The sequence below is a fragment of the Leucopleurus acutus genome, assembly GCF_964270905.1.
Source record: "Leucopleurus acutus genome assembly, chromosome: 14".
Taxonomy (NCBI): Eukaryota; Metazoa; Chordata; class Mammalia; order Artiodactyla; family Delphinidae; genus Leucopleurus; species Leucopleurus acutus.
In genome coordinates, this window is record NC_139156.1 from 61591235 (window position 1) to 61735413 (window position 144179).

At 50.9% G+C, this 144179-nt stretch overlaps 2 protein-coding genes across 3 annotated transcripts; one reads left to right on the forward strand and one right to left on the reverse strand.

Annotated features, from left to right (window-relative positions):
* Positions 1-535: 535 nt before the first annotated feature.
* On the reverse strand, positions 536-91563 carry ADAMTS14 (ADAM metallopeptidase with thrombospondin type 1 motif 14; the record flags this gene model as incomplete). Of its 2 annotated transcripts, none has more annotated exons than XM_082855060.1 (22): positions 536-1029; positions 2729-2839; positions 2948-3077; positions 5906-6113; positions 7963-8095; positions 8544-8712; positions 11543-11706; positions 15147-15227; positions 16207-16330; positions 16694-16827; positions 19058-19233; positions 21265-21413; positions 23731-23844; positions 25262-25394; positions 26047-26190; positions 27911-28016; positions 29983-30139; positions 30829-30912; positions 60676-60866; positions 66414-66570; positions 89329-89771; positions 91467-91563. In XM_082855060.1, the coding sequence occupies 22 exons, from the start codon at positions 91546-91548 to the stop codon at positions 536-538; spliced, it is 3684 nt and encodes a 1227-aa protein (XP_082711186.1). The 2 variants fall into 2 exon arrangements, with proteins under 2 accessions (XP_082711186.1, XP_082711185.1); XM_082855059.1 differs by having other exon boundaries at positions 29992-30139; positions 91467-91548.
* A 40617-nt stretch (positions 91564-132180) lies between these two features.
* On the forward strand, positions 132181-134916 carry PRF1 (perforin 1; the record flags this gene model as incomplete). The annotated part of the gene is made up of 2 exons (XM_082854288.1): positions 132181-132719; positions 133666-134916. 2 exons carry the CDS (start codon positions 132181-132183, stop codon positions 134792-134794), a joined length of 1668 nt encoding a protein of 555 aa, XP_082710414.1. The 3' UTR covers positions 134795-134916.
* Between the last annotated feature and the right edge of the window lie 9263 nt (positions 134917-144179).

Consider the following 144179-nt stretch of genomic DNA (forward strand, 5'->3'; position numbering starts at 1 on the left):
CGGCTGGAGCCTCACGACCACATTCGGCCCCAGCCCACTTCCTCTTGGACCACCCTGTGAGGGTTCCCCGACCTTCCCCGGCCCTGCTCTGCCCCTCTTGGCAGAGGGGCCTGGTACTCGGGGTCTCCACAGGGGTCCCCACAATTTCTGGCAAAGGGAGGCAGTGTGAGGCCCGGTGGCTGTGTGTGTGTGTGTGTGTGTGTGTGTGTGTGTGTGTGTGTGTGTGTGTGGGGGGACTTAGCTGGCCCTCAGTCCTGGCAGGAGAGACAGCCAGGAGCCCCTGAGAGGTTCGATTCGGTCACCTGGGCTGCTTGCTGAGGTATCTCCGGTTAGGGCTTTCCCTGATCTGTTTCTTCCTCATAGACCCACTTCATGGGGTGAAAAGTGTCACAGCCCCAAACTAGAACAATAAGAAGGCAAATAATTTAAAAGGCAGCCCGTGCTTGCCCCGGCCCCGCTGTGTGTCCTCTGAGCCGGGATGTCTGGGGCAGCACAGAGAGTGTAAACTTGACCGGAGGGATGGGCAAGGCGAGGCTCATGTCACCGGGGAGGTGGTGGGAAGGCTGGTGCCTGGATGCTTCGGGTCTTCCCTGAGCTGCCCCTTATCTTCAGAGACTGGTGTAGGGGCCCCAGCCCAGCCCCAGGGCAGTCCCCGGGGGGCACTAGGAGAAGTGCCCCAGAACACTGTAGGGTTCCGTTTCTGGGCAGCAAAGCGGCGCTGGCTCACTGGGAAGCTTGTGCCCAGAGGTCCTGGGAGCTGTGTGGCTCGGCCATGCTGATGGCCGTCTGATCCCGCTGGTCCCACAGTGGGCTCCACAGCCTCTGGAGGGGCCTTGGGTCCTCGGAAGGGGCTCCCAGGAGTGGAGAAGGGTGGTGGTGAGGCCAGGCTGGGGTCCGGGCTCGCATCAGGGCCCGAGGCCTTCGTGGTACAGGACTCACAGCACAGCCGGTGGTAGCCGGGGATGGAGCAGTAGCGACCAAGCACTTCCATCTGGCAGAAGATGGACCTGTCCTCCACACAGGGCTCCGCTGCACACACAGCACAAGGACCGATGCTGGAGGACGCCCATCAGCCAGGTTACAACTCCCACTCGGCCCTCCCCCTCCCACCCTCACCACCTCCCAATCAACCCAAAGGAATCCGAGCCACTCTGGCTGGGGCCAGGCAGACGCCCGGGTTACTCACACTGTGACGAGCGGCTTAAACGTCCTGCCCCTGGTGAGCACGCATTTGGAACAGTAAGCCCCCCACCAACAAATTTGGGATCAAGCAGATCTAGGTTCCGATCAAGGCTCTATCACTAAAAAGCTGCAAGGCTTCGGGCAAGTCATTTAAACTGTCCAACACTCAGTTTCTTCTGTGAAATGGGGATAATGCTGACATTTACCAATGAATAATAATATTATTATTGTAAGTAGCATTTGTAAAGTTCCTGGCATAGAGGGGTGCTCACTATATTAGTTTTGTTTGCTTTTGTTCAAATGTCATCTAAAAATGTTTTTGCATTTCTGTGATAACTTCAGGTAGGTCTCTCCAGACGATGTGAAGGCAGGAGCTTTGCTTTCTATTAATTTTTCCAGGGAAAGAGAAAAGGAGGGGGACAGGGAAGAGGAGAGGAGGGGGAGAGAAAGAGAAGAGAGAAAAGGTAGGGTGCTGGCTTAGGGGAACAGGAGAGAGACTAGAGAAAATGGAAAGCCAGTGGCCTCTAGATGGCGCTAGAATTCTAGGGTCAGAATCAGAGCTCCCCTTTGCTCCCAGAGGAAAAGGAAAGGAAACCCAAGCACTTGAACAGCCTGAGCCTCAGCACAGGAGCAGAGCAGCAGCAAGGCTGGAGCCAGAAGTTCCTTTGAGGACATTTAATCAGACCCCTCTATTTTACAGGTGAGGTTGCCGAGCTCAGAGAGTTTCACGAATTTGTACAAGGTCACACAGCCAACTGATCCTCTAACTAGGAGTTTGGGTCTGGGATCTTTCTGCTACTCATCTTGTCAGACCCTGGTCCTTGGGAAGGTAAGAAAGGGAAACAGAGAAGGAACCTAGGAAGGAAGCACAGAACATAGAGCCTGGTATATAGTAGGTGCTTAGTTAATATTTATTAATGGATGGATGGGTGGTTAGATGGATGGGTGGATGGATGGAAAGATGAGAGGGTGAGCTGCTGGGCTCCTGATCATGAAGCAGAGAGAAATGGCTGCTACTATATTTGTTGTTGGCTGACTGCTAAGCAGGAATGCATGCATTATCTCATTTAATTCTCTCAACAGCCCTATAAAGAGAGCTCAGAACTACAACTGCTCATCCAAAAATCCTGGAACCAGATATGGTTCATAATTCAGAACTTCTGAGGTTAGAAGAGTAACATTCAGTGTATTTACATTAATGTCCCCAGTGGAGACTGGAGGTCACCTTGCAACCAAATACGGCAATGTTTCCGTAGCAAAAGCATAACTAATCTCTCGTTAGTTCAGTTCAGATTTTGCTTCCCAGTGAGTCTGCACCAAATTTAGGGGGACACTTGCAGCTTTCAATATTTTGGAACTGCAGATAAGGGATCATGGACCAATATAAGCATCATCCCCACCTCACAGCTGAGGAATCCAAGGCTCCAAGAGGCTAAGGTCACGTGGACAGACGGGAAGCCGGGTCCACTCCACTGCACGGCCCATGCCCACGATGCCGTGAACACTGGAAGGATGGGGAGGGGGTGGGGTCCAGAGATACACTTACTTGATGATATCTTGTTGATGGGATCTAGGGGCCCAGATTGTGGCACCCACTCCCCGTCTGGGGTCACAAGTTCCCGGACGTCAGCCCTCACTGTGGAATTCTGGAGATTTTCTGTGAGGGGGAAAAGCAGCTCTAGTATTTGGACTGGGAAGCCAGCCAAGCTGGGCCTCAGGTCTAGGCCAGAGGAGCTGGGCTGGACCCCCATCCTACCCGGCTCACCTCCGCAGGCGGGCAGACTGCAGACCTGGACCGTGTCCGGCTTGTCCCCCTCACACTGCCCCAGACTGCTGGCGTTGGCCCGGCACACCACCTGCCGCAGCTGGACACCCTCTCCGCAAGTGACGGAGCACTGCCGTGGGGAGACGGGAGCGAGGGGTGTGGAGAGACAGTGGAAGGAGGCGGTGAGCTCTGCAGTCCAGCCAGTGCCCAGGACAGAAATGGGACAGAGAAGGGTGCCAAGTCTCTGCTGGACCAGAGGGACATGCAAGGACTGCTCTCAACAGCCTCTCCAGGACAGCACAGCAACTGTCAAATACTCCTGTACCAGGTGGGAAAGAGCCACTGCCCTGATTTTGGAACCCCCTGAACCTTCCCACCATCTGGAGGGGGCCTGTGGGACCCCATTCCGGCACTACTGCTTGTGTTCACTCTGTCTGGCCTGTGCCTGGGTCCTTAAATATTTTGTGTATCACCCTGCCGCCATCCACTAGCCCAAGGGACCTGAGGCAGGTCCATGCACTTGATGATACCTTGTTAAGGGGATGTAGGAACCCAGACTGTAACAACGGCTAAGCTGAGAGAGCTGGGTGATGGGGTCACCACGGACCCCTCTAGCTCTGACATTCAATGACTTTGTTTCCAACACTCAGCTTGTAGAGACATGCTCAAAAGTGTCTTCTTCTCTAAGAGGAAAAGGTGTGGGTACAAGGAACAGAAGGCCATTTGAAAGGGCTGCCACACACATCACGCCCGGGAACCCACATACTCTGATAAAGGGGTGCAGTGGCTTCAGGAAAAGCAAGGGTGCCCCACGTGACCAGGTCACTGGGTTTGTAGGCACTGAGCACAGCCTCTCCTAGCGGGATGGGAAGGACTTGCAAAGGTCCACTTCTCATACCAGGGCAGGTGATGAGCAAGGGAGACACAAGGGTCACATGCCACACAGAACAGTGGGACAAAGACGGCTCATCTTCCCAGGAGGAATAATTACAAACAGCAATAGCTCTGGAATGCTCTGCCCATCTTACAGGGGCAACTATCTTCCACCAGCTGTCATGTCACCTCTCTGTTTTACGTAAGGGGCCCTTTATGGATCAGCGGTCTTTCTGGTTTATATTCAAACAAATAAAGCTATATATTATGGAGAAGAATATAAAATCTGCACAGGTTGTGTGGGGATTTTTAGTTCTTTAAAATACTCTGTATTATGCAATATTTCAAGCCTACAGGAAGGTATGAGGAAGTTGGTCATGAACGCCTGTTCAAACACCCCCACTAGCAACTTTAGTAAATCAGTATTCTGGTGCATTTTCAAATACCGTGTTGTGCCTTTTTAAACTTTAAGTAAATGGTATCCCCATTGGTAGGGCTACTTTCTTCATACTTCAGTGCTTTTTCTCACCTATTTTTCTGAGGGTTATCTATATTGATGAGTACAGTTCAAGCTTATTCATTTTTCTTGCTGTATAGTATTTTATTACATGAATAGACCATGGGGTTTTTTTTGGGGGGGGGGTCCAATTTCCTATGGATAGATATTTAGAATATTTCCTGATATTCTGTTATTACAATAAACATCATTGTGCTTATTTCCATGATCGAATGAGGTTTTAAAAATTGTAATCAAATACACAGATCATAAAATTTACATCATAACCATTTTTAAGTGTACAGTTCAGTGGCACTAAGTACATTCACATTACTGTGTAAGCATCGCCACCATCCATCTCTAGAACGGTTTCTTCTTCCCAAACTGAAACTCTGTGCCCATTAAACATTAACTTCCCATTCCCCTCTCCCCTGGTCCCTGGCAACCACACTTCTACTTTCTCTCTCTATGAATTTGACTGCTCTAGGTGTCTCACATAAGTGGAATCATACTGTATTTGTCATTTTGTGTCTGACTTATTTCACTCTACACAATGTCTTCAAGGTTCATATCAAACGCATTTTTAAGAAAAAACCCCAAACTTGAAAAAACTTCCCTGTGGCCCCTGGACTATTCCACAACCTTCTTACTGTTTGCCTTTTTCTTCCCTGGCCTCCCAGCAATGAACTTGCTACAGAGCTGCCAGAGTGATCTTTAAACCTGAAATCAGAGCTGATGACATACACGTTAAAACCTTTCAAGTTTCCCACTGCTCTTAGAATAACTCTAACTCCTCATAAAGCCCTGCAGGATTTGACCCCCTGCCCACTCTCCAAAGATGTCGTGTAACCCCTGCCCCTCTCATTAAGCTCTAGTCCCAATGCCCTTTAGGTTTCTGGAACATGGCAAGGTTGTTCTTGTCTCAGGGTCTTCATATGGCTCACACCTCAGGTCTCAGCTCGAATGTCACCTCCTCAGAGAGGCCCTCCCTGATATGTTACCCTGTTTACTTCGGCTCAGCTCCAACTGCAACCTGTAAATGCTTTTGTTATTGGTACTTGTCTCTTATGTCTCCCTCACTAGACTGTAAGCACCATGAGGACAAGAATCAGGTCTGTCTGGTTGGTAGTGGGTTCCAGGCATTCTTAGTACAGTGTGCCTGGAACGTACTTGGCACCTTAGTTTCCCGACCAGGGACTGAACCCGTGCGCCCTGCAGTGGAAGTGCCGAGTCTTAACCACTGGACATCCAGGGGAGTCCCAGTAAATATTTCTTAATACAAGAGTGTCTTACAATTTGCTCATCTGTAACACAGGGATATTAGCCCAGGCCTCCTAACTCTGTGAAGGTCAAAGCTGATAGTGAATGGATACAAAGGCCAAGCCCACAACCATGGCCCAGCATACCGTTGGACTTAGTTTTGAGAAAAATCAGATCAGATGTGGGGAGAGGGATTCAGCCAGAAACACTCGGCCTGCAGGGAGCGCCAGATCTCTCTGCAGCTCCTCCACCCAGACCCTCCTCTTCCTTGACTTTGCAAGGAAGGCGCCTGTCGGCCCAGCCCCTCCCACGCCCTGAGGACAGCTCACCTGGGACCAGGCTCCCGTCCGCCACTGGGCTGGACAGGGCACGCGGTGGCAGGGCCGACGGGCCTCGGGCCGGTCCCCGGGGCAGGCCTTGGCCGGCATGGCCTTGTGGGTACCGTTGGAGAGGGGCAGCAGGCACTGCACTCCCCGAGTCTGCACCCCCAGCTTCCCACAACTCCGGCTGCAGGTGCCCCACTCCTCCGTCATCCACCTGGAGACAGACAGGGAGAAAGGTGGAGGAAAGGCAGGACTATGGGACACTTCCTCCCAGGGCCACTCATGACGGAGGAGTGGGGCACCTGCAGCCGGAGTTGTGGGAAGCTGGGGGTGCAGACTCGGGGAGTGCAGTGCCTGCTGCCCCTCTCCAACGGTACCCACAAGGCCATGCCGGCCAAGGCCTGCCCCGGGGACGGCCCGAGGCCCGTCGGCCCTGCCACCGCGTGCCCTGTCCAGCCCAGTGGCGGACGGGAGCCTGGTCCCAGGTGAGCTGTCCTCAGGGCGTGGGAGGGGCTGGGCCGACAGGCGCCTTCCTTGCAAAGTCAAGGAAGAGGAGGGTCTGGGTGGAGGAGCTGCAGAGAGATCTGGCGCTCCCTGCAGGCCGAGTGTTTCTGGCTGAATCCCTCTCGCTTGCAGAGTAGAAGCCCCTACCATGGGGCTCTTGGGACAATTAAAGGACCTGTATATGTAAAGCACATGGCAGAGTGCATGGCACGCAGTAGGCATGTCATAAGTGCAGGCACTATTATTATCACCGTCAGTGCCTGCAGAGCTTTGGTGCTGATCAGCTAAGCCGCTAGTCTCCAAGCGTCTTTTAGCCACAGAGCAACTTCCAGCAGCATCTTAAGCAGGCGCCCACTGGAAGAGTTAGACAAAAGCAAAACTGCTCTGGTGGGGTGGAGGGAGGGGCAGCCCCCAACTCCCACTCGCCTCTGTTTCCTGAGGCATCATTTAGTAAACGACGGCTTTAGCCAACCCCTTCCCTTGACAAACAAAACAAAAAGCCCCGAAACTTCATTTGACATTTTACAGATAAGGAGACAAGCCGGGGTGGGGTGACCTGCTAGGGGTCATGGAAGAGTTAGCCCCGCATGCTCTGTGATCACAGATGTTTGTGGGCAAAGTGGCCTGAATAAAAAGTAATACATAAAAAAGAACCATGGAGAGCCAGGGGGCTGGGGATCGTGGCCTGGGCCGGTCACAGGGAGGCCATGGCAGCCTCTAGCACCGGTCAGCAGCTCCCGCCCTGGCTCTGAGGTCCCTCTACCCTGTGGGAGCAGAGCTGCTGTGGATCAGCAAGGCCGAGTTGGAACCCCCCAACCCTGGGAGGACTCCTGGGAGGCAGGAGGATGGACTCAGCTCTTCATGGTTTCCTACTGGCCAGCCACCCTCGGCCCTACCTGGGGGCCACTAGAGAAGCCTGCTGGGGCTGAGGACGAGCTGGGCAACAGACCCAGAGACCAGACATCGATCCTCCACAGATTATAGCTCTCTCCTCTCCCCAAAGCCACCTCCAAGTAACCCCAAGAACATGACCTTGGGCTCAAAAAGAGCCTGTGTCCTCAGGCCAGGGAATCCCAATCAGGGGCTAGACCACAGCTGGGCGCTGGAAGGCCAGACCGCATCCCTGGGCCCCAGATGACAGGGCAGGGAGGAACTGGTAGACAGCGTCCTGGCCTAGGGCCTGGAAACACTGAAATCCTCTTCACCTGCATGGACCCCCTGGATCACTGAGGGAAAGCTGTGTCCCCAGATCGGGCCTCAGCTTCCCCATCTGTAAAATAATCCTGGGAGGAGCAGAACAAAGGCAGCACCTTCCTCCTTCTGGGAGTGAAAGTTAATGCAGAAATCCCAGAGGGGATGGACGGGCCAGGAAGGCCGCGCGGGCCATGGGCAGAGGCTGGCGTGTGGGTGCTCTCTGCTCAAGAAGTCCCGGCTGCGGGGGCTACGTGCCTCCACCCTCCAGCGCTGGCGGAAGCAGGCTCACCCGCCCCTCGTCCTGACGTCAGGGCAGAGAGAGGGTCTGCGGTCAGCCTCTTGTCCCTCCCCCAGAAAGCACTCACGCAGGCTGGGCACACGGGTGCTGGTTGCAGCGCCGGCGGATGGGCTTGGGCCTCTTCCTGTGGTCGCACAGGTGCCGCTGGACCATGTGGTGGTCTCGTCGGCGCCGGCAGCCGTACTTGGTGAACTGGATCCCTGAAGGGAGGACAGCCTGCCGTGGGGGTCAGTCTCACCAGGCCCCCACTGTCCTGCCCAGAGCCTCAGGGACCGTGAGCTCTGGAGAGACTGCAGCCAATCCCCCCTCCCTCTGTGCCTTTGCATCTTCCCATCCCCAAGTCACTTTCTGAAGAAGCCTTCCTTGACCGGCCCATCTCAGGTGTCACTGGTATAGCACAGGTGGGGACGTGGGCTGCTGTCTCTGCGCGCAGCTGGTGAGCCCTTACAGGGCAGAGGTCCCGCCCCGGATACTGCTCTAGCACCCCCAGCCCAGCCCCAAGGCCCTGCCCAGGCACCCTGCCACACCCCAGAGACCTTCAAGGAGAAACTGAGGCACGAGCCGGGGACATGCCAAGTGGAGACGATGTCAGGCCCCCGACCCCTCCCGCTCCTCCCACAAGGCGTCTGCGGTCAGGCAAGCGAGTACCTCCTCCGCAGGCCTTGGTGCAGGGTGCCCAGTTCTTGAGTGCCCACTCGTAGGTGTCCGTCTCCTCCAGGAGCACGTTGTTGCTCCCGATAAGGGGCAGCAGGTCCTCGTGGATGACGTACTTGTAGGCCAGGCTGCTGCGGGGGCCACCCTCAGCTGGGGGGAGCACCTGAAGGGAGACAGACAAGGTGGCAAAGGACTGGAGAGCAGGGAAGCAAGGCCAGCATAGGGAGACCGGGGAGGAGGGGTCAAAGGGGAGGATGTGGGGTCAGAAGCAGAACCAGTGAGAGCCAGGAGGGGGCAGCACTGAGCACGCGCTGGCGAGGCCTTTCAGACCTGTAGCCACATGGCAAAACTGAGGCTAATACAACCAACTCATGCAGCTCAATATCAAAAAAACAAACAACCCAATCCAAAAATGGGCAGAAGACCTAAACAGACATTTCTCCAAAGAAGATATTCAGATTGCCAACAAACACATGAAAGAATGCTCAACATCATTAATCATTAGAGAAACGCAAACCAAAACTACAATGAGATATCATCTCACACCGCTCAGAATAGCCATCATCATATATACACTACCAAACGTAAAATAGATAGCTAGTGGGAAGCAGCCGCATAGCACAGGGAGATCAGCTGGTGCTTTGTGACCACCTAGAGGGGTGGGATAGGGAGGGTGGGAGGGAGGGAGACTCAAGAGGGAAGAGATATGGGAACATATGGATATGTATAACTGATTCACTTTGTTATAAAGCAGAAACTAACACAGCATTATAAAGCAATTATATTCCAATAAAGATGTTAAAAAATAAAAATAACAACAGCAAAATAATATAAACTCCAAAACAGAAAAAAAAAAAATCTACAAACAATAAATGCTGGAGAGGGTGTGGAGAAAAGGGAATACTCTTGCACTCTTGGTGGGAATGTAAATTGATAGAACCACTATGGAGAGCAGTATGGAGATTCCTTAAAAAACTAAAAATAGAACTACCATACGACCCAGCAATCCCACTACTGGGCATATACCCTGAGAAAACCATAATTCAAAAAGAGTCATGTACCAAAATGTTCATTGCAGCTCTATTTACAATAGCCAGGACATGGAAGCAACCTAAGTGTCCATCATCGGGTGAATGGATAAAGAAGATGTGTCACATATATACAATGGAATATTACTCAGCCATAAAAAGAAATGAAATTGAGTTATTTGTAGTGAGGTGGATGCACCTAGAGACTGTCATACAGAGTGAAGTGTAAGTCAGAAAGACAAAAACAAATACTGTATGCTAACACATATATATGGAATCTAAAACAGAAAATGGTCAGAAGAACCTAGGGGCAAGATGGTAATAAAGACACAGACCTACTAGAGAATGGACTTGAGGATATGGGGAGGGGGAAGGGTAAGCTGTGACAAAGTGAGAGAGTGGCATGGACATATATATACTACCAAACATAAAACAGATAGCTAGTGGGAAGCAGCCACATAGCACAGGGAGATCAGCTGGTGCTTTGTGACCACCTAGAGGGGTGGGATAGGGAAGGTAGGAGGGAGGGAGATGCAAGAGGGAAGAGATGTGGGGACATATGTATATGTGTAACTGATTCACTCTGTCATAAAGCAGAAACTGACACACCATTGTAAAGCAATTATACTCTAATAAAGATTTTTTTTAAAAAAAAAAAACAACTCAAGCTAAGCAGCTACTGTGTGCCAGGCCTGAGAACAGCCTGTGTGCCCATCGGTGATTCTCCTTCCCACACACCTAAGTTCCAATGAAGGCAGGAACCACGTCTGCTGGTCTGTCCTGCTCACCAGAGCACCCACACTGCCTGACTCTAGAAGATGGTCTACAATAGAGACTCTTATCACATATAGGATTGCCAATATTTTCTCCCAGTCTGTTCAGGTTATCTTCTCACTTCCTTCAAAACGTCTTTTTTGATGTACAAAAGCTTTCAATTTCCATGAAGACCAATTTCTCTCTTTTTTGTTGTTGTTGCTCATGCTTTTGGTATCATATCTAAGAATCCGAGATCATGAGATTTATCCCTCTCTTTTCTCCAAGAGTTCTATGGTTTTAGCTCTTGTACTTGGGGCTTTGATCTATCTTGAGCTGATTTTGGTACACGGTGTGAGGCAGGGGTTCAACTTCATTCTTCTGCATGTGCATATCCAGTTGTCCCAGCACCATTAGTTGAAGAGATTCTTCTTTTCCCACTGAATGGTCTTAGTACTCTCGCTGAAAATTAATCAGCCATGGGTGTACGGGTGGACAACAAATATAGGGTGAGTAGGAAGCACACGCTGGATTGAATTAATATGCTGACATCAATAGGCTTCAGACCCTGCCCTCTAGGACCTCCCTGACTAATGAGGGTAGCACCAGGAACAAAGCCTGTAGGAGGTCTCCCTGCCACCAGCCGGTGCCAATAGAGCCCCTCCCGGTCTGGTCTCCTGAGTTAACAATCCCTGCTCCATAAGCCCTGGCTTACAGTCTAGGAAGAGGGGGTGTGGGCAGAGGTGGGCCTCAGCTGGGACAGTGGCCCCATCCCCCTCTCAGGAGGCTGGCAGTGCCAGACAGCACTCCTGGGCCACAGGCCACTGGACTCCTGGCCTCACTTGCTGGCAAAGCCATAATGCAACTGGATACTGGATGATGGCAGAACGATGGGGGAACCAACCCAGGTCCCTCCAGCTCCTCCTGGGCCCTATTTCTGACCCCGTGTTAAGGAGAACAGACTCCCTGTGTGGGGCATCTCTGATCAGACAGTGAGACAACCATTTCTTTTTTCCTCCTCACTTGCCACCCTCCCAGCCTCGAAGCACAGAGGGCATCTTGGCCTTACCCAGGCTCCTGAAGACACCAAAACAGGAGGATTTCCACCAGGCCTGCGTTGGCTCAGCAGCAGAGACGGTGAGCTAGGGGATTGGGCTGGGGCAGCAAGCGGGGGGGCGGGGGCAGGGGCCACCATGCAGGGTGGGGACTCACCAGGACGGCAATGGCTTCCGGCAGGGGCCCACTGGTCTTGAGGCTCTCCTTGGCGTCCTCCACCGCGTACTCCCACTCCAGGCCCATTGCAGTGAAGGTCCGGCTCGTGGGTTCCTTGCCCTTGGGGTTGAGGATGAAGCTGCCTGTGACCTGGTTCTTCACCGCTGGCCATGGGGAGAGGGTCACACAGATTTCTATTCCCCTCCACAGGAGCACCAGCCACACCTCAGGGGTTTCAAGGCCGTCCCAGTGGGCCCCTAGGGGCTCCCTGCCCACCTGTCACTCCTTCCCACCTGAGCCTTTCTCCAGTCCGATGGATCATCCCACTGCCCCCACATAGCACCCCTGCCTCTGGACCCTGGTACACACCATTCCTCTCACTTTGTCTCCCCTTCTTCCTGCCCGACTAATCTCCACCCACATTTAAGGCTCAGCACAAGTCTCCCCTCCTCCAGGAAGCCTTCTTTGATTGTCCAGTCCTCAGGGATTTGCCCTCCCTACAACTTCGACAGCAGAGCATAGAGGCTAAGAGTACAGGCTCTGGAGCCAGACTGATCTGGGAAAGTTACTTAGCCTCCCTGTGTTGCCTCAGTTTTACCATCTGTAAAATGGGAATGGTAATTCTACCTAGCTCATAGGGCTGCTGCCCCATGAGGATAATCGCAGGTTGCCCACCAACCCTGCCATGGGGCTCTTGGGACAATCAAAGGAGTTCATATATATAAAGAACCAGGCAGAGTGCATGGCATGCAGTTGGCACTTAATAAATGGTAGGCACTATTACTGTCATCAAATCAGCCCCTGACTTTTAGCACTGTTGCAATTACAGATATCCTGTCTCTCCCATAGCCTGTCAGTGTACCTCCTCCATCTCAGTGTCCTCGGCCCAGCACAGCGCCTGGCACAGAGCCGGAGTATAAAAAATATCTGTTCATTTTTCCCCCTTAAAGTCCCAGTCAGCGAGTAACTCACAACTTGTAACTGAAAGGCGCTGGGTGACCGGCGGGCGGAAGGTGTGTAGTTGCAGACACCCCAGCAAAGGCCCCCGAGTTACAGCCTCATCCACCCTGGAGGCATCAGGGGTCAGAGAATGGCTGCACCGTGGGACCCGAGCCCCCAGTCAGGTGGGGATGGCAAAGGCTCTGGAGCCCCGGGGTGTCCCCACCTGGTGTACTTATAAGAGCTAAGGATCCAGGGATGAACCACATGCTGTTTACTCTGCTCCCGCCTCAGTGGGATCCTCACACGCATCCTGAGGTTGGTGCTGTTATTAATCCAGATGGGGAATCAGAGGCCCTGAGAGGGGCAAGGGTTTGTCCTGGACACACAGAGGCTGGTAGCCCAGCTCTCCGGAGGGCCAGCCTCCCTGCTGAGTGGGAAGAGAGACGCCCCCTCCTTTCCCGCAACCTGATCTCTGCCAGCCCCCAGAATCACCAGACCCTCCAGGCTAGAGCCGAGCATCTCCTCAGGCCCTTGTCTGCCTCTGCAGCTCACGACCACTGCTGTCCCCGGTCCCTGGATGTACCCCCCTCCTTCCTGGGGGTGGTGGGCTGGAATCTCCACTACCTCCTACCAGCTCTGAGCCCAGGTCCTACCACTGACCCACTCGGTACCTCCAGCAACTCTTTTAACTTCTCGGAGCCTCAGTTTCCTCAACTGCAAAATGGGATAACAAGAGGGTTATCATGAGGCTCCGACGAGATAACGAATGAAAAGCACCAGCTCAAGGCCCCCCACACGGTGGGTATTAACAGCACGGCTTGTCTTCCCTTCACTTCCTTTCAGAGTCCATGACCCCGAATTCCAGGAGCGCCTCACACATTTGGACCAGGGCCTCGGCCTTCACTGCCAAGGCTGCCACCTGTCCCGGGCTTCTCCAGAGAGTACATACCCTGTTAGCGCGCGTGTGCACACACACGGGCACACACACACTCACTCCCACATACACATTCTGCACATTTACGCCAGGGCCGCTGCGGACCTCACACACGTGTAATCACACAACCCGTGCTGATGACAGGTCTCAGTGCTGCTTCCCTCTCCCCCAGGCTCCCGGAGAGCTCTAACCCTCACCCCATAAACACACAGCAAGTGTGCCTGCCCAGAGCCTGCCACAGGTGCTAGGAGCCTCTGCCCCGACCTCCGGGGAAGCCCATCTGCTGCCTACGAGCCCATCTAGCTCCTTGGAAGGGCTGGACATCTGAGCGGGGTTGGGGGGCCGTGGGTGGAAGGGGCTGGCCAGGGGCCCAAGGGGCTGCTGACATTATGGAATCATCTGTAGGGGTGCAGTAGGAGGAGTGTCTGTAAGCAACCATCCTCTTCCAGGGGTAAATGACCTTCTCTCCTTGTCCCTGTGCAGGCGTAATTCTCCACAGCCAGACAGGCAAGTGGGCAGGGAGGCGGCCAAGCCAAAGCCCTCCCGTCTCACACCCCCTGTGCAGAGGTGCAGATGGCAGGGGCACGGGGTAGAAGATGGGAGACCCAGGCCCAGACTGGCTCAGCCCGCAAGTGAATGAGGGCACACAGAGGGCCCACAAGCCACTTTGCGCATCAGTTTCCCCTTGTGCCTTATGCCTGCTTGGACTACACTCAGGTGCCCTCCAGAGCAGGTTAGGAATTTTTACAGCTGTGCTAATGCAGATGTATTCTCCAGGGAGTGCAAGTTCTCCAGGAGACTTTAAAAATGTTTTGTATTATTTTAATAATAACCTAAAAATATGAAAAGTCAGCACTTTTGTAATATACAAGCTTGCCCAGAGATGTTAGGTTCTGGGTTCGTGTTTATGACGAGCTGGTGACAAGCAGGGTGACTTGGTGGCCACAGTGGGTAAGAGCGGCCTCTGTGACATGCTGAGGCCCAGTGACATCACAGCCCACATGCCCTCAGTAAGGAGCCTGAGCACAGACGAGTGTGGGGGAACCCAGCCACAGCCCAGCGTGCGGGCAGCGGCCTTCTGCCCACCTGCTCGCCAGGAGCCTCCGCCAAACCATGCTTACGTGTTTTAAATTGAGATTAATTCACACACCAAACCATTCTGTCTTTCAAGGTATGCAATTCAGTGACTGCAATCATCACCACTGTCTAACGCCGGAACATTTTCATCACCCCCCAAAGAAATCTGCCCTTGGGGGCTGTGGGCTGGGGGGGAATCTTCACTGGATCTCCTTTCATACCTTCTGATATTTGAACCATGGAGCAGGTTCCCATTTCAACATGAATAAAAATCAATCAATCAATAAAAAAGGGTTCTCTCTGGCTTCCCTGGTGGCGCAGAGGTTGAGAGTCCGCCTGCCGATGCAGGGGACAGGAGTTCGTGCCCCGGTCTGGGAAGATCCCACATGCCGCGGAGCGGCTGGGCCCGTGAGCCATGGCCGCTGAGCCTGCGCATCCGGAGTCTGTGCTCCGCAACAGGAGAGGCCACGACAGTGAGAGGCCCACATACCAAAAAAAAAAAAAAAAAAAAAAAAAGGGTTCTCTCCCATTATTCGAACTCATGAAATGCCCTCTGCATTAGAATCCTCTCCTCTGCCCTCCCAGCTCCCCCCACACCCGAGGGCAGGTCCCAGGGCCTGGCTGCCCATCTCCTGGCACCCTGGCACTCACCAATGTGGTGGGGGACCTTCTCCAGCTCCTCGACCTGGATGTGCCTGGCACCTGCTGGGATCTGCACCAGCTTGAGAGCTCCTGCCACAGAGGAAGATCCAGAAAAACCATGAGCATCCTGAGCTGGTAGCCCCACTGCCAGCATCCCCCATCACCCCCTCTCCTCACAGATACCCAGGAACCTCAGCTTCTTTGTCTGTAAAATAGGAATGGGCCCTTCTCCATAAGGTGCTGAGAGGATCACAGTTCCTATCGCTTAAGATGCTCTATAAATACCACTGGGCTCTGTGTGTGTGTTAGTTCCTATTATCTGCCACTTTCTTGACCCTCCTTTTCTCTCCTGACTTTCCCTCCCCTCTTTCTTCTCACACTTCAAGCCACTGTAGGAATCTTGATGAAATAGGCCATGAAGATCCAGCATGGGGAGCCCCCGTGATCCTCCCAATGCGAGGCCTGAAAACTAACCTTTCTCAGAGCAACCAACTTTCCCCCAACGAGGAGAGGCATGGCAAAGGTGAAACACGCCCAGGGGAAATGAATCTAGTTCATACTAAAGTGTAAAGGACTAATATCCGGCCCTTTTCAACAGCAAGTGTGGCCAGATTGGAGGTGGGGAGGGAAGTCAAGGAACTCTAAGGCACCAGGAGTTCAAAGCAGGAAGCACTTCAGTTAAAAAAAAAAAAAAAAAAAGTGAGAGAGAAGAGCAAAAAGGAAATTACCAGTCCAGCCTGGGCCTCATCTACAGATCTGTCTGGACCCTCATTCCCACTAACAGCCCCAGGCCAAAGAGATGGCTGAGTTCCTAGGATAACACAGTGCCAAGCAGGAAATGCTTCTGAGCTCCCGAGCCCAAGTGCAGGCACAGCACGCCTGGAAAATGAGGAACCACAGCCGGGGGCAGCTGTGGTCTGAGACAGGCTCCAGGGCGCCCCCCCCGCACCAGAACTGTGGCCCGGCTCAAGGAGGGAGGGCCCACCTAAGGGATGGTTCGGGCTCTAGGGACGCTAGCTGGGCCAGAACCCCAGCCCTCCTGGTCGTCCCCCAGCCCTAACCTGCTCACCTGCCTGCTTGGAGGCCTTGCCCAGAGTCCCCTTCACAGTCCTGCAGTGGGAGTTGTCGCCGCCACAGACCCCACACTTGTCATCTGCCTTCATGGACCCCACCTCCTTGTCACAGCCGACGGGCTGAAGCCAGAGACGGGGTCAGCGGGAAGAGGCGTCCATGCCCCACCACCACCCCCAGGTCGGCAGCCCCTGGCCCCCTCCTCAGTCCCCAGGCCCTGACAGGAGAGGACCCTGGACCGAGAGGCATTCTTGGAGTCACCGTGTGACACGGGCAAGGTCTTAAACCTGGCCACGCCTCTCCCATCGAATGGGGTTGGGCAGTAACCCTTTTCCAGCGTCCCAAGGTCATGTTGAGGACCAAGGGGTGTCATGGGTGAGGAAGGGGAGGCAATGCCTGTCTTCCCAGGGAGCAGGAGGAGGCAGTGCAGCCCTCCAGTCTCCCGGGGCAGGCAGAGGGTGGGCAGCCAGGAGGGGGGCACCTACCACGCACTCGCCGCGGGCACAGACGCTGTACGGGTCCCGGTAGCTGCAGCGAGTCCCATCGTGGACCACCTGGTTCATGAAGACCACGTCCCCTGTGTCCTCTGACTGGCAGATCAGCTCACACTTCTGGGCGTCTGTGGGGAAAGGGACCACACTGAGCCAGCTGGGCTCGGAGAAGGTGGGTTGGCCTAGACCGACATTAACACGTGGCCCGAACAGGAAGCTCCAGGGGCCAGCTCTGGGCAACAGGGGGAGAACTAGGTGTGGAGCTGGGCTTAAAATGCTTGCTGTGTCACTTATGAGCCATGTGACCTTGGGCAAATTATCTGACCTCTCTGAGCCTCGGTTCCTTATTTATTACGCCTGATCAGTAAAATGCCACATCACGTCGTTAAGAAACATCAAGTGATAAACCAATAATAATAACAATAATAATAAGCCCACACTTAATGAAAGCTTACTATGCGCCAGACTTCTAAAACCTTCATACATTCTTACTGTACAACTGTAAATGCTTTTCGTGAATTAACTTAAGTTAAGCCTCTCAATACCCCCAAGGAAGTAGCATTACAGAGGAGGAAACCAAGGACCAGAGAGGTTAAGGAATTTGCTCAAGGCCATATAGCCACCCAGTAAGTGGCAGAGCCAGGACTCTAACCCAGGCAGTCTGGCTTGAGTCCTCCTGCTCTGACCTCTACATACACGTCACCGTCACACGTGTGATGGTGAACCTTACCATGCTCGTGAACATGAGAAGGCTGCATGAAAGTAAGGCAGAACAGTGGTCTGTGCTTGCGTTTACAAAACGGAGCGGCAGTGAGGGAAGGAGGGAGATCCTCTCTAGTTCTAACAGTCAAATCAAGGCTATTAACGTCCTACGAGAGTAGGTTCCGGAGAACATATAAACACTTGCTGTGTTTCTTAGGAAAAGGGAGGTTGGGGCTTAGCTAACTTCCTGGAATTTGACTAAAAGTCCTGGGAAAACCCAAAGTCCAGCTGCTCCATTGGCCTTGCAGCCCTTCTCCACCCCTGTGGCAGCAGCTTGTGTGGGTCTGCATGGATGTGCAAGGCTTCCAAAGCAAAATTTGTAAGGAACCATCTGGCTCCAGGGTCCTCATCCCTGGGCTCCCGGGATACCTGGTGACGTCTTGCCCCAGCACTCAGGACTCAAGTCCGGAGCCACAACATCCAATACTACTTTGGATTTCATGCAGAGGGGGAGTCATATTCCTGGTGGGACCTGGGCCAGGGGCTAAGGGGTGGGGGGCTGCATCCCTCCCGAAGACAGGCAGGACCCTGACCAGTGCACCCCAGGCAGGTGGGTTTCTGGGCAGCCCTGGAAGCCAGCCGACAGTGGCACGGGAGTGGTGAGCTCCCCAGGCTAGGAGGAGTCTAAGCAGGGAGAAGACACTCCCTACAAGCATGTTCTGGAGGGGTCTGTGCACTGGCGGGCAATACACAGGCCTCCAAGGTCCCTTCCAACTTGAAGGCTGTCATTCCAAACGTGAGCTGATCAATTGCAATTGATACTCTGGAACCAGGGCTACGAAGAGGCGGCCCTGGGCTCAGGAAAGGCCATTCTGATCGGCGCTACGTGGTAGGGGGTAAGCATCAGGCTACGGAAGGACCATGGAGAGGCCGGCAGGGGAAAGTAGACTGAGAGGACCGTGAAAGGCCCTTCCAGCCTGAAGGCATGAATCCAGCCCTTCACTGGGTTCTCTCTGCCGCTGCGAGAGCCATCCCTGGAAATGCTCCAAAACAGATAGGCACTGGCTTGGCCCCAGAAGTCAGACCCTCCGCTTGAGTCCTGAGACCTGTGTCCAGGGTAGCCTGTAGGGGGTCAGTAGGAGGATCCCACAGACTCCCATCGGCCTGACTTTCAAATCATTTTCCTTAACTACTGAAACAGTAGCACCGTCAGTAAAACCTAAAAACGTGGTATGTAATAGGACAAACTTCTCAGGAGCAGAGCAAGGGGCACCCGCACCTGTACCGGGCCTTCCGCACAGGTAAGGACATGTCCGAAAGGCACCAACCCCGACAGCCAGCACTGCTGCCAGCCGGTACCTCTGGGCCAAGTAACCCTTGCTCAAGACATTGTCCTTGCATCTGACAGAACACGGTCAGCGTAAGCATACAAAGCAAGGATGGCTGTGATGAGGACTGTGGCTCCCCCAACGCACAGCGCAAAGGCCTGCACAAAGGCGCGTGGCAAACTTGCCGACTGCAATATCCCTTTTGGTGCCACCGCTGTCCCTCCACCTTCACTGGTGGGCCAGGCCTGGGAAGCCCTGCCTGGGAAGACATGGACCCAGCAGATGCCCAAGGCCACGGGGTGGGCGTGGGGAGCAGGACTCCACTCACCGTCGTCCGGCTCGTAGGGGATCCAGCTGTGCTTGGCATTCTGGTGGACGTAATAGGAGTTGCGCTTGGCGCACTGCTGGGCCCGGAAGTCCTCGTAGGGCCCCGGACACTCCTCGCCGTTGCAGACCTGGTACTGGAACGTGGGCCCCGAGCACAGGCGGCCTCCATAGGCTGGGCTGGGGCGAGCGCAGAGAGACCGTGCTGGCTGGAAAGGCTCGGGGTGGGGGCAGGCTTCCCACATGGTGACCTGGGGTAGCCCAGCCTTTTAGAGTAGCATAAAAAGGGGCTCCACTAACTTACAAACTAGAGAGGAACCCCCACTGTGAGGACTGCTGAGCTCAGAGCCTTGTGGTCCCTTCAGGCATATGCCACCTATTGTGTGTGTGTGTGTGTGTGTGTGTGTGTGTGTGTGTGTGTGTGTGTGTGTGTGTGTGTGTGTGTGTGTGTGTGTGTGTGTGTGTGTGTGATGGGGGAGAGGAGAGAATGAGCAAAAGAAAGGGGGCAAAGGATGGGGGGAGGGAGAGGGAGGAAGACAGGAGGGAATGACTAACCCCCTCCAGCTGGGCTAGAAGAGAAATCAATCTGATTCATCTTTGTATATTCTTTCAGCCGTCACACAGCTCCTGACACATGGTAGGCCCTCAATAAATGACTCAGCTGCTCCTACTTGCATCCACTTCCATTTAATATCATAATAAACTGCGGAGTGGTAAAAAGAGACTTGGATTTGGAATAAGAAGACCTGGCTAAATCTAACCCCAAGTCTTGCTGTCTTAACTTCTGCTTTAAAGGAGGGACCATAACACTTCTTATTTTACCTACCTCCTGGTGTGTCTGTGAAGAATAAATTTTAAAAAGGTATTTAAATCTGTACTCTCTTCCCCATTAAATTAAAAGGATCCGGTAAGATTATGGATACAAAGTACCCAGGTGAACAAGGTTACTGGCACTCTGCTCAGAGATGCTGGGAGGATTACATGGGTTTATGCATGGAAGTGCTTAGCACCCCACCTGGCACAGAGAAAGTGCTCCGTGCACTGGGGTAATTATAACAGCAGCTGTCCTTTACTAATCTGTGCTGGGCATGGGCATGGTGCTGAGAGTGCATAGATTATACTTCATTTAAGCCTCATAAAATAAAAACAGTTATTATCGTAGACGAGTTCAATAAATGGGGATAACTCTCTCTCGTGACTGGGAGGTGGTCCATCCAGAGTGGGCATCACCGTGCCTTTCTTTAACCTGGCTTTCCTACCCCCAACAGGTTGAAGGCTGTTCATCTCGTCTCATATTTGTAAAGGGTCAGTACACAGGAATAGGCTGCTCCAGGGGGCACGGAGCGTCCCATCCCTGGAGGTACACAGCAGAGTATGAAGGACCACTCCTGAGGATGCTGGAGGGAGGGTGACCACCCCCGAGCCTCTGTGATCCTAGGACCCTGCCATTCTGAGGTCCCCATCGCATCACTCAGCACTGTGAGGGCTGGGACCAGCCCTGCCCCACAGAGGTTCAGAATCACTGAACGTGGAGAGAGCTGACCCACACGGCCGGCCCCAGCCAGCCCCAGCCAGCCCCAGCCGGCCCCCATCTCTCATGAAGCTGTTCTAAGCAGGCTGCTTCAGCTTGGGAGACGGAGGCCATCAAAAGCTGGTGCTCAGAGGTTCCAAAACCATGGGAGGGGGTCCCCATAGAGGGGATAAATGCGAGAAAGAGATTATTCCCCCAGAATGCTGACATATGGGTAGGGGGTAGTGAGGGGGGGGACTTGATGTTAGAAAGAGATAAGTTAAGAAAAATTGAAGGAAGTTTTGCTTCAGGTAGTAGGAAACAGACTTGGGGAATTTATCCTCCCAAGACATGGCTAGTGAACATTTAGACCAGTGTTTTCTCAACGTTTAGCTGGAGGATGAGGGTCACAGGAGGGCTCGTTAAACTGGCCAAGGCTTGGGCCCACCCAGATTCTTCGCAGACGAGAATCTGAGAATCACTGGTTCGGACCCATTCTCAGATGTCAGTCAGACACAAAGGGAGACGTCAGACCCAGGTGGAAGTGGTTTGGCGCCCCCAACAATTCTGGGCCGTCGTCCACTGGAATACGTACACAGCCACCTGCAGGGGACCTTCTTTCTTGTGCCCTGCCCCCCCAGCGACTCCCTCTCCAACCCCCTCGGGCCCCTGCCCTGCCCACCTCAGCCCAGTGCACTCACGGGGGATTGTCACAGCTCCGGCTACGGGATCGAACCCCGCCCCCACACGACCGTGAACATGACCCGAACTTAGTCCAGGAGCTCCAGCCTCCATCCTGGCCATAAGTCTGCTCCGGCGACTTCCAGATGCAGTGACCTTTGAAGCACCACTGGGATGGAGCAGAGGGTGCGAGGTCACCCTAGGGCCACTGCTGCCTAGCCTGCCACAGGAAGTGCCCAACCGGGCACACGGCACAGCTGGCAGGCACCACAGGTGAGCCCAGAAAAGGGAACGTTAAGAGCCCAAGCCTCAGGGTCGCCCAGAATCCCAGCCCTACCATGCGCTGAGGGACCTTCAACAAAGGGCTCCCCTTTCTGACCCTATTCCTCGACTGTACCATGGGGATAACAGCCCCTGCCCACAGGGCTGCTGTGAGCATTCGATGAGATAACACCTGGCACACACAGCCCTCCAGAAACGGCAGATGGTATTATTCATGGTGACAACAGCTGTGCAATTATTTGGTTTACCACCCCCAGAGAAACAAAGGGCTGATAAGGGAGAGAAGACACAATCTTCCCACACAATCTAGAGTTGATCTTGGCTCTGTACCTTGAAATCACCATCCAGGGACCCCAGGCAGGTATGTTCACGGGAGGGAAGCCAGCCACCCGGGAGGTCCATCCATGCAGTGGAGGGAGCATATGCCTCAAGTCCAAGAGGCCTGGGTTTGAATCCCAGCTCGGCCACTACTAGCTATGTGTGGTTTTTGCGTAGCTTCACCTTGCTGAGCCTCAGTGTACTTGCCTGTTAAATGGGACTGTTCTAAGAACTGAAGGCAGCAACACTCACAAAGCCCCCAGCACAAGGCCAGGCACAAAGGAGGGCTCAACCAAAGTCAACCCCCTTCCCTTTTCCTGTAGGGCCATAGGTAAGAAACACAGCAAAGCTCTCTGGGTCTTTTTCAAGAGGTAACTCAGTAGTTCTCAGTCTTGGAGTCACTTGGGGAACATTTAAGAACTCTGGATGCCTCAGCTTCACCCCAGACTGAGTCAGGCTCTCTAGAGGTAGGGATTTTTAAAAGAAGTGGTAATTTTTAAAAGAAGCACTATACAGTTGGCCATTGAACAACTCAGGGGTTAGGGGTGCCTGCCCTCTGCAGTTGAAAATCTACATATAACTTATAGTGGGTCCTCCATACCCATGGTCTGCATCCAGATTCACCCAACCACCGATTGGTAGTATTGTGGTATTTACTGTTGAAAAGGAACACATCCGCAGATATAAGCAGATATATAAGCAGACCCGTGCAGTCCTAACCTGTGTTATTCAAGGGTCAACTGAAATTTACAGGCCATAAACTTCACTCATTTCAAGTGTACAATTCAATGACTTTTCATAAACTTACAGCATTTGGCAACCATCACCACCATACAATTTTGGAACATTTCCACCATCGTAAGAGATAGTTTGTGCCTGTTTGCAGTCACTCCCTGTTCTGGGGTGTGGGGGATTTTAAAGCTCCCCAGATGGTTCTAATACGCAGACAAAACTGAGAGCCGTTGATTAACTCTTATGTGAAATTGTGATAGGAGAGGGCCTGGAAACTCGAACACACCTGGAGCAGGTAGACCGAGGCTCCAGGATAATAGCCCTCCAGGTTTGGAGCCCACAGGGCCTGTACAAGGCCATGGGAAGCCCCACACATCTGTGAAGGGACAGACCATTTATAGATGAGAATGGGAAGATAAGGGCAGAGGGTGAAGGGCAGAGGACAGGCTGCTGGGGGCAGCACCGCGTTTCTTCCCAGCCCTCTCATTTGCTTTGACATGACTCACAACTTCATAACAACCTGAGGAGCGGGAAGGATGCTTGGTCAGGGCTCAGCAGGGGTCAAAGAATGGACCAAGGTCACCACACAGAAATGGGGGGGGGGCAGCAGGGCCAGCGATAGAGCAGAGGTGGGTTTCAGACCTCAGCTCAGGGCTCTCAGATCCGGGGTCCTCCTGACACTCACACACACAAGAGGGTGCAAACACACCCCAGGAAGTACACGAAAGGGCCGGTTTGGGGGGGAGGGGTAAGAAACAGCATGGTGGGCGGGGGGAGGAGGCAGAACACCTGGAATCTTCCCTTCACCCCTTCTCAGCCAGTCACCCTCAGCCTGACCTCCACAAGTTCCCTGACCTGCCTGGGCCGCATTCTCCTCAGATGGCAGTAAGCATTCCTGCCGATGGGCTGGGAGACAAGGCCAGACTCTGCTGCTGTAGAAGCCAAGGACTGTGGTGCCAGGGAGGAGAGGGCGTGTGTGTGAGTTCCTGCGAGGACTCCCTGCCCATCTGCCCGCACGCAAGGCTGTCTCCTGTCCTCAGCCCTCCCCCAGCCCCCGCCACGCATTCATATCCACACTCAGCAGCAAGGTGGGTCTCCCGTGGGGCCTGCGCCCCAGGAAGGCGCTCCTGCTGCAGCCCCCGGTCCGCAGGTACCTTGCCTGGCGCACACTCCGTCCCGTCCAGCGGGGGCCCCTTCTTGGTCTTGCAGAAGTAAGGGTTGTCAGGATGGCTGCACCACAGCTGCTTGCAGGCCTCGAAGGTCCTGAACTGCACGGCAGGTTCAGGGTCACTGGGCCGGACTAGCTCCCCAGCTCTGACACGTTGTCCGGGGGCAAAGGACAGTGACAGAGCGAGGGGAGGGTGTGGTGGGCATTGGGGCCAGAACACTGCGAGGGGGGCAGGAGGGGCCCATCTAGCCAGAGCCCCACGCGCACACAAGCTCGACCCCACCACAAGAGCCACTGGCCTCAGCGACCCCTCCTCTCTCCACCAGGGCACCGAAGAGAAGGCACCAGCCACAGCCCACACGCCTCTGGTCTCCCTCCCCAGGCCTCCCTCCCTGCCTTTGCAGAGGCCACTCTGTGACTAAGCAGGGACCAGGGTTTGAGGCTGTGGGGAGGCTGGGTCCACTGATACCCCCTGAGCTCTGTGCATGTGGAGGGCTTTGAGAGGGCTGCCAGTCTAGCCCAGGCCCTGCAGCACCCAGACAAGGTCAGGACTCCCACCTCCCTCTAATCTCACCCAGCCACACCAGAGGTTGGCACCCTTCTGTTTCACACTGTCCAGGAAAGCCCCAATTTGCTTTTCTCTCCTATCATCCCCTGCTGGCCAGACTAGTGTCCTACAAACACAGCATCTGGGCACTGAAATCCCATATCCCAGCTGTTTCTCCACTCCCAAAGCAGAGACCAGCTGTTCCAGTGTGGCCTGGGCAGTGGGCAAGGTGGCCACACACAGGGCCTTCTGGGCCTGCACAGCTGAGGAGGGGGCTGCATTCCTGGATGGGGGCGGTTTGAGGTACTCGAGGCATCAAGGCCTGACCCCTCAGAGAGCCCCCTGCCCTGGGATGTCCGCGTCTCTGAGGCTCCACCTGGGCCCTGGTGAGCAGCTGTTCAATTCTCTCCTAGGTGGCGCTAGCTGATCACCAGGCTCCAGGCTCTCCCCTGCCCTGTCCTGCAGAGTAGGGACAGGGCTCTGCTCCCTCGTATCTATCTCCTCAAGTAGGGGATGGGGGTGGGGGAGGGGTGGGGAAGCATGCAATTGACCCCCTGGAGAGAGGTTATATGGGGCACATGAGAACTTTACCAGTGTGGGAAGTCTGCCCAAAACATCCTCCAAGTGCCCAAAGAGCAGAGGGTGGCAAGTATTTCTCCACCAGGCCAGAGCCCAGCACCTGATCTGACACATGGGCCACCTGACAGATAAACTCCCCCGGTGACCAGCCCAGCCAGGATCCCAGCGGTGGCCCACCCTCTCTGTTCTACTCTGTTCCCATCTTTCCAGGCATTCTCCAGCCACCACACACGCTGGCCCCCCACCCCTGCGTGGGGCGGGGATATGGCAGAAAGTGGCAGGGCCTGGGACCTGGTCACCCTGCCTGGGCTAAGGTGCTCTGTGAATGACCAGCCTGCACCCCAGGAGGACCTGACCTGGCATCCAGCTGGCAGAGGCCGTGGGAACTCACCGCTGAGCAGGTGTGGTACCCAGTGCCGAAGTCAAAGCGGCATTGCTCGTCCATTGAGTAGTCAATGCCGGGCAGCTCCGGGGGCCGGGGCCAGGCAGGTGCAAAGGGATCATCAAGGAGGCAGTCATAGGAGCTGCCGGCAGAGGCAGGGAGGTGAGCAGGGTGGGGACAGGAATTCCCAAGCTCTCCCTTCCCAGAGGAGGGGGTGTTAACCAAGCAAGGAAGGCCTGCAGGAATCTGCCCCCGCTGCCCTGTGCCAGGAGCTGTGTTGTCCAGGGAGGACAGGCTGCCCTCCCCTCGCTTCCACCCACGACCATGTCTGGGAGCTCCAGGGCAAGGGGACCCAGGACTGCGGTTAGGCACTCAGCTTGTGGTTTTCTTACGGGGCCTGTTTTGCCCGTATTACAGAGTCACATCATGGCCCAGATGAAGGGTTGGCTCGTGGACAATTTGAGGGCTCACTGCACTGAGAGAAGAAGCCAAGTCAGCCCGCCGTGCAGGACGCACACTGGGCGCTGGCCGGCTGCTGCGCGAGGTTAGAGACAGTATCTCTGCCGGCACCCATCCCGCCCAAATCCACTCTGCGCCCATTCTCGGCCTTGAGCTCCTGAGTCCAATGCTTGTCCTGGGCCTCCACGTCCCCGGAGCCCCAGGAGCTGACCGGCAAACCCAGAATTGAGCATGTGTCAGGAGTAGGATGGTGTTAGGAGGGGAGATGACTTGGGGGAGATGGAGTGGCAGGCCGCTTGCTCCCCATCCGGGCCCAGAGGGTGGAGGTGACCTACGGGAGGTAGCGGCTGAGTTCCAGCTTGCTGCAGTGGGACCAGTGGAAGCGATGGAAGGCAGCCTGCACCAGGGGCGCCATGACGCTGCCCAGGCTGGTCTCATCTGCGCAGCCGTTCCCCTGACCATCGTGCTCCATGCCGAGCCTGGAGGGTGGGGGAGGACAGAGGGGAGCCCTCAGTCATGCCCAGGGAGCCCACCCCTGGGGAGATGAGCAGGCGGGCCTGAGACCCTGCCCTGACCAGGCTTCAGACTGTGACTTTTGGCCTCAGTTTCCCCACCATGCAGTGGAGAGGGCCACCCCTCTGGATGGAAGCTGAGACCCCACCTGGCCCCCCAGTGGGGCTGGACTCATTCTGCCCTCCTGACCCCTCCTCAAACCCTACCCACGTCCTCACAGTTTCCGAGGTCAGCTCCAGCTCCACTCTGGCCCCAGGACACCTTTCCTGGCCGCCCTCCCTGTGGGCTGCCCTCCCACAGCAGGGAACGCCTGTAGCATCGTTAACAACTCACACGCCACGCACTGTCTTCCCTCCAGACCCAAGGTCTCACGTGCAAGGACCAGTTTCATTCTGTTCAGTTCGACCTCCCTTACTGCGCCCTCCCTGGGTGCCAGCCTCCTTAGCTTCTCCTACACCCCGCGGTACCCAGCACAGAGCTTTGTGTGTGGTACCTACCTGCCGTGATGATAGTTTAAATGTAAAAGTTTGCTCTTTCTAGTTAGTATTTAACACCAAAGCCCAAAGGTTCTAAATTCTTAAACACTCCCAGGAGTCTGCATTTGGCCTTGACCACTAGACAGACACATGGGCCTCTAAGCTTGACCTCGTCTCTCCATAGGGAGGGGCTCTGTGAGTGAAGAGTGGACACGCCCTGCCCCCCCCCCACATACAGGAAGACAAACTCCTGGCTCCAGGATATGTGGAAGCATTGGCTGCCAGGGCAGGAAGGGACCTCAGAGGTTCCCCTGGTGTCAGCCTCCGTGTTGCAGATGAGGAAACGGAGGCCCCAGAGAGGAGGTGCTACCCACCCAGTGAGGGGCAGGGCTGGGATGAAATCACAGGGGCAGGCAGATGCAGAGAGGGGCATGGCCAACCACAGATGGCAGGCTCGCCCTCGGGACTGGCCCACTGCTCTCATTCCCACGTCCTTCCAGCTGCAGAAAACAGCCCTCACTCTGTGTGTGGGCTGGGGGCGGGCAAGCTGGGGGCGGGTCCCATAGCTCTGCCCTTGTGGACAGACAAGGCCAGGAGACGTGACTGTGACAGGTATATGTCACCACCAGACACTGGATGGTGGATTATTTGTTTTCTCCCAGCACGTAGCTTCTTGCGTGCTTTTCTGTCCCGTTCTCCACTGCAGCCCTATTTCTAGAACAGGGCCTGGCACACCTCAGGCGCTCAAGAAATACTGGTTGAATGAATGAATGAACATGCTCTAAACCAAATCCGGGCCCAAGGATCACACAAGCCCGCCACCCGCTTGGCCCGAGGCCTGGGTCTAAGTGCCCCTGTTTATGATGGACTCAGGCCAGGGCTCCATCGCGGAGCACTGGGAGGGCCTTGAGGTGTGGCTGAGATGGAGGAATAGAGGCCACCCAGAGAGCAGAGCACTGCCTATAAGGTGACACTGCTACTGGCCTGCCAGAGGCAGGGCCACATCTGGTCTCCCAAGGCCCTGGATTTGGAGCTGGGCCCAAGGCAGGGCCAGAATTGCTGTCTGGGCCCCAGGGCTCCATCCCCGTCGGGGCAGCTCCTCTGGCATCTCCCTGGACACTAGGAAGGGAGTCCCAACTGGGGCGAAGCCTCCCACACCCGCAGACCTCCGCAGAGCTCAAGGCACAGCTCGCCCCTCAGTGCCACTTACACGTGGCCGGTCTCGTGGGCCACCACGAAGGCCGAGGAGAAGCCATCTTCGTGGTTAAGGGCACAGCTTCTCAGGGGGTGGCACATGCCAGTAACAGGCGCGTACCCTGCCAGGGAGAGGGAGAGAGGGCAGAGAGAGAGGTCACGTGCAGGTGAGGTAGGACTCGACGAGGTCTGTGCCGAGCCAGCCACCGCAGGGACGTCCAGACCTGGTCACCACCGGAGGGTCCCTGGAGGAAGAAGGATCCTTCCAACGCGCCCCCCGTGTGTACGCACCCGCAGTACAGCTCCTGGGCCAAGCTGCCCCCACGTCCTAAGGCTTGCCGCCCTCCCTCCTGGCCTGCAGCTCTCTGTGCCTGTCGGCCCCAAGCCTGCATACAGCCAACTTCCGAGCTGCATCCTTCCAGACAGTCCGCTGGTGAGTCAACAAACAAGCTCCAAATGTGTCTACGCGGGGTAGCAGGTGGCACCGTGTTAGAGACTACGGGGAAAACAGGCGCGAGCCCGCATCCCCCCAGCACACCCACACACCGGAGGGGCAGACGGCTTAGCGGGGAGACTAGGGGTCACGAGGTCAGCCTAGGTGTGGGCCTGCAGGGCCGGAGTTCAAGGAGCACAGAGGGGTGTGTGGGGTGGCTAGGGGGACGGCCTCTGACCGAAGGGGTTGAGCGGGACCAGGGAATGACTGACGGGGGCCTAGAGCTGGGCCTGGAGGACAGGCGAGAGACTCTGGTGAGGTGGGGGGCGGGCAGGGGGAGGGGAGGACACGGGCAAGGTGCAGACACAGCTGCGCGGGCCTCAGGAGCCGCGGGCAGTGCAGGGGGCCGGCACGTGGCACTGAGTAAGCAGCTTTGTGTGCGAGGCCCATGATCTACGGGGGCTGCTTCCCCGCCTCCCCAGGGCCCGTAATCAGCTGGGAGGGCAGCCTGGGCTGAGGAAGACATCTGAGGAGGGGGAGATGGTAGACAGCGCTCCCTGCCTCGGGCTTTCAGCCAACCATGACCAGATAGCTATGCCCTGTCTTCGGAATTGCTGAAATCCTCTTATTTGAGATGGTTTTGGGGGTGTAACAAGAAGCTGTGGTGAGAAGGCTTCTTGGGTCCCGACTGTCCTGGAGGTCTGGATGTACTCCACAGGGCATGCAAGTACACACGTGTATGTGTGTCTCTTTGCACATGTGTCTGTGTGTCTGCACATGTGTGTCTGTGCATGAGTGTGCATGTGTCTGTACACGCATGTGTCTGCGTGTAGGTGTGTAAATCTGTTTGTGTGCGTACAAGCCTGCCTTTGGGGCTTCAGGGATTCAGACAAGCAGCCCTTTTGGTAGAGGCTGCCTCTCTTCTAGCATCAAACCAGAAAACACTACAAAGCCCTCAGCTTGGAGCCTGGAGATACAGTCTGAGTCTCAGCTTTGTCTCCTCTCTGCTGTGAGGCCTAGGCAAGCCTCGTTGCCACTCTGTGCCTTGGTTTCCCCATACAGAAACCTGGGGGTGATCAAAGCTTCCTATGTCTGCAGAGCGCTTGCAGCCAGCCTCTGTCACAGACATGGGATGCATCCCTCAGCCCTTTTAGCAGCCCGGGAATGGAGGAAGGCAAATACTACTATTTCTCCCATTCCACAGTTGGGAGAATCTCAGGAGATGAATGAGTTTGGATCACTAGGCTGGAGAGGCATGGATCTGCGGGTAGAGCAGGGCCATCCTTTCTGAAGTCCACACCAGCCCCGCCCTAGGTGCCCCACGGCCTGCAGTGAGGACAGAAGGATACAATGTGGGCAGAAGCATCTTGAAGATCACTGAGGTCTTCGAGCAGCCAGGCTCCGGGATGGTGATCACAGGGCCTAGGGCCTGACTCACAGCGACCTGCAGGCTCAACCAAGGCAGCAGGGACCAGGGCGGGGCCCCTTCACTTCCCCTGGCCCCCGAGAAACCATTCCAAAGCTCGCCTACCTGTCCGGCCAGGTCCTGTCTCCAAAGTCCCAAGGATCTTTTTGTTGCCAGAAGACCTGGCCCCAGAGACAGCCTTGGCCTCTGCCCTGCAGCCGCACACACCTGGCCACGGCAAATACAGTACCTTGCGTACCTGAGGGCCCAAAGTCCTGCCGGGTGAGGAAGACGACGTGGTCGTGGTGCTCCGCGTGGCCGGGGTCCTGGCGCTGCTGAGACTGCGCCCAGCGACACACCTGCTCCAGGCTGCGAGAAGGGTTCCCACGCTCGATCAGGCTCAGGGACTGGGGGGCCAGAGAGCAGAGTGCCGGTCAGAGCCCACGGACTGCAGCAGGCACCCTGCGCTGTGCTCCCAGCAGCAGGGGACACGGAGGCCCGCAGAACGGCAGGGCCTGCCCCAAGGTCACTGCTGTCCCGGCTCCGGCGGCCACTGGCACACAGCCCCGTTCCGTTTTAGGGAACGTTCCCGTGCCAAGCCCTGTGCTGGGGCACCTGTCTGCTGAGAACTCACATTATTGCTAATTCCTCAAGGAACCCACAGGCAGGTGCTGTACTGAGCATCTCCTCTATGCAGTCACTGTCATTATCTCCACAACAGCCCCTAGAGGAGAGTTCTGTTTTTACTCCCGTATGGGGGAAAACAAGCAACAGAGCCCAGAACCCCCGGCCACAACCCTAGCAGGACTTGTCTCGGTCACCGGCCCCCACTCTAAGCCCCACTTTCCCCACCGATTCATGGAGCAGGACCTCCAGCTGTAGGGGTTGAGGACTGTCCATTTACCCGATTGGAGGGAATTCATAAGTCCCCGCTTACCAACCCCAGATGCCTCCGCTAATGGTTTGGGGGTTCTAATTTTGGAAACAAAATGTTTCCTAGATGCTGTTATCCCTCCCCGATACCTTAGCTGGTCTGATGCTCTGGCCCCCCCCACCCCTTCTCCCTCAAACACTGCCTGTTGACACAGGGGTTTACCTGTCGGTAGCCAACCATGATCAAGCGGACAAGGGCGATGTTTATGTGGACCCCCAGGGACTCATCGTGGTAAATCTCATCCACCTTCAAGAAGAGATGAGCGTGTGGTGTTAGGGGAAGCAAGAGTTCATTGAAGGCCCACCGCATGCCAGGTATCTGACACGCTACCCTACTTCACCCTTACCATGGCTTTATCTGGCAGGCATTCTATCCTCAGACGAAGAAACTGAGGCAGAGGGAGGCAAGACGACCTGCCCAAGGACACACAGCTAACAAGATGCACAACTGGTTTTCAAATCCTGGCCCACCAAATTCCAACACTGAGCTCTTTCCACGAAGCCAAAGCATGAGGGGACCTGGTCTCAAACCCAACAACTCAGATGGAATCTTGTCTTTTTATATCTCTGAAGAGTCCTTCCAGAAATGTCACCCAGCTCAGGTCACTCATCCTCACAGCCCTGTGTACCTTTCCAAGTGCCTCTGGACTCATCCGTGTGCTCTGCAGTGCCTGGGCCCTCCTCCAGGGCAAATCCAGGAGGAAAGGGCTCTAGGGCCTCAGACCAGCAGCATCAGCATCCCCTGGGGCTCGTTAAAAATGCAGAGTCTTGGGCCCACCTCCTGAGTCAGAGTCTGAGTTAGAACAAGATCCCCAGTGATACTCAGGCACGGTCAAGTTTGAGGACAGGAGCAGTGCATTGGATTCTTCCCTTCTCCCACAGGCTCAGGGACCTTTGGGGCGGTCATGGCACAGTTCATCGATGAATGCAGCCCCCAGCCACTCCCCTGTTCAGGAAGTCCCGGAACTGTGTCCATAACAGATGGACACCACCTCTGCCTGCCCACCCCCAAGGACAGGCAGTTCACCCACTCCTGAAGATGCCTATCTCCTGAGTGGTCCCACTGGACAAGTCCATCTTTTTTGTTTTAAATAACTTTTATTCCTGGATATAAAATATTTCACTCTAAAAACTCTGAAAAATACCCCAAAAAAGTAAAAGAAAAAAGTCAGAGGCGATCAAGATGGCAGAATAGTAAGACGTGAAGCTCACCTCCTCCCACAAATACATCAAAAATACATCTACATGTGGAATGATTCTCATAGAATATCTACTGAACGCGGCAGAAGAGCTCAGAGCTCTGAAAGGGCCAGAAAATCTCCATGCAACTGGGTAGGACAAAAGAAAAAAGGGGAAAAAAAAAATGGAATCTGAACAGGACCTGTGCCCCTGGGAGGGAGCTGTCAAAGAGGAAATGTTCCTGCACCTGGGGAGTCCCCTCACTGGTGGGGAGATCAGCAGGGACAGAGGGGGGCTTCGGAGCCTCGGAGGAGAACTCAGCGACAGGTCTGCAGCAGCTAGAATGGAAAGAAACCTGCACAGATGGTCAGGGCCATCGCTCTGCACTCCCCAGCCTGAGACACGTGGCCACCAGTGTGGACGGGGGCTGGGTGTGGAAGCTTGGGCTTCAGAGATCAGACCGGGGAGAGGACTGGGGTGGGCTGCGTGGGAACACCCTGAGGGCTGGAGTCTGGTGCGACCACAACTGTGGGTGTACACAGAGGAAGCCTGGGCCGCCTTAGAGGCCAAATGCCACTGTGTGGGCGGTGTGTGCGGGCAAGGGGAGGACCTGCTATTCCAGCGTTTTTCCCTGTGTGAGCTCTCAGGCAGCAGGACACTGCCTACACGGGCTCCAGGAGCAGTGGCGAGCTGCCTCTGCTCCCACGGCATGCTCCAAGTGTGCGCATGAGCTGCCACCACTGCCAATAACCCCACGACCAGGCACCAGCCGCTGCATCGGCACACCTGTATCAAGGGGATAACGGCCAGCACACGCTGAGGAAAGACGCAACATGCATCCATACTATAAAAACAGCCCTCGCACCAAAAATATTAAACCCACACAAGCTACACAGGGACACTCCCACATATAAACAGCCCTCCGAGACCACAGTAGATAATTGTTTCTCCTAAACTCACAGAATTAAGAGAAATATAAGTAAAATGAAGAAGCAGAGGAACCACTCCCAGTTGAAAGACCAAGGGAATTCCCCTGAAAGCACAAACAATGAAACAGACCTCTTCACTCTCATAGACACCGATTTCAAAAAGGAGATAATGGAAATACTGAAGGATTAAGAAAGGCTATCGACAGAAATGCAGAGTACTGTAAAAAGGAACTAGAAACTATAAAGGGGAACCAAGAAAAATTAGAAAACTCATTTGCCGAGACAAAAAGGCAACTAAAGGCAATGAATAGCAGAATAAATTATGCAGAAGAATGAATAAGTGCCGTGGAAGATAGAACAATGGAAACCACCCAATCAGGATAGCAGACAGAAAGTCAAATGAAAAAAAAATGAAAGCAATATAAGATATTATATGGGATAATATATTATAGGATAATATAAAGTGTGCCAATGGGATGATATAAAGTGTGCCTAAGGGATAACATAAGGGAATAATATAAAGTGTGCCAGTCTATGCATATGGGATATGCAATAATATCCTATGGGATAATATAATATCCTATGGGATATTATAAAGTGTGCCAGTCTATGCATATGGGATATGCAATAATATCCTATGGGATAATATAATATCCTATGGGATATTATAAAGTGTGCCAATCTATGCATATGGGATATGCAATAATATCCTATGGGATAATATAATATCCTATGGGATATTATAAAGTGTGCCAGTCTATGCATATGGGATATGCAATAATATCCTATGGGATAATATAATATCCTATGGGATATTATAAAGTGTGCCAGTCTATGCATATGGGATATGCAATAATATCCTATGGGATAATATAATATCCTATGGGATATTATAAAGTGTGCCAATCTATGCATAACAGGGATTCCAGAAGGGGAAGAAAGACAAAAGGGGATCGAAAATGTATTTGAAGAAATTATGGCTGAAAACTTCCCAAACGTAAAGAAGTAAACAGATATCCAGGTACAGGAAGCACAGAGGGTCCCAAACAAGATAAAGCCAAACACACGTACACCAAGATGTATTATAATAAAAATGACAAAAGGTAAAGAGAGGGTTCTAAAGGCAGCAAGAGAAAAACAAAGAGTTAATTACAAGGGACCCCCATAAGGGCATCAGCTGATTTCTCTGCAGAAACATTGCAGGCCAGAAAAGAGTGGCATGATACTTTCAAAGTCCTGAAAGGGAAAAATCTGCAACCTACGATACTCCACCCAGCAAGATTATCACTTAGAATAGAAGGAGAGATAAAGTATTTCTCAGACAAGCAAAAACTAAAAGAATACAGAAATACAAAACCTACTCTGAAGGAAATACTGAAAGGTCATCTCTAAATAGAAAAGAAGTAAGAATATATAGGAAAGAGAAAATCACAATTGGAAAGCAAATCACTTAAATAAGCCAGTCCACAGATTAAAAAAAGATCAAAGAATTTCTGTGAAAGTGATGATAACCACAGTGAACAGCAAAAGGATGGACGCAAAGATGTAAAAGGGCATCAAAATCATAAAAAGTAGGGGAGGAGAGTAAGCAAATGTAGATTTTTTTTCATTTCCTAGAATGTGTTTGAGTCTATATGATTACCAGTCTAAGGCAAGTAGGAACAGGATGGGGCTAACATACTTGTAAAACAGGGTAACCACAAATCAAAAACATACAAGAGATTCACAAAAACCAAAAAGAAGAGAACATAAGCATAACACAAAAGAAAATCATCAAAGCAACAAAAGGAAATAGAAAAAGAAAGGGACAGAGAAGAAATATAAAATCAACAGGAAAACAAGGCTAAAATGGCAATAAATACGTATCTATTAATAAGTACCTTAAATGTCAATGGACTAAATGCTCCAATCGAAAGACACAGAGTGGCAGATTGGATAAAATAAATAAATAAATAAATAAACAACAGCCTACAATATGTTACCTACAAAAGACCCACTTTAGGGCAAAGGACACACACAGATTGAAAGTGAGGGGATGGAAAAGGTTATTTCATGCAAACAGAAATGAAAAGAAAGTGGGGGGTCACAGTACTCATATCAGACAAAATAGACTTTAAAACACAGGCCATAAAGAAAGGTAAAGAAGGACACTATATAATGATAAAAGGATCAATACAAGAAGAGGATTTTACACTTGTCAACATTAATGCACCTAATGTAGGAGCACCCAAATAAATAAAACAAATACTAATAGACATAAAGGGGGAAACTGACAAGAATACAATAATAGTAGGAGACTTTAACACCACACTCACATCAATGGACAGATCTTCTAGACAATCAATAATGCAACAGAGATTCTAAATGATACGACAGAACAGTCAAGACTTAACTGATATTTTCAGGACATTACATCCAAAATAACCAGAATACACATTCTTCTCAAGTGCACATGGAACATTCTCTAGGATTGACCATATACTAGGGCATAAAACAAGCCTCAACAAATTTAAGAATATAGAAATTATCTCAAGCATCTTTTCTGACCACAACAGCATGAAACTAGAAATCAACCACAAAAAAGAAATGAGAAAAAAAAATTACATGGAAACTAAACAACATGCTACTAAAACACCAATGGGCCAATGATGAAATCAAAGAGGAAATTAAAGAACACCTTGAGACAAATGACAATGAAAACACAACCATACAAAATCTATGGGATGCTGCAAAAGCAGTTCTTAGAGGGAAGTTCATAGCAACACAGGCCTTCCTCAAAAAACAAGAAAAATCTCAAACAACCTAACCTACCACTTAAAAGAATTAGAATGAGGGCTTCCCTGGTGGCGCAGTAGTTAAGAATCCACCTGCCAATGCAGGGGACACGGGTTCGAGCCCTGGTCTGGGAAGATCCCACATGCCACGGAGCAAATAAGCCCGTGCACCACAACTACTGAGCCTGCGCTCTAGAGCCCATAAGCCACAACTACTGAAGCCTGCACACCTAGAGCCCATGCTCCACAGCAAGAGAAACCACCGTAATGAGAAGACTGCGCACCGCAACAAAGAGTAGCCCCCGCTCGCCGCAACTAGAGAAAGCCCATGCGCAGCAACGAAGACCCAACTCAGCCAAAAATAAATTAATTAATTTTTTTAAAAAAAAAGAAATAGAGAAGAACAAACAAAACCTAAAGTCAGCAGAAGGAAGGAAATAATAAAGATCGAGGGGAAATAAATAAAATAATTTAAAAAACAATAGAGGGACTTCCCTGGTGGCACAGTGGTTAAGACTCTGTGCTCCCAATGCAGGGGGCCCAGGTTTGATCCCTGGTCAGGAAACTAGATCCCACGTGCATGCCGCAACTAAGGAGCCCACGAGCCGCAACTAAGGAGGCTGAAAGCCACAACTAAGGAACCCACCTGCCGCAACTAAGACCCAGCACAACCAAATAAATAAATAAATTTTTTTTAAAAAATAGAAAAAAATCAATAAAGCCAAGAGCTGGTTCTTTGAAAGGGTAAAGAAGACTGACAAACCTCTGGCCAGGTTCACCAAGAAGAAAAGAGAGAGAACTCAAATAAATAAAATAAGAAATGAAAAAGGAGACATAACAATGAATACCACAGAAATACAAAAAACCCTAAGGGAATACTACAAAAATTTATATGCCAACAAATTTGACAACCTAGAAGAAATGGACAAGGATCTAGAAACATACAGCTCACCAAAACTGAATCAAGAAGAAACAGATAATTTGAACAGACCAATCACTAGAGCTGAAATAGAATCTGTAATTAAAAAATTCCCTACAGGGCTTCCCTGGTGGCGCAGCGGTTGAGAGTCTGCCTGCCGATGCAGGGGACACGGGTTCGTGCCCCGGTCCGGGAAGATCCCACATTGCCGCGGAGCGGGTGGGCCCATGAGCCATAGCCGCTGAGCCTGCACATCCAGAGCCTGTGCTCTGCAACGGGAGAGGCCACAACAGTGAGAGGCCCGCGTACCACACACACACAAAAATTCCCTACAAATAGAAGTCCAGGACTAGATGGCTTCATAGGCGAATTCTACCAAACATACAAAAAAGAATTTATACTGATCCTTCTCAAACTCTTCCAAAAAATTGAAGAGGAGGGAACACACCCAAAGACATTCTATGAAGCCACCATCACCCTGATACCAAAACCAGACAAAGACACCACCAAAAAAGAAAATCACAGGCCAGTATCGTTGGTGAATACAGATGCAAAAAGTCTCAACAAAATATCAGCAAACCGAATCCAACAACACATAAAAATAATCACACACCACGACCAAGTGTGATTCATCCAAGTTCACAAGGATGTTTCAACATATGTAAATCAGTCAATGTGATACGTCACATAAACAAAAGAAAAGACAAAAACCACATGGTCATCTCAATAGATGCAGAAAAAGCATTTGACAAAATTCAACATCCATTTATGATAAAAATTCTTACCAAAGTGGCTAAAGAGGGAACATATCTCAACATAATAAAAGCTATTTATGACAAACCCACAGCCAATATAATACTCAATGGTGACAAGATGATAGCCTTCCCACTAAAATCTGGAACAAGACAAGGATGCCCACTCTCACCTCTTCTGTTCAACATAGTATTGGAAATCCTAGCCACAGCAATCAGACAAGAAAAAGAAATAAAAGGTATCCAAATTGGAAGGGAAGAGGTAAAATTGTCATTATAGGCAGATGACGTGATTCTATATTGAGACAACCCTAAAGACTCCACACAAAAACTACTAGAACTGATAAATGAATTCAGCAAGGTAGCAGGATACAAGATTAACATACAGAAATTGGTTCCATTTCTTTACACTAACAATGAAATATCAGGAAAGGAATGTAAAAAAACAATACCTTTCAAAATCACAACTCCCAAAATAAAATACTTAGGAATAAACCTGACCAAGGAGGTGAAAGACTTATATGCTGACAACTATAAATCATTAATAAAGGAAACTGAAGATGATTCAAAGAAATGGAAAGACATCCATGCTCTTGTATAGGAAGAATTAATATTGTTAAAATGGCCATACTACCCAAAGCAATCTACAGATTTTTAATGCAATCCCTATCAAATTACACATGACGTTTTTCACAGAACTAGAACAAATAATCCTAAAACTTATATGGAACCATAAAAGACTCAAAATTGCCAAAGCAATCCTGAAGAAAGAGAATAAAGCGGAAGGCATAACCCTCCCAGACTCCAGACAATACTACAAAGCTACAGTAATCAAAACAGCATGGTATTGGCACAAAAACAGACATATGGATCAGTGGAACAGAACAGAGAACCCAGAAATAAACCCACACACCTATGGTCAATTAATCTTCAACAAAGGAGGCAAGAATATACAATGGGAAAAAGAGTCTCTTCAGCAAGTGGAGTTGGGAAAGCTGGACAGCTGCATGTAAATCAATGAAGTTAGAACACACCCCCACACCATACACAAAAATAAACTCAAAATGGCTTAAAGATTTAAACATAAGACATGATGCCATAAAACTCCTAGAAGAGATCCTAGGCAAAACATTCCCTAACATAAATCATAGCAATGTTTTTCTTAGGTCAGTCTCCCCAGGCAATACAAATAAAAACAAAAATAAACAAATGGGACCTAGTCAAACTTACAAGCTTTTGCACAGCAAAGGAAACCATAAAAAAACGAAAAGACAACCTACAGAATGGGAGAAAATATTTGCAAACAATATGACCGACAGGGCTTAATTTCCAAAATATACAAACAGCTCATACAACTCAACAACAACAAAACAAACAACCCAATAGAAATATGGGCAGAAGACCTAAATAGACATTTCTCCAAAGTAGAAATACAAATAGCCAATAGGCACATGAAAACATGCTCAACATAGCTAATTATTAGAGAAATGCAATTCAAAACTACAATGAGGTACCACTTCACACCAGTCAGAATGGCCATCACTAAAAAGTCTAGAAACAATAAATGTTGGAGGTGTGGAGAAAAGGGAACCCTCCTACACTGTTGGTGGGAATGTAAGTTGGTGCAGCCACTGTGGAAAACAGTATGGAGGTTCCTCAGAAAACTAAAAATAGAATTACATATGATCCAGCAATCTCACTCCTTGGCATATTTCCAGACAAAACTCTAATCCAAAAAGATACATGCACCCCTATGTTCACAGAGGCACTATTCACAATAGCCAAGATGTGGAAACAACTAAGTGTCCATTGACACGTGAATGGATAAAGAAGATGTGGTACGTATATACAAGGGAGTACTACTCAGCTATAAAAAAGAACAAAATAATGCCATTTGCAGTAACATGAATGCAACTAGAGATTACCATACTAAGTGAGGTATGTCAGAAAGAGAAAGACAAATACCATATGATATCACTTACATATGGAATCTAAAATACGACACAAATGAACCTATCTACAAAACAGAAACAGACTCACAGATACAGAGAACAGACTTGTAGTTGCCAAGGGGGAGGGGGTTGGGGGAGGGATGAACTGGGAGGTTGGTGTTAGCAGATGTAAGCTATTATATACGGAATGGATAAACAACAAGGTCCTACTGCACAGCACAGAGAACTATACTGAGTATCCTATGATAAACCATAATGGGAAAGAATATTAAAAATGAATGTATATATGTATAACTAAATCACTTTGCTGAGCAGCAGAAATTGACACAACATTGTAAATCAACTATACTTCAATGAAAAAAAAGCTCCCAAGTTATGAAAAGAAAAAAGAAAAAAAAGTTGTCTCCTATTATATATTAGCCAGATATATAATAACTATGGTTACCACAGCTTCCTGCCGTGTGCGTGTGTGTGTGTGATCTTACAAAATTGGAATCATGCTGAATATACTGTTTGTGTTTTTCTTATTTCCTGAAACATCATTCTGTGGATTTAAAAGCATCACCTCTAATGTCTACAGGTGATGGGCCATCACTTACATAACTGCTCCCCTAGGAGAAGTGACTTGTCCAGGAGGAGAAATGACATGGTCAGCAAGTCAGTGTCAGTACACAGCAGTGTAGCTGCCAGGAGCCAGAGTCCTGGGTTCAAACCCCAGCGTTGCCTCTTAGGAGCTGGGTGGCTTGGGGCACATCAGGTAACTCCTCAGAACCTCTGTTTCTGTAGACTGGGGATCATAATGGCTGTCGTGGGGCTGGCACGTGGATGCTCATGCCAACTCAACACCTGGGGATTATGAGTGAGCCCCACAGGCAGAGAGGCCCACGGGCACGGTCCGTGATGGAGGCAGAAGTGGAACCAGCCTCTGACTCCTGCCCACATGGCTTCCCGGGAGCGGGGCTGGAGATTCATGCATGACCCTGTTCTCACCATTTCACCTCTCCACGCCCTTCAGCTCATGAGCAAAGGAACCAGCCTACAACCCACAAAGGGACTGCTGTCTACGCGATGGAGAGGGACAGTGTGGCCAACCCTACATATGAGAGTCCCATGGGGAGGGGAAGGCCAGCTGGGGGACCAGAGGTCTGCTCCTGTGCTGATGCACCCCTCCTGGGACACAAGAACAGAGCCCCAGCCTACTCTCCCACACCTGGCAGCTGCCCCAACCCGTGAGCGTGCAGACTCCAGAGCAGCCAGCACCAGGCTTCCCCCAAGGGCCTGCCTGGCACCCATGTCTGACCCCAACTGAGACCAGAGACCAGTGCCTGCTGGGGGACAGCAGGCCCCACGAACCCCATCACACATAACAGTGGAAAGTCCGATGGGTGGGAGCACCTCCCTCCACCCTCCTCCCCTCTCCTGCGGGAGCAAAGACATCATGGGAGCAAAGTGGCCAAATGCATAAATAGATGATGTCCTTCTCCACCCGCCTGCCCCGACTCATCCTAGGAGAACACGCACACATTTTCTCCCTCACAGAATTCCAACCTGAGTACTCTTTGCTGACTCACTGAAACGACACTCGATCTGCTGTAGGATGACTCAAATAAGCCCAACATCTCAGTCCCTCCGACACCAGTACATGGCCTTCCTTCTACACAAGGGTGTGGCCAGTGTCTCAGACCTCCCTGATGGTGCCCTGTAAGAGTGCAGACCAAGGACGGGGTCACAAGCAATGCATGCTCCACACAGCCACATCTGTACACCTCGTATACATGTGTAAACCCGCCAGTGACCCCAGGGCAGGGGAAGGAAGCGGTCACTGGGTACATGGGCGGGGCATCTGTGGGGCCTCTGGCCATCTAGAGTACCCAGGCCATTGCCTTCCTGCCCTCTTCTGTCTCCAAAGTGGACCAGGCAGATTGCTGCCAGAATCCTGCCACATTACTCACTTCTGTCCCACACTCCGCCAGCCAAACCCACTCTTCAAGGGCTGCAGTGACCCCTACTCTACACTGCATCTCCAGGCCAGGATGTTAGGAGGTCCTCACAGAACTGGAAAGGGGGCTGCTGCTCTCTGAGCAGGAGGAAGAATCAGAGCCTGAGTGTCCAGTACAGTAGGGGGTTGAGTGGGGCCTCCTGACACCAACTCCCACTCCCAGGTAACTGGCCCAGATGCAAATACTGAGCAATTAATACTAAAAATTAATTTTGCCTCTTCTACAGAAATAAAAAAGAAGTCAAATACACACTTCTTGCACAGTAATTTACCTTGAAATCAACCTTCATGGTTAGGGGAAAAAAGCACAAAACTCTTTTGATAATCAATGCTACACAATTATTCACTTTCACCATTAAATAACACATTTAATCAGCTAAATAGATAGATCCCTACAAAGACAGAAAGACGACCTTTTCATCTCCCACGTGAGACACCACAGGCTTCTGAAATAATCTGGACACCACAGGCTTCCGGTCACTGGTGTATCAATCTCTGTGGCGCAGACCCCCCGTGCCCCACCCCAGGGGTCAGGGGAGAGGAAGAGGGTGCTTGTGGGAAGGAGGGTCAGGCAGGTCTTACTGGAGGAGCCAGAACGATCCTGGACTGAGAAGGTCATTGACCCTTTGGAGTTGGGGAGAGGCTCGATGCAGGAGAGAGGAACACGGGAACCATGTGGAGCCACCAAGAGAGCCCCAAGGTCACTGGCAATCAGGGTAACTGAGGCCAATCCCCACGTGACGGGGAGTTTCTTCCCAGCCCGTGCCCGCACACCTCCAGCAACAGCGCACTCTCGGCCATTAGAAAGCTCTCTGTGCCATGAGCCCCATTTGGCCTTCCTGTCCACCTCCCCCACTGGCCTCAAGTCTCCCTCTTGAAGTTTCACTGAGCACATCGGCTCCATTCCTGGAGACAGATAGTCACCACTGACTCCCAGGGACTCCTCTCTAAGCTCACATCAGTCAGAGAGAACGTCTTACAGGCAGCAAGACAGAAGACAGATCACTCACCAAGGAAGGACCATTGCGTTAGAAGTAGGTTTTCAACAGCAACGAGGGAGACCCTGAAGTAACACCATCAAAGCACCATGACAAAGAAACCATCAACCTAGAATCCTGGACCCAGCAAACCATCTTTTAAGAACCATAATGAAATAAAGACATTATCGAGTGAAAGAAACCTGCGACTGGCACACGGACCCACTAAAGGATCTGCAGGTAAGGGCGATGGAAGGCAGCCTAAATACAAGAATGCATGAATAGTTTTGAGCCTGTGATAGGAGCACAGGATAGGTTCCGCAATGAGATAGTCTGGTCTCTTCTTATATTAAATAAGGATAATGAAAATGAAGCAGTTAAATTTTCTCCCATATTCCTCCCCTCCAAAAGTAGGGTTGGCCCTGCCACTCCAGGGGTCTGGTCTGTCTCTGGGGCCCTGGCTCATCTGTACACACCCTTATTAGCCCTTGAGTGGGGACCTCAGTGGCTTTGATTCAGCTGGAGCTACGCTGACACTGTGCACAGGCCAAGGAGGGGGCTGGACAGGGCTGCCGTGTCCAGCAGAACCACAGAGGCCGTGGGCACGTGGGTTCCACCCACAGCCCTGAACTGGTGCCCCAGCAAGGAGATGAGGCTGCCTGAGAGACCCAGGACCCCAGCCCTCTGGAATAAACACAGAGCTGCTCCCTGACAGGCTCCAGCCTGGCTGTGCACTCAAGGCCTGGCTCTGTCAGCCTCTGCCCGCCACGGCTGTCTCCCAAATGCCAGAGGTGAGGCCAGCTCGCCAGCTCAGGGGAGATCAAGAATCGCTTCCCGTGGTTGTGGGAAAAAGCACGATTGCTGCAAGACACACCCACGGGGCAGGAAAGAACACTGTGTCTGGTCTCCCTGCTCCCCCAACCTCAGCCAAGTTTAAGACCAAGACCCCCCCGACCCAGGTTAGAGTTCCACATAACATATTGGCCTGGGATGGCTCTTGCCTGTGTATCAGAAAAACAAGCACAGGTCAGGACTCCCTCTGGCCAAGGGGAGACGAAACAGCAGAAGCGAGAGGATGGCTAGAGAGCACTAAGGTTGGAGGGTGACTGCTAGTCACTGAACACCTACAATGTACCAGGCACTGTGCTGAGGGCTTTGATGCAACCTCACGCAATCTTATGGAGGGAGGACCTATTCCTGTTTCATATGTGAGAAATCCGAGGCTCAGAGAGGTTAAGTAACTTGCCCGAGGCTACCCAGCTGCAAAGTGGGAGGGCTGGGATTTGAACTCAGATCTCTATGAGTCTTAGCCACTACACACAGCTGCTCTCCAGAACCAGCTTCTGTGGCAGGCTGGCTGGGGTGGGCTTTCTCTGGCCTAGAAGAGAAGGTGAGGAGTGTGGGATTCCATGTCCAGTGAACAGCAACTCGGCCAGGCAGGGATTGCTATAAGAACCCCTTCCCTCTTCTCCTGTAACCCTGTGTGGCCAGGCCTCCCGGGGGCCTTGTGGTCAAGCCCAGGGAGCAGGAAGAGGGGAAGGGGGGTCTACTGGGGTGGGAGCTCTGAATCTGTTCTCCTGCCCGAAGGGGGGATCAGAATCTCTGGGCACCTGCAGCAGCAACGCCCAGGCTTCAGCCCACGGCTGGCGGGGGAGAGCTAGGCCCCGGGGAGCCCATGCGAGGGCAGCTGGCAGCCTTCCCTTCTGGACCAAGGCAAGATGGGCTTCTCCTTGCTTCCAGCAGAGAATGGTCCCCCACCAACCCCAAGTTCCCTCACTCCCTAGGGAATGTTGCTTCCGTGGGGCGCGGAGCAGAATGTCCACCTACTGCTTGGCAGCTGGGTTCAGCAGGGCTCCACAGGGAGGGGCAGTGCGGAGAAAGCCAGGCCCTGGGGTCTTCAGCCCGCCCCTCACTCAAACAGGAGAGGGTACTTACTGCCACCTAAGCATCACCTCCCAGCATCACCTCCCAGAATCCTCCCAGCAACCTGCTCGCAAGGAAGTCATTGCCCTTCTTTCCTTTTAAATCAATATACTTTCCATTTTAGCTTTAGATTTTCAGAAAAGCAGCAAGGATAGTACAGAGTTCCCTGTTATTAATATCTGCCCTTACCAAGGTACATTTGTCACAATGCATGAACCAATACGGACACATTAGTACTTACTAAGGGCCATATTTTTTCAGATTTCCCTAATGTAAGGGTATTGTCCCATTTGTTGGCTATGAGATCGCATCTGGGTCAGCACATTACATTTAGTTATCCTATCTCCTTCGACTGCTCCGGGCTGTTTATCCTCTCTGGTGGCCCTCAGACCTCCCTGCGTTTTGATGACCTAAACAGTTTCGAGGAACACTGGTTAAGTATTTTGCAGGCCGTCCTTCAGTTTGGGTATGTCTGATGTTTTCCTCATGGTTAGACTGAGGTTATGGGTTTAGGGAGGAAACACACAGATGTGAGCACCCTCATCACATCATGTCAGGAGTGCATGCTATGGGACTTCCCTGGCGGTCCCGTGGTTAAGACTCTGCGCTTCCACTGCAGGGGATGCGGGTTCGACCCCTGGTCAGGAAACTAAGATTCCGCATGCCACGCGGCGTGGCCAAAAAAAACAAAAGGAGCGCGTGCTACCAACATAACATCATTGGTGATGCTGACCTTGATCACCTGCAAGAGGGGCTGCTTGCCAGGTTCCTCCGCTGTAAAGTGACTCCCTCCCCCCGCCACCTGGCCCTGGCTTCCATGCTCTGCTCTTCAGAAGGATGTCACTATGCACAGTCCCCCCCTTCAGGAGTGGGGAGTTAAAATCTACCTCCTTGCGGGCAAAGGACCTACGTCATTTATTTGAAATTCTTCTGCAGAGAGTTGTTTCTTCTTCCCCATTTATTTATGTATTCAGTCACTCACTTATCAGTATGGACTCGTGGATATTTATTTTATACTCTGGGTTATAATCCAATACCTCATTATTTATTTTATTGCTCAAATTGTCCCAGCTTTAGCTCTTCCAGTTGGCTCCTGTCCTTCTAACACACTCCCATCGTTTTTGGCTTGGGGGGCTTGGGGGAGCACTTCCTTACTTTCTGACATTACAAGACGCTCATCTTGGGCAAGTCCCTGCCCCAGCTCTACAGTCAGCCACTCCTCTAAGGAGCTCCAAGGGGCATGGTATGTTATCTCTGTTTTCATGGCCAGAAAAGCTGGCCCAAAGTGATGGAAGCGCTCGTCTAGGGACAGCAACCACAGCTGGCGTTCAAGCGCAGCCTCCACTCATGTGCCTTCCCTGGTCACTGAGTGCCTCTGAACCTGAACAGAATGCGGCAGCATTGCTTGAAGGTCGGGGAATGGCTACAATGACTTCTCTGGCCCTTTCTCAATACTGGGCTCTGGGGCCAGTCCTACTGTCCCCAATCCCTGACCCTTCTAGCAACACGGCACATGGCGACTCTGCAGACCAGGCGCTCCAGTGCCCCCTCCAATGCACCCACGAGGCCAGGACGCTCTTCCTTCCCCTTGTTTATGATTGCAGGAGGCCAGGTGGCAGTTCAGGTGTGTTGCCACTGCCTGTGCAAGCAAGATCCTCTTGTTATTCCTGGTGGCTTCACAGGATACCGCAATCCCTCAACATTTCAGGCAATGAACGTTTAGGGACTATCTGAGGAAGGAATGTGAATCATGGGTGTCCCAAAACCTCCACTGCCACCTTCAGGAAGGACCAAGAAGGCACCGCACGGAAGCCTGCAGAATGGGTGTCCGTGGATTGGATGACGTCCCAGAGGAAGAGAGGAGCATTCCTGCATCATCACCCAGGCTCCTGATAGCACAGGGGACAATACTGTGTGGAAAAGCACAGATTTTGATGACTCTATGCTGAAAGTGATTTGGACAAGTAATACTCTGAATGTGAGGAAGTTATGGGAATACCTCAGTTCCCCACTTTGTCACATCTGTGTACATACAAGAGTAATATATGCTCAAAATCTAAGCCTAAACAAGGCTAAAGAGCTCTTCCAATAAGTACAGATACACAGGCTAAGTGATAAGAAAACATCATATCAGAATTTAATCACTAGCATTTTTTCTCCTTCTCGAGTCGATGAAATAATGGAGCATCTGACGATTGATGGGGTCTTAGATTTCATGAAATGTAGTAAATATGTGTTCACACACATCTGAACTCATCTGTGTGTGCACATGTATCCATGTCACACGGATAGATGCGGGCATATGTATATGCACGTGTGTAAACACATGTACTATAAACATGCCTGCATGCACACGTGCGGATGTATGTCAGCAACATACTGCTGCCTACAGCCTGGGGTCCCTGCTCTCCCCAGGCCCTCGGGCGCTGACCCACGCAGGAGCCAGAGCTGGGCCCTGCTGTGCCCTGGGCTGGGACACCGAGGCCTCACCAGGGAGCCATGCTGACTTATATGCCACGTTGGCAGGCCCTGCCTTTGAGGTCACCAGTGAGCTCTTGAATATGAGGCTGCTCTCTGGGTGGTGTGAGGAGGGTGCTGAATCTCCAGGTGCCTTTCTCAGCTGCCACAGGCTCACCTACTCCATCCCCTCCCCGCGAGTTCAGTTACGGGCTGGTGTGGGCTACAGGCCGGCACTTTCAGCGGCCTCTAACCAGCACACCTCTTCAGGTGCGGCTGTCCCTGGGGCTCCCAGAGCCTGCAGGCTGGCCCGTGCCGTCCTCCTGGGCCCGGCCACTCAGCCCACCTCACACCCGGGCTGTTCGTGCAGCCTGGTTCCAGAGTGCTCAGGGCCAGGCCTCCCAGCCCAACAGAGTCCCTTTCATGAGTCCACAATACTCAGCATTTATCCCCCGCGACCTGTTTCCAAAATGCAGGAGCAGTTACAGCCCAGGTCAGCCTGCTTGTGCGTGAAGAGGGGCAGTGAGCAGGCCTGGAGAGACCCGTGCTCCGCGCGTGATCTCACCCTGCGCCGACCCTCCTCTGAGCCTGTGGAGGCCTGGGGACAGCAGGTGAGGCAGAGGTCAAGCACTTGGCACAGGGCCTGGTACACGGCCTGCGCTCAACCAAGAGCAACGGCGAGTTAGTTTAAAGCTTATACCTCCCACTTCGGCGGCTGAGGAGCGGCCCATGAGGTCACCCTAGAAGCAGTCAGGAGTCTGACCTCCACACCTGCGAGGGAGAAGCCAGATACAACAGCCCTTGGTGAGCCGTCAGGCTCTCTTCAGCCCCGAAGGGTGTTGCTTGTTATCACGGCTCTCCTGCCAGGAATGCCTGCCGGGAATCCCAGCACCGGGCCTGTTCTCTTCCAGGTGGGCTCGCCTGCGTAGGGCAACAGGAGTGTATACCTTTTTTTTTGTTTGGCCCGTGCCACGTGGCTTATGGGATCTTAGTGCCCCGACCAGGGACTGAATCTGGGCCCTTGGCAGTGAAAGCACTGAGTCCTAACCACCGGACTGCCAGGGGACTCAGGAGCTTATACCTTAGGGCGGGGGTCGCACGTGGTCACGAGGGATACTTTGACACGGACGATTCTCTCTCGTGGGGGCGTCCTGTGCCCTGGAAGGTGTTTGGCAGCATCCCTGAGCCCCTCCCATTAGATGCCAGAAGCACCCGAGCCCCTCCAGCTGTGACAACCAAGATATATCTCCAAACCTTCCCAAGTGTCCCCTGGGGAGTAAAATTGCCCCCGGTTAAGAAAAACTACCTTAAAGTAAATGAATTTTTGCTTTCCCTTTTTGGGGGGTGGCCTCTGAGTGTCACGAAAACAGTGGGAAGTTTTTAGGGGAGAGTCAAAAAAAGAGAAAGGACCATAAGGAGAGGGGGGAGGGGGATCTGCATCCTTCCAGTGAGCAGGGAGGCTGACCTGCTCACATATCCCCGAAAGGAAGAGGTCTGGCAAAGCAACACTCTGTCAGCAGGAAAGCAGTTTTCATGGTGTTCCAAACCAGCTGTTATGATGAATATCTAACACGTTTAGTGACAACAGAAAGCCACGCTCCCAGGCTGAGGCCACCAAGGTCCAGGTCTGACAGCCAAACCTCCTGGATCTAGAAGGGGAGCCAAGCTTTTCCTAGCAGGCCATCTAAGAGGTGCTCAACACCTTCGTAGTGTCAGCCGAGTGGGGCAGGTAAGGAGCAGGGTGGGCAAAGGGTCTACCACCCAGACAGGTGGGATGCCAAGAGGGGTCCGGCTGCAGGCTGGCTTGGTGAGGACCAATGAAAGGGCCTCTTTGCTCTTCTCACCTCCCTCTGCCCTGGCTCCAGGCCTGAGGAGGATCCCCATATCCTCACATCAAAGGGATTCTTCATCCCAGAGAAGATTCGGTGCGTCGCCCCAGGCAAGGAGGGGGCTCCTGCCGGCAGCAGCAGGCCTGGCCACAGCCAGGAGCCAAGAGCAGGAAACGTGCCCCAGGGTGAAACGTCAGGATCCTGACTCTGCTATGGAGACGCATCTCAGGAAGAGGCTTCTTCTGCAAAGGGGCAGCGTTCTTCCCACCTCCTGGGCCGGGAGTCCGGCGACCCTCCTTCTCGCTCTTCAAGTTCTGCCACAGCAGTAGTGGAAGGAAGGTGCAAACTTTAGAATCAGACAGGTATGAGTTCGAATCCCAGCTCTGCCACTTGTTAGCTGTGTAGATTCTGAGCAAGCCACTTAGCTTCTCAGAGCCGCAGAACGTTGCCTGCATAAGGCAGCAATGAGGATTCAAGGAGCCTGCCTGTGAAGTCCTCAGCTCTGTGCCTGATATGCGGTAGGTACTGGAATGACAGGATAGCTCAGAGTCCCCACATCCTGGGTCTTTCTGCTGCCCCATCAAAGCCTCAGCTGGCCTCTGGCATCCATCCTCTCCTGCCCTCATCCACCTGGGTACCACCATCAGGCAATGTTCTTCATGCATTCTCTCCACTCAAGAGCCCACGTCACTGCCTGATGGACCATCCTACCACAGCTATACTACCGAGAGTTCTCTGCAGGCCTCTGTCACCTCCCTTGCACACCAGGGCTGTGCAGCCTGGCTGCCACCACGCTTGGCCTGTATGCTCTTCACCTTGCCAGACCCCTCCCTGCCAAGATTAGCTCAGGACCAACCTCCTCCAGAAAGCTCTCCTCTCTCCCCAAGTCCATAGGGATACCGCCTCCTTCAGCACTGCCCTCAAAGGTCCCCTAGAACAGGAGTCTGTCTGTCATACTAGGTACACAACAGGCACTCACTAAATGCTGAAAATTGCCCCTTATGTTTCAAATGTTTCCCTTGGCCAAAGCAATCCTGAGAAAGAAAAAGGGAGCTGGAGGAATCAGACTGTACTACAAAGCTACAGTCATCAAAACGGTATGGTACTGGCGCAAAAACAGAAATATAGATCAATGGAACAGGACAGGAAACCCAGAAATAAACACACACACCTAAGGTCAATTAATCTGTGACAAAGGAGGCAAGAATATACAATGGAGAAAAGACAGTCTCTTCAATAAGTGGTGCTGGGAAAACTGGACAGATACATGTAAAAGAATGAAATTAGAACATTCTCTGGGTTTCCCTGGTGGTGCAGTAGTTTGTAGTCCACCTGCCAGTGCAGGGGACACAGGTTCGATCCCTGGTCCAGGAGGATCCCACATGCCGCAGAGCAGCTGAGCCCGTGCACCACAGCTGCTGGGCCTGCGCTCTGGAGCCCACAAGCCACAACTATTGAAGCCCATGCTCCTAGAGCCCATGCTCCGCAACAGGAGAGGCCACCACAATGAGAAGCCCGTGCACCATGACAAGGAGTGGCTCCCACTCACCACAAGTGGAGGTGGCCCACGCTCAGCAATGAGGACCCAACACAGCCAAAAATAAATTAATTAGTTAAATTTTAAAAAAAAAGAACATTCTCTAACACCATACACAAAAAAAAACTCAAAATGGATCAAAGACCTAAATGTAAGGCCAGACATTATAAAACTCTTAGAGGAAAACACAGGCAGAACACTCTTTGACATAAATTACAGCAATATCTTTTTTGATCCACCTCCTAGAGTAATGAAAATAAAAATAAACAAATGGGACCTAATTTAACTTAAAATCTTTTGCACAGCAAGGAAACCATAGACTAAACAAAAAGACAACCCACAGAATGGGAGAAAATATTTGCAAACAAAGTGGCCGACAAGGGATTAATCTTCAAAATACACTAACAGCTCATGCAGCTCTATGTCAGAAAAAAACAAACAACCCAATCAAAACATGGGCAGAAGATCTAAATAGACATTCCTTGGGAATTCCCTGGTGGTTCAGTGGTTAGGACTCCGAACTTCCACTGCAGGGGCTACAGGTTCAATCCCTGGTCGGGGAACTAAGGTCTTGCAAGCCGTGCAGTGTGGCCAAAAAAATAAAAAATAAGTAAATAGACATTTCTCCAAAGAAGACATTCAGATGGCCAAAAAGCACATGAAAAGATGCTCAACATCACTAATTATCAGAGAAATGCAAATCAAAACTACAATGAGGTATCACCTCACATAGGTCAGAATGGCTATCATCAAAAAGTCTACAAACAATAAATGCTGGAGAGGGTGTGGAGAAAAGGGAACCCTCTTATACTGTTGGTGGGAATATAAAGTGGTACAACTACTATGGAGAACAGTATGGAGGTTCCTTAAAAAACTAAAAACAGAACTACCATATGACCCAGCAATCCCACTCCTGGGCATATGTCTGAAGAAAACCATAATTCAAAAAGATACATGCACCCCAATGTTCACTGCAGCACTATGTACAATAGCCAGGTCATGGAAGCCACCTAAATGCCCATCGACAGATGAATGGATACAGAAGATGTGGTACATATATACAATGAAATATTACTCAACCATAAAAAAGAATGAAAAATGCTATTTGCAGCAACATGGATGGACCCAGAGATTATCATACTAAGTATGATATCATACTACGTATCATACTCAGTATCATACTAAGTCAGTATCATACTAAGTCATACTAAGTCAGATTATCATGCAGAAGTCAGACAGAGAAAGACAAATATCATATGATATCACTCATGTGGAATCTAGTTTTAAAAAATGATGTATATGAACTTATTTATAAAATAGAAACAGACCCACAGATTTCAAAAACAAACTTATGGTTACCAAAGGGGAAACGTGGAGGGGAGGGATAAATTAGGAGCTTGGGATTAACACACACACACTACTATATATAAAATAGATAACCAACAAGGACCTACTGTATAGCATAGGGAACTCTACTCAATACTCTGTAATAACCTATATGGGAAAAGAGTCTGAAAAAGAATGAATATATGTATATGTATAACTGATTCACTTTGCTGTACACCTGGAACTAACGCAACATTGTAAGTCAACTATACTCCAATAAAAAAATTTTTTTAATGGTTCCCTTGCCTTGAGATTTGAAGAAGCCTTAAGGAAAGAGACCCACTACAGATGGGTAAAGCAAGGAACAGCTTGGAAAGCCAAGTCCATCCAGGGCCCAGCAGCATGTGAGGGACTGCTGAGGAGGAGTCCTTGCCCACCATCTGGAGCTGCATGAATATTTATAGCACATGCCCAGGTTAATGCAAAAGTAAAGTGAGAGGCAAGATGCCCCTGAGAGCTACAGTGACTGGGGCCTGATGGCCTGATCAGATCATTCCGAGTTCCACTAAGGGCTTTGTCGCCTCCTCCCTGCGTTAGCACAATGAGACCATCCATCCTGGGAACCAGATCTCTCTCTGATCCCACCAGGCCAGCCCTGGCCCCGGAAACCGGGATCAGAAACGGTCACAGGCAGGCAGGTGCTGCGAGGGAAGAGCAAAGGGACACCCTTTTTACCGGTTTCATGAAATCCCTAAGGGAATTAGCGCTTCAAGCATTCCAGCCAAATACAAGTTCCCACACGATGGACAGGATGTGCTGCTGGTCCCCTGGGAGCGAGAGGTTGTGGGCCGCCCCTCCACTCACTGCCACAGGAGGAACTCTGGCTAGCTGTCCACTGCACCTGGGAAAGTCCGAACCCCAAACCCTCACTTTCCCCCTGGGGCAGCCGCAGGTTTGCAAGGCAGCAGTTCCTTAGGCGTGGTCCATCTCAGTGCTGTGAGCCTCTCTTCCCCCGAGGAACAAGCCCTCGAGGGAAGCTCTGTCTCAGCTGCACACCTCTGTTCCCACATCCGCAAGGGCGAGGCAGCAGTGAGCAAGGAACCAGCCTCAAACAGCCCTCCAGAACCTCTGAGAGAAGACATTTACTCTCCTCCTCGCCTACTTTCTGGTAGGTTGTGAGAAGGAAGGTAGCACCAAGACTATGGAAACAGGCCTCCAAAGCAGGCCCTCCTGGCACGGCCTTCAGGGCTGTGTGTCCCATAGGGGCCTTGCCAAGGGCACACAGTGGCGCAGAGCCCACAACATGTGGGTTTCTACCCTAAGCGGGGACCTCAGGGACTGGCACAGGGCCCTGGTCCCTCCAGGACACACACACATATCATCACTCACTTCCTGGGGTCACTCCCAGGGTCCCACTCCTGGCCTGTGTGGGGACCCACTCAGAACTGTAGAGTTGGTATAAATATTATTTTAAGCTGAAGACATTTGAGATTCAACAGATGCAGAAAGAAACCATCTCAGAAATTCCCACCTCTGACAAAGCAGCAACTTCTGGGGAAATGAGTTACTATAAATCCCCTCCCCAGGGGAATTTCATGGTCATTAAAAAACAAAAGGCAGAAAGCCCACTTGCACCTGCATAAACATATATTATCACAAACCTTCTTATTTCCCAGTTGTTCTCTTAAAGCCCACTTATCTTTCCTAAAGAAACCTATTTGCCCTTCCCATAGAGCCTCTTCTCCCCTCTCGTCCATTTATTAAGTTAAGCATATAAGCCCCAAATTCTAACCAACCTTTTGTGAGTTACTCATCACTGAGCACTTGCACGGACAAGCACATTGCATACGTAAACAAACTTTCTTTTTCTCTTGCTAATCTGTCTTTTGTCAATTTAAACTGCATGTCTCCAGGTACTAAACCTCAGAGGGTAGAGGAAAAGCTGTTTCTTCCCTGACATCTGGGTCACCAGCCATGGACAACACCACCTGGCTGAGGCTACAGACCTCTGCAGAGGACGTGGGGAGAGGGTGGCTCCGAAGTTGACAGATTGTCACTCAGATCTCAGCCCCGTACCCGACCAGTTGGGAGACCAAAAAGTTACAGCCAGCTCTCTGCGCCTCGGTTTCTGTGTAAGGACATCCGGGATACTCAGACCTCTCACAGGGTTACTGGGAGACTTGAGTAAACGAGGTCACGTTTATAAAGAGCGTGGCTCCCGGTGGTTGCTCAAAAATGATTCTAATGACTTCAAGAATTATGTAATTTGCAATTGTTTTTTTAATGTATTTTTAATGAATAAATGAAGGCTTTCACTATGGTGTCTTATTTATTTATTTTTATGTTTAATTTATTTTTTTTTGGCCGTGCTGTGCAGCATGCAGGATCTTAGTTCCTGGACCAGGGATCGAACCTGGGCCCCCTGCAGTGGAAGTGTGGAGTCCTAACCACTGGACCGCCAGGGAAGTCCCCAATTTGTGATTGTCTGTGGACATACAACAGTTTACGTGCTCTGAGGGAAGGGAGTACATACATTTTCCACTCTTTCTGAGCCCTCCACTGTGGAAGCTATTCTTCTCTCTGCATGCTTCACCGCTGGGTTTCTAGGAACAGACACTGCTCCACCTGACCGCATTCACAGCAGTAGATTCCACCTGGGGGCCCAAGCCAACGCTCCAATCACAGCAATTAGTCCAGGATGACCATGTGACCCAACCCAGGCTAATCCTCCCTAGGAGGGCAGAAAGGATCCCTTTGCCTTTGGGTCCTAAGAGCAGGAAGTGTGGGAATCTGGGGTTGCCAGTGGTCCTGTTTCCTGCCATGGAGAGAAAGCCTGGCTCCTGTTGGCTTATATCACCAAGCAGACAAGCAGGGAGGAAAGGAGAGAAGCATCCTAATGGACCTGAGGCCCGAGTCCCTGGAGCTGTCCTGTCCCATAAATCCCTTCTTTGGCTTAAGCTAGTGTGAGCTGGGTCTCTGTCACTTATGACCATAAGAGCCCAGATCACACCCACCCCCATCTTGCCAAATGCCTGGCACAGGGGAGGTCCACTGAGGCAGCGTAGCACCTGGCTCTGAACAAATGAATGAATGACAGCCCAGACTGGGGTTCAGGCCGGCTGGGGAGTGGGGCTCCAGCAAGTCTGTTCTACCCTTCCAGAACTTGCTGCCGTGCTCACACTTCAGTCCAACCAAGAGAAGCTGAGCAACGCAATCCTTAATGCAGGGGCCCAGACGGGAAGCTTTCTCTGAGAGATGCGAGAGAGAATGGAGCATGTGGCCCAAGAAAAGACAGCTCTATGGTCTTCCTCAGACTACCCACCCTCAAGCACTCCTAACTCTAGGCCTTCTCTCCACACCCTACTCCCCAACCAGAATCCAGAAAGGGAGGGGCGTTGGCAGGTCAGCTCTTGGGGAGGTATGGGGGGGAAGGTCCCACCATGTAGTTGCTTAGTCCTCTCACACAGCCAGAATCCAGGGTGTGCCCTTGTGTCCTGAGGGAATCTGCCACTTCTCTAGCTCCAGGAGGGAGGATGCAGCCCATAAGTCCGACGCACCACCAGACTCCCTGCCATCCGTGGAAAGGGCTCTCTACCTGCAACCCAGTCCAGGCCGCAAATGCAGGGAATAAAAATGTGTACTTCCGTGAAAGCTATGCACCGTCCACAGCACACCTATTGGCCTTATCTGAATCTGATGCTACAGAAGCTACTTTGCAACTGAGAGCAGTGTTAGGTAACTGATAGCAATGCAAAACTCTTGTCTACAGACATGTAAATTCTGTCTTCCCTTCCACCCTGTGAAAAAGCCAATTTTGGCTCTATTTGCACGTTTTCGTTTCAAAATTCCTGATCTATAAATGTCTCTGTTCTTTGGGTTCTCTTTTGAATGGCTTGTAACATCTGTCTGGTTCCCTCACTGATCAGTGAGTAGAGTAAAATCTTTAACACAACGCCTGCTTTTATTTCTGTGTGAAGAGTCATGATTTTACCTTTTTCTGAGAATTCTCTTTTAGCAAACTCTGGGGCTGTGAATAGAGCCCAGCTCACATTCCTGGGGTCTTCAGGATTCAGGACCGAGGGTCCCAGCACCGAGCGCTTCCTAAGGTCTCCCCTGCCCCCTTCCCGTTCTCCCTCCTGTTCTCCACCTGCTAGCTCCAGGGGCCAGCCTGGCTCTGCCATTAATGGGATTAGTACTCAGCTGTGTGGTCTTAGGTTGGGCTAGCAATTTATAGAGTCTGGGTGGGCGGTCAAGTGCTCCAGTGAGGTGGGTGTGTTCATAGGCAGAGTCACCCTCCCCCCCCCCACCTCTTTCTCAAATGGCTGCACATGGTAGCTTTTGCTCTTTGAGTGGCAAACCACATGCTACTTCAGGGATAAAAGAATTAGTAACCAAACAAAGAGGTGGCAAGGGGTAGACTTTCTGGCCCCCCCCCCTTCCCTGGGGCTCCTATAGTTGGAGCTGATTTCTACCCCTGCCCTCTTCTTAATGCTGGCATTGTAGACAGAAATCTGCTGTTTTCTCCTTTTCCCATGCTGGCTCCCTGCTTCTCCCATAGACACCATTCACTTCCACATTTACCGATCACCTATCAGGTGTTGTACTAGACACCTATGCTGTGTGCTGTTGGGTTTCAAAACAGCCTAAGTCAAAGTTCTCACCCTCAAGGACCCCACCTTCAGAGACTTTGACAAAGAACCACATATACACACACACAAAGACAATACAGCTATAAGAACGCAGAACACATTGCTTGAGTACTCTCTATGTGCCAGGTGTGTGCTAAATACTTTACACATATTCAACCCAAGAGCAGACGTTATTTTGAAAAACGGAGGCTCTCAGGGATTAAATAGTATAACAGACACAGAATGGGGTGTCTGGTGAGCTCAGAACAATTTCTCCAGTGGCCACGCCTATGTCCAGTCCCTCTCCTCCTTTGAAAAACTCTATCTCCTTCTCCAGCATATAGTGATTGGGCCAAAGTGTGGTCATGTGACCCAAACTTAGACCAATCAGAGCCCAGCCCCAGGAACTTTTGCCTGGGAACTTGAGGGGAAACTTCTTTTGTCTCTGGCCAGGGAGCTATGGCAATAAGAGTCAGCTTCACTGAAAAGATGCTCAATGTCACTAATTATTAGAGAAATGTAAATCAAAACTACCATGAGGCACCACCTTACACTGGTCAGAATGGCCACGATTAAAAAGTCTACAGGGCTTTTCTGGTGGCACAGTGGTTAGGAATCTACCTGCCAATGCAGGGGACATGGGTTCAATCTCTGGCCCGGGAAGATCCCACATGCTGCAGAGCAGCTAGGCCTGTGCGCCACAACTACTGAGCCTGCGCTCTAAAGCCCATGAGCCACAACTATTGAAGCCCGTGCACCTAGAGCCCATGCTCCGCAACAGGAGGAGCCACCGAAATGAGAAGCCCGTGCACCGCAACGAAGAGTAGCCCCCGCTCGCCACAACTAGAGAAAGCCTGAGTGCAGCAACGAAGACCCAACGCAGCCAAAAATAAATAAAATAAATAAAAATTTTTAAAAAGTCTACAAAACAATAAATGCTGGAGAGGGTGTGGAGAAAAGGGAACCCTCCTACACTGTTTGTGGGAATGTAAGTTGGTGCAGCCACTGTGGAAAACTGTATGGAGGTTCCTCAGAAAACTAAAAATAGTGCTACCATATGATCTGGCAATCCCTCTCCTGAGCATATATCCAGACAAAACTCTAATTCAAAAAGATACAGGTACCCCTATGTTTATACCAGCACTATTCACAACAGCCAAGACATGGAAACAACCTAAATGTCCATGGATGAATGAATGGATAAAGAAGATGTGGTACATATATACAATGGATACTACTCAGCCATAAAAAGAATGAAATAATTCCATTTGCAGCAACATGGATACAACTAGAGATGATCATATTAAGTGAAGTAAGTCAGAAAGAGAAAGACAAATACCATATGATATCACTTCTATGATATCACTGTGCCAAAATTTGGCACAAATATCTATGATATCATGTGCCAAAATTTGGCACAAATGAACCCATCTATCAAACAGAAACAGAATCACTGACATAGAGAACAGACTGGTGGTTGCCAAGGGGGAGGGGGCTGGGGGAGGGATGGAGTGGGAGGTTGGGGTGAGCAGATGTAAGCTTTTATATCTAGAATGGATAAACAACAAGGTCCTACTGTCTAGCACAGAGAACTATATTCAATATCCTATGATAAATCACAATGGAAAAGAATATTTAAAAAAAGAATGTACATATATGTATAACTGAATCACTTTGCTGTACAGCAGAAATTAACACAACATTGTAAATCGACTATACTTTAATAAAAAAAACTTAAAAAAAAAAAAAGAAGAGCTTCATGATGCTAATAGCCAGAATCTGTCTTGTAGAGATGTTGGTCAAAGAGAATTAGGATGTCACACAGAGAGAAGGGAACCTAAAAACAGAGTCCATGTAAGCCTCTACTACCGATTACACTTACAACCAGCTCCATCCTGTCCCTTCCACAACCTGGCCCATTTCTTTTAGTCCTGTTTTTCTTAACCTAGTTTGAATTCGTTTTCCAACACTTACAAGCTACACATTCCGAAGAATACAGGTCCCTTGCCTAAGGTCACACAGCTTACAAGGGTCTGGTTGCATGCCCTCCTAAGAGCCACCTTGCCTCCCGTGTGGCTGGATTATGGACCCCAGACAGCACAGGCAGCATCACACTATTTTATTTTCCTACAAATGTTGCCAGGGGGATTGGCATGACCATGGAGTTGACACTTCTGCTCATCAACTGTTTAGTTCCCAGAAATGTGTTACCACTTCCCTCATGAAAGCCATATTATTATCACCAACTACTTACTGGGAGCTTATGCCATGTGAGGTACCATGCTATGTGCTATGCGCCTCATTTAATCTCCCCAAACCCTTGCGTAGTAAGTATTGGTAGTGCTGGGGGGTTTTTGTTTTATTTGGTTTTTTTGGTTTTTTGCTTTTGTTTTTAACGTGGACCATTTTTAAAGTCTTTATTGAGTTTGTTACAATATTGCTTCTGTTTTACGTTTTGGTTTTTTGGCCACGAGTCATGTGGGATCTTACTTAGCTCCCCGACCAGGGATCGAACCCACACCACCTGCGCTGGAAAGTGAAGTCCCAACCACTGGACCACCAGGGAAGTCCCCAGGTAATGCTGTTTTAAAAGTGGGGAGGGACTTCCCTGGTGGTCCAGTGGTAAAGAATCCACCTTCCAATGCAGGGGACGCAGGTTCAACCCCTGGTCGGGGAACTAAGATCCCACATGCCACGGGGCAACTAAGCCCATGCGCATCAACTAGAGAGCCCGCGTGCCGCAACTACAGAGCCCATGCGCTCTAGAGCCCCCGTGCCACAACTAGACAGAAGTCCGCGCGCCACAATGAAAGAACCCACATGCCGCAAGTAAGACCTGAAGCACCCAAAAAAGGGACACGCAAGAGGGTTGGTGTTTTGGGGTTTTGACTTGCCCCCAAGGTCAAAAGACAGGAAGGGGCAGAGCCAGACTGGTTGATTTCAAAGCCCACGCTCTTGGCCAATCCACTAATGTTCCTCCCCACGCAGTACTGTGATCATTGTGATTGGCTGCACGTCCGTCTGTCACAGCCTCCAAGAACCTTGCATGTTAGACTGAGTGTAAGTTGATCCTATCGCAGCCCTGGCCCGCCTGCAGTCACCTTTTGGTCTGCGCGAGAATGCAGCCAGCCAACTTTCTTACAGGCCTCGGGTCAGAGGACCCTAACCTTCAGGCCAGTGGAGGCCCATGCAGGGGCTGGAAACTTTGGCTTTCTAAAGAGACCCCACCTGGTACAAATGAACTTATTTACAAAACAGAAATTGAGTCACATGTAGAAAACAAACTTATGGTTACCAGGGGGGAAGGGGGAGGGAGGGATAAATTGGGAGAATGGGATTGACACATACACACTACTATATATAAAATAGATAACTAATAAGGACCAGTAGGTCCTTATTGGCACAGGGAACTCTACTCAATACTCTGTGATGGCCTATGTGGGAAAAGAATCTTAAAAAGACTGGATATTTGTACACGTATAACTGATTCACTTTGCTGTACACCTGAAACTAACACCGCACTGTAAATCACCTACACTCCAATAAAAATTTTTTTAAATAAAATAAAAAATAAAGAGGTCCCACCATGTATATATATCTTCCTTCTCAGCTCTTATGTTCCGGATGAATGTTTATGATGAGCTGTCGAGCTGGGTCTCCTGCAGACTCCAAGCTGAAGGCCCCGCTCTGTCGTCTCCTGTTGATGGGGTGCTTGCCTCCTCCTGCCTGAACTCCACAGCACCCTAGTATTCTGAGCTGGGGCCTGACCCCCACGTCACCCCTCCACCTGGCTTCATAAAGGAGGGCCTAAGGTCCTGCCCCGTCTCTCCAGCATCCGGCCGAGGCCTGAGCAGTTTCCACCATAGGTCCCACTGTGCCTAGACCGGTCCCCATCCTCCCAGAGCCACAGCCGCAGGCGCCTCTGACAAAGGCCTCTTGCCGGAAGAGAAACAGTGCAAGCCCACCCCTGACGCTTTCACCCTCCTTTCCCCTGGCCTCCCTCGTCTCTGCCCCTTTAGGTCAGAGGTGCCCAACTGTAGCCCACAGGCCAAACGTGGTGTGTAAATAGGTTTTGTTCAGCATTCACAGTGGGTTTCTTTATTTTAGCATTTTAAAAAATTGTGTGTTCCACTTGGATATCTCAATTTAAATTTTCCATATAAAAAGTTTTTTTAAAAAAACAAAACTGTCTGCATTTCTAACTTTTCTTTAAAAAACTGGCCTTTCTGTGACAAGAGCCCTGCATCTCAGCATGAGAGCCTCCAGTGGCAGCTGAGCAGTGACCACCTACTTTGGACAGTGCATGGCCTCTCTGCTTCACAGTCTCAAAATCTGCCCATGACCCTCATTTTCCCTGCCCGTCTGATCTCTGTGAACACCCAAGGCCCACCCTGGCGGCCTGGGATCCCCCCTAGCAGACGGACAGCTCACTAGCCAGTCTCCCCAGCCTGGGATGGGGCATTTTCTCCAGATGATGAATCTCAGGGAAGTCCCTTCAACTCTAAGGCAAGTGAGGCCCCCGGCCATGCCTGGCCCAGGCTCTGAATGTGTCCAAGCCCAGAAGCCACTGCCATGGGCTCTGGTTTGCCTGTAGGCACCTCAGCACCGGCATGCACAGCTGAGACCAGGCTGAGGCCTGGGACGGACGTCATGCCTGCTCAGGCCCATCTCACCACGGAAATCGCTGTCCAGCTGGACTAGGGAGCAGGCAGTGACTTCCCCGAGTCTACCCAGAAAACACCAGGCCCAGGAGAAACTGTCCATCAGACCAGCGCCGGTGGTCCCCACCCCAGCCCCTGCCCCCAGCCCCGGGACTCGGGGACACTCACGATGTTCATGAGGGTGAGGACGTAGTTCTGCACATGCTCCTTCCCGTGGAAGCGCACCACCGAGTCGTCCACCGCCAGCAGCACCTCCATGCTGTAACTGCCCGGCTTGGCATGTCGCCGCTTCCGCTCTGCTTCTCCCAGCCGGTCCCCCACCAGGCCCAGCAGGTTGGGAAGGTCACCCAGGCCAAAAGCTGGAACCGGGACGGGAAGAAACCGAGGTCAAACCCACATAAGGGACTGTCACCATGACGCCGCCCCCGTCAAGCGTGCCCCTTTCCCTGCCTCTGAAAGCCAAGGCAGCATGAGGGTTTGTGCCATACCAGGTAACTGGTGGGCATGAGCCCTTTCCCTGGCACGAGGACACGGCGAGTCTCTGAGGCAATGAAGAGCAGAGAGGCGAGAACTGGCCCGGGTTCCAGTTCCTACTCGGTCCCATCTCCCTGTGCATCCTAGCCCAAGCCCCGCTGCTGCTCCAGGCTTCCCTCCCCCGCTGTGACATGGGGAGGGATAATCCTTGATCCCTTGCCCCACAAACTTGCTGTAAAAATCAAAGGTGGCACTGGGTGTAAACATCTTAATAAAGGAAAAAAATTGTGATGTTACCGTGGCCTATGTGGGGCATTTTAGGGACCCCTGGAGCATGCCCTGTGCCCCTCAAATCCCTCCCAATCACCGCCAGCAACTCCAAATTTCACCATCACAGCTTTGGCCTTTTGGATGAACGCAAAATATTTACTTCTTTAACCAGCATTTATTAACTTGTATGATATGATTTAAACTTGTATGATTAACTTGTATGAGAAGGGCTATAATAGGACTGACTAGGGCAGGCTTCCACACCGAGACCCACACCAGGACTGGGGAGCTGGGGAAGGCTTCTGGAGAAGGGCGTATCAGAACTGGCTGGCGGAGAGCAGGAGACAACCTGCTGGAGTGCGGGGAACACAGGGCCCCGAGCAGGGGGAGCTGCGCCTGCAGCATCTATTGTGAGTATAAGGAGACCCCCCCACAGTGTGGGTGACCCTCAGGAATGAATCAACGGACACCCGAGTTCTGTCTCTAAGCCTCCATGCACGAGGGTACTTCAGGGACTGAAATCAGATCACAGGGCAACAGGGAACCACAGGGCTCCATGTCACTGTTTCTGTTTTCCCTTTGGTTAGTAGTGCTATCGTGCAAAGGAAGGAAAGCACTAGATTTAAGAGTTGGGAAAATGGGGACTTCCCTGGTGGTCCAGTGGGTAAGACTCTGTGCTCTCAGTACAGGGGGCCCGGGTTCAATCCCTGGTTGGGGAACTAGATCCTACATGCATGCCACAACTAAGAGTCCGCATGCCGGGATTCCCTGGTGGCGCAGTGGTTAAGAATCCTCCTACCAATGCAGGGGGCATGGGTTTGAGCCCTGGCCCGGGAAGATCCCACATGCCACAGAGAAACTAAGCCCGTGTGTCACAACTACTGAAGCCCACATGCCTAGAGCCCGTGCTCCGCAACAAGAGAAGCCACCGCAGTGAGAAGCCCGCACACCGCAATGAAGAGTAGCCCCTGCTCGCTGCAACTAGAGAAAGCCCGCGTGCAGCAACAAAGACCCAACACAGCCAAAAATAAATAAATAAATAAATTTATGGGGAAAAAAAAAAACAGTTGGGAAAATGTATGGCCACTGGCCTAGTGGAGAAACCAGAAATGGGCAGCCGGCCCTCTGAACAATGCAATGCACAGCCTGGTGAGCAGGGCTCAGGCTGGTGTCCACCCTCCCTGCCCCTGAGGCCAATGCCTCTCTCTCTGCAGGTGACACTGCACCAGAGCTCCTGGTGGCCCTGCTGTCTGAGTCCAACAGTGAGTGCAGCAGCCCAGAGACAAATTCCTGGGAGGGAGAAGACCCCCAGGAGGGGAGAAGGAGGGGCAAGGGCTCTATCCACGGAGTGAGTACAATCCTAACAGCCACTTCCAACACATGAGCAGTGCCCGGAGGTTGCAGCAGTGCAAGTGAAACAGGGAACTTGACCCCTCACAGCTCTCCCTGCCAGGCCTGTCAAAGGGAGGCTCAGAGAGGTTGCCTGACTCATCTCAGGTCATACAGCAAGTTCACGGCAAAAGGCCAGAATGTAAACCCAGACCTGCCACTCCCCATTATCACACCGTAACCGGCACCCAGGTTTCTCTCTCAACAAAAACAGTAACGGGCATTGGGGAGGGCCTGCTGACGTCAGCTATAGACCTTGGAGATGTTCCAGTCACACCCTCTTTTATGGGCCAGATATAGGGAATCCTCAAAGCGAGGAGAGGTGAGGGCAGCAGGTCACTGGGAACGTTCACTGAGCCCACCCAAGAAGCCCCATGAGAATGGAAAGTGCTGCAGCTGCTTTGAAAACCAGTTTGGCAGTTCCCCCAAAAGTTAAACACAGTGTAGCCATAGGACCTAGCAATCCACTCTTAGGTATATATGCAAAAGAACTGAAAACATATGTTCACACAAAACCTTGTACAAGAATGTTCATAGCAGCATTATCATAATAGCCAAAAAATGGAAACAACCCAAATGTCCACCAACAGCAGAACAGATAAACAAAATGTGGTCTCTCCACAGGATGGACTATTACCCTGCCATAAAAAGGAGTAAAGTACTGATACATGCTCCAGCACGGATGAACCCCACATGCTAAGTGAAAGAAGGCCAGTCACAAAGGCCACAGACTGTATGATTCCACATACAGGGGATGTCCAGAAGAGACAAATCTCTAGAGAGAGAAGATCGATTGGTGGTTGCCAGGGGGTTGAGGAGAGGAGAACGGGAGTGACAGCTAATTCATGGGTATCAGGTTTTTTATGGGAGTGATGGAAGTGTTCTAGAATTAGATAATGGTGATGGTCCCACAAAATTGTGAAGAGATATATACAGACTGCCAACAAACACAAGAAAGAATGCTCAACATCATTAATCATTAGAGAAATGCAAATCAAAACTACAATGAGATATCATCTCATACCAGTCAGAATGGCCATCATCAAAAAATCTAGAAACAATAAATGCTGGAGAGGGTGTGGAGAAAAGGGAACACTCTTGCACTGCTGGTGGGAATGTGAATTGGTTCAGCCACTATGGAGAACAGTATGGAGGTTCCTTAAAAAACTACAAATAGAACTACCATATGACCCAGCAATCCCACTACTGGGCAAATACCCTGAGAAAACCAAAATTCAAAAAGAGTCATGTACCAGAATGTTCATTGCAGCTCTATTTACAATAGCCCGGAGATGGAAACAACCTAAGTGCCCATCATCGGATGAATGGATAAAGAAGATGTGGCACATATATACAATGGAATATTACTCAGCCATAAAAAGAAATGAAATTGAGCTATTTGTAATGAGGTGGATAGACCTAGATTCTGTCATACAGAGTGAAGTAAGTCAGAAAGAAAAAGACAAATACCGTATGCTAACACATATATATGGAATTTAAGAAAAAAATATGTCATGAAGAACCTAGGGGTAAGACAGGAATAAAGACGCAGACCTACTGGAGAACGGACTTGAGGATATGGGGAAGAGGAAGGGTGAGCTGTGACAGGGCGAGAGAGAGTCATGGACATATACACACTAACAAACTTAGTAAGGTAGATAGCTAGTGGGAAGCAGCCGCATGGCACAGGGATATTGGCTCGGTGCTTTGTGACAGCCTGGAGGGGTTGGATAGGGAGGGTGGGAGGGAGGGAGACGCAAGAGGGAAGACATATGGGAACATATGTATATGTATAACTGATTTACTTTGTTATAAAGCAGAAACTAACACACCATTGTAAAGCAATTATACCCCAATAAAGATGTTAAAAAAAACAAAACAAAACAACAACAACAACAACAACAAAAACCCAAACTGAATTGTATATGTTAAAATGGATTTTCTCTCGATTAAGAAAAGCAGCAGCAGCCTTAAGCCCCAGCCTGGCCAGGGGACGAGCTGCCCTGGCGTCTGGCAGCCCCGGCCCCCAGCTGAGGAGCCAGAACTCTGGCCACAGGCATGTATGTCCTGTTGGCATCCAGGTCCCAGGGACCTGGACGGTGGGAAGGCGGCTACAGAGCAGGACTGAGGAAAGGACAGCATTAGGAGCATAGGAACGTCCAGGGCACAGCCTCCAAGGTCAAACCTCTCATCTTAACCGAGATGTTAAATGGAGACAGCCGCATCCAGAAACACTTCACAAACTGGGCTCAGATGCAATGCTGGCCTTAAATTAACAGTGAGTGAGTCACAGGTTTTCAAGAAAGTCCCCTATCACCCTTGTCTTTCTAAGGAGGGACCCACATGGGCCAAGGGCACGACACCACCCACAGGCCCACAGGAGGTTCAGCCGGGCAGCCTGATGAAAGGGAGTCAAAGCAGCATTCGGGGCCTGAACCCCACCCTGAGCTCAGCCGTCTCAGCCTCCCAGCCAATGACCGAGGTGGTGGACTGTGTGGTCGGTTCCAGGCTCACAGCCCTGGAGCAGGACTTCCCCAGGGTCTCTCCCCATAAGGGAGGATTTACGGTCTTTTGATTCAGAACTGGCCTCAGATAAAACTGGAGCCCGAGGGAGACTTGTCATTCCTCCCAGTCATGGTGGTGGGAACGGTCACCACCTGCTCCCGAAACCCTCCCCAGCCCCCCGGAGGCTCCGCCCAGTCCCTCAGCTCCCCCCCACCCCGCCGCCGCCAGGCCTCCACCATCACAACGTAAGTGCAGCATCACTGTGAGCAACAGGGGGACAGCAGCTGGGGCTTCAGAGGAGGCATTATATGTGAGGACAACTGGTTTCCAGGCATTCCTTCACACTGGGCCCAACCCTGCCAGGGCCCAGGCAGGAGGGTGTGGTCACTCATGGCCAGATTCCACCCAGGGTCTCATGTCTTAGTGGCCAAAGGGGCTTCGAGACAAAGCTCAGTCCGACTATGAAGTCGGCACGGCCCCAGGACCGGCACAGGTTGCATCCACTCCTTCATTCACTTAACCACGCGTCCTGAGTAGGCGTGCAGGCCGGGGTGCAGGCTCTGGTGCTGGTCACTGGGGTGCAGAGATGCCCCTCGCAGGGCTCTCACCCTAACATGGCAGCAGTTACCTTAATAACAAGACCGTGATAAGAGCAACCATTCATCAAACACCTACTAGGTGCTAAGCTCCATGCGGGGATTTCTGTATACACCTTAGGGGTAACAATGATCGCCCCCACTTTACAGATTAGAAACAGAGGCTCAGAGATGTTAAGTAACTTGCTGGGGTCACACAGTAGACAGTGGTGGAGGTAGGATTTTTAAATGGTCTGTTGGACACAGAGCTGACCCTGGTGGTCTGACCCCAGGCAGTCTCCCTACAAGTGCCCTAAGAACCTCCTTCCCGTGGTTCCCAGGGGCTGAGATGATTTTCAGTGGGGGGAAGAGCTAACTGCAGCCATTCCACCTTCTGCCTTGGCAGAGAAACAGCCTTGCAAAGCAGCACTGAGCCCCTCAGAGACACTGGAGTCCCAAGGACTACAGTTCAGGGGACTCAAGTACCCTTCTGGCCCCCAACTCCAGCCTGTTATGGTAGCCCCTAAAACCCAGTGGCATTTCTCTGCTGGTGCAGTAGGTCTACATGGCCCAGTCCCATTACACAGCTGAGAAGACTGAGGCCAGGAGTTAGGAAGTTCAGGCCAGAAGTTACCTAAAAACACCCCCGAGGTGTGGACGGAGGTAGAGCTGGGGGCCCCGCCCACAGCCTACCTTCATTGTGAAGGTCCCCGAGAGGCTCTGTCCATGCCTGATGGATGACTTCCCGGCGGTACACCACGTGCATCCTCCCGCTGGCCTCCGTCTCCTGCTGCCCCCGCTCCAGGGGCTCAATGAAGTAGTCAGTGCTGTCTGTGCGGATGAGGCCCGCCTGAACCAGGGGCACAGCGAGCAGAAGGAAAGAGGGGGAGAGAGAAGAGATGTGAACACACGACAGAACGGGTGAGCGTGTGCGACTGCAAACGAGTGTGACTAAACGAGTACAGACTCTTCCTCTAGGGGCTTGGGGGGCCCTGGGATGCCAGCAGGGACATGGGAGGGGGTGTCAGGGGACCAAGCAAGGGCTCCCATGCCCACTGCAAGCAGAGCAGATCCACTTCCACTGTGTTGTACACTCACGGGGTTCCACGTAACATTTCATTTAAACAAAGGGTTCCAGTGCTTAAAATGGCAGGTCACTGTCACAGGGACTAGGTACACACACCAAAGCACCCCAAAGTGCTACCACTATCCTGCGGATTTGCCTGTATCTACAGACAGACAAGAAGGGAAAGTCCTATCAGTAAAGGTTAATTATCCCTACCTAAGGTGGGCACTGGACCCCAACTCCAGGACAAAGCACGGTTATTTCAGATTTAAAGCATGTGCGCATACACACCAGGGAGGGCAGCTCATGTCTGCTGACGATAAATGAGCCAGGACAGTGCCCCAGGAGTGTGCGCTCTGTTTTTACTCTAATTTTTCACCTGCATCAAAACAGACCCTTAAAAAAAAAAAAAAAAAACCAAGTGTTGGCCTTGGAAATGAAAACATAAAAATATAAACTTGGCCAAGCCCAGCCAACATGTTATTAGGTCCCAATGAAGGCAATATTCACAGGGGCCAATGAAACATATAACTGGATGTGTGTGAAGAGACGTGGTACAGGTCCCCTACCTACCACCCATGCATCAGTTCTATAAAGCAGTAAGAGACACCCATCATGGTGCCTGGAAAACAGGAGGCAATCCTTTAAAAATATATACTTGTTGGGCTTCCCTGGTGGCGCAGTGGTTGCGAGTCCGCCTGCCGATGCAGGGGACACGGGTTCGTGCCCCGGTCCGGGAAGATCCCACGTGCCGCGGAGCGGCTGGGCCCGTGAGCCATGGCCGCTGAACCTGCGCGTCTGGAGCCTCTGCTCCGCAGCGGGAGGGGCCACAACAGTGAGAGGCCCGCGTGACGCAAAAAAAAAAAAAAAAAAAAAAAGATAAATAAAAATATATACTTGTTGAATTCCTTCACTCATTCGACAAATACCTACGGAGTGCCTACGACATACCAGCCCTGCGCCAGACACTGGGAACGCAGCTGTGAACACAAAGCAGGGAAGGAAGGAGCCATTTTTATAAACCTTCCCCTTTGCATAGGAGCTGCCTCTTTGTAAAGCAGCCGCTACTGTGCGCAACAAAATTCCACCAACTGTCCCACCTCAGCCTGTTCTGAGCTGGCTTCTTGGGGAACCCCCTTCAAGCCCCCTTCGCTGAGCACACAACAGCGAACTCCCAGCAGCAGCCCATCTTCTTCCTGTCCCTTCCTGCTATGTCTCTCCATCAAACTGCAAACACCATGTTGGATCAAATCCAGGATGGCCTTCTGCTCCAATCAGGAGGCCAAAAAACGTTCTAGGGAAAATAGCCAGCCTTACCCGAATAAGTTTGGGGCTTCCCAAGGTAACCATTTGATCAGGTGACACTCAATTGTCTGCAAAAGTTCTAGTCTGCTTACTAAAATGACAACGTCAAACTCTATATTAAGCACACGTCCTTTCATTTAAAGCACTTTCCCTTTTTTTTACTTTTGCACCTGCCATGTGCCCAGGGCAGGGAGAAACAGATAAATAAGGCCCAGCCTTTGGCTGTGAGTTGCTCATTGTCTGGACGGAGGGGCCCACAGAGGAGCAGAGGGTATCCAAATTGTTGGGCTTGGCGCACTGGCGGATATACCTGAGGGACAGGTATCCATCAGGCTCTCGGTTGTAAGGGGCAGAAATTCAACTTGAACCCCTGTGGACCAAAGGGGAGCGTGTTGGCCCCTGGACAAACCATGGCAGGTGCAGGCACTGGAAGTGAGGGGCCCAGTGCCCACGGCTCCCTCTCCACCCTCCTCATGGGCCGCTCTGCATCAGCTTCATTCTCCCGGACAAGGCTATGTTCTTAGAGGCACAGCTCTGCTCTGACACCACAGACAAGCAGGCTTTCCTTGCATAGTCTCATCTGGAACAGCCCAAGGGAGACTGTGGTTGGTCCAGCCTGAGTCACATGGTCACCCTGGGACTGGCAGTCTCCGCTCAACCTCCACGGCCAGCGGCAGGGTAATCAGTGCATCGGAAGAAGGGAGAAACCGACAGGGTAGCAAAAGAAACCTACGTGAGCTGGAAAGGGCACAGCAGGTAGGGGACCCAGGCACAGGTGTGGAAGCAGGAAGGGCAGTGTGGGGCTGGGGAGGCATTCAGGCTCGTGGGCAGAGACTGAGCCAAACCTGCATAAGTGATGGGCCTCTTACCTGCATAAGTGAGAGGCCCAAGTCGAAGGTCCTCTGCCACTGCGGACCCGCAGAGCCTGCCGAAGGAAGCTGTCTTCCAGGGTACATAGGGCTGCAGGATGGGAGGGCCCAGGGCATTCCCCCCAAAGCTACTGCAGCTCGGCTGCCAAGAGAGACTCTCTGCCAAGCCCCACGCCCATCCATCCCATCCCAACTTCTGTACCCCCGTCTGATACCCAAGGGCACTGTTGCCACCCCTCCAAAGCCCCCCTGGACCAAGCAAAGCAAGAGACCCTCACAGCACAAGTCAGACAACCTGTGCTTCATCCAGGCCAAACTCACACAGACCCAGGCTCACTGAGGGCTATAGTTGCTCTGTTTCTCTCTGCCCATCACAGCTCTGCAAACAGCCCGGCAGAGGAGAATTCTCCAGACCAGGGGGCAGGAGACTCCATCCAGCTACCGCCCCCCGCCCCCGACACTGGGTCACTTGATCACAGCCTCCCCCGTTCTGGGACTTGGTTAACCCACTACACAGGAGGATTCTTCAGAATCTGGCATTCCCTGCCACATCACCCACTGGGTCCCTGTGGCCGCCAGACCTCAGTGCCTCATATGAGGGACGCAGGTTCCAGAATGATGCGCACAGCATAGGGCTGGGCTGCAAGGTACTACCTTCCAGCCCACGCCTCCCTTTCAAGATGGCCATGCCTGCCCCAGTCTGAGGCTTCAATACCCTGACAACATCCCCAGTCAGGGGACCTCTGACATTTGCTTGGATGCCTCCAGTGACAGGGAGCTCCCCCTCTCAAGATATAACCTATTCTGGGTGGGGACACTCGTAATGGCTTACTGAGTTGAAACACACTTCTCTACGTTCTGCCCTTTATGAACAGTCTTATTGCCACTGCTATTAATAACAGTACCTGCCACTTATATTTACACATCTTAATTCATCTTTACGACAACCCTATGAGATAGGCACTAATATTAGACTCATCTCGGGCTTCCCTGGTGGCGCAGTGGTTGAGAGTCCGCCTGCCGATACAGGGGACACGGGTTCATGCCCCGGTCCGGGAAGATCCCACATGCTGCGGAGCGGCTGGGCCCGTGAGCCATGGCTGCTGGGCCTGCGCGTCCGGAGTCTGTGCTCCGCCATGGGAGAGGCCACAACAGTGAGAGGCCCGCGTACCGCAAAAAAAAAAAAAAAAAAAAATTAGACTCATCTCATGGATGAGGAAACAGAGGTTCAGAATGGTTAAGTAACTTGCCCAGAGTCACCCAGCAAGTAAGGGACAGCACTAGAACAACAGCCCAGCTCTGTGTGGCTGTTTGACCTAGGCTCTATTACCTCAGGCCGCTCGGGCCCTGCTCCTGCCCTGGGGGCCCACTTGGAGCATTCTTTCGTAGTCCCGACTGCAAGTCCCTGGGCCTCTGGTCTGGCCTTGCAGAGCAAGCAGGATATTCATTTCCCACCTCTGGACGAAAACATTCGATGGAAGCCAGTCCACCTGCCACCACTGACGTGAGGATGAGGAGAAACTTCAGCACACAGCCTTAGGGGGTGCAGACCCCTCCCGCCGCCTGGTGACCACCCTCCACGCACACACCAGCTCTCCTCTACCAGCCATGGAAGCCCCGGGATTCCTGGGACTGGACTAGCCCCCATACCCTCAGCCCTCTCCCCAGGGAAGAGTTAAAGGAACCCCTATTTTTCCACCCAGTGAACTGTTTAGGGCAAAGACCCAAGCCCTGTCATATGCAAGGGCTAGGAAGTAAGTTTCAAACCTCTTTGTAACTGCAGATCCCACCAGCCCCACTTCCACCCCACCCCCTCACTGACATCCAGATCAGAACCTCCCTAGTGATCACCCTCATCTATTTAGGGCATCATGTCCAGGCCTTGGCAGTTCTGGGCCACGTCTGGGCTCCCTCTTGGCCTCCGAGACCCTCCTCCTGGAGAAGGGATGGCAAGGCAGGCCCGGCCACCAGATCAGGAGGCGGCCTGGGCCAGTTCCTCCCCGCGGCCCTCCGTTTCCCCGTCTGCACCAGGAGAGGTTTGGCCCGCGCTCCCCTCCAGCGCTGCCCTGGCCAGGAAACCAGGCACCGCTCAGGGCAGACAGCCTGGCAACGGGAACCTTCTGGCTCTCTGCCTCCTCACCAAATTACTCCCGTCTCTCAATTTATGAGATGTTTATATTTCCGACAAGTGGTGGCTAATTTTAAGCACTAAAATCAAATCAAAATTCTGTATAAGAAATCAAGAAAGGGGGAGAAACTAAGTTCTGGTGGAATGGAAAATAAATGTCAGCTGTATCTGTTTTCACCCATAAGTTATTCTTCTGGAAACAGCAGATAAGTAGGAAATATATTCCAGAAAGATCCTTCGTGCAATAAAAATGACAACAAATAGCTGTTTATATCCAGTTGAGCCACATACTCTATAGGCCTTCGGGCAATTTCTCCAAATGGAAACCCACCAGAGGGCAAGCCTGGCCGCTCAGCCCTGCTCTAGACCCGTTAATACGACTGCTCCTGAGGACTCTTTCCTGGAAGCTGTGTGGCTGAGGGAGGGGCCTGCTTGAATTTTCCAACACGGCTGTGACACTGTTCTGGTTGCAAAGGTGACAGCTTCTTCTGCGTCTTCATCCAGGGGCCCTCAGGCCGTGCTAGCTAAGGTCTTCCAGTCCAGCTTCCCCTCAGGAAAAAACCCCAAACCCAGAGTGTAATTCCAGAGCACCTGAAGGAGACGGGTGATGACAGCCTAGGTGACTTGCTGCCATAGAAATCACCTGTGTCCTGCCATGGGTCATAACTGAAGAGCTCAGCTGGTTACCAGCAGCTGTCTATCATCAGGGTGAGGTCCCAAATATTTCAGCAGATAACTGAAGTCATACTATTTTGAAATTCGTATGTATGTGGGAATGTGTATATATAAACATGTTTATTCTAAAACTGCATGTACTTGCACGTAAACTGGGAGGCACAGGTAAAACGAGCCAACAAACAGATCTCCAGGGAGGCCAGAGATCGAGATCCCAAAGGACACCTTGGACAGTGCACAAGTCCAGACTTGGACAAGGACAGGGGTCCATCCGTGCCAGCCCGGGTCTGGGAAAGGGGAATCCCGAGCCCCCCTGCTGCCCCCTCAGATTGGCCAACCTTTGTCAAATGCCCAGAAGGAGGGCCCATTTCGAGATGGCGGCTGCAGTGGAGCCAGCTGAGGTGTGGGCCAGGTCTCCCCTTCCTCCTCCTTCCAAGGCCGGCCTATGTGGGGCTCCCCAGCAGGGAAAGAAGCAGAGCAGGCCACCCCCAACCCTACCATCCTGCCACCTCCCAAGGAGAGTGCATTCTCGGGCCTGAACTTGTTCTGGAAATTCCATTACGAGGGTTTGACTGCCAGCTGTGCTGTCTCAGGTTCTAGGCTTCCAGCAAATTCAGATTGAAACTGTTCCACTGGAGGAAACAAAAGTAAACCCAGCAAGTGGAGGCTGGGTGATGCACACCCTGGGAATGGCATGAGAATCAGAAGTGGCTTCCACTAGGCTCGCCCCCAACAGAGCCACCTACTTCTATCCCCAGCCACTGCCAGCCAGGCTGCCTCCGAGATCACATCACCTGTTACAACCTCAGAAACCTTGACTGCGGGTGTCTCCTTCTCTCCCCGCACCATCCTGCTCACCTAACTCTAGCACGCTGGCTCCAGCTACAATTAAACTTCATCAAGACCTCCAACACATGGCCCCATCACTCCACCACTGTCAATCCCCCCTCCAAGTCCTCACTTCTCCTCTCACCACCTTGGACTTCTCGATCCAGACACATAATAGTTCTTGTGCAAACACCCATAACTCTCTCCTGCCTTTCCCTCCATCCTGCTCTCCCAGAGAAGCCTCTGCCCTGGTTCAACCCAAGCCGCCACCCACTCCACGTCTGCACACTGATGGAGAAAATGCACACGGTGCCCACTGGTCTCCCTTGGAATCAGTGTCCAGAGCTCTCACGTGAGCACGATGCAGGCAGGGGACTCTGCAGCACTGCCCTGTTACACCTGTGTTCCCGTTTTCCCATTGGCTTGGACATCTAACACTGGTCCCGCCCCCACCCTCTCCTGTTTTCAAGGAGAAAACAGACACCGTCAGGCAGGGCTCTCCCACCACCACATGAGCTCCCATAGCCATGCCCTGTGCTCAGGACCACCCCCTTCTCACCACCTCAAGACTTAACTCCTGCAATTAGCATCCCTCTTTCTGGCATCACCAGGCCCTCCCTCTCTCCTGATTCAGTCTCGTTGACATGTATTGATAAGCGCACTTGAGGATCTCCCATATGTGAAATTCCCTCCCAGCCCTGTCCAGCTACTGCCAGGGTCTCTGCTTCCCTCCACAGCAGAAAGAGTTGTCCACACTCACCGCCTGTACCTCCATGCCTCGCCTCTATCCACACCACAGGGGCTTCTAGAACCACCACTTCCTCGAAACTGCTCTCATCACAGTCACCTGTGACCTCATGTGGCCAGAGCCAGAAATCACTTCTTTGTCCTGGTCTCACTCAGCTCCTCCAGCCACACACACATGCTCCCTGGGGATTTCTCCTGATCCTATGGGGATTATGTATTTGCAGGTAACTCCAAAATTACATCCTCAGCTCTGACCCCTCCCGAAATTCCATGTAAGACTGTACAACAGTCTCCCTGATAGAGACCCTGGGCTTCCGCTGGGCACCGCAAACTTTAAAGCAGACCTACTCCTCCTCCCCATGCCTCCCCCATCTCAGCAAATGACACTATCTTTTCCCCAGTTACTCAAGCCAAAAACCAAGGGGAGGGGCCCAGGGATTAGGTTTTTTTCAAGTCCTTCCACCTCCTCAGTGGTTCTGTTAAGTCAATTCAACTGAAAGACACACCCAACATAACCTGCAGGGACCAGACCCTCTGTGGGATCATCCTGGGCCATTGACTCTGATTCACGATGAACGTGAGGTGGCCAGTGCCACCCCACACGCCCCCATAGCCTGAGACCATCGTTCCCTCTCTCAGTAGGTCTTTACCAAGCACCTACTGCGTGCTGGGTTTGGGGGTGGGGTGCAAAAAGATATGAAACCAGCCTCTGCTCTCCTAGTGAGGGACTTGCGTCTAATATAGGTAAAGAACTCTTACTGCTCACTAAGAAGAAGACAACCCAATTTAAACATGGGGAAAGAACCTAAGTAAACATTTCTCCAGGGAAGATATACAAATGGCCAATAAGCACATGAAAAGGTGCTCAACATCATTAGTCATTAGGGAAATGCAAATCAAAACCACAATGAGATACCCCTCATACCCACAAGGATGGCTAGAATCAAAAAGTCAGACACTAACAAGTGTTGACAGGGATGTGGAGAAATTGGAACCCTCATACATTGCTGGTGGGAATGTAAAACGATGCAGCTACTTAGGAAAACAGTCTGGCAGTTCCACAAAATATTAAACAGAGTTTCCATATGAGCCAGCAATTCCACTTGGTATAAACTCAAGAGAAATGAAAACATAAGTCTACATAAAAACCTTTACACAAATGTTCACTGCAGCATTGCATACAGCAGCCAAGAAGTGGAAACAACCCAAATGCCCATCGGCAGATGAATGGATAAACAAAACGTGGTGTATCCCTATAATGGAATGTTATTTAGCCATAAAAAAGTAAGAAATGCCGAAAAATACTACAACATAGGTGAATCTTGAAAACATTATGCTAAGTGAAAGAAGCCGGTCACAAAAGGCCACATATTATACAATTCCATTCATTTGAAACTCTAGAATAGGGCAATCTATAGAGACAGAAGATAGATTAGTGGTTGCCGGGGGCTGGAGTAATGGATCCCAGCTGGGGGTGGCGAGAGGGGGTGGAGAGAGGGGGCGGCGATAGCTAAAGGACACAGAGCTTCTTTCTGAGATAGTGAAAATGTTCTAAAATTGAACATGTTCTAAAATTGAAAATTACACAATTCTGGGCATATAATAAAAATCCACTGAATCGTACACGCTAAATGGGTGACTTACATGGTACGTGAATCTCAATAAAGCTGTTAGATGACACACACAGGGAGATAAGCACGGAGATGACACATATGCACAGGAACAAGAGACACACATGCACCCAGATGACACACAAAGGGATGACACACACACAGACGACACACAGGCACTCAGACGACACACATGCATGAGGTGCACAGGCTGCCCGCTACCATGGAAGCGTGAGTCAGCACGGCTGGGATGAAAGCCTGCGGACGCTGAGATTCCACATAATTCAAACCTGATGTGGAAGCCCCAAGCCACAGGAGCTCTGCTGGAGGCTGGGCTGCCAAGGCCTGGGCCCAAGCCAAGGGGAGTCTGAAAGCTGATTCACGCCGAGCTGCAGCCTTGGGGACAGGCAGGAGGCAGGAGCCCTCGGAGGATGGAGCCGAGAACCGCCAGGTTTGTCCTCAAAGGGCAACGCACACCCCACACGGGCGCAGCAGAAGTCCCAGAAGGCCCTGAGGCTCAGATGAAGCACGGGAAGACCGAGAGCCTCCACCAGCTGGAGGCAGTTACCCTGGATGAATGCTTGCTGTCTCCGCCCACTTCCCAGGGTCATGACCTCTGCAGGCCTCACACCCTGGGAGGTGCTGGGTGAAAGGCTACTGGGGCCTTGGTGGGCCCAGCCCATTTGTAGCAAAGATCCTTCTCCCCGGCATCCTTAAGGGAAAAGTCCTTCACAAGAAAAGACTGATTCACAGGAATGGTAAATGTGAGACAGAACATGGGCAAACCAAAGGCTGGTGGAAATGCACCACCTGGGCGTGAACTTGTAGGCAATTTCCTTCTCTTTAAACATTTAGGTGTTTTCTAACTTTTCTATGATTCCCCTATCTGAAAAGGAAACCTGATTCGGAACAGCATGTCTGCCTGCTAAAATGAGCAAGAAAAAATTGTATAACAATGACTTTAAAACAAAGTTTAAAAGAAGGAAACAGACCCAATGTAACCCTCCTTTTCTGTCATCCAACCTCCCTGCAAAGTGATGCAGCAGCTACACTTGGGAGTGAAATACCTGGGGCTCTGTCCCAGCCTGGACCCTTCCCAGCTGGGTGACACTCTCCAAGCCTCAGTTTCCATGCCTGAAACGAAATGAAATGATGTAATGAATGGGACATGCCCCCTGCTGAGGCCTGGCCCACAGCAGGTGTGTGGCCTTTTCCTTTCTTTCCTTCCTTGGACTGGCTCCCCTGGTCCCCCAACTTTTCCGTCAAACACAAAGTAGACTTTTCCAGGAGGCTACAGCAGTGGGTCTTACCCCTAGATGTCCATTAGGGTCACCTGGGGAATCTGCAGACCGACTGACGCCCAGGCCACACCCCAGACAAATGAATCAGGGAGATGGGGCAGTGGTGGGGCGGTGGGTGGGTGGGGGAGCGGCAAGCATCAGCATTGTGTCAAAGCTGCCCAGGTGATTCTCACGTGCACCCAGGGCTAGGAACCCCTGGTCTCAATTCTAGAAGCTCCCAAATGGTGTAATGGTACTAAATGGAACGTTTACGTGATCATCCATGTTTCACAAACAGCAGTATCAGCATCAGGTGTCCGAGCAGAATCAGTCGGTCATAATACAGGAAGTGGGCAAGAAAGACAGACAGGGGACAAGAGGACACTGAGTATACACCCAGACCAAGGGGGGGCGGGGGCGGGGAAGGGAAGTCCAGACAGGCCGGGTGACTGCACCCCTCTTACACTGTGCACATCTCCCCGGGCTGAGCACGACCAAGGATCACCTGGATGACACGTGAGTTGTGCCTTAGGTGCTACCTTAGAACCTAGCCACCGCCTGCCCTTAAGGTGCCACTTCACTGCGAGTGAAGCGTAATTCACCAAAGTTGCCCTGAGCTGGGTGGGTCCGAGAGGTGGGGAGGGAGGCTGTGATCTACTGGGCGGCCAGTGGCCAGTCAATGTTGTCACAGCCCTCCCAGCTGGGAGCCCACAGTGCAGAGAGTGAGGACATTAACAGCGACATCTCTACGTTGCTCCTGCTGCTGCAGGCGGTAACCGAGTCTGTCCTCTGGCTCTGCGGGGAACAGAGCTGCTTAGATCTTCCTGCAGCTCTGCTTCAGGCTTGGCAAATGTTCTCACAGGAAGGGTGCTTGCTTTTCATGACACCCCTCCCTGCCCAGTGGCAGGGGTCCTGGCCCAGCGGCAGGGCGGGGCCTCACATGCAGGTGCTCAGAGAGTCCCCCTGTGCCGCAAGCCCCCACCCTGGAGTCCAGCCAGAGTCAAGGGCAGACCTTGCCAGGCTGGCAGCCACCATTAATTTCCATCCCCTACGCCCAGGAGCCAAGTGGCTCTGAGGCTTCCCCCCTCAGTCACCACCACGGACGGCCCACCAAGCTTGGGCTGGGAGCTCCACCTGGCTCCCTGCTTGGCCCAAAGTCCTGGCAGCAGCGGAGGCTTCAAGACAAGGAGACAGGAAGCAGCCCTCAAATGCCAGGAGGCGGTGTAGCTGCCAGGCCCTGAGCTGGGGAATGGTTCCCCACCTCTAGGCCTGAACCCTACAGCTCAGAAGCAAGCCAGAGGACAGTGGGGTGGCTCCAGGAAAGGGTGCGGCCGGTCCTACCTGCAGTGGAGGGCTGGCCCCCAGCAGGTCACTTGTCCCAGCCAGGGCTCCCCTCTGATCCATCCTGACATCAGCCTGCCCCCAGAGGGCCCTGCAGAGGCAGGTGAGCACAGGAGAATGGAAAGATGAGTGGACCTAGACGCCTGGACTCCTGTGCGGGGCCCAGGTCTAGCCCCACATGGGGGTCCTGACCACACATACCCCTCCAGGCATCGCCGCCCTCCTCTGCACAGCGGGGACAAGTGGACAGAACCACATTAGCTGGAAAGCCACACCTGTGCACGCGGGCCTCCATGCCTGTGCCCTGCGGGATGCCCTTCCAGCCCAGCTCACATGTCACCCCATCACCGCCCCCTCCTCCACGTCCCCAGTGGTTCTGGCGGGTGCTCTATCCCGCCCACATATGTCTGTCTGTCCCTCTTCCAGATGCGAGCTTCTCCACAAGAGGACAAGTACTGATCCACAACACAAGGCCAACTTCGGCACAAGGCACCTTCGGCCAACATCCTCAGGTCCAAGCCTCCAGAATGAACCCCCTTGGGCATACCACCCTTAATGAGAGTCCTCTCCCACAAAACACGCTGTGGCTTAGGGGACAGCCTCGGGACTGTGAATTATGAGGCGAGAAAATATAAGCACTCAACAAGGCCTCTTTGGGCTGGAGGAGCTAATTCAGAGTGTGGGCTCCTGCCAACCTCAAGGGGCGGAAATTAACTTCTGCTGTGGGGCGGGGTGGCCTGGGGGGACGAATGTTTTCTGGACAGATCAAAGGTATAAATATCTGGCTGGCTTAAAAGCAAAAACTGACAAAGGGCTTCAAGCAAAGCGCTGGGAACAGGGTTTGCATTCAGACCGACCAGGTCCTAACAAACACTCCCACATTCAGAGGTTTCTCTAAAAGGGCCTGATCTACTGCCCCCTCAGCCATGTTATGGAAAGAAGAAGAAAAGGAGAGTGCAGGGTTTTAATGTTCCATGTCAAGTGATGTGTGCATAACGGCAACCCACTGCCCTGCAAAATTCTGAAAATGGATAAAACGGCGGCAATGGCGACTTGGAGCTGAGATGCACCAGAAGGTTTCGTTTGAGCTTCAAATCCTGCTCACTGGGAGGTTGGCATTTGTTTTCTCTGAACAGGTTTCCCAGTCTTCAGGAGGACAACGACACGCAGAAGTTGAGCTGTCCACCCTTGCAGGGGGAGCCTCGCAAACACCTCCACTCGGCACCCAGGCCCAAGGACTCCCAGGACGCCCCCCACGAGGCAACTGATGGACCAATCCCTTCAGTGTTTGCGCTCTGAAGTCGTTGCCACGGCCACCGAGGCCCTGGCCGTTACAGGGTTTAGGACCTCGAGGAACGATTCCCGTCTACTAACTCAGGAGAAGCTGTGTGGGATTGTGGGGGGAGCACGGGACTGGGAGTCAGGGACCTGGACCCCATCGGCCCTGACTGTCGCCCACTGCGTGACCCTGGGTGAGTCTTTTCCCTTCCCTGAGCCTCAGCTTCCTTGTCTGGAAAAGTGAGAAGGGGACCGAGAGGCCCCCAAAGCCTCTTCCGGTCATAGCTGAGTTAGGGTGAACTTTGGCAGTGACGCTGAGCTGAGGTTCACTGCCGGAGGTGTTCATTACAGGAGGGTTATTTGTGCTGATACGGAGCTCCCTGGAGCTGCCAGGGATGAGGCAGCCTACAAATATTACTGCTACTGTTCTTCTTATTGTTGTTCTTGTTGTTTCTAAGGCTTTATAGGCAGGAAAAGGCCCACATGCTGAAAACAGAAGGCCGGGCCTGGCGGATGATTTGGGAACTTTCCACTGCAGGGCCCGGGGAATGCGGAAATTCCCCAGGTCCTCACCAAAAGCCCAGCCCTGGGCCTGGACCGCACTGAGGCTGGAAGGCAGGTGGAAGGCAAGCACAGCCCCCACCCCACTCACCAGCCCACGGAGCAGCCCAGAGGCCACCCTCCCTCCAGCCAGCCCGAAGATGCCAGGGAAGTAAAATAAAACCAGCCCCTAGACCAGCCCTCCCTGGAATGGGAGGCCGGCTCTGCACGGAAGGAGCGGCAGTGAGGTGATGTCTGGCTTCTATTCCATATCATAAATAAGTTATTAACCCAGAGCAGACAGCAAGGCACAGCCGTGGGGAAGCTAGGGACGTGAAACTGCAAGATCAGACCGCCTCGAAGACTGGAAAACCACCCAGGATCCAGACCCTGGGCCACTCAGACAGAGGACCTGCTGGGATGGGGCCTTCTGGGAAGCAAGAGCACTAGAATGGGCGTCCAGGGGTCTGGAAACAAACCCACTGTGGAACCTGCCTCAGTTTCTATGTTTATTCCAAGAGATCAACAATAATAACAGCAAATGCTACCATTCATTGTTCTGGACACTGTGGCAGCACTTGTAAGTGCCTGATTTCTAATCAACAAAACTACAAGGTAGGAACACCCACTTTACAGATACAGAAACTGAGGCTCAGAGAGGTCGAGCCACTTGCCTAGGGTCAGTATGGGAGAACGATTGCAAAGATGGCTGCAACAATGCCTCCTGTCTCTGCTCCCATGCCTCTTTGAAATGAGGTAGGGTCCATTCCTCCACTCTTGGAAAATCTAGTCTGGCCTTGTGGCTTGCTTTGACCAATAGAATGCACAGAAGCAACATTATGCAACTTCCAAGACTAGAAGATCTTCCTTACGAGATCTTGCAGCTTCCACTTTTACCCTCTTGGAATGCTACCCTGAGACTGCCGTGAAAGAAGCTGGTCTCACCTACTGGAGGATGTGAGGCCACAGACAGGAGAACTGAGGCTGCCTAGCCAACAGCCAGCGCCAATGCCGGATGTGTGAATGAGGTCAGCCTGGACCTTCCAGCCTCACCAACTGTCCAGGCAGCAACCGGCAGAGGAATCACCCAGCCAACCAACAGAATTGTGGAAAGAATATGCCGTTGTTTTAAGTTCAGCAGTTTTAGGCTGGTCTGTTTCACAGCTGTGGATAACTGATACAGTCACTCAGTTTCCCCACACTGCCTATCTCCCCAGGAAAACCTGTGCTCCCGCCTCCTGGGATTTGGTTGGGGTCAAGTCACCGCATGCTGACTGCTGCCCATGCCTGCAGCCCCCAGACCACAGCCCCACAAGCAGGAAGTGACCACGGGGGACATACTCTATGAAGTGTAAGAAGGGCTGTAGGCCACTTTCTACCTAAAGACCCACAGTCACCCTGATGTGGCAGGTCAGAAGCTCCCTTTTTCTCTAAAAAGACAATTTCTTGTTTTCGTTATAGAAACATAAATTCTACAAAGGACTGAGGGCTTCTCAGGGAACTGTGTTACCTGAATAGCAAACGTGATGAAGCAGGTTGCACCCTCGCAGAGGATGCGAGCTCTGGAGACAGAAACTCGCCAGTAAAGGGCACACTGAGGGCAGGAAAGCAAACAGTCTCGCCTCACCCACTGGCTCAGGCCCACGGGGCATGGGTGCCTGGAGCACACACTGGGACACACTCGGGGGCAGCGTGCACAGCTGACCTGCTGGGCTTGCCGGGCGTGCAGGAGGCCAAGTGGCACTGCGAGTGCCATGTGTCATCCATCGCTGGCCTAGGAGCAGACAGACAGCCACAGAGAGGAGGACAGGCCCGCTGTCCCTCCCCATCTGACAGAGGTGAGAAGATGCCAACGTGAGCTTTATGCCACCTCTGAAAGAGAGCCCGCCACGTTCCCTCTCCCGGTCCGTCAGCTCACTCAACATCCACTGAGGGCCTGCCCTGTGGCAGGTGCCGGGGTCATAGAGACACACAGGTGACTAAGCTCAGACCCTGCCCTTTGAGAGCCCAATGGGAATGTTCCAGGGGAAGAATGTAGACGGGAGTGAGAAGCAAGCTGCAGCCTGAGAAAAAAATGAACAAGCCTGGAGGAGGTTGGGAGGAATGGGCTCTGCCTGCCCAGCTAAAGGCCCAGAGACCCCTCTGGGGTTGTAAAGCAGAAAACTGAGGTACTCTTGACTTCCTCTCCTCTTCTCTCCTGCTCCCATCCCCTCAGACCCGGCGGACTCAACCAATAAATCCACACCATTTAATAGCGACGGCTGAAGCATATCGGGTACTGTGCTAATAAAGCCCTTTGCACACATGACAACTCTTATGAAGTGACTAATATTATCCCCACTTTGCAGATGAGGAAACTGAAGCACAGAGAGGCTTAGTAATTGCCCAAGGCCACACAGCATGAAAAAGCCAAGGCTGGGATTTCAACCCAGGCAGTCTGGTTGCAGGGGTCATGCTCTCATCCCCTGCACTGCTCACTGGCAAGCTGAGGCCTCCAGCTAAGAGCCCTGCTGCATTGGGCCCACACACTGTCTTAAAAAATAGAACACTTTGCTTAAAAATCCATATTTCTGATTTCTCTCTTAAAATTCTCAAATGTGATACCAGATCGGCACTCCCTTTAAACAGGAATTTGCCGCTGTCCCACCTCTCCCCTAGTACCTGGCCCTCTTCCCTTGCGCTACTCCCTGCTCCTAGAGGCAGCTGAAGTCCCGACCTCCTGTGTACCGCGAACCCAGCCCTGTGCTAGGCATGCAGAGAAATGCAAACATTTAAGACAGTTCCTGACTTCTGGGAACTGGGTGGCCAAGATGGGGGATGCCTCAAGCAGAGGGAAGGGAAGGCACCGTGGGAGGTGTGAGCAGCATGAGCAAAGGCATGGGCTCCAAAGTGAGGTGCAAACACACCAGGCTGGCTGGGGAGGGGGAGGGTCTGCAGGGCAGGATCCACCATCGGGGCTGGAGAGGCAGGTGGAGCAAGGCGAGGAGCTCTGCACCAGTGCAGGGCCAGACATCCCCCGCCCCTCCCAGGATTGTTGGCACAGATGTGTAGGGGCAGGCAGCCCGCAGGCCACAATGTGTGGGGACAGGCCTGCAGGGCAGTTGGGTGAGGGCACCTCTGAAACTCCAGGCCTCACACTCCACATCCCAGGGCAGGCACAGACAGCAAGGCAGAGCTGGGTGCTTGCCAAGGAGCTGCCAGGAAAGCCCACTCACTCCCTAGACGTCATGGAGCAACCCCGGGGCAAGGACAGATATTGGCACAAAGACACCGAGGAGCCCCAGGCAAATCTGCTACAATAGGACTGTGCGAGCACGCAGCTGGAAAGATTAGCATCTTCCCCAAATACTAAAGTGACTCCTGCTTACAAACCCATGGCTCCCTATGGCCACAGGGGCAAATCTAAGTCCACAGTGAGGCAGTTTCTCCAAACTACATTTTCATCACCCCCCTTTCCAGTGGAGAGCAGCTGAGATGACTCACCATTTCCTGAATCCTGCAAAGACGTAGGATTTCCTTCCCTGCGAATGCCTAAAATTCCTAGCTCTTGGCTCTAAAAGCTCCTATTGATGCTTTTATACCCAGGCCAAATGTCCCCTCCGCTGGGAAGCCTTCCCTGAGCACCTCTCCTTCTCAGTACTCACCTCTAGGCCACCTACCAAGTGCATTTCACTTCCCTGCATTCCTACACAACACTGACGTTTAGTGTGATCAGTCTTGTTTCATGCTGTCTACTGTGCATATCGGCCTTCTTTAAACCATGGGTTCTGGAGCACAGGGAGAGAGGGGTGAGTTTCAACCCTGCACCCCAGGAGCTAGTCAAGGGCCTGGCTGGGGGAAGGTGCCTACAGATTGTTAACAGAATGCTCCACTTGGCACCTCTCAGTACCCTCCTGCCCTGGAAGGCATGTGGGGTTATTACAGACCAGTCGTAATACACTCCCGCGCACTAAGCAAGCACCATTCTGCAGAGAAAGCTGCCACAGCAGAGGGGAGGCAGGGCCTGGCGAACCCGGGAACCAGAGGTGGCCTCGGGCTCACATCAGAGAGCACTGATAATCTACGTACTGTTGCAGTACAAGGGACTCCAACAATACTTTTAGTACTTCTCACCATTAATGATAGCTGTAATTACTGTAGTAATTACTATAAAAAAGTAATAAATATTACTATTAATAATCCCCATTTTTTAAGGCCCCACCATATACCAGACCCTTCACTTTTTTACATTTTCTTATTTAATCCTCTGAACAGCCCTATAGACGATTGTTCTCCTCTCCTCCTTACAGATGAGGAATCCCAAGCACAGAGAGATTTAGAAACTTACTCAAGGTCACACAGCTAGTCTGTACTAGAGTAGAGAGACTCCACAATGTCTGCCACCCTAGACTGTTTCCTAATTATGACTAAAAATGCCTGTCACGGGGCTTTCTATGGGCCGGGCCCTACAGGTAACAGCTTTACTGAAACATAATTCATGTACCGTACAATTCATCCATTTAAAGTGCAGAATGTCTGTATATGTATATGTATAACTGATTCACTTTGCTGTACACCTGAAACACAACATTGTAAATCAACTCTACTCCAATAAAAAAATTTCTTTTTTAAATTAAAAAAAAAAGAAAGTGCAGAATGTAATGGCTTTTCGTCTCTGCATAAAGCTGTACAACCACCACCGCAATCATCTTTAGGACGTTTCATCACCCCACAGAGAAACCCTGGGCCATTTCAACTGTCAGTCCCAACACACACGCCCTCCACCTGGCATCTTAATACCATTTTAAAGACAAAAGGACTGAGGCTCAGAGAGCTGCTGGGATTTGCACACCGTTGGGCAGAGGATAGGAAGCAGAGCTGGGACACAGCCTCCCCTGCCCTCTCCCCATACCGCCTGCCAGGGGTCTACTCTGTAACCCGTTAAAAATGCACGTTCTGCAGAGGGTGGAAAACAGAACCAGATGGTGACAAATCTTACACGTGCGGCTGCTTCCACGCCAGGCCCCTGACTCACAGAGGCACTGAGGGCAAAGAGGGGGGGACGTGACGCCTCCCAGCCCCCGTGACCCCAGTGCAGGGGCAGCGAGGCCCAGGAGCCCCGGAGACAGAGGTAGAAATGGGGCAAGCGGCCTTCAGGAGGCTGGCAGCCTGGGCTCCGGATGGTATGCAGGGGTCCCACTCTGCTGATCTCATTCCTGCACCCCACAACCCCTCCAGGACCCACAAAGTAGTGGCCCCCCCACCCAGGCCTCTATGTGCCTCTCAGGACTTCAGAACCACAACTGCTAGCAGAGAGTCTGTTCTGCACCTGGCCCCAGCCAGGGGACCTGAGATGACCCAGGCCCTCCCTGCCCACAGGACCTGAGGTTTCGGGTCACAGGAGCATTGGGGGGACTGCCACGTTGATTGGCCAGGATCCCCAAGGGAGGCTCTGAAGAGTAGACCAGCAGGCTGCCACTGCTGCCTGGGCGCATTCCCAATCTGGGACCCCAGTGTCTGACAGCTGCCCCCAACCCCAGAGGAAACACTCTGCAGGTACGACTGGGCCTCCCCACATTGCCTATTTCCTTCCCCCAAACACCCACAAGCCTGCTCTGGGTCAGCAGTTCTCTCTGCTGGCCAAGGGCCTGGCACTTTCTTTCACGTTTATAATGTCTGAACAATTTTGAGCCAATGCCACCTCCTCCAGGAGCCCTCCCTGATCCCCTAACCAAAACAAACGGGTCCTCCTGCTGCTGACTCACACAGGATTGTAATCTGTCTGCTTTTATGTCTGGTTTCCCATTATCCTCCAGACTCATCTGGGGCAGGGGTCCTGGCTTCCTCATTCCTGGTCCCCCGCCTCCGACCCCCTCCCCGACTATGACACACCAGGCCTTCCAGCAGAGCAGGTGGGAAGTGAGATAAAGTGCCCATTCCTCAGTGTCAGGCATGAATTAACCGCCGTGCACAGAACCCGCCCAGTGTCTGTCCCGGTGCCCGTGGTGACTGACTCTGTGGGACGGCAGGAGACGTGGAAGAGATAATGGTCACTGCTCCCACTGCAGGTTCCAGCTGGAAAGGAGGATCGAGTCATCAGTTTAGACACAGCACTTCTCACCAGAGCAGCTAAAGTCCAAACGGCTGCAAGTCTGTCCACACAGAGGAGGGTTTGTTCCGACCGTCTTCCAACTGGAAGGTCTGCTAAGCCATGAGGGCCAAGCTCAGGGTTGGTGTCTTTCCTCTCTGCACCTGCAGCCCCGCCCAGGCCTGGCAGGAGCAGACCCAGGACCCGCCAGGAAGGGGCAGTCGACTACACGTTTACAGTGGCCTGGCTTCAAACTCCTCCAGCAAGGCCTGCCCTGTGTCACAAGGTACCAATGCCAGAGCTAGAAGGTGCTCTGAGCTCATCCATTACAGGCTCCATGTACACCCAGGAGGCAAGGGAGGCCCAGAGAAGGAGGGCAGCTTGCCCAGGGTCACACAGTCATGGCTCCCAACTCCCAGCCCAGACTCTTCTCAGATAACAGGCTGCTGCTTCCCTGCCCTGGGCCCCCTCTCCTATCCTGCCCTCCCTTCAAGGTCAGACCAAGGCCCACCTGCCCAGTGTCTTCTAGGATCACCTCCCCGGCCCCGTCCAGCATGGTGCTCCCTCGCTGGCAAGTTCTTTCCTCTGCCCAGAACGCCCTACCCACCCTCTGGCCCCAACAAACTTCAATTCATCCTTCAAGACCCAGTTCAAATACTATCTTCTCTAAGACAAAGATAATAATCACTCCCATTTACCGAGGAGCCCTCCCTGCTGTGCTACAGAAAACCAAAAAGTTACTGTTGAAACTATTTGTGGGGTACCCCCTGCTTAGCACCCAAGTTCCTTGAGGACAGAGACCTGAAGACCTGACTCTCTGCAAAGCAGGGTTACAACAATATCTGTGTACGCACCTCATACAACTGAAAGGCTTTATAAACTATAAAGTCCTGTGCCAATAGAAGCTATATGTATTGATATTATCTTCACACCTCCTCCCCATGACTCAGTTTCCCCACTTACACGATGGCTGAAGTTAATGAATGCACATGACAGTATGTGTGCTGTGCCTGGGCTGTGGCTACGGCTCATGACTGTTGCTGTTACTATTCGTGTCACTTTCACTTTCTCACATCTCCGTGTGGACCCTGCCCATGGCCAGTGCTCAGTACGTATTTTTTTGGACAGAATAACTTCAGCATTTGAGACATGGAAGAAGATGGGGTTAAAACCCAGAGTCCACGTAAAAATGCAGGGTGAAATCTTATCATCAGAAGGGCTGCACTGTGGCCTTTGAATCCAAAGGTGGCTCAGCTGGGTGACAGTGAACAGCCCTTGCTCTCACGGGACACAGGGCCGTTTTCTGGAGTGGGCTGGAGGTGAGGAAATCCCTGCCCTGGACAGGGAGCCTCTGTGCTGGGCTGTGGTCCCTGTCAGGGACCAGGTCAGGGAGACCCCTGAGAACTGGCCTTAGGGACTGGACTCTGGAGCCCAGGGCACAAGCAGGGGCCCAGCCCAGGAGGTCCAGTTCTGCCTCTCACCAAACGCAGGGACCAGGCAAGCCACTCCCGGAGCCTCAGTTCCACCGCAGAACAGGCTCCCAGAAGCAGCCTCCGAGACCTGACCCAGCTTCTGCAAATGTCACATAGAATCGAGTTCTGTCTGCCAGGGAGGCGTGAGTGCAGCCCCTCCTTGGACAAATGAGAAGAGTAAAGCCCAGAGAGGGGAAGTGACTTGCCCGGGTCACACAGCCAATGAGAACGTTTCCTCAGAAGCCCCCAAAAGTCAGCAACGTCAGCTGAGCATCCAGTGACCACCTGTCGATGTCTGCTGAGCTGGTTCAATGATAAGAAGGTTTCCAGGGTGCAAAGGGTGTGGGCAGTTACATATTAATGGCGATGATCATCCGCTCACGCCTCTGTTTAGGTCCCCGTGGACACTGACGGAGGTTGTCAAAGAACGTCACTGAACAGCTTACGGCCCATTCGGCTGATGACTTCAGGTCACCACGTCATTCAGCCCAAGCCACTGACGTGCACTGGTGCCTTCTATCTCTCCATCTGCACAGACACTACATCTCTAGGCGATTCCTCACGTCACTTTGGATTTTCAGCCAAAACTTGTGGCCACAGCATAGCGCTAGCCACAGGCTGAGGAGAGTCCCAGGACCGCTGAGCCAGGGCGGGACGGCGGCCAAGGCTCACCCTGGCACCAGGACAAGATCTCAGCCTTCTCCAGCTATCCTTACAATCTGTGTTGCTCAGAGTCCGCTCCACAGAACCCTCGCATTCCAGGTGATTCTGGTGCACACTCAACTCTGAAAACCGACCACTGCCTAGGCCATGCCTCTCAGTGGGGGCTCTAGTGCCTCCAAGGGGGCAAAAATTGGTTATCTGGGAGGCAGAAAATTTACTCTTTTCATATATAAAGCACAGATATTCAGTATAGCTGTGGTATTAAGGTTTCACTGGGGAGCAATTAGGGAAAAAAATGTCTAAAAGGCTCCTCGGGGGGATGATAATGAAAAAAAGATTGAGAAACCCTGGTCTAGAGAAAGGCAGCCATGACATTCAGCAGGAAGATACCTCGTAAGGATGGGAAGATGGTAAGAAGTGTTCCCAGCCCTGCCAGTAAGGAAAGACTCCTCCCCTTACCATCCCCGCATCCGACGCATCCCTCTCTTAAAGCTCAAAGGCAGACGGGCAAGCAGGTCCTTTCCTGGACATATCGGCTCGTGCCTGGCAAAGCAGAGACCATGAAAACAGTGCCCATCAAGGCCCTGGAGCTGCCACGCAGGCTCACAAGGGCCTGATATACAGCAGACGGGGCAGCAAGGGGAATGGGATCCAGCCTGAGTTGAGCACAAGAAGGAGAGAAGCCACCTGTGGCTTTCTGGTTTGCAACATGGAACCAACTAGCAGGGGGTTCCCTGTGCCTGGGAGGAGGGAGCAGGTCCTGAGAAAGGGAACTCACATCAGAGAGCCACGGAAGAGCAGGCTGCCTTCGGGACCAGAGACAGTGGGGCACGAGGAAGGACACAGCAGTAAAAATAATAACGGCGGGCTTCCCTGGTGGCGCAGTGGTTGAGAGTCCGCCTGCCGATGCAGGGGACGCGGGTTCGTGCCCCGGTCTGAGAAGATCCCACATGCCATGGAGCGGCTGGGCCCATGAGCCATGGCCACTGAGCCTGCGCATCCGGAGCCTGTGCTCCGCAACGGGAGAGGCCACAACAGTGAGAGGCCCGCATATCGCAAAAAAATAAATAAATTAATAATAATAATAATAACAGCAGCTGATACCGACAGCCCTGACCATGTGCCAAGCAGGGGCCAAGCACTGGCCGTGCTGCCTGGTGAGGTAGGTCATATTTTCATCACCGCACATCAGCTCCAAGAGGGCAGGGTACTGTGTCTGTCTCAGGCACTGCCGTATCCCCAGCACCCGACTGGCACGTGGAGCGCGCACGGTAAATACGTGCAGAATGAATAAACCCCACTTCATGGCTAAGGGAAAGGACCACAGGAGGGCAAGTAACTTATCCAAAGTGACAGGGCCAGTGAGCGGCACAGCCAGGACCCAACCCAAGCAGAGCCGGCCCGCCTCACGCCTGCGTGTGTCTGCTCTCAGACCCCCGACAGGTGAGCTGTGGTCCCGTGTGTCCGTAGATGGTGAGGGGATGAACAGGATAAGGTACCATCCTATCTCGGCCACTTTACAGCTGGCACAGTATGAACCTGGTGGCCAAAGGGGCACGCGGGGCTCTCTCTGGAACGCGGCGCAGCCCCTGACTTGGCCCAGACTGCAGGCTGTGCCCACAGGAATCCCGAACACACGGGAGCCAAGGAGAAAACCACGTCGGTCTGGCTCGGTGAGGGGGACGGAGAGGAAAGGGGGAGGGTGGGGAGTGCTGCTTGATGAAAGCCTTGTCCCTTACCAATCCGTCGCAGTTGCTGATGGCGACAGCTGCCCCTGGCATGCCCGTGACACCCCCGGTGTAGACACACTCCCTCTGCAAGGGCTGACGGAACAGCTCCCGAAAATCCTCCTGCCACTCTACCGAGGCTCCGGGCACCACCAGCCGCCGGTTGGGCCGCAGGTGTAAGTGCAGTTCCTCCCCAGAAACAGTGACGTTGAAGTAGAGGGAGGAGCGCCCCCCGCTGCCAGGCTGCAAGGCCACTCCTTTGGGGCGCAGTGGGCTTCGAGCCACCCGCAGGTGACCGGAGTGTGACAGGGGTGCGGGTGGTCTGTCCACCTCTGTACTCCCTGAGGAGGCTGCTGGTGGCCCAGATACCACGTGGGAGAGGAAGCGTCCCTGAGAATCTGTGCTGCAGGGCACTGTCACACCATAGTCACTGAGCTTTCTTGAGAAGCGCAACTCTGTTGGAAATAAAGGAAGAGTTACTTCGGTGCCATCTGGGCAGAGCTAAGCGGGAGAAGCTGGAAATCCCATGGGGGCAGGAAGGGCTCTGCAACCTTGACCGTCACCTTGGAGGAACCCCTTAGCCCAATTTCATCTATTTCTCATCCAGTGCTTCCAGAGCCCTTGGATCTCTGCACTTGGATGATCGGTGTTCAAGTTCGTAAACTGCTAGACACACGTTGCTCCCCACAGCCCCCAGGCCCTTGTTACAGCTGGCGGAGGGAAACAAATGATGCCAGAGTCCTGTCACTCTAGCAACAAACCTTCCAACCTTGGGCACTACAGAGGAAATTCCCCGAAAGCCCCTAGGGCAAAGAGGGATGGCTAGATGTGCCCAAACTCCCCAGTGCCCTGAAGTCACCAGCCCACCCCGGGGTAGGTAGGGCCCTCGTCGCCAAGCTCCCGGAACACAGCTGGCAAAACAAACACACCTAGAAACTCAGGGCCTCCTGGGCACGTGTCAAGGAGAAAAGAGGAGCTGGAGAGGGAAGGGAGGGAAGACAGGTTCCACATTTTTCCAGGTTTAGAAAGAAAACTTTTTTAAGCAGCAGTGGCTGCCGAGATTTTCACATGGCCCAGCCCCAAGCTGGGTAAATATAGATCTTCAAAAATAAAAGTAGACACAGAGGTGACCTGCCCACTCGGACTGAATTAAGCGTGAGGTCATGGCCCCATGCTCCAGGCCGCATGCCAGCAGCCCGTCCTCACACAGCTCTCGCTAAGCCGAGCCAGGCAGGGCAGGAATGACAGCTCCCTGGCTTCTAGGCCTAGTGATTCATGGACAGGACTTAGGGAGGAATTTTCATTTCCACACAGCTCTATCTCGTGTCCCCAGCCCCCTTCACGGCACTGATAAAACCTAGAAAATGATGTGCCCTGAAAATCCCTCCTGCCCAAGGCAGTTATTGGAGGGCGGGGAGGGAGATGACGAACTTTCCTCTGGTTTTACCCTTTGCAGCAGAGCACCCCCAAGACTTCAGCTAGGGGGATCCTGTTTGGCACGTGAACAGAGCTCAGAGACAAGCAGGCACCCTGCCTGGAACTGGCCAGAGCCCCCTCCCCATGCTCAGAGCCACCAGGAGGCCACCTCACACTGCAAAGTGAGGGTGGAGTGTGTCTGATCTGCGTGTGAGAGGCTGTCTGCACAGCACAGAGTGTGAGAATGCTGGGGGAGAGGGATGTATGTGTGTTTCTGTGCAGCAGTGTGAGTGCCCGGTGTTCACTGGGGTGTGGGGCAACCACCTGCCAGCCTGATTCTGTGTGTGTGACAGACACTTGCACATACGTACACACATATGTGCACACATGCATACAAGCTGGAGACAGAGAAGACACTGAGAGAAAGACACACAGGAGCGAGAGACAGAGAGTGAGAGAGACACAGAGACCAAGAGACAGATACACAACCCCGAAGAAAAGGCTCCTATCCTCAAGTGCTCTCCTGGAGTCTCTCCCTAGTCTTGTGCCAGAAAGGAAGCGAAATCCCCGGACAGCGTCGGTGGCACTGGGGTAAGAAAAGAGAGCTCAGACCCAGCGTGTGCACAGCCTCCCACCCGCTCGAAAGCTGCCGGGCTCCTCGGGCACCCTCGGGCCACCCTGACCCGCGTGCACCCCGGACCCCGCGCGCCCCTGCGCGCCCTACCCGCACGCACCTGGGGTCCTGCTGCCCGCGTTGGCGCAGAGCGCACAGTGCAAGAGCAGCAGGCAGGACAGCCGCGCGCGGAGAGGAGCCATGTGGCCGCGCGGGCACGCAGGCCGGGAGGGCGCCGATCCCCGAGCTCCGGGCTGCGAGCGAGACTGGGGCGCGCTCGGGGCTCCGGCCGGCCTCCGCCTCCTCCGCCGCCTCCCGCCTCGCAGCCTCCAGCCGCCCGATCCCGGCCCCCCGCGCGGCGCCGCCGTCTGGACCGCTGGCTCCGGGAGCCCGAGGTTGCCGGCGGGAGAGCGGAGCGGCCGACGCGCCAGCGCCCCCGCTGCCAACTGCTGGTGGGTCAATCCGCCAGCGCCTTGACGCTCCGTCCCACTTGCTGCGGGAGCCGGGCAAGTGGACCGCGGGGCGGGCCGGGGGTGGGCACACTGGCGGGGCGGGGCCGGGCGCGGGTCGGAGCTGGGGGCTCAGAGCGCCCGTGGGCGGGGCGCAGGGCGCGGATCGGAAGTGCCACGCGGAGCCCGAGCTGGGGCTTCGGGCTCCCTGGGCGAGTGTCCCCTCAGGCTCATGGGCTCCCCGGCAGTGATGGCCCTTACTTTCCTAGGCTCCTCCGCCCCACCACCCTTTACTTGACTGCACGGCCCAGTTTCCAGAGCTCCTGGGCCAATGGGATGTCCCACTGCCTTTGGATGGCGAGATGGTGAGCACCCCCCCCCCCAAGAGAGTGTCTCCTTTCTCTCCTAATGGTCTTGATGCCCCCAGTAATCAATCTTCCGCCCCTTGAATCTACCCATTTTGCAGACTACAGCTCCCTGGGCCCCCAAGTGCAGTGACTGCTCAGCCCTGCTGAGCAAGGTGAGCCGAGAGCCCTGGCGTTACAGTCAGCCAGACCTGATTGAAATCCTAGCTCTGAGCCTCGGTTTCCTCGTCTGCGAAATGGGTGTTAATTATAGCACATAGTAAGGTTCAATAAATAACCATTCTCTGCTTCCACACCTGGCACCAATGTATCCACCACACAGCCTAAGGTGGGAAAAACTGAGTCTAAGAGATAAGAGTGGCTGCTGGTTTTGCAATGCTGCTGAGACCCGTTCAGTAGTCAGGCAAACAGGCCAACTCCTGCTTTCCTTTCCTGCTTTACTCTGTGAATGTGTTCCTAACAATTTTCGAATGCACTGTAAATCCAGAGGTGGGAATTGGAGAAAGGAGTTTTGTTATTTTTGGTTTGTTTTGTTTTTAAGAACTGCAGAGTAAAGAACCCTTCTGTAAAGTGTATAAAGACCCCTAATCTTTCTTTTGAGTTCAGACATTTTGTTGTAGGGCTTTCTTAAAGGGTGGCCAACTTGTGGATGCAAATTCTCTGACCAGACTTCTCTTGGGAATCCCTGGGTCCCCTGAAAGAGAACTTGGGTTCCTGCCCTCTTCTCCCCATGTGAGGTTTCCCAGTCCACAACCCTCCCTGGGCTCTGAATATGGTCCCACTTTGTGGGCAGAGAGCTGGAATCTTCATCCTCACGGCTCCAGGACCTGACTCAGGCCTCCTGGAAAGCAGCACTTGTGGAATGAATGAAATGATGTCAGGGTTTTGGAGGGCCAGTACATTTATGAAGCAGGTTCAGAGAGCTGAAGTGACATGTCCCAGGTCACACAGCTCATTTGCAGCAGAGCTGGCATCAGGACCCAGAATCTAGTGCTGAGCAGGAGAGAGAGACAAGGGTAGGGGTCAGAAGGCTGTTGTAGGCTAGACTGCCAGTACAGACCAAGTGACCAAGGGCAAGTCATTTCCCCCTTTGGGCTGCAGTACCTCATCTGTCAAAGGGGAAATGGTGAGGATTACAGGAGTCACAGACGTAAACTTTAAAGTCCTGTGGAAATGCAGAGTGTGTTCTATTCCAAGCAACATCAGAGCATCAAGTTATTTGAAATGGCACCAGCAAACAGATCTATATTAAGTTTGGGAAGAACAGAGTTCTCTTTCTCCTCTTTCTGGTTCTTTAAGATCCGTGAAGTCAAGGGCCAGACTGTGGTTTTGTGTGTGAGGGCTGATGAAGCAAGAGTGTGAGGTGTCCACGTGTCAGTGGGAACTTGCAGGAGAGGCAGTGAACCGTCTCCATTCTGGCCCTCCGCAAACCCGCCGGATGAGCTCAGGATTAAATGGCCTGCCTCCCTTCTCAGGGGCTCAGTTTTCCCAGCTGCAGAGTGGGGGCCCTGTGGCGACAGAAGGGAAAAGTCGTGGCATGTGACTGCTAATTTTCTCCCTCTGCAGGGCCATCCCAGAGGAGTTTGCAGTGCTCTCCCTGGACTCCACCCCATACTTCCTGCCTTAGACTTGGTAAGTCAAGAGGGAGAGACTACAGCTGGGACCCCAGCAGCCTGACTCATGAACTGTGGGCTGAGGCCTTCCCTGGAGCCAGTCTCGGCAAGCAGAGAGCAAAACCTTTCCCTGGCTCTCTACCCCAACCCCCTTCCCTGGGGCTACAATGGTTGCTTTTGTTGGCAAATATTGTATGTCCAAGCTCTTTTCTACTGAGGAAGCCTTTGTTAGGAAGAGGGGACATGGGAGCAGAGCTCAGAGCCTGGGCCAGAAGGTGAAGGAAATGGCTGCGTGGCTGGCCCTGTTTCTGGAGCTGATCGGAGCCAAAGCAAAGAAATCTCCTGGCATCTGCTGGAACCCTCCAAGGACGGCAGGTTCTGGGTTCCCAGTCTCTCACCTGAGATTCTGCTTGGATGTTTCTCTTGCTCACAGCCCTCCGACGCTTGTCCAACACTCCTCCGTCCAAAGCCCTGGCAGGAGATGGGGAGATGCAAACAGCTTGCACTGCACACAGTCGGCAACCACCTGGAAGACGTGACAGGTGCAAGAGAAAGCCTGACAACCAGGAGAGACAGGGACGGAGAAGTGCGCACCGGATGTGGATGCGGGACGAGGGTCACCCGTGAGCGCCCCCTAAGGAGGAAGACAGCCCCAACCACTGGCACATTCTCCTTTGAGCACAGACAAAACCCTAGAGACTGGAGCTGGAGCTGCCCTGAGACAGTCTCCAAGCCAGTGCCCCAACCCCATTTTACAGGTTCTGTCTAGAGAGGGAGGGGGCTCGCCTCTGGTCACACAGCTAGTTTAGAGTGAGACTAAACCCAGGTACCTGCTCTCTCACCTGCAGGAGCACAGCCTCTCTCCCAGGTACCAGCTCTTTCGCTCCCCTGCTCCACCTTCCAAGAGGAGGAAGAGGGGGTTTGAGGTCGAGACAGCAAAATCTCCCCACCTCAGGGGGCGTCACAGACGCCCCTAAGGAAGCAAGAGCCTCAGCCTGAGACAGGTCTGTGCAGCAAGAAGCCCGGAAGTCCCTGGCAGGACGTGGATGGGGGACACGACACACTAGTGGCATAGGCTTGTCACAGCTTGGGGGCCCAGCAGGTGGCTGTCATTTGTTGACTGCCAGCTGCTGTGCTTTACGTGTTACCCTGAAACACACACAGAGCGGCCCTTTCTTGTGTCTCCTGGTGAGACCAGTGGCCCTCTGGGCTCTGACGTACTCAGGCGAGGAGAAACGGAATTCCCCCCTAGCTCAGTGACAGCCACACCATCCACCCAGTTAGGAAGCCAGCCAGCCAGGCCACCCTAGTCACCAGCGCACCTCCAAGCCCTATGTGCTCAACTCCAAAGGACCCCCAAATACAGCTACTTCCATCTCAAATGCGTCCCCTGCCCCACCAGGTCACCAGCATCCCTTCAATGGCCACTGCCATAAGTTTGTCCTAACAGATCCTCCCCCCAGCTCTGGCCCCTGACACCTCTTCTCCAACTGCATCCGAGGACATATTTGAATCACACCTTAGATCATGTATCTGCCTTTGCTATAAAACCTCCAAAGGCTCTGTTACTCTTGGGATAAAGACCAGACTCCCTAACACAGCCTATGAGGCTCTGCACAGGGTGGTCCTGCTGTCCTTCCTGCCTCCGTGTCCCCCCACTCACAGCCCTCCAGGCTAGCTCCTTGTATGCACCATGCTCATCTTGCCTCAGGGCCTTTGCACAGGCTGTCCACTCTGCCCTGAATGCTCTGTCCTGCCTCTTTGCCCAGTCAATCCCTGCTCACCCTTTGGACAGCCTTCTAGTCGTCACTACCTGAAGCCTGTCTGGCCCGCCCAACCAGGGACACCATCTCTGTCCATCTCCTTCACAGTACTTCTCACTGTTGAGTTTCACCTGATTTTGTGTGATTCACAGATTAACATCTGCTTCCCCCCCTGGACCACAAGTTCCACAGGGAGCAGGGACCTTGTCTGGATTTTTTTCCAAATTGTATCCCCAGTGCCTGTCCTGTGTTTGGCACCTAGTGGGCCCTCAATAAATATTAGTTAAATTAATAATCAAATGAATGGAAACTGGAGAAGGAAAAGTTCATGGAAAATTTGGGGAGTTAACCATTTATAAAAACTGCCTAGCATAGGTAAATCTATAGAGATACTAATTAGGTTACTGGCTGCCACGGCTTGGGGAGGAAAGGAATAGGGAGTGAGTGCTAATGGCTGTGGGGCTTCGATCTAAATTCAGATAGTAGTGATGACTGCATATATTTAGTATATATGTGACTATACTAAAAACACTGTCACTATACTAAAAACACTGAATTGTACACTTTGGAAGAATGAATTTTATGGTATGTGAATTACATCTCAATAAAGCTGTTAAAAAAAAAGAAAAAAATTGGGTACAACCATTATGGAGAACAGTATGGAGCTTCCTTAAAAAACTAAAAATAGAATTACCATATGACCCAGCAATCCTACTACTGGACATATACCCTGAGAAAACCATAATTCAAAAAGACACATGCACCCCAGTGTTCACTGCAGCACTATTTACAATAGCCAGGAACTGGAAGCAACCTAAGTGTCCATTGACAGATGAATGGATAAAGAAGATGTGGTACATATATACAATGGAATATTACTCAGCCACAAATCAGAACGAAATAATGTCATCTGCAGCAAAATGGATGGACCTAGACATCGTCATACTGAGTGAAGTAAGTCAGACAGAGAAAGACAAATATCATATGATATTGCTTATGTGGAATCTAAAAAAATGATACAAATGAACTTATTTACAAAACAGAAATAGAGTCACAGATGTAGAAAACAAACTTATGGTTACCAAGGGGGAAAGGGTGGAGAGGAGGAATAAACTGGGAGACTGGGATTGACATATACACACTACTATATATAGATAGATAAGGATAGATAACTAATAAGGACCTACTGTATAGCACAGGGAACTCTTCTGAATACTCTGTAATGACCAGAAAAGAGTGGATATATGTATATTCATAACTATTCACTTTGCTGTACAGCAGAAACTAACAAAACATTGTAAATCAACTACACTCCAATAAAAATTTAAAAAAAGAAAGAAGGAAGGAAGGGAGGGAGGGAGTGAGGAAGAAAGAAAGGAAGAAAGGAAGAAAGGAAGAAAGAAAATTTGGGGAGTTAAGCATTTCCCAGAATAATCGTTCCAGGGGAAAGCCTGAGACATATACTTGCAAGTTCTGATTCCACCATCAACAAGAAGGTCACCAGGCTCCACAGTCAGGCAGAGATGGGGGAGAAGAGTCGCCTTTGTGTCCCCCCCAACCCTTGAAGAGATACTGAAAATAACAAAGCAATCATCCTAGCAGCCACCTACTGACCAGGCACTTTGCATATCTGCATCAGTTCCCACAACAGCCCTAGGCATGAGTATCCTCATCCCCCTTCCAGGCTCTGCAAGGTTGGGCGATTGCCCCAGGCAGTACTTGCAGCTACTTAATATCAGGCATATTCACTCCCAAGTTGGATTCCAGCCCACAAGCTTCTGAGTACACGTGGTGCCTGCATGAGATTCCCCGACCCTCGTCCCCTTAGAGGTCACCTAGTTCATTTTGTCTTCCTTTTTATTTTCAAAAAACCTTTTTGTTGTGAAAACTATAACATACAGACAAGTGCCATGTGCTCATTTTATAAAGGGCTAAACTGAGGCCCAGAGAGCAGAGGTGACCTTTTCAAGGCCACACAGTGAGATCACTCAGGAGCAAAATAATACCCCAAGTCATGTGATCTTAGAGCATCACCACTCTAGGCTCCTCCCACCCAGGACCAGGCCCCTCTGGCCGTTCATCATTGGTTCCCACCTCAGCCCAAAGTGAAGATGAAGAAAAGTTTGGATCTCTTCTTCCTGATACCTGAGAGCCACTGTCCTGCCAAGAAGTTCTAGGCCAGTGGTTCTCAAATCAGGGTTTCCCGGAGCAACAGAATATCGGCATCACTTCAGTGTCTGTCACCAATGCAGATTCTCAGGCCCCACCCCAGGCCTGCTTAATCAGGAACTCAGAGGAGGGGCCCAGTAATCTGTATTTTAACAAGTCCTCCAGGGCATTCTGATGCATGTTCCTATTTAAGAATCACTATTGTAAGCATAGCCTTGAAAATAGGGGCAAAAGTGGGACTGAGAACAAACTCACTGAGGATTTGTGACCTGTTCCTTATTGATGGCTGCCCCCATCCCTCACCTCCCATCCCGTCTCCAAAACCTGAGCTTGAGTTTATGTGAACTCTGAGTCCTTGGCAGAGCTCCGGGACATACAGAGGAACCAGGCCCTTCTCCACATCACCCTTCTCCCTTTTTCCCCCAGCATTCCCTCTGCACATTTTTTGGCAAATGTCTAATGACCGTATCTAGGAGACCCGGATGGGCTAAGTTAACCACAGTGATTTGTCATGCATTACAGAACAGCTGATACCCCCGAGACCAGCTGAACCATGAGATCAGTTAGAAACAATGCTGTCATGCCCTGTGTGTAGACCTTCTGTGGCTGTGGTTACTGTGTGTTGAGGGTTCAGGGAGAGGAGGTCTCCCTGTCCTTGTAAGGAAGGATGCCAGAAAGGCCAGCTGTCCTTCAGGAACTCTCCTTCTGCCATTTCCTCTCCCCAAACTGTCGGTCTACAATTACAATACCGGCATCCCTCTAGCCAAAGTCCAGTGCGGCCCCTGACACTGGCCCTTTGGGGTCCAATAGAGGTAGTGAAACCGAGCAGGACCCTGTGTCCCCTGTTTCTTGTTTGTAGGGAATAGGCTTCAGCCTCCATGACCTTCCCTGAGTTCCAAAGGGCAGGTTCAACAGGTTGCTAATCAGGGAAGTGAGGGGATGCAGAGACAAGGAAGGAGCAGTCAAGAAGCAATAGTGCAGGGCTTCCCTGGCGGCGCGGTGTTAGGAATCCGCCTGCCAACGCAGGGGACACGGGTTCGAGCCCTGGGAAGATCCCACATGCTGCAGAGCAACTAAGCCCATGCACCACAACTACTGAGCCTGTGCTCTAGAGCCCACGAGCCACAACTACTGAGCCCACGTGCCACAACTACTGAAGCCCACATGCCTAGAGCCCGTGCTCTGCAACAAGAGAAGCCACCGCAATGAGAAGCCCAGGCACCGCAACGAAGAGTAGTCCCCACTAGCCGCAACTAGAGAAAGCCCGTGCACTGCAACAAAGACCCAACGCAGCCAAAAAATAAAATTAATAAATTTAAAAAAATATATTTATTAAAGAAAAAAAAGAAAGAAACAATAGTGCAGCCTTGTGGCAGGGTCCTGGTTCCACCTCAAAGGATACACATAACAATATCTTTGAGCTCTTCTGCAGAACTAAAACCCCCAACAAATGGAAGATGTTAACTACAGTACTTGATGAAGCATTCGTCATTCCAGAGAGGTCACAGTTTGATTACCTCGAGAACCACAGAAGCTCATCAGGAGACCACCTGAGTTCAGATTAAAGGAGCGCAGGCCCTGCACACACCCTGATCCTTAGCAGTGACCCCACCTTTGAACCAGTGCTATAAAACTCCGCACCAAATCCCCCAGGTTGGGACACACAGATTTTGAGGGCAGGAGCCCGCTGTGTCCCCCTTTGCCTGTCAAAGCAATAAACCTATTCTTTTCTACTTCAGCCAAAACTCTGTCTCTGAGATTTGATTTGGCACCAGTGCACAGAGGCCAAGTTTTCGGCATCACTAGGCAGAAAGCAGAGACCACTCCCATTTCCTGGAGCCCCTTGGGTATGACAGAAGGACTCGGAGAGATGTGGCAAGGACCCATTTCTCACAAGCCTTTCTTCCAATCCTGGTGTCCCCTCAGATGCCATGGTGGCACCCTGCAGCAGAGAAGAGCCAGGCCTCCATTCTGTTCCTTTCTCCAGATCAGTTGAGTTACATGTAACAACAACAAAATTAAATATAGCTTCATTTATTACCCCATGTAATATGGAATACTGGAGCAGGCCCATTCCGGCCTGGTTAATTTGGCAACCCAGAAGAATCATCCGACACCCCAGTTCCTTCCTCTTTCCACTCTGCCATGTTCGGTGGTTAGTCTCATCCTCAGGCTTGTCCCTTCTGAGTCACAAGATGGCTGCATTAGTGCCAGGCAACATGTGTTCACCAGATGCGAAGATCACCAGAGGCAATGGAAGAGGGAGTTCTTTCTTGTCCCCACTTTAAAAAAATTTTACTATGCAAATTTTCAAACATACACAAAAGATGACAGAATAGTATGAAGACCCGCCTCTCCCCACTTTCACCCATAACCCAGCTTCAATCATTAGCAGCCCCTGGCCAATCATGTTTTCTTTACTTCCTCCCCTCCACACCCTGGGTTATTTGGAAGCAAATCTCAGGCATTATCTGCCATTTAGTATCAGTAGTTAATAGATAAAGACTCTCTCTTCTTTAAAAACAAAACAACATCAACAACAAAAACCAAAATGTCTCTGTCACACCTAACAACACACCTAACCACAATTCCTTCAGATCATCTTATACCCCATCATTGTTAAAATTGCCCCAATGGGCACAACTTTTTTTGTTTTGTTTAGTTTTGTTTTTAAGACTTGGTTTGCTCGAATCAGGGTCCAAGCAAAGTCCATACACTGCATTTGGCTGATGTGTCACAGAAGAGTCTTTTCATCTAAACCAGGGGTGGGCAAACTACACCTAGGGCCAAATCCCGCCACCGCCCTGTAAACACTCCCACCCACATCCACTTGTTTACATGTTCTTTGGCTCATTTCTTGCTACAAAGAGAGTGGAGTAGTTTCTCCAGAGCCAGCATGGCCCGCAAAGACTGAAATATTTATTACTTGGTCTTTCCAGAGAAGGTTTGCTGACCCCTAATCTAAACAATTTCCTCCTCTTTTTTCCCTCTCCATTTTTTGATTGAAGAAACCAGGACATTTGTCCTACAGAATTCTGCATTTTCTCGTGCCCCTTTTGACGAACAAGGTAAAGGCTTCCAGAGGCCCCCTTGCAGCAGTTTGCCCTCAGAGTCCAGAACTGCCCTCAGCCCATTCCTCAGCCAGTCCCCAACAAGGGCCAAGGCCCTCCTATGCAGCCATAGCTGCTCTGAAGAAGATGAACAAATCATGTTTCTATGAAAAAGGAGGGAGGCCAGTGAATGGTTACTATGTGGGAAGTTACTATGTGGGAAGCCCAGATTGATTCCAACTTTCCAAAATGAGCCAACTCAGCAAAATGCCACAGCTGGTCCTGTCTCCCCCTGCGGCTCTAATGGTCAGGGTGGCCTCCTCACTCCCAGGACACAGATTCTCCCTGCTCTGGCTTCCAACTCGTGGCCAACATCTAACAAACTCCTGGCATGCCCCCGTCGCAGCTCTGTGCTGGACACCGGGAGTCAGAGGTGACCGTGGCAGACCAGTTTGTGTGTTCTGCACTCACCGTCTAGTTGAAACAGGAGGGAAGGGGGCAGGGCACAACCTTTAAAAGAATGAAAGAATGACATAGCCCGAGGACACGACATAAACTGATTAGAACCAAGTAGGTCGGGTTCCCCTGGTGGCACAGTGGTTAAGAATCCACCTGCCAGTGCAGGGGACATGGGTTTGATCCCTGGTCTGCGAAGATCCCACATGCCATGGAGCAACTAAGCCCACGCGCCACAACTACTGAGCCTATGTTCTAGAGCCCCCAAGCCACAACACAGTTGCAGCCTGTGTGCTGCAACTACTGAAGCCCGTGTGCCTAGAGCCCATGCCCTGCAACAAGAGAAGCCACCGCAATGAGAAGCCCACGCACCGCAACGAAGAGTGACTCCTGCTCGACGCAACGAAAGAAAGCCCGTGTGCAGCAATGAAGACCGAACGCAGCCAAAAATAAATAAATAAATTTATTTAAAAAAAAAAAAAAAAGAACCAAATAGGTCCAAGATGGCAGATGAGTCGACTTCCACTAGATCTTGAGCCTCAGTATACACTCACTGTAACACATCAGCGAGCTAAATGACACACCCACAGGCGCCGTGACAGTCCCAAGGCCGGCCATAAAGGTCAAAAAGTGGGTGGTGGCCCAATTTCTGGAAATCTCCACCCCTTCCCCAAAATAGCTGGAATACTCCCCCCACTCATTAGCCTATGAAATTACCCACCCCTATAAACACTGACAACCCCATACCCTGGTGCCACTCTCGCCTTCTGAGATGGCCCACACTCTGTCCATGGAGTGTGTATCTCCCTAAATAAACCTTCCTTCACTTTACTATGGCTCGTTCTTGAATTCTTTCCTGCGCAAAGCCAAGGACCCACACTTGGTGGCTGTCCCAGGGACTCGTCTGAGACCTGGGACGTGACCATCCTCTTGAGCCTCACTCTATTTCCTGCAACATAGTGAGGGTCACAGACGAGGGGGCTCTGTTGGGGGGGTGACCTGCTGGGAGGGGTGTAGGCACAGGTGCTTGAGGGCACAGAGCAGGGACTCCAAACCTATAGGTGAACCGATGGAAGGTGCTTCCTGGAGGACATGCCCTGTGGCTGGTGGAGAGAAGTGGGCAGGGATCCGACCCTGAGGTGCCTAAAAGGCCATGTCCAGGGCTCTGGCCCATCCAGAGGGCTCCAGCAGCCACCAGAAGCTTCTATGAGTGGGCAGGAGCAGTGTTAGGATTTGGAAAGCTAGTGAGATGCAAAAACTGCTCTCAAATTCCTCACTCACGCTGTGGTACTGGGTACTTGAGGATTTAGAGCCTGAAGGGGCGAAAATGTTAAGATATAGTGGGAGGGGTGCTTATCACGGGATTGTCTGTCTTTCTGAAATGCAGCAGATATACATATATTAAGATGTAGATCTTTGTGTTATAGTTTATATTTAAATATATAGTTTATATAATACATACTATAAAATGTATATTATAAATATTATATATAATGCATATTTAAAATGTATAATATATTATGATATATAAATGTATAACATATTTAATATATAATACAATACATACTTTAGTAACTATATAATGTGTTATATAATTATGTATCGATATAAACTATAATATAAAGATATATACCTTTGGGACTCCCCTGGTTGCCCAGTGGTAAAGAATCCGCCTTCCAATGCAGGGGACACGGGTTCGATCCCTGGTCAGGGAACTAAGATCTCACATGCCATGGGGCAACTGAGCCCGCGTGCCACAACCACTGAGCTCCCGCACCTCAACTAGAGAGCCCGCGTGCCGCAAACTACAGAGCCCGCGTGCCGCAAACTACAGAGCCCACGCACTCTGGAACCCGCGTGCCACAACTAGAGAAGAGAAAAACCCACATGCAGCAATGAAAGATCCCGCATGCCTCAATGAAGATCCCACGTACCACAACTAAGACACAACGCAGCCAATAAATAAATAAATAATAAATCTTCCAGAAAAAGATATTTGCCTTATATATATATTTGATATACTTCAGAAGGACAGAGAATACTACTTTGTTTCTATATATTGTCAACACGGTGGAGTAGCAGTCTGGTGGTGAGTCTCTGAAATGCAATTCAGGTGGTGGTGACTTCTCTTTACTCAAGGCCAACTTTGCTCCAACAGGTTGCCCTGGGCTGTGCCCCTCTCTGAGCCTCAGTTTTCTAAATCTGGATAATGAGACTACAAATATCTGCCTCCCATCATGAACAGACACTAACCACACCAGCCACGTCTGAAAGCTCTTTAAGAACCAGCACAGAGAAGGCATAATATTATTGGCACTTCTGCTTCCTTCTTAGCCCCTAAAACTGAAAGCCCTGAGTGACTTAGAAGACCCTGCTCTCTGCACCACTCAAAGGGCAGAGTGGTTGGAGGTGAATCTACGTTCACTCATTGCCAGGATGACCTGCCCCTTTTCAAACTGAGGGCAACCCAGGTGCTCACGCTTTGCCTGTGAAATTCTTGCCTTCCAGCGCACAGAGCTTTCATAAGCCCTAGCTTCAAGTCATCGCGAGTCGAAAACTGTCATGTGTGCAACCTCCAAAAGAGGGAGAGGCTGTCACCCTCCATCCAGCCATGGAGAAGGCTGCAGACGTTTATTGAGCATCAACTCTGTACTGGGCACGATGGAAAGCACTGCAGAGACCCCAGCTCCGACCCCAGTCAGCCCCTCCAGCTCTGCTCTCCATTTACAAACTTTGAGCTAAATTCAGATGACCTGAATGCATACCTGCTTGTGATTCAAGTGGGAAGATGATGTTTCGTGTCATGTCTAGCGTTTGCTCAGCAAGAAAAAAAACTTGGTTGGGAAGTGAGGAGGCCAGGCTCTGGTCAGAACTCTGCTGCTGACTGGGTAGTTCTGGGCAGTCCCTGCTGCCCTCTGCACCAGGAGTGGGTAGATGAGATCATCTCTGAGGTGCCTCTAAGCCCCGACCATCCATGACTCAGCCCCCAGGGCTTTGCACCCCTCAGCCCGGGTGCCTCTGCCCCACGCCTCCATCCGGCAGGCCAATACCCTTCCTTCAAATCCTTTGTCAGTGGTCACCTCCTCCATGAAACGCTCCGAGACATAGAACTACTCCCACTCTCCCAGCCAGCAAATCATCCAATCACACCCTCTTCTGCTCCACGTCTATACCTTGGACAAGTCCGTAGGACTTCCTGTGCTGAAATCATCCATCTGTTTAATAACTGTGAACTAAAGATCTCATTCCCCCTTTACTTACTGCCTAGCATATAGTCTGGAACACAGTAAATGCTTTGTAAATGTTGGATGAATCAACGAATGAATGCATCAATTAATCATTTGTGGTTTCTTAAGTCTGCTGCAGTGTTAGGAGATTCCTGTTGTGGTCCGCAGAAAGACACATATTTCCTGTTGAAGCATTTCTTATCAACTTCTTAAGGACAGGGGCCATTCTTGGCTCAGGTTTTGTCTCACCAGAGCTTGGCACCCAGTAGGTGCTCAATGGATGTGTGTTTCATGGACCAGCATCAAGGTCCCCTCTCCTCAGCCCTCCATACTGGGTGAGCCACTCTCTCCAGGGGGCTCAATGATTCCTCTAAGAGTTTGAACTCATTGCCATGAAGGGAGTGTGGGTTAGGGATTAGATTAGGATAGAAAATGTCTACGCTGGCACCAGTGTGGGGAGCTGCAGGTCAGGCTCCCATTGGCAGGGTGGTAATCGCAAAGAAAAGCCTGCCGGCTCCTACGGCGTGCCCAAGATGACCATCACCACCATAGTCTACTGACGCGGGCTTAAGTAAAAAGTCACCAAGGGGGCTTCCCTGGTGGCGCAGTGGTTGGGAGTCCGCTTGCCGATGCAGGGGACACGGGTTCGTGCCCTGGTCCGGGAAGATCCCACATGCCGCGGAGTGGCTGGGCCCGTGAGCCACGGCCGCTGAGCCTGCGCGTCCGGAGCCTGTGCTCCGCAACGGGAGAGGCCACAACAGTGAGAGGCCCGCGTACCGCAAAAAAAAAAAAAAAAAAAAAAAGTCACCAAGGAGAGAACCTCTCCTATCTCCTGTTACTAAATAATAGTGATAATGGTACATTTGTGGAGCGAAGTGCAGGTACCACAGGCTGCTGTTAGGGCTGGTCTAGGCCAGCTCAGCCTTCGGCCAGGGGCGGGGGCAGGGAGGGTTGGATGTCCTACGTGTGACCCAGCCAAGGATAACGTCTCCTTCCCTTAGGACCCAATGTCAAGTTAAAACTGATTTTACCATCTTGATTCATTTAACCCCCGTGGGTTAGGGATTGTCCCCATTTACAGATGAGACAAACTGAGGTCCAGAGAAGTTAATAACCAGCCCAAGTAAACATCAGAGTTGGGACTTGGAGTCGGCTCATAGCCTCCAAAATCCACGCTCTCCAAGCTCCTGGAGGGTCTGCAAGCACAGCATTTGTCACCAGATTGTTAGCTTCCTAATGGTTCCTCATAGCACGTGGCTCCCCATGGTGCCTGGAGCTGGGCTGGATCCACAGCCAGCTCTCAGGAGACCGCAGGGTACTGATCAAGTTCTGTGCCTGACTGAGTTCTGTGCACTGATTAAGCTCTTGATAGAAACAGTCCCCGCAGGCCCAGCTGGAAGGTGAGAAAGGCTATCAGGCTCCAGGGATACTCTCAGGCCTTGGGAACTCAGTGAGGCTGGATACACACCATCTCACCCAACAGCTGATGCCAACACCCCCAGTGGTCACCATTAGTCACCCAACCGCCACCAGCACTTCTGTTCTTTTTATAACTCCAAGCAGCTGAGGCCAGCTGAGCCCTCCAGCCAGCCGTGCACATTTACGCTCCACAAGCCTCCAGAACACGATTTTTGGCAAGGCCTCCAGATCAATTAGCCAAGTCAGCCTTGGAAACTGGGAGGCTTGTGTGGGTGGGAAGCAGGGCAGAAATCCCTTCCAGGGCCCCTGATTCAGTCACCGAATGGTTACTTAGGGTCAGTGGAGCTGAGCCTCGGGCAGAGCGGTAGAGAGCCGCAGAACACAAGGTCATGGAGAGAGCAAAGTGCAGGGAGAATTGAGGTACACAGTGAAGACCCAAATGTGAAATAGGCTAAGACTGCACAGTACAAGCTGCAGAACCAGGGCTCCTGAGCCGTGTGCTTCCCTGAGTCCGCTCCAGCTGGCCCAGGGGAAGCTTCCTCCTACTCGGAAGCAAGCGACCTCCACTGAGTGATCAAAGTAGGTCCACATACCCCTGCAGCCCCATGGCCCGGAGAGCAGCTGAGAGATGAGCCCTCTCTGGAGGCAGCCACACCCGGTGACCTAACTGCCTTACGGTGGGGGTGGGGGGGGGAGCCCTCCCTCAGTCCCGAGGGAGCGGCTTTTGGAAGGTGCACCGCTGTCAAGGGGCAAATGGCCCAGAAAGCAGGTGGATTTAGCCGTCACCGGAAGAAATGTCCACAGCTGCGGTCCATCCTGCGCTCTGGGTTTCAAGCAGCACTGCAACAGCCTGGGCTCAGACTGGATCCACCCAGCGCTGTCTGTCAGCCTCGGGGACGCCTGGTCCTTCCTCCTCCTCCTGGCTGCAGCAGTGCAAACAGCAGCCGAAGTGACAGGCGGGCAGCGCACTTCCCTCCTCCCTCGAGCCCCACAGCCTCATTACCAGGAAGGACAGTGGGGAACATTTATGCCCCAAAAACCCCTTGGGTGAGAGCCTTTGCTACCACGTCCGTGGGGTATATCCCCCCCCCCCCCCACAACAGCTGCCTCTGTCGGGCTCTTATCCTCTCCTCTTCCAGAAAGATACGTCTCCGTCAGCACCCATCCTTGTCACCAAACCGGTGAAGCTGCGAAGGGTCTGAGATGTCACCCCCCTTGTACGCCAATCCCCAGCTCCCTGACAGAAGACACGAAACTCCCGGGCCAGAGATCAAGGACCTTTTGGCTCACAGCATTCTTAGCTGCATGAGCTTCACATTCCCTTGCCCCCAAGTTCCACCAAGCTGGAGGCGGGCCTGGGTGGATGCCATGCGCTCGGTGGGTTTGGGTCACAGCTGAGGAACCCTGAGTTTAGGAAATTCCAATCTTATAAGGGGCTACTAGCAAGCCTGCCCAATCATTGCCCTGGGGGCACAGCAAAAAAAAAATCTGCCCTCTGCCCTGGGGAGAGATAAGATCTTCACCTTGCAGGGCCATTTGTTATGCAAAAATCCTCAAAGAGACAGTTCTGTACAGAAAGCCATAGACATCTCCCAAAAGATACTGTGGGGGCAATGCAAGCCTGTAAGCTAAGCAGGAGAGGCTACCCGCCTCCATAAATACAAGGGCGAGCTGTGAGCCACATCCTTTTCTGCCCTTGGCTGAGCTCTGCCTTGGACTAGAGCATCTAGAAGCAGAATCCAAGACAACACAGGGGAGGGCTGGTGGTAGAGCCAGGTAACTGGAGTCCAGGAGAGGGAAGGAGGCTGGGGACAGGGTGGGGACTTCCAGGACCACATCAAACTGATAAGGAGGTCCCCCCGGGGTGCAGCCTCTGACTCAGATGTGACTGCCCACAGAGGACCCCTACCCTTGGGATTTCTTCCTGCTTGATCCGTGTTACTTCCCCGACCCTAACAAGACAGAAAGCCCCAGTGGAACCCAGATCTCATCCAGATGGTAGGAACCTGAGGGCTCTACAAATTCAGCCCAGAGGTTAAAGCTCTGGGCTCTGGAACCAGACTAGCCCAGGTTCAAGCCCAGTACACCAGGTTCAAGTCCAGGTCCAAGCCTAACCAACCGCCTGAGTGACCTGGTCCAAGTCACTTCACCTCTCAAGTGTCTCACTTTCCTTCTCCGTAAAATGAAAAGAAAAAAGGTACCCACTCATGAGGGATCTTGCAAAGATTAACCCGATAACCCATGGGAAAGGCTAAGCTATCACAAAGTAGCAACGCTGGGAATGATGACAACTAGTATGCCAACAATTTCTCTGGTGGAAAAACTGAAGGCAGAAAGTGTAGGTGAATTGGCCAAAATCACACTGCAGGAGAACACAAGCTCTAATATTCCAACCCAGTTCCCCAACATCCTGCCCAGGGCACCCACAGCAACAGGGGGTGCCCTATCGACCAACTCTACCTCCTTCTTTCCATCGTCTCTCCAACCTCAGCAGCCTGATACCCCCAACTTGGGCAGTAGATACTGTGGCAGGGGGATTCCATGCACCGCTCCTGGTTTGCAGGATCCCAAAGGGCTTAAGGAAAATAAGCAACGCTGGCTCGCCACTTACCAGCTCTGTGATTTACAGAATGTTTCTTAAACAACCGCCCCACCAAGTCTCAGTTTCCCCATCTGTATAGTGGGAAAATCACAGAGCTGGTTTATCAGACTGTTACTGTACACAAAGTACTTAGCAGAGTGCCTGGCACATCGTAAGAACTCGACAAATGTCAGCTGTTATTCTGACTGCATTTAGTATTCTTGCTCTAAATGAGGATGACAAAATACTCAGACACACAGGTCTGGGGGCTTTGGTATATTCTGTGCTCTGTAAATGAGAAATTACCAAATAAGACTGTGCAGGATGTGAAAGCCCTTTTAAACTATACTAAGCTGTGCAGGTGAGAGAGGCAATGATTAAATGGCCCAGAAACGTGCTTCCATCAGAAAGGCCTGGAAGCAGAGCAAGTACATAGAGCTGCAGCAGGGTAAGGACATGGTGACCACAGGCTGGGCTCAGTTTTCGAAGCTCCCTACACTAGAATGAGAACAGGGGTGAAGATGACCACAATGCCAGCAGCCGCCTGTCAGGGGTCCCCACTAGGTCCTTTCATATCCACAACGATCCTGTGTGCTTCGCTGGGCAAGTGGGTATCAATGCTCCTGTTTATAGATGTGAACACAGAGGCTCTGGCCCATGGTCACAGAGCCAGCACTGGAACCCATTCAACAGAACACCCAAGGTCCCAAAGATGTAGGGACCACAGTGGGGCCAGAGCCGGGTGGGTCTACAGCATCTAGAGGTCCCCTGTCCTATTTCTCACAGATCAGATTAAGCATTGGCTGGGTGCGTGACAAGGGTGAGCAACTCATCCTGGTTTGCCCAGGACTTTTCCAGTTGTAGCATTCAAAGTCCCTGTTCGGCAAACTGCGATGGTTGGTCATGAAATCGAGCAGGCCCTGAGGGCACCTTCCTGGGTCAGACCTCCCATGTCCCCCGCTTCTTGCTTATATTTTGAAAAGTTTTAGCCTCCTAGGAATTCCCCCGAGTTCCAAAGAGCAAACGTAATCAGTTAATAATTAGAGGAAAACAAAGGAAAGCAGTGAAACAAAACAAAATAATAATAGCTTAGCCATAAAACAAAGTCAAGGACACTCAGCTCCTCCTCAAGGGCTATAGATAATATCCTAACACATATCCTTGAGTTGTTTTGCAGAAACTAAGACCCGCCCCCCCCACCAGGTAGAAGAAGTTAACTGCGTGATGACCACCAGAACATAGACCCCAGACAGGTTGGAACGAGAAAATTGATGATTGAGATTCCTGAAATACCACCCTGTTATCTCACCACCAACCAATCAGAGAATGTCCACAAGCTGATCACATACCCTGCAACCCTCACCCCTAATGTGCCTGTAGAAACCCTTGCCTGAAAGCCATCAGGTAGTTGGGTCTTTTGAGCATTAGCTGCCCATTCTCCTTGCTTGGCACTCTGCAACAAACACTGTACTTTCCTTCACCGCAACCCAGGGTCAGCAGATTGGTTTTGCTTCATGTCAGGCGAGCAGACCCAAGTCCAGTTCAGTTAACAGTGACCAGGAGCCACTGGCTTCAGAATGGGGCCTATTCCCTTCCAGAGAGCCCCTGAGTACCCTCAGAGAAGCCATTCTCAGCTCCTGCTTCACACCCCACACTCACTCCACTGTTGCCAAGGAGACCTGCCCGTGCTGGAGGTGGAGGTGCTAGAAAGAGGGCAGGTGTGGCTGAGTCAGCGGTGCGGTGCGTGGAGAGGCTGAGGAGGGAAGGAGGTGAGAAGCTGCAGAGACCTTATACTTATATACTTATATGCTCTTATACTTCCTTCTCGGGCTCAGCTCCACGTGAGCTGATGCTCCTGTCTCCACAGTTCCTCCCAGGCATCCCCCTCCTACTGCGGCCCATTTGCCCTGCTTGTGGCCGGCGGGGGAGCCCATGGATGCGACCAGCCTACGGCACTTGGGATCCTTCCTGGAGGACACATAGCACTTTCTGTGGCCCAACGGCACTTGCATCCTCTGACACGATGCCTGCAGTGGGGCTCTCTCCAGCACCTGCCCTTGGCCCCCACCAACTGGCCCACCTACAGCTCCAGCTCCCAGTGTTACCTGGCCAGGGCCAAATCCAGCTCTCCTGCACTCCCAAGGAAGTTGGCCAATGTTCCAGAACCAGTACAGCTTCAGCACAAACTTGGTGGAGTGTTGCTTCTTGCAGGGGTGAGGCCTGCTGGGTGGGGGAAAGGTCAAGGAGAATGTAATGCTGGGAAGGAGGAAGAAGCAGCAATGTTCTATTTGCAATGAGAAGCATAGAGACGGAGACGGGGGGATGAGCAGAGGCCACTCAGGATGCCTCACGGGAGCCTTCCCGGGATAGGACGGATCCAGCAGTGCTAGTTTACTAACAGGGGAGTCAGTGATGTGGTTGGTGATACTGATGGAGAATTAGGCTGAGAGAGCATTTACTATGTTATTTAAATGATTTTTCTGTACTTTCCAAACTTTCAACGTAAGTATTGCTTTCATAATCGGGGGCAACATGAAACAAAATCAAACCTATAGGCTCATTCATATCCATTTTCTATGTGGCTTCCACAGAGTTCTTCCTGGCTCCTTGGAGGGACAGTGAAAGAGCCCCTGTGACCTGTGCCAGTGCCTGTGCCATGGCTCAGCGGCCACCAACCAGGACTGCTGTCCCAGCAGAAGGGGCTGGCCCGCCTGGAGGTCATGAACATCCTGGTGACAGGTCTGTGGGGAGACTGGACCACTGCCACGGACACCTACCTGAAGGTCTTTTTTGGCGGCCAGGAGTTGAGGACCGGCATGGTGTGGTACAACGATCACCCCAGGTGGACGACACGCCCTGCCCACGGGGTGGGGGGACCTGAGGGTGCAGGACTCTGGCTGGGACGATGACTACCTTGGCTCTTGTGACCCCAAACTTACTGCACAGAAGTCGGAGGTCAAAGACACCTGTTCCCTCAGTGAAGGGACCCTGGAGTTCGTGTGCAAGGTGACTGGCGCCCCACACCTGAGAGAAGCCGGGTGCCTGCGCTACAGCCCTCAGGAAGTCTTGGGGGAGCTCTCAGGAACTGCAGTGGGGCTTGCGGGGAAGGCTCATCCCACCCAAAGGCTGGGCCTGCTGCCTTCCCCAAGAGCACCCGAGACATCTGGGTTCCCAGGAAGCTGAAATGCAAGGGACAAAGCTCTGCTGAGGCCCTTCGTCCAGGGAAATAAAGGGATAGGAGGTGGCTGACGGGGCAGATCAAGGGCTACTGGGAGGAGGTGGGATGGGGATGGGATCTCCCCTGCTTTTTATTCCACCAGGTGCTCTGTAAAGGTGTCTTCCCCAGATGCCCTGGCTGGGCAATGAATTCACGAATCCTTATACGACCCGTAACTGGTCCCGCCAATGCTGTGCTGGGCACTGAGAACCATGGGGTTTATTCTTAGAGCTGCTGGGCTCTGAGAAGGAGGACAGCCTGCTGCTAATTATCTGGGCCCTGTGATGTGGGCTTTGGGTGGCTCTCAGCCCCGGCCTGTCCTGCTCAGAGCCCCTTGCTGTCCAGGGAGTGAAGGGGCTGCAATGAACTTGACTTTGCTCTAACCCCAAATCTCCTGAGACCACTTAGGGGCCTTCCTTCCATCCTCCCCATCCTGCACTGGGAGCCAAACAGAGCTGTCCTGGCCTCCCTGTCACCCACCTCAGTCCTGATAACCCTCTCCGGGTGGGTCTACTCATGGAAAAGTTCCGGGTCCCTCTGAGATTAGTAAGCTGCTCTGGGGTCCCAAGGAACAACAAAAATGCCTGTCGTGAGTGTATTTCTCTCTTGGTGGAAACTGAAGAAAGAGGTGTACCAGCCACTGGAATATGACATTCAACGAAAACCTTCCTATAATCCTCAAGAGGGCCTTATGCCACAGCAAAGAACGCTTTCAGCGGGACCCTGGATCTGAAGCCCGTGGAGTCTGCTGGCGGCCCACCTCCACCGAGGCTCCTGACTCGCTATCCCCAGATGTCCTCCGCTTGCTGACATGTTGCATGTTACCCACCCTGGGTGGGACAGGAGACAATCACACTCCCCACTCCACCCCCAGAGGCCAGGCCCTGAAGACTCTTGTGGGAGCCAGTCACAGGGAAGACAATTCTGTCCCTCACCGCCCACCTCAGACCCGCAGGCTTGACCCCAAGGTCCCTCAGGATCTGGTCTATTCTCTTCCTCTTCTCCAAAGGCCCATTTTAAAGTGGATTTTTTGTTTTTTGGTTTTTGGTTTTTTTGCGGTACGCGGGCCTCTCACTGTTGTGGCCTCTCCCGTTGCGGAGCACAGGCTCCGGACGCGCAGGCTCAGCGGCCATGGCTCACGGGCCCAGCCGCTCCGCGGCATGTGGGATCTTTCCGGACCGGGGCACGAACCCGTGTCCCCTGCATCGGCAGGCGGACTCTCAACCACTGCGCCACCAGGGAAGCCCAAAAGTGGTTTTTATTTTTAACCAAAGCTCCATCTTTAACCCAAAGATAAATTCTATCTTTTAGCTCTTCCCCAAACCAAATGAAGACAAACAAAAAAATCTGCTGGTACACACCGATCAGAACAGCTATCATCAAAAAGTCTACAAATAATAAATGCTGGAGGGGGTGTGGAGAAAAGGGAACCCTCCTACACTGTTGGTGGGAATGTAAATTGGTGCAGCCACTATGGAAAACAGTACAGACATTGCTTAAAAAACTAAAAATGGAGTTACCATATGATCCTGCAACCCCACTCCTGGGCCCATATCCTGAAAAGATGGAAACTCTAATTCAAAAAGATACGTGTACCTCAATGTTCATTGCAGCACTATTTACAATAGCCAAGACATGGAAGCAACCTAAATGTCCATTGACAGAGGAATGGATAAAGAAGATGTGGTACCTATAGGCAATGGAATATTACTCAGCCATAAAAAAGAATACAATAATGCAGTTTGCAGCAACGTGGATGGACCTAGAGATTATCGTACTAAGTCAAGTCAGACAGAGAAACACAAACATCATATGATATCACTTATATGTGGAATCTAAAAAAAAAATGATACAAATGAACTTATTTACAAAACAGAAATGGACTCACACGCACATAGAAAATAAAAACTTATGGTTACCAAAGGGGAAAGGGGTAAGGGGGGAAGATAAATTAGGAGTTTGGGATTAACACATACACACCGCCATATATAAAATAGATAAACAATAAGGACCTCCTGTATAGCACAGGGAACTAAGTTCAATATCTTGTAATAACCCATAATGTAAAAGAATCTGAAAAAAATATATATGTATAACTAAATCACCTTGCTGTGCACCTGAAACACTGTAAATCAACTATTCTTCAATTTTTAAAATACACTGGTCAACCTAAAATAGCATTTTCCCCACTTGTTGACAATCAACTTTCAAATATAGTAGGGTCTACTCTCAGAACTCCATTTGCACTGAGAAGCACAGCCTCTCCGAAAGATAGAATCTCCACATGAACTGGTCTCAGAACTGAGATGACTCATCTCCTGTCTCCCCCAGTGCACACCCTCCAGCAGCTGCTTGCCCCCCCCAGGGGTGGGCGCTCACTACCTCTGAAGGATGCTCATTTCATAACAGGATGATTCTGTTAAGGATGACTCATTAACAGTTGTTTTCTCACCTTCAGCTCAAGCCTGACCCTCCTCCCTCATGGTCTAGTCTTTTCTCCGGGCACCTAGACACGCTCCTCCCTCAGCCTCGCTGGACAGCAGTAAGGACCCCTGAGGTTTGCTCACCGGCCTTTCTTCACGCACAGCGTGCTTCCGGTCCCTAGAGCACTTGACCGGCTCTAGCTCCTTGGGCCTCGCAACAGCCTCGCAACAGTAGGCAGGGCTAGTCTGGGCACGGATGGAGAGGCGGACACTCAGGACACTTTCCCATCGCCTCCAGTTCATGCATAAACAAGTGCACCAACCTGGAAGCCAGGCCTCACCACTCCTCGGTCAGTGCCACGTTCGTCATGTTGGATCACATTCCCAGGAAGCTCTGGGGTCGGATGGTCTGCGTCAGTCCCCGCTCTGCTTCCCGCTGGCTGAGGGACCGCTCAGCCTCACTTTCCTCATCTGCAAAATGAGAAGCAGGACAAGAAAATGCGGGGGAAGAGGGCGAGAGATTGTTCAGGCAAGGATTGCTCTCCTCCTTGGCACTTTACCCCCTGTGCAGGACTGGCTGCCGGCAACATTGCAAAGAAGCCATCTGGTGGTTAAGTGCAGGAGTTCTGGACTGAGCCCTCCTGGGTTCAAACCCCAGCTCTGCTGCCTACTACGTGACCTTGCGTAAGGATTAAATGAGATAATGCACATTAAGTGCTTAACACAGTGTCTGCCCCAATAGATGCTCAAAACAATACTTTTAAATTTGAACTTTAATCCTCCAATACCACAGTATGCACCCTCCCCTCACTGCCAGCTCCTTTGCTTGCATGATTCTATACCCTCCAGATGCCTAGCTCCTACTTGGCTCCCTTCCCAAGTTGGATGTTTATCCGTTAGTTGATAGGGAGGCACGGAAGGTGGTTGGACAGGGAATGAACCTGTTCTACAGGAGAGGATCTGAGCACATGAGGGTCTGTGCAACAGGCCATGGGTGACATGAGGAGGACTGACCCTACCGGCTGCAGGTCTAGGAAAGGGTACGCAAACCCAAGAGGCTGGATGAATATACACAGCTGTTGATGGATTGAGGGAAGGGGCTGGAGGGACGAGGAGCAAATAAAGATAATCCCACTGGTTCTTGTCTTGGTAACTGGGAGCAGGTGGGAATCACCCCCTGAAATGGGGAAGAGAAGTTCAGAAGGGAAAGGGAAGAGTTTCTTGGAACAAAGGTTTGAGGTTTCTGGAACTCAGCCCATGGAACCCACCCCAGATCCCTGGGCTGGGGAGAAATCCGAGTATCATCAGCCTCTGGGGTGGCAATGGAAGCCACAGGAGAGGATAAGTTGACTCCAAGGCCAGTGCATGCAGACACAATAGAAGCTTGATGGTGGAAATAAAACACTCCTGGTAACTGGAGGTCTTGCCCCTTCAGAATGACCTTCATAAGGTTCTTATGTGTGGCATAAGATAGAGGTATATCAGTGAAATAAAACTGAGGACCCAGAAATAAATGCATGCCTTTTTGGCCATGCTCTGCGGCATGCAGGATCTTAGTTCCCTGATCTGGGATTGAACCCACACCCTCGTCAATGAAAGCCTGGAGTCCTAACCACAGGACTGCCAGGGAATTCCCTAAACACATGCTTTTATAGCCAATTGATTTTCAACAAGTGTGCCAAGACCATTCAGTAGGGAAAAATTAGTCTTTTCAACAAATGGTCTGGGAATACATACTTGCTATACATACAGGGAAAAATAATGAGGTTGGACCTTCACTTCACATCATATATAAAATTAACTCAAAATGGATCAAAGGATGTGAACTAAACTTACTGTGGTAATCATTTCACAACATAGGTAAGTCAAATCATGCAGTACATACACCTTAAACTTACAAGATATGTCAATTATTTCTCAATAAAGTTGAAAGGAAAAAATAATAGCAAGCAGGAATTCTATTTATTCCACCATTACAACTTCACTCCGACTGTACTCTGTATGCTTTAGGAGTAGATTTTCCATATCCATACTGATGTCTTCTCATGATAATGTTTATCATTGATAGCAGTTGTGTTTTTCTTTCTAATATTGGAGATTTTCTTAGGATATTTTTTAAAAATTAATTTATCACCTGAAAAAAAAAGTGGATCAAAGACCTAAAGCTAAAATCTAATATTACAAAACTCGTAGAAGAAAATTTAGGTATAAATCCTCATGGATTAGGCAATCCTGCCTTGTGTTAGGCTATTGTTTCTTAGATTTGACACCAAAAACATAAGCAACAAAAGAAAAAAATAAATAAACTGAAATTTATCAAAATTAAAAACTTTTGTGCTTCAAAGAACAATATCAAGAAAGTGAAAAAGGGCTTCCCTGGTGGCGCAGTGGTTGAGAGTCCGCCTGCCGATGCAGGGGACACGGGTTCATGCCCTGGTCCGGGAAGATCCCACATGCTGCAGAGCAGCTGGGCCCGTGAGCCATGGCCGCTGGGCCTGCGCGTCCGGAGCCTGTGCTCCACAACGGGAGAGGCCACAACAGTGAGAGGCCCGCATACCGCAAAAAAAAAAAAGAAAGTGAAAAAGACAACCCACAGAGCAGGGGTAAATTTTTGCAAATCATATATCTGAAAAGGGTCTAATATCCAGAATATATAAAAGAAATTTACAACTCAACAGTAAGACAAATAACTCAATTTTTAAATGGGCAAAGTATCTGAATAGACATTACTCCACAGAAGATATACAAAATGACCAATAAACACATGAAAAGATGTTCAACATCATTAGTCCTTACGGAAATGCAAATCAGAACCACAACGAGATGCAACTTCCCACGTGCAGATGGCAATTTCTCAAAAAGTTAAACCTAGAGTCACCACGTGACCCAGCAATTCCACTCCTAGGTATATACCTCAAAGAAATGAAAATGTATGTCCGCGCAAAAACTTGTGTATGAATACTCATAGCCCCGCTGTGCATAATAGTCAGAAAGTGGAAACAACCCATCACCTGATAATTGGTAAACAAAATGTGGTATGACTATACAATGGAATATTATTCAGAGATGAAAAGAATAGAGTACTGATAAATGCTACAACATGGATAAATTTTGAAAGCCTTATGCTAAGTGAAGGCATCCAGACACACAAGGTCACATATATATATCATATGATTCCATGTATATGAAATTTCCAGAATAGGCAAACCCACAGAGAGAGAAAGTGGATTAGTTGCTAGATATGGGCTTCTTTTGGGGGTAAGGAAAATGTTCTAGAACTGATAGTGGTAATGGTTGCACTACACTATGCATGTACTTAATGCCACTGAATTTTACACTTTAAAAGGGTGACTTTTATGGTACACAAATCTTAATTTTAAAAAGGAAAAGCATTTATTTTTAGGTATGGGCTTATTCTCATTTTTTATTTCTTTCCATGTTAGTTTCGGTAAGCTATGGTTTTAAGAAAATATTGATTTTACCTAAATTGTCAAAATTATTGGCATGAAATTGTCCATAATATCTTATGATCTTTTTAATGTTTGTAGGCTCTGTAGTGATATCACCTTTTTCATTCCTGATCTTTTTTTTTTTCCCCTGATCTTTTTAATTTGTGCCTTCTCTCTCTTTTTCTATATGTCTTGCTAAAGGTTAATAAATTTTATTTGTCATTTAAAAAAAACAACTATGGCTATTGATTTTTCTTTATGGTATATCTGCTTTCTGTTTCATTAATTTCTTCTCTTTATTATTTCCTTCCTACACTGTTCGGATTTAATCTGTTGCCCTTTTTTGCATCTTGAGATAGATACTTTAATTATTGATAGTAAATCTTTCTCCTTTTCTAATATATGCATTTATGACTATAAATTTCCCTCGAAGCTTGACTTTTGTCACATCCCACATATTTTAGCATTTTATATTTTTATTATCATCCAGTTCAAAGTATTTTCTAATTTACTCTTTGTCTTAGGGTCATATTGAAAGATATTGGCTGATTTCCAAACATCTTGGGATTTTCTTTTGTTCTTGTTCTTGATTTCTAGCTAAATCCATCAGATAACAGAGCATTCTCTGTAAACTTTCAATCCATTGAAGTTGATTCCACTTTTGAGACTTATTTTATGGCCCAATAGATAAACAATTTAGAGAAATGTTCAATGTGCCCTTAAGAGAAGATGCTCTCTTACATACAGGCTGGATCTTCTCTTCCATACCTATCATTTTCTCTCATATCTTTTCTCCCCCCATTCTCCAGTTTATTTTTATTTCTTTTTCCTTCTTTTCATCTTCTATTTCCCTTATGATATTATTTGTGTTATTTATTCACTCTGGTATTCACTCTAGTTTTCATTTCTGAGATGGTTTTTCTTTTTAGAAAAGAAAAATAGTTTCTCCTTACTAAATTCTACGTGAACTCTTTTCAAGTCTTCCTTTTGTCCAATTATCTCATTTATGAATTTTTTTTTTTTTTTTTTTTTTTTGCGGTACACGGGCCTCTCACTGTTGTGGCCTCTCCCGTTGCGGAGCACAGGCTCCAGACGCGCAGGCTCAGCGGCCATGGCTCACGGGCCCAGCCGCTCCGCGGCATGTGGGATCTTCCCGGACCGGGGCACGAACCCGTGTCCCCTGCATCAGCAGGCCGACTCTCAACCACTGCGCCACCAGGGAAGGCCCTCATTTATGAATTTTTATGATCCTGTGTTATGCTTTAATTTCATACCTTCAGTCATTTTTCAAAAAAATTCTTTTAGCTCATTTTGAAATATTAAAGTAAAAATGTCATTTGTTTTGTAGGCATGCCTTTCCAGAGAACCTCATTGTCTGAGGACCTGTTTATGCTCATTAGTCCCTTTTCTTATTAGAACACTGAGTGGGGCTGGCTTCCTTCCCTCAACTCTTTTCTGTTGCCCGTGTTTAAGTGAGGTAGGTTTCCCTGTACTCCTGAATAGGAAGAATGGGCAGATTTCTTGGCCAAGATTCATGGCTCTAGGGCTCCCCCTTCTGTTGTACTGGAAAATGGCTTTAAGATGTGGCTTCGGAGGAGCTTGAGAACTGCTTCCTGTTACACTCCCCTACTTTCATCTGGATCTTCTCTTTACTTGGTTCCTCACTGTCCTGTTTGGTTTGGATTCCACTCCCAGCCATTTCTCCTCAGTGTAGGGCTTTGTCCTAAAACGGATATTTGGCTGGCAACTTTCAACGTTTCATGGGGAGATTTCATGTGCTACTGGGAGGATTAATTTACATCATAATTTTAAAGCACTTCTCAAGGTGCCTGGCAGATAGTGTTAAATATGGGATATTTATAATAATTATAATCATTAATACCTACCCATTTTTCCTACATACTAGTCCTACTCATAAACACAAGCTATTTCCTTGATGTGGGTCTCTCTCTTTCCTGCCTCCATGCCATTGCTCCTGCTATCCTGCCCCCTGAAAACCATGTCTGCCACCTACCAATGCGCCATGTCTGCCACCTACCAATCCGTCAAGAGCGTCTGAGTCCTGTGACATCAGTGGGTTAACTGAACCTAAAACCACTACTCTGGACCACTGAAGCTCCTCATTTCTAAGCCACATATCCCAAACCCCCTTTAAAATTTTATGCCAATGACCTACCTTTTATTTAGATCTTTTACTCTGTGCTAAGCCCTGTACATACATTACCTTTTAATCTTCACAGCAATACTTTGAGTTACAGGCATAGTGGGATAGGTACAATTATTGGCCTTATTTTACATATGAGGACACTGAGGCTTAAAGAGATTAGATACTTATCCAAGGTTGATTGTTAGTTGGGATACAGCAGTGATTTTGACCAGGCAGTCTGGCTCCCAAGACTATAAACTCAGCCACGGTGCTAAAACTTCTCCGGACTGTAGTCCCCATTAAAGACAGAATCCTATCTTGTGTGGCTCTGTAATCATCAGCACCTAGCATATAGTAGGTGGTCAGTAAAGACTTCATGGGTGAGTTACAACAGATGAATGTGCACAGTACTTTGTGCTGGTCAAATGCATAAGGCTTCAGGGTTTTAAGACAAAACTTTTCTAGCTGAAAGGCACATGGAAAAGTCTCCTACACTGCTCTATTTCTTCCAAAGAGCCATTAGTCAGACTCTTACTCAGAGCTTCTTTTTTTTTTTTTTTTTCCATTCAGCTTTAAGCTCAGTGAGACGTTTAAATTTTCACAAGCCTTGGCCACTAGTAACCCATTACAAAACTCCCAGACATGGCCAAGCATGGCCCTCAAGACATTCACAAAACCCACATCAATTTTCTAAACTCTATAATCTGAGGCCACCACTCTCACAGAGAAATCCCAGACCTACTGTTCTTTAACAGAAATATCAGAAAATCGGGAGCTCACTGATCAGTTAGAAATCCAATTTTTCCAGACGTTGGAATTTCACTTGGATGTGGACTTACTAGGCAGCTGTATGTGAACTGGGCTTCTGAGAAAGACCCAGCCTTGAGCCATAAAACCTGGGTTTGGTCCCTGCTCTGTCACTTGTTGGCTGTGTAATGCTGGGCAAGTACTTCTTGCTGGGTCTCAGTCTTTCATTAAATAAAATAATTAGGAATAACAACATTCTGCTTATGTCACAACATTGTTAGGGGTACATTCAATAACGTATGTGAGTCTTTGTAAACTGTAAAGTCCATGCTATACAAAATCAAAAGAGTGAGCCATGGGAGCCAACTGGGAAGGCTGGGCTGCCATGTTTAAACAGCCATGAAGGGACCATTGAAGCAAATGAGTGACCCAAGAAGGCACCTAGTGAAAAGTGAAGAATGGAGCAGAGAAAGAAGAGGAGACGAAAGACTGCAAAGTCTGAAAGAGAAATACAGAAAGGACAGGAGAGAGGGAGGAGCCTGATGTCTTTGTAGTTCCAGCACTCTGAAAGATTCCCACAGTGATATATCCTTACAGCAACCCTCATTATCTCTATTGATAAAAAAAAAAGGAGGAGATTCTACTTCTACTACTCATTTCTATGATATACACATTAGCATTCTCGATTCCTGTTTTATTAATAGAGACTTCTCAGTAGATATTAATGTGGTGGGGTGAACCTCAAAGCAAGGGTGTTACAAATGCCCTCTCAGTGCTGTCCAAGTTGGGTTGATTTCGCATGAAAATGTCAGCATCCACCATGCTTAGATCTCTTTGTTAAAACAGGAAAAACTTTCCATTAATTTAATGGTGTATGAATTCGCTGGTGGTTGCTATACTTATCAGAGGCTTTTGAATCTTTTGGAATAAAATAGAAAAAATAGAATAAAATAGTCTAGCACATAGTAGGTGCTATTTTATTTGAATAATAGGAATATTTGAATAAATATGAATAAAACATTTATTGAATGAATAATATTTGTGAGATCAAATACTATAGAATAATTATCCTTAAAATCTCCCCTGCTGCAAAACACCTAGAAAGGTCAAATTAAATATAGTGACATGTATCAGAAAACATAGATGAGATTTAAAATAAGTAAGAGAAATCCCAAGGAGCCAGAACCAAAGAAGTAATAACTAGGGAGGAAAGCAGGCAGACCAGCCATGGATGCCCTGAGGGCATGTGCCTATCCAGGAAAACCAGAGCCCAAGTTATAATGACCAGAGGAGTAAAAGGCAATCATGTCTTAAGGACGGGGGTGGGGTAGGGGAAATGAAGCTGAGATCATCCCACATAAAACCTAAATAACTGCTCAAAGGGTTAATAATGTCAATGAAAGGGGAGACTAGAAAGAGAAAGTATTTATTGGGAAAGGGAGTCAAGAAAGATATTTGTTTGTCTCACTCTCAAATCTGAGTGGAAGGACAAAATCTCTCCTAAAACATCATAACCACAGACCTACCCCTCCCCCTTCATTTGAGGTTCAAATTTACACCACATGTATGGGTTAGAATATGCCAAGCCGAAAAATTAATACAAATAGATGGGTTGGTAACACTGGGAGGTGCCTCATAAAACCAAAGCAAACCTACTTCGGAGGAATTTCTCAACCCAGGCTTTGTGGGATTCCCACAAATAAAGGCAATCAAGCATGAGCTCACAATCTAAACTTACAAGCAAAACGCTCAAGGATACAAGCCACTAAGAGGGGGGAGTCAGCTGATATAACAACATAAAGGATTTGATACACCAAGGGTTACAGGTATTGGCATGACTAGACATAAAATTTTAAATGAGTATGTTTGAACGTTTCTAAACTTTTTTAAAGGAATAGAAAACATAATCACAAAAGTTGGAACAGAATGAAACAGAGAGTTTATAAGTAAATAATAAATCATTGAAAGTAAAAATGAACTAGACAAAAATCTGGAAGTTTGACCACATACTCCGTAGATAAGGCTAAGGAAAACAGGTCCACTCATGCATTGCTGTAGGAGTGAACACTGATGCCAGCCCTATGGAGGGTATATATATGTATATATGTACATATGTATGTATATATCTATTCTATATGTATATGTGTAACATATGTATAGATATATATGTATATGTGTATGCATGTGTGCATGTATACATGTAGTTTATAACAAAATTGAACATATATAAGGTTCTGACCCAGCAATTCAACCTCTGGAAATTTATACACAGATACACCTGCACATATCCAAAATAAGATATGTACAAGGTTATTCACTGCAGCATTGTTTGTAAGAGAAAAAGACTGTAAACAACTCAAATGTCCATCAGTAGGAGGCTGGTCAAATAAGTTATTGTTCATCCATATAATAAAATACTATGCAAGTGTTTAAAAATAAAAGAATGAGGAAACTATGTGCTGATATGTAAATATCTCCAAACTATACTATTTAATAACAAAATCAAAGTACAAAGCAAGACGTATAACATGCTTCCTTTTGTGTGAGAAAGGGAGAAAATAAGAAAACATTTCTACTAGTATTTGCTTGTATCAGTGTGAAAAAATTCTGAGAAGACACCAAAGAAACTAAAAATAAGAAAAAAGAAAAGGAAAAAAGTGGCACCTGTGGAGGTAAGTTAGAGCGGGGGCAGGTGGGTAAAGGAGCAGGAAGGAGTTTAATCACTATATATCTTTTTATATTGTTTTGATTTTTGAATCTTGGTAAATGTATTAACTAATTTAAAAACTCAATGGATGGATTAAATAGCACATTAGACAAAGCTAAAGCAAGAATCAGTCAACTGAAACAAAGAACTAGAGAAAAATAATGAGAACACAGTACAGAGAGACAAAAAGTAGACAAGAAAGAGTATAACAGACCAGGAAGAGAGAGTGAGAAGGCCTATTATATTGCTAATTGCAAAAGTCAAAAATAGAGAGAATGGGGGCTTCCCTGGTGGCACAGTGGTTGAGAGTCCGCCTGCCGATGCAAGGGACACGGGTTTGTGCCCCGGTCTGGGAAGATCCCACATGCCGCGAAGCGGCTGGGCCCGTGAGCCATGGCCGCTGAGCCTGCGCGTCCGGAGCCTTTGCTCCACAACAGGAGAGGCCACAACAGTGAGAGATCCACGTACCGCAAAAAAAAAAAAAAAAAAAAAAAAAAGAGAGAGAGAGAGAATGAGGGAGATGGAATATATGAAGGGATAATGGCCAAGATGTTTTCATCATTTTCCAGAATGATGAAAGATGTGAATCCTCAGGTACAGGAAGAACAAATCCCAAACAAGATAAAAGCAATTCTTATCTGGATACATACTTTGTTGTACAATTTCAGAAAATCAAAAATGAAAAGATCTTAAAAACAGTACTTCCCCAACCCAAAACCACAAATTCTCTATAAAAGTAATGACAATTAAACAACAGCAACAATGGAAGCCAGAAACAGTGAAGTAACTTCAAAGTGTTGAGAGATGTCAACCAGCAATAACTTCAAAGTGTCAGTCAGATGAAATTATGATTCAAAAACAAGGGCGCAACAAAGACGTTTCAGGCAAACAGAAACTGAGAGTGTGTACCACCAGAGACACCCACTGACGCCCTTCTAATGCGTGCACTTTAAGAAAAAGGAGAATTATCCCCAAAGGAAGCCCAGAGAATAATGAGAAAAGAAATTGGTAAATGTGTAGGTAAATATAAACAAACATTGACTGTATCAAGTAATAGTACCAATGACTAATTCAGTAGAGGAAAAGTAAGCTAGAACTAAAATACCAGAAAAAATAACCCTCAGAAAGAGAAAGGGTGATTTTAGATAACAGCATACTAAGTATCCCTGGAAAGGAGAATAACAGTAAAGAATGTTAGATCTTGAGAAGAATGCATGTTAGCATTTTTATGGGTAACTACTAAAGAATCAGAAAGATTCTAAGATCTAAGCCATGAGAGGGAAAAGAATGTACTCTTTAAAAAGTTTAGTCAATCTATCATAAAAGAAGGCAGGAAAGGAGTGAAGAAAGGGAAGCAAAGAAGAAGCAGGACAATGAAAAAACATAACACATGATGGCAGAAATAAACTCTAACAGAACAATAATCACAATAAATGTAAATGGACTTAATGCGGTTATGTAGTTACTCAGATTGGATGACAAAACAAAATCTAATTATGTTTAACAGAGACCCACTTACAACATAAGAACACAAGGAGTTTGAAAGTAAGATAGATCCCCACAGTGAGTACTAATCAAAAGAAAGTCGGGGGCTTCCCTGGTGGCACAGCGGTTGAGAGTCCACCTGCTGAAGCAGGGGACACGGGTTCGTGCCCCGGTCTGGGAAGATCCCACATGCCGCGGAGCGGCTGGGCCCTTGAGCCATGGCCGCTGAGCCTGCGCCAAAAAAAAAAAAAAAAAAAAAGAAAGTCGGTACAGTTAAAAATGATTAAGATAGTAAATTTATGTGTAATCTACCACAGTCTAAAATAGCAATAGTAAAAAAAAGTTGGGATAGCTCTATTAATATGAGACAAAATTGATACTGTGGCTAAAAACATTACTTGGAATTAAAAGGGTCACCACACAAACAGTTCAATTCACCAAGAAGGCAAAATGATACTACACTTATTTCATAAAACAGCCTCAAAACCTAAAGCAAAAGTTGACAGAACTCTAGCTGCAGGGAGAAATCTACAGATGTTCAATGTCTTCACAGTGGGAGATTTTAATGATTCTCTCAGTAATTAATATATCGACAAACCATAGATTTGAACATAGAACCCTGCAACCAAAAATTAGCAAACAGATATTCTTCTCAAATACATAGGAACGTTTACAAAAACTTAACATTTAGTAGACCACATAGAAAATTTCAACAACAATCAAAGAATGGCTGTCATATAGGCAACATGTTCTGACTACAATGCAACTATGTTAGAAATCAATAACCGAAAGATAGTATTTAAAACTCCATTTTCGGACTTCCCTGGTGGTGCAGTGGTTAAGAATCCGCCTGCCAATGCAGGGGACACGGGTTCAGCCCTGGTCTGGGATGATCCCACATGCCGCAGAGCAAATAAGCCCGTGCGCTACAACTACTGAAGCCTGTGTGTCAGGAGCCCATGCTCTGCAACAAGAGAAGCCATCACAATGAGAAGCCCGCGCACTGCAACGAAGAGTAGCCCCTGCTCACCGCAACTAGAGAAAGCCCGCGTGCAGCAACAAAGACCCAACACAGCCAAAAATTAAATAACTAAATAAAACTCCATTTTCTTCAAAATGTAAAAAGCACACTTAAAAAAATAACTCAAGGGCTTCCCTGGTGGCGCAGTGGTTGAGAGTCCGCCTGCCGATGCAGGGGACGCGGGTTCATGCCCCGGTCCGGGAAGATCCCACATGCCGCGGAGCGGCTGGGCCCGTGAGCCATGGCCGCTGAGCCTGCGCGTCCGGAGCCTGTGCTCCGCAACGGGAGAGGCCACAACAGTGAGAGGCCCGCGTACCGCAAAAAATAAAAATAAAAAAAAAATAACTCACAGGTCAAAGAAAAATCATAAGGAAATTTAGAAAATATGAAGAAACTAGGCAATAATGAAAATACTTCATACCAAAACTTTAGAGATGCAGTTAGAAAGATTGTTAGAGAAATGGAGAAGCTTAAATGCTTACATTAAAAAAGAAGAAAGTCTAATCCAGTAATTCCACTTCTGTGTATTTGTCCAAAGAAAACAAAAACACTAACTTGAATAGGTATCTGCACCCCCATGTTCATTGCAGCATTATTTACAAGAGCCAAGATGCAGAAACAACCTAAGTGTCCATTGATGGATGAATGGATAAAGAAAATTAAGAAAATTATAGATAGATGATAGATATACAAACATATATATATATATTTATAATTATTATTCAGCCATAAAGAAGAAGGAAATCTTGCCATTTGCAACAGCATGGATGGACCTTAAGGATGTTATGGTAAGTGAAATAAGTCAGACAGAGAAAGACAAATACCATATGATCTTATTCATATATGGACTCTTCTCGTTAAAAGCCAAACTCATAAATACAGAGAACAAACTGGCAGGGGTTGGGGGTCAGTGAGATGGGTGAAGGAGGCCAAAAGGTACAGACTTCCAGCCACAAATAAGTCATGGAGATGTAATCTACAGCATGGTGACTACAGTTAATCATACTGTATTGCATATTTGAAAGCTGTTAAGAGAATAGATCTTTGAAGTTCTCACCACAAGTAAAAGAAAAGATTTTGTAACTAAGTAAGGCGATGGATGTTAACTAGACTTTTTGTAGTAATAATTTCACAATATATACAAACATCAAATTGTTATGTTGTACACCAGAAACTAATAATAATGTTATACATCAGTTATATATCAGTTCAAAAAAGAAGAGTGAAAGTTAATGAACTAAGGATTCATCTCAAGACATTAGAAAAAGAACAATAGAAGAAACCCAAAGAATACAGGAAAAAGGAAGGAAATAAAAATATAAGAATGAAATGAACAAAATGGAAAATAATGATACAATGTAGAGGATGAATAAAGCCAAGAGCAGATTCTTTGAGAAAAGTAACAAAACTACATAAAAATCGTTAACAAGAATGATCTGGAAAAAAGAGAAAAACCATAATAAAAATTATAATCTAAAAAAGGGGTATCACTACTGATTAAGAAAAAAAAACTTTTAAGAGAAAGAGAGAGACTGTTGTAAATAACTTCATGACCACAAGTGTGAAATTTTACAGACAAGAAGGTTTCCTAGAAAAATGTAACTTGCCAAAACCGATACCAGAAAAACAGCTGGAGAACCTGAACAGAGCTATTGAAGGCATGGGCCCTGCAGTTACAAATCTACCCAATTACAAAAACTGAGCCTTCTACAAACTCTGCCACAGCATGGAGAAAGTGGAAAAACTCTTCAACTTATTTCATGTGACTGAAGGTGATAACTTGAGAATAACTATGGATAACTCATTTGAGGGGCGAGGAAGAATCCCAAAGTTTCACAAATCTGTAAAGAAAAGGGAACAAAGAATGATCACAGGACGAAGGGAACAACGCCTGGGACTGCATTTTGGATCTCTAAAATATGCACAGTAAGTACAATCTAAACACAGGATTTGTTAAAGGACCTCCTTCCTTTCATTACAGTTCGTGTTTGCAGTAGGTATAGTTTATATAAGTAGATGTCCTCAGGATCAGTGTCTTTCTCATGCATTCTGTGTAGAGTATCCATGGAGCTTTTCTGTCAAGAGTAAACATTTTGTAACCTCAAAAAAATATATATCAAAACTATATCCACGTGCATAAGAATGAAGGTGGACCCCTTTCCATACACAATACAAACGCCAAGTAGATCACAGGCCTAAATGTAAGAGCTACCTATAAGACTCTTAGAAGAAAATATAGGGTTTTTCATGACCTTGGGTTAAGCAAAGACTTTTAGATAGGACACTAAAAGTATAACCAACAAAAGAAAAAAAATAGATAAATTGGGCTTCATCAAAATTAACATCATTCATGCTTCGAAGGACACCATCAAGTGAGTGAAAAAACAACTCAGAGAATAGGAGAAAACATTTGCAAATCATATACCTGATAAGGGTCTAGAATCTGAAATAAAGAACTATTATAAATCAATAAGAAGAAGACAAATAACCCAATTCAAAAATGGGCAAGGGATTCAAATAGACATTGCTCCAAAAAAGATATACAAGTGACCAATAAGCAAATGAAAAGATGCTCAACATCATTAGCCACTGGGGAATCACATCAAAACCACAATGAGACAACACTTCACACACATAAGAATGGCTATAATCAAAAAGTCAGATAATAACAAGGATGCAGAGAACTTGGAACTCTCATACACTGCTGGTGGCAATGTAAAACGATGCAGCCACGTAGGAAAACAGTTCCTAAAGAGTTACTGTAGACCCGCCAATTCCACTCCTACATATAGATCCAAGAGAAATGAAAACATATGTACACACAAAGAATCTGTACACAAATGTTCATAGCAGCATTATTCACAATAGCCAGAAAGTGAAAACAACCAAAATGTCCATCAACTGATAAATGGACAAACAAATGTGGTACGTCCATACAATGGAATATTATTCAGCCATAGAAGGAATACGGCATTGATACATACTACAGCTTGGATGAACCTTGACAAGATTATGTTACGTGGAATAAGCCAGATACAAAAAGTCACATCTTGTATGATTCAATTAACAGGAAAATCCATAAAGACAGAAAGTAGATTGGCGTCGGGGGAAGGAGCAGTGACTGCTAACGGGTACACGGTTTCTTTGCGGGAGTGATGAAAACGTTCTAAAATTGATTGTGGTGACGGTTGCACAACTCTGCGAATATACTAAAACCCACCGAACTGTACACTTTAAATGGGTGAATTGTATGGTATGTGAATTATATTTCAACAAAGTTGTTAATAATAAACCCTACAGATGGTGTCTGAAAATTGCATCTTACGTCTCTGTGGAAAAACTGTGATTAAAACACATTTCAAGTGCTAAGTTTCAGTCGGAGAGGACAGCTGTCATCAGCTACACAGGCCAAAATCATTAGTTGTAAACTTCAACGTCATCACTGCTCTTTCATGGACCACCCCCCACCAGCATCTCTTGGACATTCGCCACTTCATACGCCGAGTGAAAACTACTAAATGCACATTTCAGCATCAGGATCCTTAGAAATCCCAAAGTCCTCCCTTTGGTTTTAGAGATGAGGAAACGAAGCTAGAAAGGGGTTAAAACTCTACTGCCAAGAGTCACAAAGCAAGTTTGCATCGAAGCTGGGATTACAACCTGTCTCCCCTACCTCACCTTTCTCTTCCTACAGATTTTCTGCAGGGTTCCACGCCCCTCAAACTGGTCTTCTGAGCACGGTCAAAACCAAACTCCTCACAGCCTGGATATCTGACTTAGGCCGCGGGCGGGAGCTAGAAGGGGGTCAGGAGGCCGCAAATTCTAGGACAGGGAGGGGGACATTGTGGGGAGGAGATGGGGCTGGGTTTCGAGAAGACAGTTTAAACCCCAGTTCCCGTAAGAGCAGGGGACACAGTGGGGGACATAAACTCAAGGGATGAGCCATCCCATGGTGTCACATGTGGTCTGAGGCCTGTGGCTACTTTTTCCTGTCGCTAACGCGGTTAGAGGGCGAACTCACAAGAACAGTTCCCCACTTACCCAGCTATCTCCACCTCAGACCAGTATGACTTTGCCCCCCCAGAAGTTGTCCTGTGAGTCACTCAACCCATGGAAACCTCATGTAAGACAAAGGTTGGAGAAGGCCCCAGGCCTCTGGCCTCACCCAAGTCTCTCTTCCTCGCAGTGTCGCACAGCTGCCCGCCCACCTGCACTATGGGGTCAATCACAGACCAGGGCTAGGGAGGAGGCTGGAGACCAGCACCGCCACTGGTTCCCCTCACAAAGTGAGGAACAGGAGACCCTGTCCTGAGGTCTGCGTTTGGGGCCCAGAACCTGGCCTGGGCTGGGGTGCACGTGTGGGCAGGAAGTGGGCAAGCAGATGTGAACAACATTTATTTTCTCCCCACTGCCCCAGGAGGAGGGAATGGTCACGTGCTTTAACACTCACAGAGGGCCAGGCACTGTTCTGAGCACTTCACACGTAGAAACTCCCCAGTTCTTCACAACCCATGGGGTTGAGATGAGGAAACTGAGGCACAGAGCGGCTAAAGAAGCTGATCAGGCCACACGGTTAGCGCGCACCCGAGCTGGCCCAAGTCCAGGCGGACTGGCTCCCGAGCTCCTACTCTGTGCTGCCTCTCACGGCCCACACATGCGATGCTGCGGGGAGAAGCAGGGAAGCTGTCCCTGCTGGCCCGTCAGCAGCACCAGAGCTGAATCTCGAAGCTCTCAGCCCGCTGTGTTCTCGCTCCACCCACTACACCTCACCTGTTGGCCCCGGGGTTCCCATGCCCCAGGCGGCTCTGCTTGACAGAGGAGCCTCTGGCCCTCTCGGCTTGCTTCCTGAGGGCTGTCAGCAGGCCGGATGAGAAGGTGAGGGCAGGGTGGGTGCTGGTGGGCGGGGCAGAGCAAAGGGGACCCATGACTAGAGCTGGGGGGCTGGGCAGGAAGCAGAAGTGATGTGAACTGTGGCCTGCGTGATGAGCTGTGATGAGCTGTGAACTGTGGCCTGGGGGGCTGCACCACCATTTCAGGAGCCTCCCGTGGGGAGAGAGGGTGTCTCTCTCGTAGGAGCATCTCAACACAGGACTCCAGGTAGGGAGGAAGCAGGGCGTCAGGGAGGCTGGGAGCCGCTGAGTGGGGACAGAGGGGCACAAGAGTAGGGCTGCTCTGTCTGGGGAAGAGGCTGATGGAGGAGGAAATGCTGTAGCCCATGAGGCAAAAGACTTGGGTCCAGACTGTGCCGTGTCACTAACTTGCTGGGCAGCCTCATGCCCACCCTGGGCTTCAGTTTTCTCTTATACAAAATGAAGAGGTTGGAGTACACAGTCTTTAAGGCCCCTTCAAAGGCTGACAGTTAAAACTAAGAAAGCTGGAAACGGGCTCCCCGGGAAACAACATGACGAGGGTCAGGATGGAGACTGAGTTCTTTAGACTAAGGTTATGAACTATGCTGGCTGCCTAAGCAAGATGATCGGAGGGCCTTCAGCAGACTCCCCTTCTCCTAGTTACCTCCCTGGGGCCTGCCATTTTGCCTAGAATTCCACCGTTCAAGCCACTCCTTTAGGTAAGGCACGGAAGGTTCCAGCTGGGATACAGGGGAAGTTCCTGCTCTCCGTAATCCCCCGGGCCTCAGACAAGCCGCTGTCCGTCCCTGGCAGGTGCCAGAGTGGAGAGGCCTCTGAGGAGCTCAGTCTGGACGGGGTAGAGAGAGGAGATTCCAGATCATAAGCAGGCCCAGCGAAGCTTCAGAGCCGCCTCAAAGTGAGGAAGAACCTTTCAGCTAAGCACTGTCCGAGAGTCGGCAGCAGGCAGCTTGCAGACGCGGCCAGAATCCCGAGGAGCGTGGCAGGGAATGCCAAAGAGGAGACGAGCGAACTGAACGGCCCCTCCCCACACAGGATCTAGGGGCACAGGCGCATAGGCCGCTTTTATTCTAGAATTCAGGCTGATGTTCCTCCGTGAGCTCAGAGAGAGGGCCCCAAAGGGGAAATGGGGAGAATGAGGGTGATGCACGACCTCGTTTCTTTTCCAATTCTGTTAAGGGCTTAATGGGGGTGGGGGGAGATAATGAGAGAGGTGAGGTGGGGAAAGAAAGCATGGCTTGTTCTTGGGTCCACAATGATGCCTCTCCAGAATCCAGGCTTCCCTAGAGTTCCCAGATTCCCCAGATCCCTCCCCAAATCTTCTATGGCTACTCTCCGTCCCCTCCTCTGCACGCAGAGCCCCCTCTCCACCAGCAGGAGCTGTGGTCCTGGGGACAAAACCATCCATCTGGATTCCCATTTGGCCTAAATAGTGAAATCCTAGCAAGGGTCTCCTCCTGGCTGTGTGACCTTGGGCAAGTCCACTCCCCTCTTTGGGTCCATCTGTACAATGTAGGGGGTGGACCAGGTTTGTAAAGGCCATGCCAGCTCTGACATCCAATGACTTAGGAGATATCTCATTCCCTCCCCATCCCATAAGGCCTGAAAAGCTCCAGTTGGAGGGGTCGGCCCTCCTCCATGCCCCTGCCCACAGCTTCTGCCCTCTGTCTCCACAGCTCCATGGCCTCCCGAGCGCTCCTCCCCAGCGTCCTCCTCCTGCTCCTGCCCGCACCCACCCCTGCCCCCTGCTACACGGCCGCACGCTCTGAGTGCCGGCGCAACCTCAAGTTCGTGCCCGGCTCCTGGCTGGCAGGGGAGGGCGTGGATGTGACCAGCCTCCAGCGCTCAGGCTCCTTCCCGGTGGACACACAGAGCTTCCTGCGGTCCGACGGCACCTGCACCCTCTGCCGCAACGCCCTGCAGCAGGGCGCCGTCCAGCGACTGCCCCTGGCGCTCACCGACTGGCGCGCCCAGGGCTCGGGCTGCAACCGCAAAGTGGTCAAGGGTGAGGGTCGCTCCACCGAGGAGGTGGCTGGGGCGGCGGCCAGCACCATCCGTAACGACTGGCGGGTGGGGCTGGACGTGACTCCCAAGCCCAGCATCAACGTGCGCGTGACCATGGCAGGCTCGCACTCCCAGGAAGCCAACTTCGCGGCCCAGAAGACTCACCAGGACCAGTACCGCTTCAGCCTGGACTCCGTGGAGTGTCGTTTCTACAGGTGAGCGCCGGGGTTGGGGGAGTGGAGGGTGGACGGGACTTGGAAAAGGCGTGGGAAACTCGGGGTGGTCTGGGAGCCCTGGAATGGCAGCGTGGGGAGCTGGAGGCCGCTTCCGCCAGGAGGAGATGGCAGTCTTGGTTCCCACGTACCCCCTTCCCTGAGGCCCTGATCTGGAAGAACCCAGGGAGAGAACAGGTGGAGGGCAAGCCAGCAAGGCTATGCTCAGAGCCCCAGGTGGTGCCGGTCTGGTCTACTGAGCACCCAAGCGCCACTTCCCCGGGCAGTGCTAGCTTCCTGCGGGCAGGAGGCCTGGCTGGGGCCCTCCTATCCCTGGGCCTCTTTCATCCGTTCAAGCGCTCTTCACTTCTGCCTTGCCAAGCTCCGTGCTAAGAACTCGGGCTACAGGTTGAACAAGAGCAGCCATGCCCTGAGCCCTCAGGGACCTACTCACCCGAAGAAACGCATGGGACCCAGAGTCACCCACCCTGACTTCTCTCACGGGAGGCCGTGTTTCCCACACAGTGAGACAGGGCGCTCCTGCCTGCGCGGCCAGAGTTGTCAGGAGCCCAGGTATACAAGGCCCAACCCAGGGGACAGACAGACAAAGGCCACAGGACTAGGTTCCAAAGCCAGAGAGAAACCATCGGTGTCTCACCATCGCTTGTAAAATTAGAAAAGAAAAAGAAAAAGAAGAGAAAAAACTTTTTTTGAAAAAGAGAGACAAAAATACCTACACGAAGTCCCTAGGTCACCAAGGGGCAACGGGCGGGGGGGGGGGGGGTTCCCTGCTGGCTTGGCGGTTCAGAGCTTGAGCTTTGGAGCCAGGCCGCCTGGGTCCAAGTCCTAGTTCCGCCATTTAATGGGAGCTTGGGCAATCTCACAGGAGTTATCCAGGGGAAAACACTACCCACCACTGGGTCCACCTGATGTTTTTCTCTCCCCTCAGTTTCCACCTGGTGCACGCTCCCCCACTGCACCCTGAGTTCAAGAGGGCCCTCAAGACCCTGCCCCCCCACTTCAACATCTCCACCGAGCCTGACTACCGGAGGCTCATCTCCAGCTATGGTACCCACTTCATCCGGTCCATGGAGCTGGGCGGCCGCATCTCGGCCCTCACCGCCCTGCGCACCTGCGAGCTGGCCCTGGAAGGGCTCACGGCCCAGGAGGTTGAGGACTGCCTGGCCGTCGAGGCCGAGGTCAGCATAAAAAGCCACACCAGTGCCTCGGCGGCATTCAAGAAGTGTGAGGAGAAGAAGAAACAGCACAAGATGGGGGCCTCCTTCCACCAGGCCTACCGGGAACGCTGCTCTGAGGTCGTTGGCGGCCACCACACGTCCATGCATGACCTGCTGTTCGGGAACCAGGCCGGGCCCGAGCAGTTCTCAGCCTGGGTGGCCTCGTTGCAGGACAGCCCCGGCCTGGTGGACTACAGGCTAGAGCCGCTCCACGTGCTCCTGGACAGCCAGGACCCGCGGCGGGAGGCGCTCAGGCAGGCTGTGAGCAAGTACGTGACGGACAGGGCGCGCTGGAGGGACTGCAGCCGCCCGTGCCCCCCGGGGCAGCGCAAGAACCCTAAGGACCCGTGCCAGTGCCTGTGCCATGGCTCGGCGGCCATCAACCAGGACTGCTGTCCCAGGAAGAGGGGCCTAGCCCGCCTGGAGGTCATGAACTTCGTGGCGACGGGTCTGTGGGGAGACTGGACCACTGCCACGGACGCCTACCTGAAGGTCTTCTTCGGCGGCCAGGAGCTGAGGACCAACACGGTGCAGAACAATAACCACCCCAGGTGGATGACACGGCTGGACTTCGGGGATGTGGTTCTGACCACAGGGGGCCCCCTGAGGGTGCAGGTCTGGGATGCAGACTATGGCTGGGACGACGACCTTCTCGGTACCTGTGACCAGACTCCAAAGTCTGGCTCCCACGAGGTGAAGTGCTGTCTGAAGCGTGGCCACCTGAGATTCTCCTACCACGCTAAGTGCTTGCCCCACCTGGCAGGCGGGACATGCCTGGAGTATGCGCCCCAAGGGCTTCTGGGGGAGCCTCCAGGAAACCGGAGTGGGCCAGTGTGGTGAGAGCAGTGGGCCCTGAGAGGACCAGTGTGCCCAACTGGAGGGGTCTCACGAAGGGACCCAGAGGACCTATCTCCATATCCCCATTAGATAGTTGGAAAACTGAGGCTTTTTTTTTTTTCAGTGCGGTGGCTGAATTTCCAGGCCAGCCCTGAGTCGCCCTGTCCAAACTACCTTAGCTCTTCGATATTCTCAAGCCCCAGAAATGAGCTGGAGTTGGGCCACTGCTACACAGGTCCCAGCTCAGGTCAGGAGCCGGGCAGAAGGCCAGGAGGCTGTTCCCACCAGGCTGCCTGGTGTCATTTGTACCATTCCCTTACAGCCCCTCTTCTAGCGTGGTGAATTCTTCTTCATATTAGATCTAACCCCTTTGGCCCCCGCTGCTCTGTTTGCTCTGTTTCCTTTGCCCACCAAGCTTTGCCTCTCAGACAAATCCAGAGCTCTTTTGACCTGTCTCATTGTGTACACAGCCTGCCAGAGGACCAATAAATGTGATGTGACGGTGAGCGTGATGGTGTTGCTTGTGGCAGAGGAGAGGATGGAGACCAAACACAGCCTTGGAGATAAACTTCTACATTAGCAACCCTACCCAACAGAACGGGTGGTTGACCCCAGGGGTAGGCAAATAATGTAAATAAACTATTTTTCCACTTTGGCTGGAAATGGGGGGACCCAAAATATTTTACTTTCCTCATAACTCTCTGATTTGAGTCACAGCAGCATAAACAGTGATCAATGCCAATGGGCATTCAGCTCTGAGCCGAGAAACAAGAGGGAATGGTGAGGATTCTGGTGAACCAAAGGGCACGTCTTATCCAGGGAGGGGGTGGGGGGATGGACAGCTCTGCACCAGCCAAACATTCCCAGGCAGGAATGTGAGCCCAGTGCTGCCAGGTTTTCTAATTTCTTAAAGTAACCAGAAATCCCAGCGTGACTTACAAGTGTTAGCAATTCATTTCACTTTGTAAAAATAAACCTATATGGGCAAGCACAGTACAAACCAAAGAGGACATGTATGCAGGCCATGACTGATCCGGAGCAACCAGTTTGGAAACTCTAATTTCAGCAGAACCCATCTGGCAGACTAACAGCTCTCCCCGTCCCACGGTTCGAGGAGAGAAGGCAGTGGTTTCAACCAGGTAGCGTCTGAGGGCCTCCTGGGCTTGGCATGCAGGAATCCCCAGAGCCTCAGGCTGTGATATAAAATGAACTGGTCCTTGTTTCATGTGCCTGGGACACAGGCCTCAGAACACAGGCCCATGGGGTGGGTGGCAAGATTCAGGGTAGCCTCCTAGACCTGGTAGGATTCGGCTGTGAAGGGCCGTTGTCAGTGGGGTTCAGAGTTGCTGACACAGCCCTCCTGACTCTCTTTGAAGCTCCCTACAAATTAAGCCCTTTGAGGTCCGCGTGGACCCATAGGCTCAAAAGCCCAGCGGTGACATTGCACTGACCCTGAATCCCCAAGTTGGGCGGGGGGATTGCCAAGCTCTGGAAGCCTGGTTGAAACCACCATTCTTACACCTTTCCCTTCACAGCCACATGCACAAACAAGAGCACAAGAGAAACCACGCAGCTTCATGCTGCCTGCTGCACTCATCGAAAATAAACACGGGTACGGGCCGTACCCTCAAGGAAAGCAGGGCCAGGGCAGGCCTGGCTCCGGAAACAACTCTGACAAGAGATGGCAGGCTTGTTCTAGTCCCCACGTGGTCAGTGACCTCCAGCAAGTCTCCCTGAGCCTTGGTTTCCCCAAAAGGACAATCCATGTTTTACTCCCTTCCCAGGACTGTTTGGAAGGGGGCCACGAGCCTTTCTAGAAGGTCAGTGCTACAGAAGCAGTCCTGGAAGTTCATCTGCTTAACCCTCCTGGTTTTGCATTTAAGGAAACTGAGGCTCAGAAGAAGGGATTTGACCGTGGTTGCCGAGGTTAGTGGCCGAGCCAGGTCTCCGTGAGTCGTGGGCACTCCACTCTGAGCACAGCTCTGGAGACACCAGTGGGACCCCGACAGGAGGGCCCTTGGGGGAAATGGGTGGTATTACCGAGGAAAAGGAATGGCTGATGTTGAGGGGCAGCTATGGAGCTCTCAGCCCTAATGAGGTATTTTCATTGACATTTCGCTGACATTTCGCCACACTTGGGGCCCCTTGTTCGTTCGGGATGTTCCCTGCTGTGCCTGGTGTCTTCCATCTGCCCTCAGGTCTCATCCGTACCCTGCCCCACCCAGCTCTGGCCCGGAGCCCGCCTGTCAGTGAGCATGATATGGGAGGAAGGGAGAAGGGGAGAGCACAGTGACCGGCCAGGGACTCCCCTCAGTGCCTCTCAGTGAGGTGGCCTTGGGTTGACTGTGTCCCTGTATCACTGCTCCTCTCTGGGAAGTCTCTGCATGTCTCCCTCTTTCTGGGTTCCAGCCATTGCCCCCTCCTCTCATCCCTTCAGACCTAGGGATGGTAACCGCTTCACCACTGCTAATCCCGAGCTATTGGACTACCCCTTCTGCTTCTCTACAGCCCCCTACACCTTTGTAAACAGGCTCTTTATAAAAATAAATAAATAAAAACCCTCCTCAAATTACCATAATTTGAATATGCCATTTAGGCTGTGGTCTAAATGTTCGTGTCTCCCCACAATTCATGTACTGAAATAGTAATCCTCAGGGTGATTGTGTTAGGAGGTGATTAGGTCATGAGGGGGGTGCCCTCATAATGTAGGTTACTGCCCTTAGAAAAGAGGCCCCAGAGAGATCCCTGGTCCCTTCCCCTATGTGAGGACACAGTGAGAAAATGCCTTCTATGAACCAGAAAGCAGGCCCACTGAATCTGCCAGCACCTTGGTCTTGGGCTTCCAGCCTCTAGAACTATAAGAAATAAATTTCTGTTGTTTAAAAACCACGCAGTTTGGGGCTTCCCTGCTGGCGCAGTGGTTGAGAGTCCACCTGCTGATGCAGGGGACGCGGGTTCGTGCCCCGGTCCGGGAGGATCCCACATGCCGCGGAGCAGCTGGGCCCGTGAGCCATGGCCGCTGAGCCTGCGCATCCGGAGCCTGTGCTCCACAATGGGAGAGGCCACAGCAGTGAGAGGCCCGCGTACCGCAATTTGGAGTATTTTGTTACAGCAGCCTGAACAGATTAGGACAGCTTCCTATAGGGGTGCTGATGACACGGCACCAGTGAGTCTGCTGGGAAGCAGAACCACCTCCCCTCAGAAGCTGAAAATGCCCTATTCTTGCTTCTCCAACCTCCCCTGCAACTAGGAAATGACATGTGACTGGACCTGCCAGTCAGATGCAGCTGCCCAGCCACGGGGTCCCTTCAGAAGCTGAGGCTGAGACCAGATTAGAGTACTGGTAATTATGTTGGAAGTGACCCCAGGAAGCTCACTAGGGGAAAGGGGAAGTAGGCCAGGGGAGGGAGGGTGACCCATAAAAGGGGCTTTATCCAGCAAGTCACCATATGGGCAACCAGAGCCAATGAAGAGTTATCCCAGCTGGGATGGAGGGAGCTGGGCGTCCATACAGCACTTCCCATGCGTCACTGGTTAGGGCTGAATTATTTTTCTACTTATTTCATCCAGACTTGGCTTCTATTTCTGGCAACTAATAACGCTGGTGATGACACCATTCCATCTTTCCCCTTGCTGCTTCAACACCCCCATCCCCTTTCCCAACCATCCTCCCACCCCACCCTGGCGGGCCCTGTCCTTAGAGCCACCATTCAATTGCCCCCAGCACTTCCCTGGGGGCATCTGAGCACAGAATGGAGCATGGAGGGCATGGAGCACAGAAGGGCAGGGACCTTTCGTGGGTTCCATCATTTCACCGATGGTTACTGATCACCTTCTGTCAACCAGGTCCTGGCGCCAGTGAACAAGCCATGCAGAGCATTTGTCTTCTTGTGGCCTGTGTCTGATGGGAAGATGATGTGGGCCCGGAGGAGATTCAGGGAGCAGGGCGGCACTCAGGCTGCGGGCTGGGCTGGATTGCTTGTTTTTTCCTCTCTCTCTCTCCCCGCCCAAGTGATCTCTTCCAAGACTTCGGGCGGGGGTTGACAACAGCCCGGTTTTTGTTTTTTAAGCAGTTGCCACAGCTCCTTCATCTCCCTTCAAACACACTTCGTGGTCTCCGAGGTGTGGCCCCCAGCTGCTGTGGTGGCGGCGTCAGTGTCTCTGACATGTGTGAGCGTTGGAGGATCTGCTGGAGGACAGCAGTCTGGGGGGGTAGAGAGCCTGGGGGGAGGTGCAGGGGGCCCCTTGCAGCTTTGATAGGCTGTGAGTCCTCTCTGCAGTGATCTTCATTCCCCCACATCTGTCACCAAGGCCAGCCAGTTCAGCCTCTTCTGCTCATAACCACAGCCTCTCTGGCCCAGGCCATCAACATCTCTTGGTTGGACGAGTCTTCCTGTGGCCTCCTCACTGATCACTAGGCTCCTGTCTCCCCCTCACTGTCCCTCCAACTCACAGCCACAGTGGTGCTGGCACCCTCCCCATACCCCCTCAGCCCCGCTCCATGCTGGCCCTCCATCTCTGCCTGAGGGTCCCACGGGGAGGCCAGAAGTACTGGGGAACAGTGTCCATGCCCGACCCAGCCCAGAAGAGCCCTCAACCGGTGGCTAATGGGAAGTGGTGTATAAGTAGCCCAGCTCCCTCTGCCTGGGCGCTGGGGGGTCACTCTGAGGGGCATATTCTGCAATGGCTCCCAGAGTTTCCCAACAGGGTTAAGCCCCAGTACCCACAATGGTGACCTGCTTGACCCCAAGTGCTCTCTTGGCTGTCTCCCTTCCCTGTCTCAATTCCCCACTTCCCTACTGGTATTATCTGGAATCACCTCCCACACAAACCACCTGTTTGCAAATGCCTGTCTTAAGGTCTGTCTCTGGGGAAACCAGCTACGATGCACATCTGACCACATCACTGCCTCGCTTGAAACTCTTCACTGGTTCCTTGTGGCTCTTGGGATACAGTCCAAAGCCCCTAGTGTGATTCACACGCTGACCTCACTCTCAACTCTGCCTTTCCCGCCCCCTACCCCGCCCACCGCCCAAGCCCTGCCTCACTGAGCATGTTCATTCCTCCGCTGGCCACGCTCTCTCTAGCTCTTCACACGTGCTGCCTCCTCTTTCTGCCAGTTTTCTCCTCTACTCGGACTAAGTCCTCCTCAGCTTTCAGGCTTCAGCTTCAAAGGTGGCTTCCTCTGGGAAGTCTTCCCTGGCTTGCAGGTCTAGGTCATGGCCCCCCGTACCCTGCTCCCATAGTCCTCATTATTTCCCCATCACAGTGCTGTGAGGCCAAGGGCCATTTCTATCTTATTCACAGTTGAATCAACTAGTCCAGCACCTAACATAAGTTTGATCCTTGAAAAATATTGGATGGGTGATTAGATGGATAAATGAATGAATGAATAAAACCTACCAAAGAATCTTCCAGCCTCTGCTTGAACTATCCCAGAGACAGAGAACTCATTACCTCCAAAGGTAGCTGTTCTACACAGAAGGAAGAAGGTTCTAACCATGAACCATCATGTGACACAGAAACCGACCTCTTTATAACGTCCAGCCCTGGTCGTGGATCGGGGATTCTGTGTCTAGATCTCTGGTCCCGTCTCTGACTTGGTTGGACTGAAGCACCACCAAGCTGATTCCAGCCCTGGCAACGGCTATCCCTCACTCCTTTTTGTGTGAAGGAGCCACAGAAGGGCCACACACTGCCTGGGTCAAGGTGGACATGGGACTGGGTCAGCCACCCTCCTCTCTGTTACTGACAGTAGAAGCAAGAATCTCTCATGGGACGGAGACCTTCAAGATGGTGGAGGAGTGAGACATGGAGATCGCCTTCCTCCCCACAAGTACATCAGAAATACATGTACATGTGGAACAACTACAGAACACCTACCGAACGCTGGCAGAAGACCTCAGACCTCCCAAAAGGCAAGAAACTCCCCACGTACCTGGGTAGGGCAAAAGAAAGAAGAGAACAAAGAATAGGGACAGGACATGCACCTCTGGAAGGGAGCCGTGAAGGAGGAAAGGTTTCTACACACCAGGAAGCCCCTTCGCGAGTGGAGACTGCGGGTGGCGGGTTAAGTTTCGGAGCCACAGAGGCGAGCGCAGCCACAGGGGTGCAGAGGGCAAAGAGGAGAGATTCCCGCACAGAGGATCGGTGCCGACCGGCACTCACCAGCCCGAGAGGCTTGTCTGCTCACCCGCTGGGGCGGGCGGGGCTGAGAGCTGAGGCTCGGGCTTCGGAGGTCGGATCCCAGGGCGAGGACTGGGGTTGGCTGCGTGAACACAGCCTGAAGGGGGCTCGTGCGCCCCAGCTAGCCAGGAGGGAGTCCGGGAAAAAGTCTGCACCTGCGTAAGAGGCAAGAGACCATTGTTCCGGGTTGCGCGAGGAGAAGGGATTCAAAGCTAATGGAGCTTCAGAGACGGGCGCGAGCCGCGGCTATCAGCGCGGACCCCAGAGACGGGCAGGAGACGCTAAGGCTGCTGCTGCTGCCACCAAGAAGCCTGTGCGCAATTACAGGTCACGATCCACACCTCTCCTCCCAGGAGCCTGTGCACCCCGACACTGCCAGGGTCCAGTGATCCAGGGACAACTTCCACGGGAGAACACACGGCACACCTCAGGCTGGTGCAACGTCACGCTGGCCTCTGCCACCACAGGCTTGCCCCGCACTCCGCACCCCTCCCTCCCCCCGGCCTGAGTGAGCCATAGCCCCCAAATCACCTGCTCCTTTAACCCCGCCCTGTCTGGGCGGGAACAGACGCCCTCAGGCGACTTACACGCAGAGGCAGGGCCACATCCAAAGCTGAACCCCAGGAACTGTGCAAACAAAGAAGAGAAAGGGGAATTGCTCCCAGCAGCCTTGGGAGCAACGGATTGAATCTCCACAATCAACTTTATGAACCCTGCATCTGTGGAATACCTGAATAGACAACAAATCATCCCAAAATTGAGGAGGTGGATTTTGGGAGCAACGATATATAAATATTTTTTCCTTTTTCTCTTTTTTTATTCTTTTATTTTATATATATATATTTTTTGCGGTACGTGGACCTCTCACTGTTGTGGCCTCTCCGTTGTGCAGCACAGGCTCCGGACGCGCAGACTCAGCAGTCGTGGCTCACGGGCCCAGCCGCTCCGCGGCATGCGGGGTCTTCCCGGACCGGGGCACGAACCCGTGTCCCCTGCATCGGCAGGCGGACTCTCAACCACTGCGCCACCAGGGAAGCCCCTTTTTCTCTTTTTGTGAGTGTGTATGTGTATGCTTCTTTATGTGATTTTATCTGTATAGCTTTCCTTTGGCCATTTGTCCTAGGGTTCTGTCCGTCCGTTTTCTTTTTGTTGACGTTTTGCTTTTGGGTTTTTTAGTATCGTTTTTAGCGCTTGTTATCATTGGTGGATTTGGTTTTTGGTTTGGATGCTCCCTTCATTTTTCTTTTTTTGTAATTACTTTTTCATTTTTTTAATAATTGTTTTTTATTTTAATAACTTTATTTGTTTATTTATTGTATTTCTCCCTTTTCTTCTGAGCCATGTGGCTGACACAGTCTTGGTGCTCCGACCGGGTGTCAGGACTGTGCCTCTGAGGTGGGAGAGCCGAGTTCAGAACACTGGTCCATCAGAGACCTCCCGGCACCATGTAATATTAAACAGCGAGAGCTCTGCCAGAGATCTCCATCTCAACGCAAACACCCAGCTCCACTCAACAACCAGCAAATTCCAGTGCTGGACATCCCATGCCAAACAACTAGCAAGATAGGAACACAACCTCACCCATTAGCAGAGAGGCTGCCTAAAATCATAATAAGGTCACAGACACCCCAAAACACACCACCAGACATGAACCTGCCACCAGAAAGACAAGATCCAGTCTCATCCTCCAGAACACAGGCACTAGTCCCCTCCACCAGGAAGCCTACACCACCCACTGAACCAACCTTAGCCACTGGGGACAGACACCAAAAACAATGGGAACTACGAACCTGCAGCCTGCGAAAAGGAGACCCCAAACACAGTAAATTAAGCAAAATCAGAAGACAGAGAAACACACAGCAGATGAAGGAGCAAGGCAAAAACCCACCAGACCAAACAAATGAATAGGAAATAGGCAGTCTACTCGAAAGAGAATTCAGAGTAATGATAGAAAAGATGATCCAAATCTTGGAAATAGAATGGAGAAAATACAAGAAGCATTAAACAAGGACCTAGAAGAACTAAAGAGCAAATAAACAATGACAAACAACACAATAAATGAAATTAAAAATTCTCTAGAAAGAATCAATAGCAGAATAACTGAGGAAGAAGAACGGATAAGTGACCTGGAAGATAAAATAGTGGAAATAACTACTGCAGAGCAGAATAAAGAAAAAAGAATGAAAAGAATTGAGGACAGTCTCAGAGACCTCGGGGACAACATTAAACACACCAACATTCAATTATAGGGGTTCCAGAAGAAGAAGAGAAACAGAAAGGGACTGAGAAAATATTTGAAGAGATTATAGCTGAAAACTTCCCTAATATGGGAAAGGAAATAGTTAATCAAGTCCAGGAAGCACAGAGAGTCCCATACAGGATAAATCCAAGGAGAAACACGCCAAGACACATAGTAATCCAACTAACAAAAATTAAATACAAAGAAAAAGTATTAAAAGCAGCAAGGGAAAACAAACAAATAACATAGAAGGGAATCGCCATAAGGTTAACAGCTGATCTTTCAGCAGAAACTCTGCAAGCCAGAAGGGAGAGGCAGGACGTATTTAAAGTGATGAAAGGGAAAAACCTATAAACAAGATTATGCTACTCAGCACGGATCTCATTCAGATTCGATGGAGAAATTAAAACCTTTACAGACAAGCAAAAGCTAAGAGAATTCAGCACCACCAAACCAGCTTTACAATAAATGCTAAAGGAACTTCTCTAGGCAGGAAACACAAGAGAAGGAAGAGACCTACAAAAACAAACCCAAAACAATTAAGAAAATGGTAATAGGAGCATACATATCAATAATTACCTTAAATGTAAATGGATTAAATACTCCAACCAAATGACACAGACAGGCTGAATGGATACAAAACCAAGACCCATATATATGCTGTCTACAAGAGACCCACTTCAGACCTAGGGACACATACCAACTGAAAGTGAGGGGATGGAAAAAGATATTCCATGCAAATGGAAATCAAAAGAAAGCTGGAGAAGCAATTCTCATATCAGACAAAATAGACTTTAAAAACTATTACAAGAGGCAAAGAAGGATACTACATACGGATCAAGGGATGAATCCAAGAACATATAACAATTGTAAATATTTACGCACCCAACATAGGAGCACCTCAATACATACGGCAAATGGTAACAGCCACAAAAGGGGAAATCGACAGTAACACAAGCATAG